The sequence below is a fragment of the Caloenas nicobarica genome, chromosome 4, assembly GCF_036013445.1.
Source record: "Caloenas nicobarica isolate bCalNic1 chromosome 4, bCalNic1.hap1, whole genome shotgun sequence".
Taxonomy (NCBI): Eukaryota; Metazoa; Chordata; class Aves; order Columbiformes; family Columbidae; genus Caloenas; species Caloenas nicobarica.
This window is the reverse complement of record NC_088248.1, coordinates 32,990,404-33,134,582: the sequence shown is the minus strand read 5'-3', so window position 1 is coordinate 33,134,582 and position 144,179 is coordinate 32,990,404. Positions and strand designations below refer to the sequence as shown.

General features: G+C 41.6%; 3 protein-coding genes across 6 annotated transcripts; 1 reads left to right on the top strand and 2 right to left on the bottom strand.

Annotated features, from left to right (window-relative positions):
• Positions 1–50,565: 50,565 nt before the first annotated feature.
• On the bottom strand, positions 50,566–88,194 carry FHDC1 (FH2 domain containing 1). The gene is made up of 12 exons (XM_065633615.1): positions 88,144–88,194; positions 83,090–83,718; positions 76,048–76,109; positions 75,396–75,498; positions 66,866–66,951; positions 66,680–66,780; positions 63,302–63,372; positions 63,091–63,198; positions 62,119–62,189; positions 59,676–59,793; positions 57,592–57,756; positions 50,566–54,548 (listed from the first exon to the last, which is right to left on the bottom strand). The coding sequence occupies exons 2-12, from the start codon at positions 83,570–83,572 to the stop codon at positions 52,506–52,508; spliced, it is 3,411 nt and encodes a 1,136-aa protein (XP_065489687.1). The 5' UTR covers positions 83,573–83,718; positions 88,144–88,194; the 3' UTR covers positions 50,566–52,505.
• Positions 88,195–94,914: 6,720 nt separating this feature from the next.
• Positions 94,915–138,983, bottom strand: ARFIP1 (ADP ribosylation factor interacting protein 1). Of its 4 annotated transcripts, none has more exons than XM_065633554.1 (10): positions 138,822–138,983; positions 134,402–134,481; positions 129,642–129,743; positions 120,497–120,611; positions 117,579–117,674; positions 116,029–116,138; positions 111,225–111,446; positions 107,668–107,825; positions 104,527–104,701; positions 94,916–96,467 (listed from the first exon to the last, which is right to left on the bottom strand). In XM_065633554.1, exons 2-10 carry the CDS (start codon positions 134,477–134,479, stop codon positions 96,312–96,314), a joined length of 1,212 nt encoding a protein of 403 aa, XP_065489626.1. In that variant the 5' UTR covers positions 134,480–134,481; positions 138,822–138,983; the 3' UTR covers positions 94,916–96,311. The 4 variants fall into 4 exon arrangements, with proteins under 4 accessions (XP_065489629.1, XP_065489626.1, XP_065489627.1 ...); XM_065633555.1 differs by having other exon boundaries at positions 117,603–117,674; XM_065633557.1 differs by lacking the exon at positions 117,579–117,674 and having other exon boundaries at positions 94,915–96,467.
• Positions 138,984–140,005: 1,022 nt separating this feature from the next.
• Positions 140,006–143,974, top strand: TIGD4 (tigger transposable element derived 4). The gene has a single exon (XM_065634237.1). The coding sequence runs from the start codon at positions 140,113–140,115 to the stop codon at positions 141,646–141,648; it is 1,536 nt and encodes a 511-aa protein (XP_065490309.1). The 5' UTR covers positions 140,006–140,112; the 3' UTR covers positions 141,649–143,974.
• Positions 143,975–144,179: the final 205 nt, after the last annotated feature.

Below are 144,179 nucleotides of genomic sequence, written 5' to 3'. Positions count from 1 at the left end.
TCTCTAAAACCACAGTCACACAGAAAGTGAGTGGTAGCATCAAACTCCATAACTCTCAAAGATGTTTCTCCTTCAGAGCAAGCGTAAATATGAGTAAATGAAACAAGTTATACCACATTACTTGTTCGTTCAACAAAAGCAGCAAGAATAATTTGTTATGTGGAGAACTTTGCCAATAGAAACGCATACACTGGCATGACAATACCTTAAAGAACTATTGTGTAGAAATACAACAAGAACACTACAGAAGGGGACTATTGAGATGCTGGAGTACTGTCCTTATATCAAATGTGGTTTGTTAGAAATAGGAACAAATAACACTGGCTCTAACTTGGTTGAACTTGTATCAATGAGCCTCAAAGCTAGGAATAAATTTTCCCAAAGGCCTGAAAAAATAAAAGTTGCTTTTGTTGTACTCATTGTACTCCTCTCTTTCTAACTGTTCTGGGATATTTTAGGCCTATAAAATATACCAGTTTCAACTGATGTGTTTTATTTTGCCTGCATTCTTTGTCACCCTGTGTATATATCCTTTCAATTATCTAATAACTTACATTTTGCTCTCCGATCCTTTATTCTTCTTATGGGCTTTAGAAATAAAATTTATAAACAAGGTATGAGGAAATAGGCTGATGGTTTTCTGTTTTCAAGAACATGGAAAAATGGTTTGAGTGGGGATACAAGAATTAACACATACTGAGAAGATAAAGAACTCAGAATAAAAGCTGAAGTTCTCTACTGGCAGATATGTAAGCTGCTTTGCATAAATCAGATGCATTACAGAGTCTGGGATAAGATATTCTAAGAAAAAGTTACTTTAAAAAGGTAAAACAAACACACCTGAATTACTTTATTCATGAAGGACTAGACTGGAGCTTTACCCCTTTTACTTGAAACAATATTAAGTTATATTCCAAGTATTGTTCTGAACAGATATTTTTAGAATCAATTATGCTAAGAGGTTCGAGCTACCTAAAAATTAATCTTTTGGTCTCAATGAAAACTTAACTGAATAAAGTAACTCCTCTTCTGCAAGAAATGTCATTCTTCAGCTAGAAACAGAGGAAACCATTTCCAAAAAGGTCCTTTTCATGACCTTCACTGTCCTGGAGGATAAAATGATCATTTGACTGTATTCTTGCTCCTGCCAGCAAAAATTAGACTGCCCAGATTATGTTTTCTATTTAAACTGCACGAAGGTTTTCAGGAGCTCAGGTGTCCTTCAGTACTCAGCCCCGCCAAAATGGGGTGTTTTCTTTTGGCACATACTAGTGAGACACAAAGCTGTGTTGGCAGGTGGAAAAGCAGAAGAAATTACATAGAATATTAAATATGTTGATTAGTGCATTTTTATATATGTTGACATCATTTTCACATCTATGAAGCTCAATTCTGACACATCTGTGCTACAGTCCTGCATCTGACTGCCACTGATGTACACATGAAAGAAGAGTATTACAATAGCATAGGTTTCAGCTCTTAAACATTACCCAGACACATGCAGGCCACCCTGAACCTTGTGCTGCTTCAGCCTCAGTGCAACAATAACATTCAGTCTGCCTTAAGCCATCTGGGGCATCTTTCCTCTGTGTCACATGGCAGGCATACCTATATCAAGGACCTGCTAAAAATTAAAGTCCTTGGGTGGCAGGCTCTCTGGGTCATTCACCATACCATCCACTGATGGTAACGATATTTTACGACCTTTTGTAGAAGAGGCTATTTTTAAAACTACAGTACTTTAAACTTCTCAGCAATTTTTCTACATAGCAAAACCAAAGTGTAAGTATTTTACCATAATACCTGATCAACAAACTTTCAATAGAATAAGACTTAAAATTAACTATAAATGTGTGTAGTTTGTAGTCTAGTTGAAAAACTTTCTTCTTCTTCCAAAGAGCTTTATTTCCCTTGTTGCCAGGGCTTGCGTTTGGCCTCAGGCTTGTCATAATACTCAGTCCTTTATAGTTTTGCACTTTTTCTCCTCTAGGGTCATTCTCCTGTCAGCTCAGCAAGACCTTTTTCATTATATATTCTCTTTTTTGATCTCTCTTTTTCCTCTCAGGCCCTCTCTTCTATGCTTATGTTTACTAAATATGACCATGTTTTACATTTCCTCACTATTGCTTTCCTAGGGTTTCTTTAATCCTATCCATCCCATTTCATAAGGAATACATCTATATTACTCACTTCTCTCCCTCAAGCATCCTTCCTCATCTCCATGTGGTTGCCAAGCCATTCCCTCTTTTTTTCTTTTGGTCTTTTTCCTCATCAGCCTTCTATCACCTTCCTCTGTTCCTATCACTATCAAACAAATAAATTGTTTCTGGAGTCCACAGGCTGTGGACAGCTGGACAGCACCCATTTCTTTGAAGTTAGCATCCATTCAAGAAAGAAGATATCACCATCCTTGTGTAGTGACAAGTGACTTACATTAAAGCCCAAGAATTGCTGTCTCACAGCTGTTTGAGACCAAGAAGCTGCCACTATGGATGCAATCTGCTCCTAGGAGATTTCAGAAATACAGGATTACAGCAATTCACCAATACTAATCCTCCACTGATCTTCAGAAAAACTGCAGTTAAAAATTTCCATTCAGATTGATGTAACTTGGGTGACTATAGATTGTTGAAGAAAATAAAATTTAACTGCCACTCTATGAGCTGTCATTGGCTGTGTGTGGCAGCGTGATAACAGTCATATCCAGACTACCTTCTAAACAAGTGAGGAAGCAGCAGGTGTAAAATCCAGTGGGTGTCTTAGTTGGCAGAGCAAAGCTGTCAGGTCAGTACTTATAACAAGTGAAGGAGAAAGACAGAAAAATCAGCTTCTGCAGATAGAGCTAACTTAAATATTCTTGGAAGATAAGATAACCATTAGTCCCAGAGAACTTCAAGAATTAGAAGGTGCCATAAATAAACTGTAAATACTAACCCCCAAAGACAGGTATACATATGCTTTCCTCTACCCATGTTTAACCAAAACAAACTAGCATGCAAGCACACACTATATGGGAAATTCTCTCAAGAGCATGGAAGGAGATTTACAATCTCTTGCTTCACCAGCCAGGGGAGGTACAGAGGATAGAGTCATGATTAGGTGGGAGCTCCTGGTCTCAGCTTGGCTGGGCAGGAGAGGAAAAGGAGACTATCGAGCAGAGGCAGTGCAGCTCTTCAGACAACAGTAGTCAGTAGGGAAGGCAGTTTTAAAAAGACAGCTCAAAAATTGGCTGTAATCTTAATGTTTGGCCCTAATGAGCTGGACTGAACTGTCTCCAGCACAGTTGTGCTTAAAGTTGTTTTTCTGGACCAAGGCTGCTGTCCTGGTCTAATTATTGTAATAATTCCACATTCCCCTGCCTTATGTAATTAATTTGGGTTTGTGGTTTTGCAGAGAAGACCGCTATTAAAACAAAATCAAGTTGGTTAGTGGTAGCAGTGGTGTTTGTATTACTGCAGCACCTCTAAAAATCTAGTCATGGCTCAGGATTCTAGAGTCCTGAGGCTGTGCCGAGGATGAAGAAACATAATGGAGTACACACTGTATGTCACAAGATGGAAGCACTGCATCTTTCTCCAGTTTGCCAATATGGCTTAGCATTTCACATTTGGTTCTTTGTGGACACCTGATTTCCTGTTACTCACTGCATACTAACCTAGGGACTGACTCACAATGCTAAAATATTACTCATCTATTCAGATGAGGCCACCTTCCTTGCAGCAAGGGCCTCCTGCAGGCTGAGGGGCTGACTATTGCAGGTACTAACATGGTGACCATCAGAGAAACACTGAGGCAGCTCACTGCCCCTTAAGTACTCACCATTGTGATGCCCCTGTGCAGAGAGGCAGCCTAGGTCTTGAGACATCTTATTGACAAAGCGTCTTGCCCAAGGTGCTAGAAAGAAAAAAAAAAAAAAATCTGTCGTAAAGCAGGAAATGAATTCAGATTTTCCTGGTGGCCACATGGCTTAAAGTTTACCATTCTCTGAACAACTCCTTACATCACACTAGGTTTGCATGCCCTATTAAAAGCTGAGGTGCAAACATTTACACAGCACATCTGATTTCTTCCTCTTAGAAAAGACAAGTGTAAGATAGTGGTATGCTATCAAAAAAAATTTTTTTAAAAAAGGGAAATTACAAAAAAGTCAAGAAATTTCAAGCTTTTTTTACCATCTAGAATACGTACACTATTTCCCAAGTAGCTCCTATGTAATCATATTTGTCCTTGCACCGTTTTTCCTCCACAGTTTGTTGGGTTTTTTTGTTTGTTTTTTTTGGTGTTTTTTGGGGGTTTTTTTGTTTGGGTTTTTTTTTTTTTTTTTTTTTTTTACACAGCAAGAAAAATTTGATTAACCACATTTAAAGAGAAGCTGAAACCCAAAGTGAATTAATGAAACATCACACAGCAAGTGATTTGAGGCTGCAAGAACACAACTCAGCATTGCACAAATATCATGCGGGCCCTATGGCTCCTGTTCCATGTTCTTCATTTGGCATGACAGTGGTGGGGACTAAGTGCATGGTCTGCTGTGAGACCAACAGTCACAGCTACGCAGCAAGTTTGTCAGTGAACACACCAAGAAGCAGAGTTTTAGGCAGCCAAGAAAATCAGAAGAGGGAAGAGATGGTTTGAAAGCCACTGAAATACTTGATTCACAATGATGAACCCATGGCCTGAGTTTTTGATTCAATTAGAAGTGCCTGTTCTTTTGTATTTAAATAAAAGTGGTCTGTGAGCTATGACTCTATCCACAGATCAGTAAGTATTAGGTGAGGGTGGAGGACTAAATGGTAGCGAGTTGGCCCATTTAGGTCTTCATTCAAGGGAGTACTTGGTACAAATGGAAGTTTGGTTTCAGTCTGGGTGCCTTCCAGATTTTGTTTTCTTACATTTTTGCTCTTCCTACACATAGTTTTTCCATTCACCCAAAAAATTTTTTTCTCTTTTCAGTTCTATGCCCACACCTTTAACCTCTCTTTTGTCCAGCTGCACTGGCCTTTGCTCCCTCACTTTGGCCCCATCCACACTCCCCTACACACACACTTTTGTTTGCAGTCTCTAGAAAATAGAAAAAACCCACCAGACATTATAAACTAAAATTTCAGAAGATGTCATTTTGTGATTCAAGGAAATAATAGCTCTGAAAGAGTCTGACACCTTATTTAGAGCCAGACACAGTGAGCCCTGATCTGAAGGCTAGCCCATTTTTTCATCTAACAGTTCACTCCAAAAGACAATCATGCTTATCGTATCAGAAAGTACATCTCTGCAAACATACCGTGGTTGCATATTTACTAGGAATCACTTGAAGTTACTTGCAAAATCACGCATCATTGGTTACATGTTCAAGATCAAGCTTAAACGCTGTTTATACCTTTCAGTTTATATCCTGTTATCTTCGTCTGTGTACTAAGAAGATTTAAAATCCTCAGACCATTCCTTAAATCTAATAACAGAGTAGCAAAAAAAATTGTAAGGTTGTGCACAAAATACTTCACAGATACATTAATGTGAATTCTCCATGCAGTAAAATAATGAAACTATAAGAATATATATAAAAAATATTTTAAATCATAATTTATATCTTGTAGGTTTCTAACCCAATTATTCTTAAAATATCTGTTCCTTTAAAATGAAATGCATGATAACTTAAGTGTAATCTTACACTTTTTTTATGTTTTCTGCATATAAAATGCTCCTGTGTATTTGTAAGTGAATCCCAGTAACAACCAACAAATGCCATGAAAATAAGCACAGAGTAGTTATAAGATAAAGTAAGAAGTCCTTCCTGAGCCAAGCTATTTCATTGGTAAGCATTGCAAAACCAAGGAAAGTGTTTTAATATTTTATATGCCCAACATCCAACTTTAAGCATCTCTCCTTTGAAACTGGAGAGCTCACAGACCATGAATTCTCTCATCAATTTATGACCTGTCTCCAGTACTGTTACTCTGCTTTCAGACCAAGAGTAGCAGGCAGTTTTACAGACCACAATCAGCTGCAGACAAGAGGTAAATAAGCTCATCTGTCCTATTAAAAAGAAAGAATGAATTTGTTAAGTACCTACCTTCTCATTTTCATCATTCCAGTTGCTCTGCAGACTTCAGCCTTGCAAAGCTTTCCCAGCCTGTGTGACCCCACAACAGAGTCTTGAGTGATTCATTGTGGCAAACTTCCTTCTGTTCAGCTTCAGTTTATGTGGCCAGACTGGCTAAGGTTGGGGATGGAGGGGGGGAGGCGGTGTGTATGTATAAGTGGAGGCATTGACAGGAGAAACTAAAACTGTCTTAAGAAACAGTGGGTCTGGTTAAGGCACACTGTTCTTTCACTATGTCAGAGTCAGTTTACTGACTATTGACTTTGGCTGTAGGTCACTAGGGTGCTAATGCCAGGCAAGGCAGGCAAGGCAAAAGGCATCTTGTCCTTTGATAGGATTTAAGGGTAATCTTCAGAAAGAGTGAGAACAGTTATTAGCATTTGGGGCTGTGATTGCTAATCCAGCAATGATGCATGACCGATTTATTAACTGTTTCACTTGCAGAAACAAATGGAAGAAGGTTCTGCCAAGAATCCGCGGTTCTTTGATGGAGACCACAATGTCTAAATCCCTCTCTAAGGGCAAAGCTGTGACAAACACTGAGCCTGTGTGTTTCACAATGAGGGATTAATTCTGTCTTAATGCATAATCCTATATACTCACAGATGAGAAAGTGTTGCAGAGAATTTTTAAAAGCATGCAGAAATATAGCAACTGTATTATATATGTTTATAGGCAATGAGGAAGAAATATTTCTGCATGTATTTTTCCCATTTAACAACATCATCAGTAGCCCAACCAGGTCATATGTCAAAAGTAAGCCATTAGTACTTCCTTTACTCCTTCACAAAAATTGCCATAAAAGCAGCCAAACTGCATGTTGTAGGTTATTCTTCAACAGGACTACGTGGCCTTGAAGAACACTAGAGACTCTTACAGAAGAAAACATTGTGTCTCCCAATCCAACCATGCACCATGCTCAGACAGCTACATTAGCAGCTTAGACAAAAATCATTCATTTTCAGTGTTCTGTAAGTTCTCATCCCACAGGCACTTAATTGCATGTTGCGATGATATGCCCGGGAAAAAACTTTGTGATCTACACAGTGATCCAAGTACAAGGACCAGAGGCAGAAGTTTCCACCCTGAAGGGCAAGGTGTACAACACTCAGCTGTCACATATTGGGGTCCTTTATCACACATAGCATCGAGCCTTTTTAACTTGAATTCATGTCTTGCTTTCAGGATTCTTCCCAAGTTTAAGTCTACTGGTACCATACTAAATGGTATCTACTCTTTGTTACGGCTTAAGACAACATTGCTTTTGAAATAAAAGCTATTAACATTTGCATTGTGTTTTTATGCCAGGAAGACTTACCTGTTTGAGTTGTCAGTTTCTTAATTACTTTATGTACCAGATACCTCAAAAACAAGTCAAGATGCAGATCTTGGTTCAGACAAACTGCATTCAGCATTATATGACAAGTGAGAATTCTTAGCTGGCAATGAACAAAGTAAGAGAGACAGAAACAGAAAGATCAAGGAGGGGAACAGCCTGTAATAAAGGCCAAAAGTTATCTAAGCCTTCAGTCTGATCCATACAGCCAGAGCTCTCTGCCTGTATGAATCCTGCAACAGCTAAACATTGTTGAGCCTTCCAGCACATTTTTTCCTCTTCAACTCCTGCCTTCAGATTTAAGAGAACTTGTTGCAAACACCAAAATGCAACCCACTGCTGTCCACACAGCAGAAATCTCCAAATTATCCAGGGAACTGACTGCTGAATGAAGAGTCAAAGTTGGCCTGAAAGTAGGCAGAATTGGGCACATCCCATCAACTGCACAAGCTGTGCAACCCATGTGCCATTTTAAGAGATCCACATAGAAACATCACGTACAAGCAATCAGAAAAAGGCTAAAAATTAAGATCCCCCAAAGCTGGGTCAAACTTTTTTTTCTTTTCAATGAATGTCAAGGGAGTGGGGTGGTGAGGAATGTATTTGAGTAAGAAACTGCAAACTGTGGGCAAGAAGAAAAACATCTGCATATTGCTGCTTTCTCAGCAAGTTCTCTCACTTGCACTGTGGGCAGTTTCACTGCTGATGTAAGAGCCCTGCCTAATTCTCTGCACCTCACCTTGCTTTGGCTTGCACCATGTAATATTATATTGTGCTTCATCTTCACAATTAATTTCAATTACTTTTTCAGACAGATTTGGACCTGTCCTCTGATAATTTATGAATCCTGCAAGTTGATCTGGGTGTCAGAACATCTACTCAATTAATATATTGGCTTATCTTGGTTAAGTAGTGACCTTAAAAAGCAGTATAGAAATGACAAAATGTCTCAAGATGTCCATGTGTCATTAACAACTGGCATAATGGCATAATGTTCGGAAGTTTTCTATCCACTCTTGGTCCCAACTTCACAAGCGTGCTTTTGTCTAAAGATCGGAAAGGCCTGGAAATAAATAGCTATAGAATACCTTAGCAGAGGGAGGTACAAGAGCAGGGCACATTTCAGATGGAGAAGATGGCAACTCATTGAGAGAGTCTTGCCCAAGCCAGTCTAATGATGGGAGCCTCGCAAGGCAACAGGTTAAGCCCAGTGGAAAAATTTATCCTAATAGTCTAGTTTCCCACAAAGTGTACAGCCTCCAAAACCCATTATAATCCCACTTCATTTTATTTTTTACAACATTATCTGTCAAGAATTAAAGTGATTTAGAAGGTATGTATGGTAACTACATCATAGAAATTCACAACAGTTTAAAGAGTTGCTTGATTTTCTTCTCCAGTACAGATAGTATCTTTTCCCTTACTTAGCTGGTACATATTCAGCAAGAGACTAATTTAAACACTGAGACTTTAATCAACCATGTCTCTCTCTAATATCCAAAAAATACAGCACTCTTCTTCCTTTTTTTTTTTATCATGTTCACAGAAAGTAAAACAGCCATTTACTCTGTTATCTTTTATTCGACAACTCCATACAAATTGTTCCTTCAAAGCCTCCATGGCCTTCAGAGGAGGAAAGCCATAAACATCCCTTAGCTGTAGCACTTGATACATGGAAGCTCTTGCTGACTGTTTGCATCTTTAGATACCAGAGTCCCTAGCAGTCCTACCAGAAATCTCAAACACATAGACGCAAACCACAAAATTAATCAACACAAACACTGTAATTGCTGAACACCAAAATATTTGAATGTAAACATTTAAATGGTATATGCTGGGACTCACGTCACATGATTATCTTCCTGTATCAGTCCAGTCACAAACTTGGACATGTTATTTCTAGTTTAAAAAAAAGGCAGAAAAAATGGCCTAGTCCATGCACCAAGCACTGTACCACCCAAGAACTGCAGCTGGGTAAATTTCAGTTTACTCTTAGGTCTGAAACCAGCTTACACTGACAGGAAAAGAAATTGAGAAGGTTGTCCCCCACTGATCTGTTATCTTCTTCCTCACAAAAAACACTGCATCTTCAGGGTTGAAAAGTCCACATAGATAAGTCTTCACAGCTTTTCAAACACCTGCATGATGGTCCATCAATTACCCTTCCTTGCCTTCTGTCACCAGCAAAGTTTGGAGAGAATTTGTTTTGGAATAAAAGTCTACATCTTTTCTTTGTTCCATGCCTAGAAAGAGAATGAAGAACTATGGCCAGGTTGTTAATCTAATCAATTTCCTTACTAGAAACTTTTTTCTCCATTTCTAGTGGTCCTTGTTTAATTTCACTAGCTCCCTCAAGACTTTCAGGTTTGTTGTTGCTCAGTGCTTTGAAGCTGTAGCACAATGCAAGACAGGGCAGAAATATTGGAGTCAGCTCAGTCTGAATGGCTTCCACGCCCAGCCTAGGTCAGTACCCAGGAACATGCCAGGATGACTTTTTTAGCAGCTATGTATACATCATGTCCTAGGGAGAAACCCTACATGTTTTCAAAAGGCAACTTTGAGTCTGATTGTCATCTCAATTCTGCCCATGTAAATGAGAAATAATTTCCATTAGAGCTGAAGAACAACCGAACTAGAGGCTGGATTTAGTGAGATTCACACAAATCGCTCATCAGCCCTTTCAGGCAGGGCTCTTTTTCCTGACTCTGTACAGCAGTTAAGCAACTAGCTCACACCACCCTGACCTGCAACAAGGGTTTCTAGGCACAAGAGGAGTGGGGGGAAAGGGAGAAACAGAAGTATGCATAGAGAGCCCCATCTGCCAGTCAGGAAAGAAAGATAAATTGTATGAAAAGGATCCATGGCCTAGGGGAGGTTCTCACATTATCATTTATACAATGTTACAGCTTTGATCTGTAATCCATGTTCTTTTATTCCTCCTCCTCCTCCTTTTACATCCATAAGCAATAATTATTCTTTATCTCACTTGGCGTTAGAGGTGTGAGTCTGGGGAGACCAGATCTTTGTAAAGTGCTCTGCCCTTTTGTGGCAGCATTAAAAAGACAGCTTTCCATGACTGCATCTTTCTGTGGGAGCAGGATTTCTCTCCCGAAGCAGCAGATACTGCCCACTAACTATCTATCATTACAGAGCACTTGGAGATCCTGGACTGAAAACAAGTACATACATTGGGGGAGGGGGAGGAAAAAAAAAACCCACAACACACAAACCACCACAAACCACAACACACAAACAAGAAATCTTCTCCTATTTGAATGTAACTGATACAGTTTCCCATGTTCTTCAAGGATTACTCAAAACCTCTGATCAGTGCTTTTTGCTTTAAAGTTACCACAGTGTCCTCAAAAATAAAAACAAACACATCTGCAAACAAAATGTCATACAAAAATTAACCACTATTTCTTTAAGACTTATAAGGCCAAATCCTCCTTGAGGCAACCCAGACAAACACTACAAATCTATGAGTTTGACCCATGTCATTCTCTTCTCTGCAACAAACCAGCTGAAGGTCATGCTCATAAAGGTGTGCCCATTTCAACTGTGATATGGGTGCACAAACAAGCATGGGAGAGTGGATGGATGTAGTCAAGAGAAGAAAATTTTGTGAGGATCTAGGCAAAACCCAGATAAGATAATTGATAGTGAGGAGAGTTCTTGTCTTAAAAGAGGCTAAATAAGTTCTTATTTCAAGTAAGAAGTTGCAAGATGTTTAATTTCCCCAATGATTCATAATGTTGTGACATTGAAAGCAAGAGAAGGGATATGCAATGGAAAAGAGCAATGTTTCCTCTCCTGTTACACAGGAGCTATTCAAGAAAGGAAAGAAACTGAGCTCGAATCTATGCTTCACTGTTCATAGCATTTGCTGACTTGCAAATAGATAATAAGTGAGGGAAAGGGTTTAGGGATTCGACATCCGTTGGCAAGGAGAATGCTCATCATCTGTATCCCTTGCAGCTGCCAATACTCAGCCAACACACTCGTACTCTGATGTCAGCAGTCTAAATGAGGGCCATACTCCCAGGAAGTCTCTGTTGAATTATTAGCCAAGGCTCTGACTTCCACAACAACTGCACACTGCTCCTCAAGCACAGAGCTTCCAATTCAGGCAGGGAAGATTCTGCAATTAAACCGTAGTGCAAAGTTCAAACTTACTTTCAAGACATCTGTTTATACATGTTCACCACCACGAGTCCCCAGCGAACAGAAAACAATTGCCCAGTCCCTGAAGTGATTAGAGCTGGGCTACATCAGTAATAAAGTGCAGCAAAATGCCATCTTGCCACTGAATAAAGTTATTCAGAATACATTAAAATGCTGCAACAGCACTTCGTCTTCCCTTCTAGTGGCTGGAAAGCTAAAGTTTGTTCAGCTTTCAGAGTCTCTTGTGGATATAATAATTTTACATATAACTGGAAAACTTGTTAATGACTCATCTGCCTGTATTACCAAGTGGATTTTTCAGCCCAATAGCCAGACATCCATTATGTGGGCTGCTAAATGATTTACATTGATTGAGTATGCACTGTATGCAGCTCTTGCAAATTTTATATGCTGGCTTTACACAGAATGAATGCTTGCTGATTATGCTCCAAATAGCAATGAACCCAATTACCTAAGCCACTAACTCACAGTAAGGAAGTCAGAAATACAGCTGTTGCTTCACTACCTTAAAGAAACATTTATTCTATGGATCCTAAACTACCATAAGCTGAAGTAAATGGGAGGCTTACATTACTGAAGAACAAGCCTGTGAGTTCAAATCACCTCTTTTAGTAACTGTTGTTAATTCCTTATGCTCTAAAGCTTGTATTCCAGAGTAAGGCCTCGCCCCACACCTGCAAAAGTAGACAAGAATCCCGCTACTTTGGGAATCTGAGTGACTTCTGAGATGGAGCCACCAAGATGAGAAGCCTGGAAAAAACGGTAAATTTGGGGGGAGAAACATAAGGACAGTTCTAAATCACCTTGTGGTGAAAAACTGACTTCTATCATACACAGCCAGAACGAACTTTGATATGAGGAATGTGTACTAATGACTGCAGAAAAATCATTTGAAAAAATATTTTGGCTGAAAGCAATATGTGGAGGCCACCTAGTCCAAATGCCTTTTCCACATAGGGCTATCTTCACATTAGATATCGAGATCTTGGGCCTTGTCCACTCAAGGGTCAACGTGGATTGAGATATGACATCTCTGTCACTGGTTCCAGTGCTCTGCCACTCTCATGGAGAAGAATTTTTTTCCATGTCCTTCTGCAACTTCCCTTCTTGCAACATATTGGTGTTGCCCTTTATCCCTTCATTGTGCACCTCTGGGCACTTTTGAGCACGCAAGCTTTGTTCCCAGTGTGCTGGTTTTGGCTGAGACAGAGTTTATTTTCTTTGCAGTAGCTAGTATGGGGCCATGCTTTGGATTTGTGCTGAAAACCGTGTTGATAACACGGGGGTGGTTTTGTTACTGCAGAAGTGCTTACACAGAGTCAAAGCCCTTTCTGCTGCTCACACCACCCCACCAGTGCGTAGGCTGGGGGTGCACAAGGGGTTGTGAGGGGACACAGCTGGGACAGCTGACCCCAAGTGACCAAAGGGATATTCCATAACATATGATGTCATGCCCAGCATATAAAGCTGGAGGAACGGGGAGACGTTCAGAGTGATGGCATTTGTCTTCCCAAGTAACCATTACACATGATGGAGCCCTGCTTTCCTGGAGATGGCTGAACACCTGCCTGCCCATGGGAAGTAATGAATGAATCTCTTGTTTTGCTTTCCTGGCATGCGCAGCTTTTGCTTTACCTATTAAACTGTCTTTACCTCAACCCATGAGTTTTCTCACTTCCACACTTGTGATTCTCTCTCCCATCCCATCAGACTGAGGGATTACACAAACATCTGCATGGTGCTTAGCTGCTGGCTGGGGTTAAACCACAACACCTGGTGACAGAGCAGAACCATCACCACAGGCACCACATGCAGAGTAGCAATAGCAGTGGCCCTGTAAGGGTGCAAGACCAAAGAGACATCACCACCAGAGGAAACAGATGCAGTTCTACAGATTGAGAGCAGCTACAAATTCAGCCAAGAACCTCACTTAATAGCTCATATTGCATTACAGGGCTTTGACGCACATGTAATTGTCTGACGTCACCACACAACCCTGCATCCACAACACTGCTGAGTCTATGCTTCAGGGAAGGACTTAAAACTAGGACTGGAATAACAGGAAAATCAGAGGAAGGTGAAGAACAAGCTTATTCTTTTAAATTCACAAAGCACCTGTCATATAAAACAACTCTTCCTTTTGTGAGCACCAGAGAGAGTCACACAGTGTATCACAGAATTAAATTAAAAAGCCAAAAAACACCAGTGTGACTGAAATCAGATCCCTCTGCTCTTGTTCACTTAACACATTATGATGACCAATGGTTATGTGACTTTCCATTCCAATCAATAATGAAATTGCTGCCCACAGTCAGTAATGTATTAGCTCCTGTTCCAGATTATGAGATATCCTCACAAGTACATTCACCACCAAAACCTATGAGGAAGAAGGCACTCCTCACACACATCACACTACTGCCCACCTCCAGAGACTCAGAATAGATGTAACCTCTTAAGTTTAGCAACACAATTGATCCAATTAAATATATATATCTTTTTTTGAATAAACTTTTGCATGTGAGAATCATCTTCCAAAACTCTCAGATTGTTTTTTACAGATATTAATAAGGCTTAACCATATCATGGAACCTAGGATGGGTGCCTGCAGCTATCTGTAGGGTTTGGGAATGGGAAACAGTGCACATCACCAAAATGCAAGTTTCCCAGTTAGCAAAAGGTACTGCACAGAATCAGGCAAAGCAGAAATTAATTAATTGTGAAACTCCACCTTACAAATGCAATTTGAGGATTCAATCCATATCCCTTTCTTGCTGGAATGAAAGATAAGGTGCTTTGGAGGATCATTCTGGAGGCCAGTTTATCTGCACATTCTCTTTCCTGCTTTGCATCTTTCAGACTACTTTGTACAGTGGCTGAAAGGGATGATATGAACAGATGTCTGTTTGCTCTGATAACTGTGCCTGCTCCTAGTCAGATTAACTGGTCACAACCCAGTCAAAGATTACAGCTTGGTAAAATGATACAGACGGTCTTTCAGTTACTCTTCACACAGTCCATGTGAAGAAACTAAAATACCTTCCTAAGAATGAAAATGGAGTTTCAATACATGCTAGGGATTGTACAAAACACATTGCTATAGAGTACAGTACTTGTCTTTCCAGACTAGATATTTAAAGAGTATAACATTTATAGGAACATGAAGGTCAAATGGAGGTTTAGAGACACAAGGCCTTCATGAGCACCAACAAACCCTAGGATATTTGCCAGAACAGTACCAGTGTCATGACTACTTTTTGTTTATCCAGGCCTTTGGCATCAAGCTTCTCATGAGACTTAGGGGCTACAGTAGTATCTCATTTCATACCTCTTCTGATTATGCTGAGAAGAGATTCTCCTTCAAAAAACTGGGAACATGCCAGACGGCTGGAGCATTGTACTGATACCAAAGAAGAGAATGAGTTGACCTCAGTAATTAGAACCCTCAGTGCAAGGCAAGATAATGGCAAAAACCATGCAATACAATCAATAAAGAACGAAAGGATGGAACATAAGCAGGGCTGGTCTACCTGATTATATGGAACTTAGACACTGATTTAACAAACCTGATTGCATTCTCTGAGACTTCAGGATTGATTGCTAATGATAATCATGAAAGCATAACAACTTTAGTAGAGTACTTGACATAGTGCTGCAGGGTGCTCTACTTAAAAAGGTAGCTCTTATTCTGCACCAATGAAAGCACAATAAATGGATTAAAAATTGCCTAACTGGCAAACTCACAGACATAGTGGGGAAGCATGATCAGTTGAAGAAGTTTCTAGTGGGGTTCTGCAGAGTTTCATTCTGGGTACATAGCCTATAAGGGTGGGGTTTTTCCTCCCTCTTCTTTGAAACAGACACGTACATAACACATATGTGTGTATGTGCGATAGGTACATATGTATGTTTATCATACCAAGACTGACAAAAGGTAGAAGGACTTGATCATAAGTAAATTCAGCTCAGTAACACATAGTACTCAAGCAAATGCAATGCAATAAATGTAAGAAAAGCAAACACAGGCCTCACGGGACTTGAGTGTATTCTAAAAAATAAAGAATTAGAAAAGAATTTGGATTTACACAAAATTAAGAGACTACAGACACATCTGAGAAGGTGAAATGAGCAAGTCCAATTCCTGTGTTTGTGCTGTAGGGTAGGAGAGAAGCAGAAGAGGTGCATGTTTCTCAGGTCTTTGATTATGAACTCAGGAGGAGGCAGAGTGAGCCACAAAGAAGAGGTGAAAGCTCAAAAAAATGCTTTGCAGGAGAGGCCTGTGGAGATCCAGCTGTTCAGGCTATCAAAAGGAAGACAAAAGGATTACTTGTTTACGGCATACAAATCCTTTAAAATGAAAGTTATTAAAGAGATGTTTAGCACAACAGAGAAACACACGCAAAACCTCAGTGGTTCAAGCCAAGAAAATTAATTTGTGAAATCGAGACAAAGTTGTAATCTACAAGGAGATTAACCAGGAGAGCAAAGTACCTGGGGGAAGATTTTTCATCTTTGCTTGGTGAATCCAAACCAAAACTGTGTGTCTTCATGGAGAACTGAAGTTTTAGTCTGACTCTTCATATCAAGGGAAAAATAAAGCTGAAACTGCCAAAAGCACCAGTTTTCATCCTGTGGTGCATGCCCATAGTTTACTTCAGAAGTTGCATGATCCCTCTCCCAGTGCTGAGATACAAGTCTTTTATCAGTCACCTACACTGAGCTAAGATTCATTTCTCTCACTACCGATTCTCAGGTTTCTTTACACAAACTCCATATATCTTCAAACACATTGCTGAGTAGGCCTGACCATTTTTAATTAGTGCAATAACTGAAAAAGTAACGTTTTCAAGCGGATACCTAAAAACCCAGGGAAATACACATCACCCACATGATCAACAGCTGCAACACATCCCCAACACAGACTTTTAACTGCTCCCAATCCTAACCTCATCTCTTTCTCTGCTACTAAAGATGCACAGCTTGTGTCAGGCCAATACATGTGTTCCGCACTCCCTGCCTCGCAAAATCAGTGGAACAGATTACTTCACTTTTTAAAAAATTTTATTTTAATCAGGAGAAAAATCCTAGGATCACACTCAAATGACCTTTTTTTTTTTTTTACCTTTTTTTTCTTTTTTATTAGATCACACCCTCCCCTGTAACTTGGCCGTTACCTCTGCCCCAGTGAGCAAGAAAGCCTTCAGAAACACACTCTGCAAATCCTTCACCTACAGACTAGTTTTTTCCTGCAAAACGACTTGTGCCTATTAGGAAACCTTAAGACCGAAACGTGCCTCACGACACACTCTCTCTCGGCACTTTGTAGAAACGTGCAGGCTTCCCCTCACTTCCACCCTACATCAAACAGCTGCAGGATTAAGTTGCCATTCATGGACGCAAACCGCCCCCCACACCCGCCATAGACGGGCTGGGCGTCCCCTCCCGCCTCCGCGGCAGCAGGGAAATGGCCACCGGCCCCCGCGGTGACCGTTGCGGCCGTTGGCAGCGGCCGTTGGCAGCGGCCTCTGGCGCCACCCGGCGGGCGCGGCGAGCCGCCGCTGCCGGGCCCCGGGTTGGGGGTGGTGGGGGGCGTGTGTGGAGGGGACAACCTGCTGCCCGCCCCGGGGCTGCGGCGCCTCCGGGATGGGTGGCCCCGGAGAGAACGGCCGTTCCCTGAGAGCAGGGCAGAACCGTGGGAAGGATTAAACCCGCCATCTCCTCCCTGAGGCCGTGAGGGAAAGAGGAAGTCGTTTTTCCTGTCTGAGGAGCCGCTGCCACCCTCCAAGCCCCCCCAGTAAACAGCATTTTCCTTGCAGAGCAATACCTCGTAGTTCAAACGATGCAGCACCTCCCCAGAAAGCAAATAAATCCCATTTGGGGGGATTTATACCACAAGTGCAAAGCCCGGGGCCAGTGGGGATGGAGCTCAGCTGCAGCCTCGCAGACTGCTGCCACCCACACCCTTATTAATTAAACCTTGGCCAGGCTCTCCTCTGCCATTAACGAGCAGGAGGAGAAAAAGCTCTCAAGCACTCTCAGAAGAGCACTGTAAATGCCATCTGCTAACAGGAAGCGATGTGAAATGGTTGCCTTCTGCTAGCTTTTTGTGACCTTTCTCGTTGCCGAGGCTGAAGTTGTTGATCACGGGCTCTTCAGGGCATCAGTGCCAGGGTGGAAATTAGCATGGCTGCAATCAGGGCCTCCCCATGCTGCTACAGCCCCAAACAGCAGCAATAGTAATGCACATTACTACAACTAATGCCCTACTGCATTGGGATGGAGCTCTTTTGCACAGCCCACAGCTGCCGTGGGCTGGAGGACATTCCCAGCTTTCAAGGATGTCTGCTGACAAGGAGCAAATAATGATGTATACGCAAGTGCACGTTTTTAATACAGTTTTGGGGTTTACAGGCTTGTTTTTTTAATAAGAAAAACTGCTCGCGTTTGTGAAGGATGCAAGTTTCAAAGTTTGCCCGTTGCTAGGCATAAAGCAGCCAACGTGAGTTTCCTCAGACTTTCCCCTTCTGTCAAATCAATCCACAGGGTGAAAATTCATTTAGGGCAAACATTTTTAGTTCTAGCACCCAACCCAGCTTTGACAAAAAAAGTCAAAGGCAGCCCCTCCTCTGCCCCCAGCTGTGAGATCTAGGCCTGCAAATTTGCTATATAATTTTAAAAATGCAATTTTATTCTAAGAATTGCTGCCAAAGCTTAGCGGTACGACCACACTGAAGTGGGTGCAAGGAAGAGATACAATAATGTCTTCAGATGTCCTTGAATGTATTGCCTCCTTCAACCACTTAACTGATATAATAAGCCAAATGAAAGCATGTTTTTTTTAATATCACAGAGCTGCTGCTTACAGTAGGTGAACGGCCTCAATTTTTAATGCAATGTCTCAACCCCTTATCTTGACTCTTAACATCCGCAGGAGCTAACCTATAAAATCTAATGATGGCTAACCTGCAGACTTCAAACTTGGTCTGAATCAACTCCTGTTCTCTGTCTTTTCCACCCAAGAATTGTGCCCCTTCCCCCATCTCTTCCTGGAGTATCCTCAATTCTCATGCTTCTTCCACCAGCAAGCCCAACCCTTCGTTCCTCCCCTTATTTCTTCCCACCACTGTATACTTCTATCATCTTATGCTACAGGATCACTTTGGCACAGCTTTGTTTATGTCTTGTTTTGATAGCAATGAACCAATGATTATTCACAGGGAAGACAGCATCTCGGCATTTTCTAGTTGTTTTGTTTTGTACATCCTGTAATTTTTGCGACAGGCTTTTTTTTTTTTTTTTTTGTTACCTGCAAAGTGGTCTGATAGCCTAATAGTATTCTTGGTTTCCTCAGGCCTTCTCAAAGCCTTTTGCTTTTTGTAACCCTCTTTCCAAATCCCGAAAATAGCATTTTTCTTAGCATCGCTGTTTAATACTTTTCTTTTGAACTCTGCAAGCATCTTCTCTCTGAAAAGGAGAATGCAAATACATGTTCCAGAACAGCTTGCCCTTCTCCATCTGCAGGGACACCTTCTGCATTATCTAAGAAGCATTTTTTAAAAAGCTATTTTAGCTTATTGTGTCCATGATCCAACGAGAGCTGGCAAAGGAGCTGTTTATCAGGTCTCTCCCTTACAAATTGCTGTTAATGGGCACACATACCTTATACCCACACAAAACCTTGCTTGGTGGGCTGTGTGGGTGGACCTGGGCCTGCATTCCTGCAAATGCTTGTGGGCACAACCCAGTCGCATCCTTGCACTTAAGTGTTATCTTAAGATACACTTAAGATGATTGTCCACTTCAGATTATTTTTTGTCTCAGTTTTACACACCTTAAAGGGTATGGACCATCTTGTCATCCCTGCTTGTTCAGTGCTTGCCACTTTGGTGTCACAGCCTGCTGGATGGTCTACCAGATACTCTGCCAATACACATAAGCAACAATGAGTAATAAATTGAGGCATGGAAACCTCACAGGTAGGGTCTCTGGAGGTAGGACACAAAATATCATATGTCCTACATACATAAGAGGAGGGCTTGAAAGTGTGCTTTACAATTATGATTGCTTTGGAGAAAACAAAGGTGGGTTTGGGTTTTATAGGTCTGTTTTTCAGAATCATTAAGCATGTATAATCTCCCCAGTAGCCAGAAGGAGCTGACACTCCTACATATCTGCAAGCTTGTCTGCATGAGGAGGAGGAGCGCTGTATTCCAGCACTGAACCTGTTGTTCTTAGCGCTGGCTTAGAGATGGAGATTGGGACCTTCATTTAACTTAATACATGACTGACAGTGCCATTTTAACAGCAAAATCCTCCATCCACACGCTTTTAAGGAATGAGGAGCCAGAGCCTGTCAGGTGGATTAGCCATATGTCAACTCCCCAGCGCACTACAGCAGAGCCATCGTTAATCTGAAAGTTTGATCACAAGCCAAAGGGAACAATTATATAACCTAGAAATCTGAAAAGTGAATAGCACAAAAACAAACAAGAAAGAACAATCATCCTTACTTACACATGTGCACATTTTACTACAACTATTAAGCAATCAAGATTGTCATATAATTGGCTTTTTTAAAATTACAAAAATGATGGAAGGGTTACAGTAATTAAAAAGTGCAGGCAAGATGTTGAAAGATCATAAATTACATAAAGGTGAAGTGCAAATGAAGTAAAATCTTTACAAGGGCTTATTTGTTTCTCCACAATTTAGAGAATTTGTGGATTTGCTGTTTGTCTGTTCCTGACTGCCATTGACAAGCCAGTGTCAAATTGTTCAGAGGCATAGATAGCCATCAGAGGGAGTTGAGTCATCAGAGCAGAAGATTACTTTTAAAACATCATGTCAAGCTGCGGAAAAGATACAAGATGTAGGAGTGGGGCTTTTCACCAAGATGGATTGCATGGGCAAGTTCTATGGCACATGCCTGAATTGCCATGAACGTCCAAAGCAAACTTTGGAAAACTGACAATGGAAGGAAATGGTCCACTAGCGTTATTCCTCCCACATGGCTAAAAGAGATGATTATGCGATTAATTCAGCTTATTTATTAGGACAGTGCCTAGGGCCCCTCAAGGTGGGGCCTTATTATGTTAGGCACGTAAAAGCAGAACAAGTCTCTGCCCCAAAAAGACTTATATTCTCCTTATACAATGTAGGAGAGAGGAGGATTAAAATATAAGCTGTGGAAGTGAGGTTAAGATAAACCTTCTAAAACATACTGGAAATTATTCCAAGAGGAAAGTGTCTACCTAGGTCAGGGGTGTCAAATTCATCTTCACCGGGGGCCACATCAGCCTCGCAGTTGCCTTCAATGTAATTTTAGAACTGTATAAATGTAGGAGTAGCTAAACTGCCCCAAAGCCATCTGCCAGAGATCTGCTGCAGAACTAGAAGTCAGTGTCAAATCCCAGAGGAATATCACCAGTCTGTAGTAAACTCCTAGGACCAACCTGATCCTCAGGGCTGATTTTTCAATGAACAACTCATTGGAAGCTAAAGGTCCCCCTGCTTCAAGGGTCCTAGTAGCAAGTCTCCAAACCTGGCATGAGTTTAATACCAAATATCTGGACATACGCTCTTGTACATACTGTCTCATGAGATATTATCTGCAACACATGGGTTGCAAACAACTTACTTGTATTTGCATCTTCCTTGCCTTTTCTTTTCTTCCCCCTTTTCCCCCAAATGCCCCAGGTTGCACAGCCCTCTAGCACTTTACAGGCACATGTCTGAAATTACTGTGGATATATGGCAGTGCTCCTCACTGGCATGGGCAAATTCTTTGTAGTAAATACTGCTAATAGTAATAACATTTGTTCTTTTTCTGTTCTTTTGTATCTTCAAAGCATTGAACAAATTAACTATCTAAGATTCTAGAAAAGCTTTTCTAGCAGCATTGCAGATTTCACAAAACCTTTGTTCTGTGCCCAAGCTCTCAAGCCACTGCAGTGCATGTACAACAGTAATCTATGGCAGAGAAATGTCAAACCTGACACAATCTCCACTTCAGCACGTGTGTGGGTGTGTATACACAGCCCTGTAAGTTAGGTGTGAGAGTCGTCCAGCTGAGGTCATAGACACTGGACACAATGACTGAGGGGTTTTTTTAATATAAGATGTGTAAAGAGTCACTTCAATGAGAATAACCCTGAGTTTGGATTAAGGGACCAGAAGGAAACAATCCAAGCAAAAGACCAGTGGTAGTGTGTCGCGTACAATTTTGTATGCATTAGCCTGTTCTGAGCTGGAGACAAAACGGCTGTCAGGCTTTCTTGCCAACTTCAACATTAAGAGGAGCCAGGGAAGCCGAGGGATTGCGTGCTAGCCTCAAACCCAGGAAGCCTGTGCCCCACAAGCTGCCAGCTGAGCGACACAAGGCGTACTTCACTTCCCCGGGCCTCTCTCTGCTTTCCCACCCATTGCTACTTTTGTAGATTGTGAACTCATCCAGAGAGAAGCTGTTTTCTCATTCCATTTATGCACGGCAGAGCCCTGAGCTCAGTTGGGCCTCTAGGCACCACATTAATATATATAATAATAGTGTGGTACAAAAAAACCAAAGACATAACAGTTTCATGACGAAACGCATCTCTGATGAGTTAATGTGCGCAAAGCTCTTTGAAGTTGAAAGATTCTGCAGAATGTAAAAGCTGAGCATTACTTTCATATGGATTTGTTGATCTTGAGGACTTGCGAAGGCAATCAAAACACACCTCTACTCAGCAAGTGCGGAGTGTGAATCCCCGCTACGCACTCCAATCTCCAAATGGAATAGTATGTCCAAGAAATTCCTATTCAAGGATGTCACTAAGAAAACCCATGTCATTATAAGCAAATATCTTGACTTTTAGCACCTCTCTATATTAAAAATGAGCATCCCTGGGGAAAAATGCAAATAGGCTTTTCACAATCCTGCTGATTTTGGCATTATCTCTTCTCTATTGCTTTGAGTCACTCTCACTTTCTGCTTCTCCTACGTTAAGTTGCCATGGGAAATACAAAAATTTAATGAAAAAATGTTACAGCCTGCCAACAGGTTGACATGAATCTTATCCATTCTTGCTCCTGGAGCCAAACTGACTTTCCAAGGTTCACTGAAGCGAAGCTGATCCCCAGCCAGGAATAAAGAGCATTTCGTGAACTCTATATCCAGGCTCGCTGGCCAGATCCTTTCTGGGGCTGGAGTTAAGACTCAGCCTAAATGCTCCCCAGATAGATTCCAGACCCAAACTGCTACTTAGGATCATGCTCGCTTTAGTTATTCTTATACCTTGCCACCTATTTTGGATTATTATGTACTGTATTTCAGGAGCAGGGAGCACCCTAGCTCAGAATTGAGGACCTGTCTCATGAAGTGCTGTCCAGGCACTCCCAGCACTGGTCCCATAGCTCATCTTCTGGCTGAGATGAGATGCAACAACCGAGCAAAGTATTCCCCTAAATAAAGCACAGGGGTTACAGGAGAACGAGGGGTTACATAGACCAGTTTTGTGCCTGATTTCGATGGGTTTGCATGTGTACAAATAGCACGTAGAACTCTGCACCAATATACACACTTGGGCATGCTTCTATCCAAACGGAGCAAAACTATAATGAAATACACCTGATGGACACTCACCATCCCCACAGGCCGTGTCCCACCCACGGCCACAGCCATCTTCCCAAAGGTGATGCCGCTAGATGGAGCTGAGCCACAAAATTCCTCCCAGCCATGTGCACAGCTGCAGCATCTGCCGCGTTGCCTAACTCACAAGTTCCAACATGTTTCTTGCTTACCGGGCACTAATGTTGTTTCCCTGGCCAGTTGATACAGGGACAAGCTGTGGCGAATTGTCATTAAGAGATTGCAAAACCACGCTCCCCAACCACGCTGATTCACCCTTAGCAGAGGATGATGTCAGTCCGGGTAGATTTGGCAGCCAGAAATGAGTTTGGGAAACAAAAGGAGGGGCTTCTGTATGCCCTGTAGTTCATAGGACAGAAAAGCCTTCTCTGTAATAGCTTCTTTTGCTTATCTTGGGAACAAGGGATCTGGCAGCTCTTGGCCCTTAAGTGAAACCCTTCTGCTCATCAACAGCCTCCCAAGAGCCTGGGAGACAGGCAGGAAGCATCTCTGCTTCCTCATGGTTGCCTTCCCAGCCTTTGAAATAATCCAGTGACAGGAACACAAAAGTTCCACAGGGACAGGACACAAAACTGCCTCTCTTCCTTGGTGAGGGGTACCACAACAGAGAAGAAAACAGGGAAATGCGGTAGTAAAATAAAAACCAAACCTCATGGTCCAGACAGAGCAGAAATCTCAGGGAAACAATCAAAATGCAGGCAGCTCTGGTAGTAAAATGATATCACTCTCATCTTACATGGGTAGTGGTGCAGAGAGGCTGAAAACTGGTGCTGTGGAAACAGGCAGCCGTGGGACGCCCCACCTGAGAGAAATGACATTGCCAGGTCTTGTTTGCAGAGAGTGTTGACAGTAATCTGTCTCCATCTCTTCGGAGGCAGGCAGAGTTAAATGTGCTCAGCTCTGCACAGTGGACAGGATTATCCCATCATAAAGGCTGATTAAAACTATCTCATTTATTTTGTAAACTAGTTTACCTATAAACGCTTCCATATCTAAAGAAGTAAGGTGGCAGGAAATCTGCTTATACTTTCTTAAAGATGTAATAAACAGAGGAGATAAATTAATATGGAAACAAAAGGAGAAGAAGGTAAAAATAAAAGTTATTATCAAACCAGCTAATAGCAACATCCAAAAATTCTTTAGGATGTAGATTGTCAGGCAGAATTTGAATTATATCTGTTGACAAATACCATGGACTGCAGGGAGCTGGAAGCTAAATGCAAATACAATCACAACTTGTAACATTTAACATTATTTAGGTTATGTGTTGAAATGGGAATAGGGATTAGTTAGATCTGCACTACAGTGGGTCCAATATAAATTTTGGAGAAACTAGTGTGAAAACAGAATCAGATCTTCAACTTTGCAATGCACTTATGCAAATTACATGTTCATGTGAGAAAAAAAAAATCATTGGATGAATCTGCAAATACAGAGTTTCTGTTCAAGCATAAATGTATTATCTAAAATAAGGCTATTTTTATGTACCTAATCAGGTAGATGTATCTACAGAAATACAGTATATCATCTCTATTCCATGTGCATGTCATATTGTGGTAACCTCACTTTTAGATTATTATAAAATGACTGTTTTCTGCATCCTGGCTCTTTAAGTAGCAAAAGTCCGCAGGCAGACACCATTAAGATGTCTTAACGGTACATTATGCAAAGCGGGCTGTACAGGAGTCAGTTTCTGAAATGGTAGCCAAGTGGCTAACCTGTCAGAGGACCACTCTTCTCAAGCCAACAATACTAAGATGTTTTTCAGTCAAGGTGTGTTAAAGCCTGCAGGAAAGGGTGTGGTACACTCACAAAAGTGTGTCTGTGGCCAAGGTGTTCCCAGGAACGTGGGGTGAGTCACCCATGTCACATTGCTTTGCTGCCTGTGACAGGTGACATTTGGCAGTCGCATTATTACTAAACTGCAGCAGGAGCGAGCCTTGAAGTCTGACATGACCATCCGATGCCTTACAGAGGGCTTCAAGGAGCACACAGGATTGAAGCTGTAGGATCATAGCCTGAGAAAAACCGGGCCCTTTGTGCCTGGTGAACAAACCACTTTGAGGAGATTGATAACTTTCAAGAGTCTAGCCATATATTACCCCACTGTAATGAACAGAAATAGCTTTTTAATTATTTCTAATCTAATTTGATAATTAACTTTGTCTTCAGAAAGCAATTCAGTATCTACTGTAGTCGAATCTTGATGTTGGGAAGCTGGAAAATCAAACTCTTGTTTTCTACCCTATTGGGCTTCAGGCAAACTTAGATGGCATCCTCAGCCAAGGGTAATTCAGCCTTTGACTTCAGCTGTGCTACCTGACCTAGGCAAATGGAAGCCATGATGTGGCACTGTCCTGTTGAAGCCTCCTTGGCCATCCTCTAAAACATGCAGAGGTTCTCCATTTCCCAGGTCCTGCATTGCACCGAGCCTGTGCCACCAAGGAGGTTTCCCTCCAGACCTGCCGAGACTTGTCGGCCACCCAGTGTGCTTGCACACCAGCCTCCTGTCAGGTCTTCCAGCTTCCCCAGGGCACTCTTTGGAGAGGGAAAACTCAGGTACCCTCATGCAAGCCCAGCCCATCACGTCTGCGGTGCCAGGTGAGTTGGACATGGGTGACACCCAGCACCACACACCCCGGCCAGGCAGCCAGCAGCCCAGGTGACTCTGCGAGAGCGTGCAGATCTCAGGGCTAAGCGTGCTGAAGCCTGTCCTGAGCACAGACATGGCCCCAGGGGGTTTGCAAGCTTTGCCTCTGCTGTGTAAGAAACACATGTTGGCCTCATGCTGCTGAGGAACCTCTCTAGCTCATCTGCTCCCCAATTTTACGGGAGCTCAGAGCAGCCAGCACAGCAAACAGAGCCCCACTGCCCAAAAGCTCAGTTTGATCTCAGTTCATGGTGCATATGAAGAAGATCCTCCCTCATCCTCACCAGCACAAGGGGCTGGTGGCAGCATGGCACTGACCCAGAGGAAGAGCCATGTGAGCGTCCTGTCCAGGGGATCCACAGCTCCCAGACCCCCAAGCCTTGACATTATCTCCTGCACATCCATGCTGCAGCAGTGACAACGAGCACTTTCAGCTGCTGCCAGCCTGCCTGCTTTCCAGCACCATGGACCCGTGCCTTTTGACATGAATCTGAGCTGAATATAGCCTCAGGCTTCAATTCACATTAATCCTACTACAAGTTCATACAGTGTGGTGCAGCCAAGCAGATCAGTGCAATAAATGGAAGAAGAAGGGGAAGAGAGAGGATGGGAGGGGGCGTTGGCATCTGCTAGGGACATGGCAGGGAGCAATTGGAGGATTTCTGACAGTCAGATTCAGATCACCTTTCACTTAAAAGGCAATCCTGCTTGTTAGCTGCAACACCTTATCATGACTTAGAATAAAAAAGCAAGCATAAATCACTTTTTCTGTTCAAGGGTTTTGTCTTGTACCCCTGGCAGGGAATGAAAGAGGAGAGCTGGTGAGTCGCAGCACACGGGGAGAGGCACAAGGGGAGCTAGCGTCTCTGTTACCACCCAGAGATGCTCACTAACACAGCACAGCTGAGTACAGAGCATGTCCCCTGCTACAGTAAGCTGAATGAAAGGTACTTTTTCCACTGAAAGGCAGTGGTTTGTACTGGGAGCAGGAGGAAGAGAGGCTCTTTCAGAAGGGGGAGGACTTCCAACACCACCAAAGCTCCATCATGTGGCCATAGTTTGTAGCACCCTCCAGTTAGCTAGGGAACTGGACAAACCACTCTTCCTGCTAAAGGACAGGCTGGATTTGCCCACTGGCTGATGTTGAGGGAAGAGAGACTAATAAATACCTTGCCCTCCGACAGGTTTACACTGGTCCAAACTGGTGTCTGAATTCAGGTGACATCTCTTGAGTCCATGCACTGATGGGGATAACCGGGGCACAGTGACCATACAAGCACTGCCTGCACACAGCTCCCTGCCTCCCAGCACAGGCAGCTGGATAGGGAGCTGTAAAAACAGCCTCTGCCCCATGGTAGCCACCTGCCAAAACTGCGAACCCAGCCAGGTGAAGGGGTAGCCATGCTGCCAGTGCCAGGATAGTGCTGCTGGATACCAGGGCTCAGCAGGGAAAAGCACTTCTCCCTGCCTGGGGGAGAGGAAAACCTGGCTAAAAACTGCTAGAACATGAGAAAGGTCACCTGGATGAAATGGCAAAGGGTTGTTTTGGCTCTGCTGCTCAGCTTACAGGTGACACTGAGGAGAGCTGAACAACCTGGAGACACAGTGTCGCCTTACTTTTGGGGTCTGCCAGAAACAATATTTTGTGTCTTGAGTTTTCTCTTTGGCTGCCAAACACCAAAGTCAATTTTTCAGCCACCTCTAACAGTGATTTTAACATGTAGCCAGGAAAGATGTGAGGTGTCTTTTCTCTGTGTGTATACGCCCATTTGACACTGTTCACCGCAGATTCAGCACTAACCATGGTGGTGCTGTAGTTTCCTCTCTTCCTTCTCTTCCTCTCTGCTTTGTAACCCCCAGGACTGGTTTCTGCACTTACAAAGGAGTTGTCTGTCCTCTCAGGACAGACAAGAGACTGTTTTTAAGTCCAGCATCTATTATTTATTGTTTGCAGCAAAAGCTTCAGCTTTGACCTTAGATCAATGCGGTTGCTCTAAGCGTCGGAGAAAGTGTTCAGTTATCACAAATCTTCCTGTCATTTGTCCCTGTTCATCTGCCTTGTGCTTGGGCTCCAGGCCACAAGCTCCAGCAAAGGCTCCAGAGCCGGACTGCAAAGGGAGACATGAAAGACACACACACAGAGTTATGCCAAGCTGCTAAAATGAAAGCCAGTTAGAGTGGTGTGAAATGCCCTGCAGGCAGCAGGGTAGTGTCTTTTTCCTAGGACCCTTTTGCTGGGTAACGATGAAAGCACAACAACTGTCAGGGAAGCCTCTTGCTGTCCTGCCTTTGCATGCAAAAGCTGTATTTGTTTTGACAAAATAAAGCTGGTGCCTTTTGACAGCAGAAATTCTCATGCCTACAAGTGGCCTGCCTTGCCTTTTCTGAGGTGTCTGTTGTGGTCACCTCCAAAGACCCCAAATCAATTTCAGAGTGGGGCTGTGGTAGATGCTGTGGAGCGATACACTGGTGCAGGAAGTCACACACTCTGCCACAAACAATTTCCACCCCGATGTGGAACAGGCCAGGGGAGCCAACAACTGGCTGTGGGGAAGGTCATGGCTAATGGGAATCCGATCAGCCTGGAAAGTGTGTTCTGGAAACAATCTGGTCCTTCAAAATCACTCGTAAAGGAAACCAAACAAACCCTTGTACAAATAGAGCCGGTTAGCTTTGAAAGCTATCACAGTCAGCTCTCGGTGTCCCTCATGGCCTGATGTAGACTGTCATTGGCTTTGCAGCCCCACTTTGCCCAGCAAGGGTGGCACAGACCCCTCCAAGGGCAGGGAGGGCTGGGGGAAAGGGGAGCAAGTGGCACAGCAGCATTGCCCCATCTCCTGCCCCACAGCACCTGCCTGCCTGCTGGCACCTGCCAGAGGGCTCTCCAAAAGTCTGCCCCTGTCAAAAATGGGTGGAGGGGGCCCAGCCCCACACAGCTGGGAGGCAGTTACAATGGGAACACAAATTAAAGCCACCGTGTGAACTGCCTCAAAGTACTGAATACAAAAGCAAATGCATAGAAACAGAATTGCAATACCAGTTTCAGGCAGGATCCACTGGAGCACAAGATGAATTATATACATATAGGATTTCAAAGGAGATCATTAGGACAGGGTGATTTCTGCCCACGTCTTAATGACCTGAATAGATGAGCCTCTCCCTCCTCACCGCCTTGTGTTATCTGGCTGGGGAAGAGAAACTGCAGAGATTTTCACTTCAGGCCTTAAAGCGCAGCTTCAGCTTAAGGGACAGGGCAGGGGGGTGACGATGTGGTGCTGCATCCCAAGGAGCTCCCATCACACCCCTGGGGGTGACTTGTTCACAGACACAAACCCCAGGGCTGCCCTCAAAGCAAAAAACAGGCAAAGGTGAAGGAGAGGAAGCCTAGCTGAGTGCACTTGGAGCAAGTGAGGAAGGACAAGGGGGAAGAGACTGCCTGAAATGAGTGTTTCTTAAGCATCACTAAAGGAAAAAGAGAGAAAAATTAAAATAAACAGAGGAAAGAAATAATGAAGGAAGAAGTATGATATTAACTGGATGGAGAGTTTAAACCAAAAAAAACCAAGAGATGAATGAAGGGCATAGGAGATGTCCCTGCGCCTTGCAGATCCTTTCAGCATTTCCTTAAAACAACTTCTCTAAGCTCTGCAAAGTGCCCATTGTCCAGTGGTGGAGAGGCTGAGCATGGCCTCCCCACAGCCCATACAGGGTTTCCCTGCAAGGCAAGCACTGCCCACTCCTGCACAAAGCAGCTGTGCCCTTCCGGAGAACTGCAAAACCATCCTACGCTTGCACACCTTGGGGCGAGTACATTTTTCCTGGATGAATACACATTTTCCAAGTCATTGAGATAGGATAAGCAGGAGTAAGAGGCCAGATTATATAGCAGGGCTCATGAATTTCCATGGAGGCCCAAGAATGCTGTGTCACAGGCAAGCAATGCTGTCATCTCTGTTATTTTTCAAGACCAATTTCCAAAGATAATTTTTGGTTTGCCTTGGAGTTGCTCTGGATTTATTCTCTGTAGATCACATCCAGTGACTGTCCCCTTATCAGGACAGTCAGTGCCCTTATGACTCCAAGGCTATAGCCCCTGAGGGATGCGCGCTGCAGCTTCAGCGAACACTCCATCAGGTTTCCCATGACCTACATGCAGTGTGGTGGGGCTAGATGGCTGCATATAAACGCCCACCCCAAAACTGTGACTCCTCGCAAAGCACCAGGAGACCTTTGGGCAGGGCGGACCTAAGGCCAATGTTAGTGTAACTTTAACCCCAGGCAGGTGCAGAACACATGACCTCATATAATCCACGTCCTATCTCTCTTTGCCAGGCAAAAAATGCTGCCATTTAGGTTCCCATGCCATTTATTGTATACCCTTTTATCCTAAAGCTCTGGCTCTGTTCTTTAATATAATAAACAAATCACAGATCTTGTTTTACATATCTCCACACATGAAATCTCTTTCCGGCACTTTGTCTTTATGCTTGCCTAAAAAGTGCCTAGCAAACTGCTGCATTAAACAAAAATGAAGTCAAGCTTGGGGCTCCCGTACCCAGAGGCCTGGGGTTTTACAGAGCCTTCTTTGTGCAGCTTCTATTTATGTCCGATTAAGCTATCTAATTCTCAAAGATTAAGGTATCTAAACTGACTGAGTACTGAAGCATTTAAAATGTAAATGCACTGAGCTTTAATCACAGCCTGCAGACTACCCCCCCCCACCTCTCCATCTGGTTGTATGTGGGGGCTGTTTCCTTGCAATTTCTTGATGTTACACCTGCATCTAGTGGTATTTTCACATCCCACAGTTAAACAGAGTGCGCCATGGTGAAGGACAAGGTGTCCAGGTGTATGGATGTGAGGCTAAAGGTGCAGCTAGAGCAGCTAACATGACCATGTCTCCCTTCTCTGTCCTGCTGCCCCCACAACCTCGCACACCCCGTGTCAGCCCCCACACCACAGGCTTTTTTGGTGGCTCAGCTCACCCTTGGTCAGGCAGCGCCGCTGCCAGCGTGAAGTCAGGGAGAAGGAGAAGGCAAAAAACCACAGTTCCCCAGTTCATGCTGCCACAGTAAAGCACCTCAGAGAAGTCAGAGCTGCCAAGCTTTCCTCCCCCCTCACTATGATATTCAGAATTCACTTGAATTTTTTACATCTGACAAAAAATCTTTACAGAGGAGTATTTCCAGTCTGGCACGGCGAGCCCTGGGGAAAGAAGGCACGCTACAGCCATTCCGCAGCTCTGTCCCACGGGGATTACGGGGGGAAGATTGGGGGGAGCCTGGTGCAACCCTCCAAAACCCAGCACTCGGCAGCCCAGGGACTTCCTGAGCCACAGGCTGCATCTGCAGCAGCAGCTGTAGCAGCCCTCCATAGACTGCTGTCCCATTAATTTGCCTAATTGCTTCTTAAACCGATGTACAGTTTCAGCACCTGAAGCATCCCATGGCGATGAGTTCCACCAACTAATTACGGCTGTGTGGGAAAAAAAGACTTCCTCCTCTGTGCCTCAAAAAATATCTGCCTGATGATTTCATTTGACATCCCTTAGCTCTTGTCTTATGAGCCACTGCTGCCCTTCCTCCTGCTATTCGTCACGTTGTGGACCTTGTGCCCAGAGTCCTCTCTTTTCTAGGTTGAAGTTGATTAAGTCTCATCTCATACAGATAGCATTGCACATCCCTGATCATTCCTGTCATATGTCTGTCTCCCTTTTCCCATTCAAGTACAGCCTGAATTTCAGGAGTGCCGCACACCCACAACCCTGAGGTTGTTCAGGAGGAACTGAAGATATTTGGTGTTACGCCCTTTAAAAAATCAGAATTTGCTGCTGTGGGTTGTGCTCCAAAACTGATGGCAGTCATCTGAGGAGATGTCCTGGCAGTCTTTGGTGCTAACCCTGCCTCTGGTGCGCTGTGTGGCAGCAGAAGGGGGTAGCACCATGCCCGGCTCCCAGGGCTTTGGCTCTCAAGTGCCACCATGGCTACCTCTGGCACTTGCTTATTGGTGCCTCTGTCACGAAGCCCACAAACAGTAGGTGACTGCCACAGCATTTGTATTTGATATCAAGGGGACAATGGAGGTAATATGTTCATTGAGCAATTGTAAGCGTTACCACAATTGAACGGTTATAGGCACTTGCAATAGAAATTTTGCTGATAGGAAAAGAAATTACCTCAGACAGGATCAAATATGCAAAGCTAACTGTGGCTGTGGACTTCTCCCACAAGATAAACAAGTGGCTCAGCCCTGAGAGGACTAGCAGGAAAGGGGAATCCCGGAGAGCTGCTCCTGTGCCAGGTTTTTTTTGCAGGGCTTTAGCAGGAGCTGTGCCTGAGAGCCCAGAGATGGCCTGCGCACTGCCGGCAGGGCGATGCTGCGGGACCCCCGCTGCCCTGCAGCCCCTCACCCGAAGCCCCTCTCACCACGGGGGCGGCGGGCTCCTGCCTGCTCTGTGTCAGCAGTTGCTTTGAAACAGAGCAGGGCAAAAACGTAGGCACAGGTTTTGAAAGGAGGAGGGGAATATTCGCAAGGGCTGGGCATGTGAGGTGCCCGAGTAAGGTGGCTTTCTCTTGCCCCTGAGAGGCAGAAGTGATTCCAGCTTTCCATCCCCATTTGAGACAGCTACAAAATAGACAGGCAAAATGTGGGGCAGAAAAAAATAAAATGCGATTCAAAGTACTGTGTCCACCTCCCTGTATCCCTTGGCTGTGGGATAACAACCCACCAGCCACTTTTCCCTGCACCTCAAAACCCTGTAGCATGCCAGCTCAGAGATTATTTTTTCCATCTCTGGCATTTTTCTAGCTCAGCATATAATCCATCTCTAAGTACCCTGTTTTTCTTAAACAACATTGCCATTCCCTTCAAAACATCGCTGTGTTTATTGAAAACAAGCAAGGGTTGGTATCGCACCACGCCAAGCGGCAGCCGCCTTGCTGCTGGGTGGCGCCTGAGAGTGCCGAGCTGCAGGTGACAACTCCTTTTTCCAGTAGGTGAGACAGGCAAGTGCCAGCAAGGATATGCCCATAATAAACCACCACTTAGCTGTTGGGGCAGAGACTTTTCCTCTGGTTGCCAACAAAGATTAGAGCCTGAATCTTTCCTCAGCAAAAAGCATTTACAGACATTTCCACTGTTTCTTCGCTTAGGTTGTTCTGCAAAAGATGAGCAAAACAATGAAATCGTTGGCTTAGCAGGAGTGAGACAGCTCTTCTTTTAAGCAGAGGATTTTGATCGTGCCCTGTTATTTCATCTCTTTAGAATATTCACTAGACAAAGTAATTTTCCTGTCTCTGAGCAGTGCTAAGCTGTCAGACTCCTTTTCTCTGAACAAAAGGTAGCACAGCATCTTCCCCCCACACAAGTGCTTTTTTTTTTTGAAAATAAAAAACTAAAAAGAAAAAACACCTCCACCCCCCAGTGGTCACCTAGAAGCATGTGGGTTTCCAGAGGTAGCAAACTGTGGCTGTTCATGTAAAACTCCAGCACCCGGGAATTGCTCCCAGCAGGATTACCATGCCAGGAGAGTCAGCCCCACCTGGTAGCATAACATCAGGAGGCTCACCTAGCAGCTAAAATAACCATCCTGCAAATATCCTCTCATTTAGATTTAAATGGCCGATGGGCCAAAATTCAGCCTCAAGCAGGATTGGGGGTGGGGTGGGGGTTGAAGGATGGGGGCAAGGCAAAAAGGGATTACCCAGCGCCCCCCCTTACAACCAGCACAGACACTGCCCGTGTTGTTCCTTCAACTGGGGAAACAATGTGCTCTTTCAGGGGCTGCAGGTGGCTCAGGGCAGTGCAGAAAAGGGACATTATGGCTTTCTATGATAGCGTGGTTGAAAAGTTTGGAGCCCTATGTACAAAAAAGCCTTTGCTGAGGGTATTACTGCTGCATCAAGTATCAATGAAAGCTCCATATCTGCTGGTATAAAGCCGATTGCTGCAGAAAATGAATGGGAAGCATTAAGAGTAGCAAAATAGTATTTCGAGCTGCAATGAACAGCATCCAATTCATCAGTGAATAGCGGGTCAGTGAAATAATAGCTCTGTTTGGAAGAAATATGGAAGAGCCTTGGACAGTCTGCAGGAGCAGATGCACAAAAGAAGTCACCAGAACTGCGGGTAGTTTTGAGGTCTGATGTAGAGCCAGGTTCCAGCAAGGCAGTCTGGCTGGGCATAGGGTCTGCAGCTCCCCACATGGGGCCTTTAACAGCACACCTCCCCGCCCCCATCTTTGGAAATAAGCTTCACTGGAGAAGAAAAGCAACCTGAATGTGCAAAAGCACTATAAGTCAGCATAGTCTACCTCCAAATGCCATGGTCAGCCCTTCAGAAACCAAACTGACATGGAAAACATGAAGGAATTAACAGCATTTCTACAGGTAGGGAAACTAAGAGTGTGTAGTAAAGCCAGAAGCAGAACTTGGATGTCTCAGTTTCCCATCCCTAATCCTGACCCTGTTCCTCTACCTGCCTCTGTTCCTCTGGTTTCTGGGATGCTGCGATGATGAGAGCTGCAAATCCAAAACCAAACCTGTGGGCAGACTGCCAGCTGGCCAGCCTCCCCTGCTGCCAGCCCACACACAAAGCGTCAGTCCCCCTCACTACACCCACCCTGGCTCTGCATGTTGTTCTGCAGAGCCCAAAAACCTCTGGTCACTGCCCCTGGGTGCTGGGAACCATGCGAAGGACCAAACACCTGCCTGCTCGCAGCCTCAGCCCAGCCTGCCACCTTGCTTGCTGGCCAGGGCTTGGTGGGCTCTGCATGGGTTTTTTGCTGGGTATGCGAGATCTGCCTGATGCTGGTCCGAGCCTGCTGGTGTCATCCTGCCCACATGTACTGCAGAATTAAAGGGATGACAGGGAGGCTACAGTGGGAAGTCAGCTGGGGCTCAGGCTCATGGCATGATGGCTGATAGTCTTGGAGCTGCTGGGGGTGCCACAGGGCTGGGCCGTCCCCTGGACCTGTCACCCCCATTCTGCACTGGGCTTTTGCCTGGAGATTTCTCTGCCTGACCTCTCTGCAGCAGATGCTATCTTCAAGGGGTGGTGACACAGGAACAGCAAGACAGCTGATAAGGTTTGATGGCTCTTTACTTAGGGGAAATCCTCTTGACTTTTGCCCAGGGCGAGTAAGACTCAGAGGCCTGAATTCCCAGAGGAGGAATCAATGCACCAGATCAAAGTCTGCTCCCCAGCCCTCACCGCAGAGGCATCACCTCCAGCCTTAACAAGAGGTTATAAAAACAAGGTCTCTCCCTGACACATCCCAGGCTGCACAAAGAAACCAGATCCAAAGAAGGGAAGGCAAGAGAGACCTGGCTGCAAGCACACTGTGAAGTATGGGTCTGAGTGGCCAGCACCCAGAAACACCAAGGGACGGTGGCTCTGGCCCCAGGGATGTGCTGGAGCCATGCGTGAGCTGGAGCAGGGGAGCACACATTTCTTGCATTAGCTCCCATAGGCAGGGCTGTGTTTGGGGATGCATATTTGCTTCCACTGTTACGGTTTTACATGAGGGGACTTAAATTCAGAGCACCCTGAGGCTCTTGAGTCATTAAAAGTTCCGGAGTATAGCCCTGAGTTTTTAAACAAACAAGGGCACAGGGTCCTGCTGCTGGCAATGTGATTTCTCTCGGGTGGAGACTTTCCAAAAGCCTTGCCGCTGCTGGTACCTCATAGGGAGCCCAGCTGCAGGCAGGCAGGATCTGCGTCACCCCACTTGTCATAACAGCCATGGGACTCACTTGCAGGTCCTCATGTGCTCTCACGACAGCAGCTGCACTTTGAGGCACAGATCACGCCAAGCCAGTGTCAGGAGAAGCCGGCAGCCCTGCGGAAAGCTCGCCTGGCACACGATAGGCCAAAGAGCTGAGCTGTGTTGGTTGACGTTGCTTTGATAATCTATATCACATTTTATAGCTGTTGATGTTACAATTCCTTCAAGGTACTTCAGCATGAAAGATGGCAAGGTCCCTGCCTTGGAGAGCTTACAGTCTAGTACAGACAGGTAAACATAACAAGTAGAAACATTAAACCTTAGGTAGGGAGTGGGGACAGGTTGAGGGAGTATGTAAAGAAATTATCTTTGGCACATCAAAGAGCTGGAAGAAGTCCATCAGAGGAACCTTTAGGCTATTTATGTATTTCAGGTAGCAAGATAAAAATCATGAATAATGAGTTCCTGCAACCTCTTTGCAGAACCAGCGCTGAAGCAATGCTTACAGAGGTGCTTCTCTGCTAACATATGTGCTTCAGATGGGGAATGCCGAGTCCTCCCCAGATTTACATCGCTGACTTTTAACCAGTAATGAAAAAATGAATAACGAACTGCACAAGCACAGCCAGCATTCTTCTAGGTTTTGGTCCCTGTCCGTGGTTACCTGATCACAATGTCTATCTGCCCAGCACCATCCTCAGCCTCTCTTCACCACAGTTTGCTTATTCTGAACTCTCAAGATACCACTCTCCCTCAATCCCCCCGCCCCTGTTTTGAAGTCAAAGTTCCCAATCCCTAATCCAGCTCTCCCTCATGATACTGAGTCCCTGCTGTCTTCAGTGAAACATTGCTGAGTGAGGGAAGTTGCACACTACAGAGAAGAACAACTAGACCCATCTTCAGCAGAGCTGTCTCTCTCCTTGGTGCTCACAGGGGTGCAGCACAGGGGCCGTCCCACCAGCACCTCCCTGCACAGCTGCTCTGGACAGGAGGCAAAGGACTCAGATCCATCCCGTACAGGCTTTCAAACCCTTTTGGTGCAGAGCCCAGGACCTGACTAGGGAAGCAGAAAGGCAGATAACCCGCTTGTGCTGCGCTGTCAGGCGGTGGGAGGCTGAGGCTCACATGCACCAGAGACTGCTCAGGCACAGAGCAGGAGGTGTTTCTGGGTTCATTCTGCTCATTTCTGAGGGCTCCCTCGAGCTGACTGACACAGGACATGAAGTCTTTCCAGTACGACGCAAAAACATATCACTCCAAAAAGAATACAAATGTATGTGGCAGCACTGTTAGCTGTTTCACTGCCAAACAGATCAAGCCAAAAGCATCAGTCAGTCAAATCACAAAGGGAACCTGTGCATACAAAGGCTGGAGACCCTTTATGCTAGGCTGGTGTAATTCTTGCCAGCCTAAGCCCCAGCAGTGATGGTGTGAAGCAGAACTGCTACAGAAAACCAGCAGCTCCTGCCCACCCCTGCTGCTCCCCTCTGCTGCGCTGCCTCCCTGGCCCTGCCAGCCCCAGCGCCGGTGTAAAGAGCTGGGTCAAAACAGTGACCCACCTGAAAAACAGCGGTATGGCAGAAAGCATTGTTTCTTAGCCAGATAAATTCTGCAGTCCAGTTCGTCCTATGGCAACACCTGTGGGCTGTATCAAGTTAAAAGCTAGTCAGTCTCCATCCTTAATCATCCCCTGGGCAACTGAGTTATCACTCTTCTATTTGGTGGCAAATAAATGCAAGAGATTGCCAGTGTTTTGTTGTTGTTGTTTTTCTCTTGCTGTTTCAGCCACAGTTTGCTGGCCGCCGGAGAAACCTGGGCAAAACCATGCAATCCAGCGACAACGGCAGCCCTGGCATGGCTGGGGTGGCAAGGGGGCTGGCAGGCCTCTTCCCCTTACATGGCTGGGGGCAGAGGGCTAGCAGGAGGCTGCCCGTGCTTTAACCACCTGATAAACTCTGAGAAAACTGTCAAATTTGGGTTTTTCCTCCTTTTCCCACTTGTGTTCCCCCCAGCCAGCACCACCTGAGACCTGCCCTCCCGAATCGGTGTGGGGGGTGACCTCCCTGTTCTTGCCGCTCTCCTCATGCCTTTCCCCACCACAGTGCCACCCACCGGTTAAGCAACCTGGGATACACCTCCCTCCCATTCCTTCCCCTCACCTACGGCAAACACCCCCTTGTTTCCCTTCTGTTTTGACGACCCTATCGAATTGCTGTGGAAAAGCAGAGGCAGGGCTCCAACACCTCCTACCTCCTGGGTAAACAGAGGCACAGTGGCAGGGAGGAGGCACAGCCTCCTTCAACCCCTGTGAGCAACCAACTGCTTATTATCTACAGAGGGCATATAGATTTCAAGACACAAAGTGCTCCACAGTATATGCCATGAGGAGTTACAAAAGGCTTTTAAGTTGCCAAATGTCCCCTTTCCCATTGATTTGGCAGTGGACACTGTAAACCCATGGTACTCTGTAGACTGCAGATTGCTGAGGATGGGGTCATCTGCTTGCCCTGCTGGGCACAGAGCCCAGCACTTTGCACACAGTCATCCCCATCCCTTCCGGGCTCCCCCACTATAAAATACAAATTAAAAAAAAAAAAAAAGCGCACCATATAAGTGAGTGGAATTGCCAGTCACTTAAAGGCAAAGTAAACAATCACTGAGGAAAGAAATGTTTGTAAGTGGGTTGGCTTAATCCATGCCAAGAGAAAACTATGTTTGTTGCACAAATAAAGTGATCAGGAGCAAGACTTTCCTGCCTGACTGGTGGAGAGCTCTGTAAATCAAGACTGGAACTCCTTGCCACATATATGAATCAATTAAAGCACTCGATGAATCATTTATTTTCAACATAGGCAATCAGCAACAATGGTTTGATGTTCAATTGATTTCTCATTTGTCTTGCTCCACTGAGTAATGACGAACAGCTCACCACTTACATGGTGGTGCATGCCTCAACCCAACTGCTCCTGGAGCAGCTTCTTCTGCAAGGAGTCACGCTGGGCACCTGCTCCTACCGGCTGACGTTTCACACCTCTTGGTCACTACCAGCCAGTGCCTTTAGCTCTGCTTGTCTCAGTCATCTCCTGCCCCATGCTCTTCCCTCCGGGTTCATCCTTCTTCCTTTGTTTTAAAAAATAATAACAAATAAATAGCAAAGCACATGGCAGTAGAGCCAGATTCCTCACTAGAAAGTATCAGCATCCTACTTCTCAAAAGCTCAGAATAGCAAAAATTGCCAGAGAAGCAGCACAGCTCTGCGTACAGCAGATTATGTAAAATACTCTAAAGAAAGGAGGGAGTCTTCAGAATATTTTCTGTTAGATACCATATTGATACAGCACATCTCCTTCATCCAAAGTGCCTTGTAAAGTCCTTTGTGCAGACCTCTAATCCTTATTTGGGATGCCTCATGGTACATTTCACTATTTTAACTCAGGCACATACCGAAAGGAAGACCTCTCTTCAGATGCTGGTTACGCTGAAGTCACAGAGATTAAGACATCACGCCAACAGCGAGGACTCCTGTAGTCACACACTTAATTTTACTGTGTGCGATTCACACAGCCCCAGATATCTGTCCTGAAACACGAAGCCTTGGCTGTGGCTGGTGGTTGTTCCTAGCAGATACAGGGCACCCCTGGGACTGGGCCAGGATGAGCATTAACATAATCCTATTATGATGAATAAACTGATAAAAGATGGGGAAGGAAGAAAACATATATTGGGACACGCTGATCTTTCTCATTCATGAAAACAGGGTGCCCACACCCAGCTCGCAGGGCTGAGCACTGATTTAGGGGCACAGGGGCCAAGTTTCCTTGGCGGCCCAAGGCCCACCCGCCATGGTCACCCATGTGCTCACCTTGGCAGAAACTGGAGGCAGGAGATGCGCTGCCTCCTGCGCACAACGCTCCCTGGCACAGAGGCTGCGGGTGAAATTCAGGCGTCGGTGAAGGACAAAGAGCAGGCTTCCCCGGCTATGTTATGGTGAATATCAGAGATACAGGAGCTGTGCTTTACCTCTGGCTGCCTATGGTCCCCTCGGGAGCATCCCCTCACCAGAGCATCCCCTCCCCAGCACCAGGCCCCCAGGGCTCTTCTTCCCTTCCAGTGAGCAGGGCGACTGACCTCCTTTTCCCCATCACTATGTAGCTCTTCAAAAATAATTTTCAGCCGTATTTGTGCATAAAGCAGGCCTGAGAGAGCTGCAGTATAATAATAATAACAGTAACAAACAACTTGTTTCCTCTGCGCTCAGAACATTTCCAAAAGTTTTTGCTTTTCAGCCACCTCGCTGGAGAACATCTCCAAAACCGTTTTCCATTTATAGCCATGACTCAAAGATTTTAGAACCTTTGCCCACCTCCTTGTCTCTAAAGCTTTTGGAGAGCAAGGGCCAACTCGGGGAAGCAGCTGCAGATGCTGCACTTCCAGCTCCTGTAGGAGTGAGATGTGGAGAGCAGCGACCGCCCCGCGCCCCTGCCCATGCACACGCACTCTGACTTCTTAAAACTTGCTCAATAGGAAAATATCAGTATTTCCAAGATTACCCAACACATGGCACTGAAAGCTGTTGAGACACCTCTCTCAAAGCACAAGCCTTGTGTCATGTCATTTGCTGTATTTGGGCAGCGTCGTGCACGCTGCGGTTATGACTCAAAAAGAGCGAGCGCCGCAGCTGAGGAAAGTCCTTTCAAAAGGCTTCAGATTCACCTCCAAGGAGCGGGCACGTTCAGAGTTCACCCAAGCCCAAATTCGGCATTAGCTGCCTGATGTCATCGTGATTGCAGCTCACTTCCTTGAAACCCTGCAAGCCAGAACAGAGCTGGTATTCACGGGGGCCGTGCAAATAGTGCCCTTGGTGCTCTGGTTCTGGCTTGGGCCGTGCTCGGATGCACGCTTGCACTAACGAAGTAGCTGCTCTGGAAAAGGCAAACAGCCTTTTATCTGATTGTTTCCATCTTACCTGCAAAATCATTAGAGAGCCTCGCAGGCCGTGCAGTGCATCCTGCAGGTGCAGAGGCATCCTTTGTCTCAGCTCTGCAGCCTGTCCCTTTAACCAGGGAAGCAATTGGGCTGCCCCAAGGTGGTCAGATGTTAAAACTAAACTGGGAAGCAGAAAGAGAGGAGGAAAACATACCAGACCAATTTTCACACAAACTTCAGATGTGAGACTTGATACCTTTGGACCAACATGCCTCTGAGAACAACCACGTTCATCCTCAATTGAGATTTTCATGAGGCTTTTTTGTGTCACACACCAACATCGGGCCTGGGGAATGGAAAATTAATGGATGTAGCGGGGATGGGCTTGGTGGTACGGTCTGGTGGTCTACAGTGAAGAAGTCCCATCTGGGATCAGTTTCTTCAGTCTTATCACTGCCTAGCCCAATGATTCCTTGATCTAAACTGTGCTGTTAAACGTGATGAGCCACCAATACACCTAACAGAATCATGGAACAGAAAGCAACCGACACAATATTACATTGGGGATTGTCAGCACTATCCAGTTAGCACCAACACATGGGGATGCCTTGCTCAGGAAGAGGGATGATGGCCGTCATGCTCACAGCTCGAGGAGGAGGCACGTTCAGGAGTTGGTCCCCACCAACTGCTCCTCCCTGCAGCGTGCTGGCTTCCCACAGCCCGGGCACATGCTTCGGAGCCAGCAGATGCGGCACCACGAAACCCCAGGGATCTCTGGGGTGAAGTTTCCTCCTCTTTCTCCTGAGGTCTGAGCTCCAGCAATAGAGGCAAGGAGCAGCTTTGAGCTGCTTCACTGTCACAGAAGGAAATTCCAGCTTCATCAAATCCACTCCACCAGCCTTTTTTTTTTTTTACAAAATATGAGTCAATTTTTAATTTCCATAAAATTCTCAGCCTTGTACAATTTCAAGATGATAAAAAAAACCCTACCAATTTTCTGCACTGTTCTTGATTTAACAAGACTGCACATTTTAAATAAAGAACTAGCACTTTTCATAGAATTTCAATATTTGTCTTAGGAGAAGGAGCACAGGGTTGTTGGCTTTTATATTTGAAATCAGAAAAGACCACTTGATGCCTGCTCAGAAATCAGCAACCTCTTTGAAATAATGATGACAAATCCAATGGAAATGGAAAACTGCCATGAATTAATTTTAGACAAGAGGAAAAACACTTGATTTCAGCTGGAGTTAAACTTGAGTAAATCCTTCAGGCGGGTTTGGCGAGTGAGTTTGAACCAGCATCCTAGTAACTCAGCTCCATGGGTAGGACGCAGTATGCAAAGATTACATCATCAGACCTCACGTCATGATCACCCAGGATAGGCAATACCACTTGCAGAATCATAAAAGTAGGTGAAAACAGACAGTGCAAAGAGAAATACTTAAAGTCCTTTGTGGACACTGTGCCAAATCATTGCTCCTTGCCTCACAGGTTTTGTTAGGAAAGCCACCTCGAACTATTTGTGTATATTTTGCAGCCTCTTCCTTCCTTCCCCACAAGAAGGATCTTTGCCCTGTTTGTCCCGTATCACCGAATCACATGCTTGGTTAGGTCACCCATAAGCTCTTTGCTGGGATGCCATTTTCCCCAGCTCCGAGAGCAGAGCTCCACGTGACTTTATCCTTATTCCCCTCAGCAGGCAATGAGGTCATCCTTCTGGTGGCCCAGGAACCGCTGCAAGTCTTCTCCCAGCCTGCGGTGACTCACGGGGAAGCTGCCGGAGGTGGCTTTGGTGGAGCATGGCACCCGTGACTCACCCCGCGCTGGATAAACACCCGCGCCGCGGTGAGCTGGCGCGGTGCCGGTGCCGGCCGAGCCGCGGCTGCCGGAGCAGGGCTGGTCCCAAGCAGCAGCTTCAGAGTCCCTTCCTTTGGTTACCATAGCACGGGGCTCCGCAATAACATCAATAAAGTGACCCGGGATGAGGCCATCTGGTTTATAGATCCCTCGAGGCGCTGCAGCAAAGGTGTTGTGCGCAACCGAGAGATGGTTCGCTCCCGTGGCAGAGTGAACAGGAGCAATCGGGGAGCAGCACAGCTCATGTAGGCTCATAAAGGAAAAAAGATCTGGGACAAAAAGGAAAAGAAATTTTAAAGAGAGTCCCCTCTTTCTAAAAGGCAGCCTTAAAATAGAGAAAATGGCCAACACAGTCAAAAGACGGTCAACTGAGAAGCAGGTGACGTGGCCGCCGTTTCATCTGCAGAACAGCTCCAGGGTCCTCCTTAGCCTGAGCGTAAGGGAAGGTGCGAAGGAAACCCAAGAGAAGAGGGGACAGTCAGAGCTCCCTTTTTAAAGGATGTCAGTAAATGATTCGTTAAATGTTATCACTTGTCTCCTTAGTTACAGAATGCTCAACACAGTCCCAAGGCGGGAGGGAGAGAGGTTTATTAAAAAATGCCTAGTCTTAGCTTAAGGGACAGCAGGAGAAGCCCAAAGGGCTGCGGGCCAGCTGCAGAAGGTGATGAAGGAGCAAGCCGATGGGGTTCATCAGTGTCCTCATTGTCCCCACCAGAGAGAAGGGAACAGCAAGTGCAACAGGTCTGACCAAAGGCAGCCCTGGTGATTCCCTGCAGCATTCAGGCTCTGCAACTGGCCACATAGGGGATGCCTAGTTAAAAATAAACATTTAAATACAACCATCATGTAGTTCTGAAACACAACCCTTTTGTTAGTCACATTTTAATGTGACAAAGACTAAAACTTGGGTTACCGAGAGTGGTTTTGGGAAACCATTGCAGCCAACACAGGTCTGACCTTCCGGAGTTCCCAACCTGTGTCAAAATAAACTCTGCTCAACAGGTTTCTATATAGCTCCTGTGGGTCTCTCCCGAGGCCAGTGGGCAGCCAGCAGCCCGCCAGCCAGAGCCGCTCCTGCAAGCAGGAAAACTGCCCCCCGCGCCAAAAGCCAGCGTGTCCCGCTGAGAACGAGGTCCCCCCGCCACAGCCCGGCAGCGGGAGCACAGCACAACACCCTCTCCTAGCACAGCCTTCGCCGGGGGAGATCACAGCTCCTTTCTTGCAAAGGCTGAATCCCAGAACCAGAAACCTGACAATAAGAGCTTGCCAGTTTGGCACACAGCATTGTAACAGATCCAGTTACCAGCAATTAGACACTCCGCCCCGATTAATTTGTGCTAGAAATACTGTGACAGTTTTAAACAGAGAGCTCGATTATCTGTTCAAACTATTTACCAAAGGTTGGGGTGACTTCTCTGTCATTTAAAATATTGTATATTAAGGCTGGACGTTTTATTCAGAGCTATTTACTGTAGTTTAAACAAGACTTATTCAGAAAAGTATTTTCAATAAACAAGAAGTTAGACTCGACGTACAATGGACCTCTTGATTAGTCATGGGCCCACTTGGCCAATTCATACTGAATTTTCAAGCTACACATTCTTGCAAATCTCTGGTTTACAGTCTTTTATTAAGTATAATGCTGTTGGTTGTTTCTACAGTCACAGAACATCTCCTGCTGTATTTCCGCACGCCTTTCTCCCACGGGTTGCTTATGCCATATTTCACATTATTTCAGACACCATCTTTGTGCAGGCTGGGGACACTGCGGCCCCCAGGACCCTGGGGACACAGGGCTGCGCCTGGTGGTCTCGCTCCTCTGCTTGCTGTGCAGATGAAGAGCAGCCCATGATTTCAGAGATATTTCTCACAACTCTTTAAAGAGCTCCTCCTGCTAATGCCTCACTCCTGGCCACTCATCGCTGCCATTGTGCTGTATCTTCAGCTGGAAACTCATCTGTAAATTCACTTGCAGGGGTCTGGGTTTGGCTAGTTATTTTGTTTAGTGGGTCCAAGCGGTCAGTGAGAATGGGTTAACGCTCCTACTGCAGGCCACCCATGGGGAGGGCAGGGTTAAGATTTGGCTTGACCATTCAGTTTTTCCTGTAGCCATCTCCTTGGTGCCTTACTCAACATGAGGTCCTTCAGAGCTCTGGTCTGGGACCATCTCCACAGGGGTATGAACAGATATCATGTATTGCAGTGCCCACTAAAAGCACCAGCAGGAGCTGCCGCGTGATCCAGCCCACGCTCCATCCAGTTGAGCTACAAATCTCTTGCAACAGATTGCATCAAATCCTTCAGAGCAACACAGGCAGTGTTTTGCTGCAATGAAAAAATATTCACTAGATTTTTAGGCTTACTAGTAATCTGCTGCTTTACGCACTTAATATGAGCATTAGTATTAGCTGGGATGACCATAGCAGCTCTACCATAAGTGTGAGGGTGCTGATCTCATTAGAAAAGCCACCTTGCAAAAGAAGACACGCATTGGAAGTGTCGCATTTATCAGGAGACTTGCTGCTTAGCTCTATACGCATAAACAGGCACCCCATCCTGGAGGACCCAAGCTAGCCATCAGGAACACTTACTGCAACTTATTATTCTGTTTGGCCCTTATGTCCTTAAAGAACAGGGCAAGCAAACATCTGCCAGGAAGGACTGAGATAGAGCCAGCGTTTCCTTGGGGCAGAGGGACGGACTCGCCTGGCTCACGAGGCTCCTTCCTCCGTTTCTCATGGATCGATTATGGCATGGCCAGCAGCTGCCCGCACTCGCCTGCGCTCAGGTTGACAGCACTGGACCTGGCTACTGAACATCTCTCACCTCTCCTCCACTCTCTTCATCCAAAGTGCAACTCTTCACCCTTTCCCACAAGACTCTGCAACTGTCAGAGGTTTTTTTCACCTCTGATTTCTCTTAAGCCACGACCTTATTTCTTTCTTGCATCCAATAGGGTCCCTTCTGCTTTCTGGATTTTCCTCAGATTTCTTTCCTGACTCCTGCTTTCACTTGCCTTACTGACTTCACATCACCATCAGCCTCCTAAGGCAGACTTCCACTAAAAGTTGCAATATATTCCTTGGACTAGGTGACAAACATTTTTCAAGCCATAATCTACAGAAAACCAGCATTCCTGTTAGTGCTTTCCCAGTTTCAGCGCCCTTGTTTCAGTAGCACAAGCTCATTTCTCCCTCTTACCACCACTTTGTGCTAAGAACACCACTCTGTGGCCCTCAGCAAAGTGACCTGCATGTGAAGTTAGCCCTTTTTGGAGCAGGAGGCTGGGCTGGGTGACCTCCAAAGGTGCCTTCTCAGCAAAACTATTCAATGGCTTAGGCTACAACCTCCTGGGAAGAAAGATCGTCTTAAACAGGATGCAGTTCTTTTTAGAAAGAGCATGTGTGAGCACCAAGTACTTGCAGCAATAAACAGTGCATACCCTCTATAAATACGCTACACATGCATCCCAAGTGCTCTCTATTTTATGTCGAGATTAGTCACTTCCAGCAGAAGGAAAACTGAGTATTTTCCAAGAGCCATCTTTGGGGTTCTGAGTGCTCCCTCTTGTTGTATTATAAAAAGGTCTTGGTCCTTACTCTATGAGAGAAAACCAAACTCTACCAGAACCTTAACCTGTACCAAGAAAAGCTACGTGCGAATTTAAGAAACAATAACACAATTATTTTGCTCTGATGCGCAGGGAAACAGCACTGAACTGACTGCACAAACCTATTTGCTTGTGGTACCAAGATTACGGGTGGGGTTAGGAATCACTTTGCCAGACAGCTTTTTAAGCTGTCGTCAACAGTCTTTCGTTAGGGCTTCTTAGACTTGAACCACAAAGCTAAATTGCTCACACCTTTATTTGAACAGATTTTCCTCACCCAACTCTGCAAAATCACCTCGTGCACTCAGCATCTCAGCTTTTCCACCTTCCCCCTCGTAGGCTGCCCGGCAGAGGGGGTGGCCCACGTTCATACAGAAAAGATGCAAAAATGCATTTCTGCTGGGTAACAGCCACCTCCAGCAACTTGCTTGCAGTGACAAGGAAAAGCCGCAAAACACAGACACGTAGATCTTAAAACGTTAGTCCATTTTGTTTCTCTATTCCCACTTCTTATTGGAAGCTGGCAGAGAAAAGTCTCAGCTTGCAGATTTTGCAGACAGACCTTTGGGGAAAGACTCACATTGGCAGAAAGAAGGCAGCAAGCAGTGGAGCAGAACGGCCACTGAATAGTCGAGAAAAGGGAAGAAAGCAGAATGAAGTGAACGGAGGAATACAGAAAGCATGCCAGGTGAAAAGAGGATAAAGAAGGGGGAGGAGTTATTAGCGGAGGTTGGAAAATTTAATAGAGGAGGATGGAAAATGATAATAGAGGAAATAGGAGTGGGAGGAAACGGCCGTGCAATGTAAAGGGGCAAATACAGCTGCAAAAGGGTGGGGAAAAATCAAAACCATATTTACACCCATTTTTCATCCCAAAATGAGAGATTAGGGATTTGTATAGGGAATATGTTTGAATCAGTTTAAAATGCTGCGTGAGAAACACCAGACACCAAAACACAAAGCTAGCAATATGTCATATTTTCAGCCCCAGAACTCAAGCGACTCCAGCAGTTCTCAGTCCAATGCTTTCTGCAGTGATTCAGTGGAATCCGGCACAGGGCGGTCCGCATTTCTCTTCTCCTGAAGACTGTGGTTTATATCTGGATTTGCCAGAAACAGCAGACACGCAGGGACCATGAGGATGCTAATGACAGAGAAAGGGACCCCTACGTTATTTGAACACTGTTCTCCAGTTACACCTATCCATTTGTTGTCATCACGTTTTTCCTTACACATATTTCCCTAATTTCCATAGACAGCACATCAGTTACTGGGCTTCAGTAACTCATAACGCCCAATGCACATCTCTCCACCTTAGAAATATACTCAGTTCCTTCCCAGAACTTGTGCTAGCCCAGCAGCAAGATGTAAAAATCTTACTCTTGAAGAAACAATCAGAAGTGCACATAGACAGTCAATTACTTTCCCTAACCTTACAGAAAAGGACTGTGAGGAGTGAGCAGCAGGAAAATTATGCAGGTGTGGGTGGCACGTTTGCCCCATCAGCCCTGCTTTACCGCTCTCTGTTGAAGGTAGCTTTTTTACTTCTAATGAGAATGAAATGGAAGAGTAATGGGAAATAAAATTCACTATAAACAATTATTTGGAAGTGGAATAAAATATTTTCTAGCCAGTTCCTGTTGGGTGGGTGCCCAGATGAACATCATTTCTGTTCAGTTGCAAGGATTTATGTTTCAGAGTATATAGTCACTGAGATGTGCTCTGGAGTTAAACAGAGTTCTTGCTTTCATGCTTGTTTTGCTGTTGGATCACTGCAGACACTGAAAATATCTAGTGCTCCCATGCAGCAGAGAGTTATTTGAAGCCACCAGCCCTATTTAACAGTCAAAGTCCTATTGTCTTTAAAAAAAAAAAAAAGGTATGTAGAGGTCATAGCTTTCCTTCACTTGACCCAAGAGGAGCCATCGAAGTTTTCTGCTTTTTTTTTTTTCTTCCTAATAAATAAGGACAGAATAGGATAAAAAAGGAGCTGCTGTTCAGACCTGATCAAAAGCAGAAGAGACACATCTCTATTCAAAGGGAGCCTGTCCAGAGCCTCTGCCTTCAGATGGGCTGAGCAGTCCCAGAAACGCCCGTAACTCTCTCTCCTCCGTGCAGACAAGGCCACCCTTGCCGAGCATTGCTCAGCCACTGCGAACCTCATCCTCAACGCCACCGCTGAAGTCCATGTGCTAACGTCACCTCCGTCCCCCCCAGTGCTTCCGCACAAAAAGGAATGATATCAGCAGCTAAAGGTTAATGAGGTCTTTTTTCTTTTTCTTTCTCTTTTTGCCTTATTTTCTTTTTCTTTTCTCGGAGCAAATTGCTAGCTGAGGCAGCGCATGTCCTGCAACCTCAGCCTTCAGCCTGAACGAACACAGAAACCAACTATGTGGCAAAGAACAACTGCTGGCTGGAAACAATTTTCTCTTAAGTGCAAATAGTTGATTCTGGTGATGGTGATGATCACACGTTGGGAAGAGAAACACGCTTTCGTGCAACAAGAAACCTTCACGTGTCCTTCGCCTCACTGTTACTTTCTTTTCCAATTGCAAGGATATTTGCTCAGCTGCCAGCTTTAGCAGCATGCGAGATTTCCAGAATGCATCTTTCAGCCAGGAGAACAAGACAGATTTTTTAATATAGGCTTACGAGTAATAAAAAAGAAATGTATTTCTGGCTATTTAGATAGTGACGTGGCTAAAACAAACTCCTTTGTTTTCGGCAGCTGTTAACAATACCTGCAGGGAGCTGTTCCCAAGGCAGTTATCTCTGGCACTGGCAACAGTAGGATGTAAACAGCCTGTATCAGGTTAATGGAAAACATTGAGCAGCCAAATCTGAAAGGAGCTGTGTTTAGCTGGGCCTCTCTCGCAGGGATTACCTTCTCACGTGTCGCAGCAGCGGCAGCAATGGCTTTTGGAGGACAAGGTCTTTCCCGGGGGCGGACAGCCGGGGCTCTGCTGCAGCGGTGGAGCCCGGCCAAGGGTTTGCAATTACAGCCGCGGTGCTGGGGCTCGGGGTCAGGGCCGAGCCAAGGCGCCCTACGCCTCCAGCCCGGGGCTGGCTCGTGTCTGGTGAGGTGGGAGCCGGCATGTGGCTGTCTGCATCCGTCCGCGCAGACGTACCCCGAGATGAGAGAGATACCGATGGGTTATTTTGAATGACATAGTCCAGGCTTGTACACTGTGGGAGGTGTGATGGGAACTCATTTCTGTCTTTCTTGATAATTTAATGAGCTGTTGTAATGAGGGATGCACTGAGCCCCTCATTTGTATGCAGTTCCCACATGAGATGTGAATATTAAATTCCTCCAAGTATGAATCAGCAGCTCTTACTCCCACAGCTCTTTCCCCTATCTCTCAATCTCTACCAGCTCCACAGCCCCAGATCCCCTCGTGGTCCCCTGGGCTGCTCCACTTCACTGCCACCTCAATAGCCACCAAAGGGGAGAGACGCATCCCTGGTCACCCCCAGAAACATGGGCCATGCAGCAGAACAGAGCTGGAGAAAAGGTCTCTGTTTGCTCTTGAAAACTGACTGCAGCCGGGCTAGCCCCGTGGCCTGTTAGTGTTTGGGAAAATTGCGTGACATGGGAAATTAAACCTACAGGGCATTGCTGTCTCTGACAGCTGGTAGTTTAAATAATGAATTGGTAATTATAAACCCTTTTGAAATAAAAATGAAGTTTAAAAAAAACCAACGTAAACTTTTGAGACACACCTTTTGATGGTGAAGGGCTTTCCCACGTAGATTCCAGCGGCAGCCATCAGTCAGCGCTGGCAGACAGCAGGTGCTCACTGCTCCGTACAGGGAGAGAGACACTCGCCAAACGAGAAAAGTCAGGGGCTAAACAAGTTTGCAAATAGCAGCGATTCCAGTCCAAAAATCATTTCCATAGCAGAGGGGAGGAAGTGCTCCCTAAGGACAGGGAGGCTGTCTGGCTTTTGCCTTTTTTCTGCTGAATAGTTGTTCTTTTGTACGCAGTAAAGAAGGAAAAATAATGGGAGAATGGGACAAAATGTAAGAATTCAGAACTGCAGTGTAGAAGTCACCACCTGCTCCTGCAAAACAGGCTATTCTTTATTCCCAAAGTCCTGGGAGCTGTAAACCAGGATTTCTCAATAAAGTGTGCTAAGCTAAAAGGCATGAAGATAGCGACAGATCCAGACTTGTCAGTGCCATGAACATTTGTCTTGGCCACAACACACAATGTGTACGCAAAGTGCTAATGCCTTCCATGTTATACCCAAACCTGGGCAGAGAGAAATGTTCAGAAACTGAAGTTAAACTGCTTGTCTTAGTATAAAAACAAACTAGCATTTTAAATGCCAGGATTTCTGTTGTACAGTCCTTCCTTTCGGGACTTTCGCACAGTCACCTACACCCAGACTCCAGTTGCCTGAGATCTCCAGGGCCAAAGCCAAGAGGGTAACAGGAAGGAGAAAGTACAAACCTCATACCCAGTAAATGGGAACTTTATTAAACTACCAAGTTACTCCGAAATGTATAAATGTTCCATTAAATACATTCAGTTTTCTTTTACACAGATTTATAGAAATTTATTTACATATTCCAAACACAATTAAATTATTTTTCAAGCTTGCTACCAATAAAAGTTTTTGTTGTATTTTTTTAAAAAAGGAAAAAAGTCAATCATCTGCTCTTGCAGATGCGCATACATACACACGGGTACAAATAAGAAGGGAGATGCTTTTATATCTAACCCACCAGGGAGGCAGTAACCAAAAAGCTTATAGGGTTTCAAGAAAAAGTTCACCCTTGCCAAAAAGCAGGCTGTATAAATTTTCCCTGTGGGACAGACTCAAACAAGAGGCCCTATGCAATACTTTATGGTGTTTGGGTATGCTGTCTGCGTCAAGATGTGCTGGCATGTGGGATGAGCTAAAGGCCCCTTGCCAAATTCCAAACACAAGCTAGCTGTCCCTGATACTAGCCCGTGAGAAGCGTGCGAGCAATTAAATGGCTCATTCTCATTGAATTATGCTCTCCCAGCACTGAGGGATAGAGCAGACAAACAGATCTACCACTAGGATGTCAGTGCCACTTGTCCGAAGATATTTTCCTTTTTTTTTTTTTTTGTCTGAAATGAGGCTTCATTCGTAAGTGAAAAAAAGGCAACTCTTTAAATAAGATGCATAGGAGAACAGTGATCTGTTTCCCCACCTACATACATTTCTCTTGGGAAGATGCACAGCATGCCAAACAAGTTTTCCCTCATTCTCTGTACCTTAGTCTGACAGGAGGTTAAAATTTGTATCTGCAGGAAAAAAAAGAGGTGTTTTTATTTTGTAAAAAGCTTATCAAATACTAGTTTAATTCATCCTTTAGAGTCTTTAAACATTAAAAACCACATTTGAAGCAACCAAGGAAGTCTGCAAAAACATTGTCATGCGTAAGCTCTGTGTTTCATGCTAAATATTCGTGTTGTCAAGGAGAGGGAGAGGAGGAGGAGGAGAAGGCAGGGAAACTAATGGCTCAATCAGAGCCATTGCAACATTCAAGTAATTTGGTAGTAGATAAACCAGCGGAAACATAGAATGGTAAGAAAGTGCTCGGCACTACATCGCAGCCTTCAGGAGTTGAACTGCAAACATCCTTGATATGTATCATAAATATATGGCACTTCTGTATGACCAAAAGCCGGCAAGTTTGCTTGTGACCAAAACAAGTCAGGACTAGTCAACATCCCAATGGGCACTGATGGCCCTTCCACCAGTCACAGCCCCCAGCCGTGCTACTCGACCCAGCACCAGCCGTATCTACTTGTGCATGCAAGACAATGCTGCCACATTCTTGGAGAGCAAGGCTCCTGCCCAGCAGAAAGCCTTCTCCAGACACAGGTACACATTTATAAAACATGCTATAAATTCTTCAGTGAGGTTAAAGACAGCCACAAACAGCAAATGTTCCGTTTTACTATTTTTCGGCCAGCAGTTCCCAGTCTGTCCAATTGCCAGCAATGGACTTCGCAACAGGCAAAGAGAGTTCCTGAATCCAAGGAATTGAAAGCAATGGAAAGCACAATCACCCAGGTTAGTTTTCTGCACTGTTCCACAGGATTCACTTTGACATCAAAGAAGGAACAGACCAGCACAAAGGGTTGAGTCTTAGCAAGAATCTTACAAACACAAACACTGGCCTTTATCCATGTTTTCTGTCACAAGGCATTTCACTTTGTAGTGTAACTTCTTAAAAATTTTTGGCTTTTGGTGGTCTTCTGTATCACAAACATGCAAAGATTTGCTGTTATGCTCATATTCCATCACAGTAGCTTCAAATACATTCAAATTCATTAAAAAGTATTTAGACCAGAATACAACTACTTGCCCTTTTCTAACAGCGTGCCGTACTTTAACGAGCACAGGATGTTGCTTATCAGCAACATAACTGCTCTAAGGAGTTTCACGACAGAGACATCCAGTGCTTGAACAAGTGTTCACATTCAAAGATTCAAAAAAACCTCTCCCTTATTTCAGTAACGGCTTCAGTATTTTACCAATTGCGGTCCGGTTTGCATCTTTCAGTTTAAGAGAGGCCTTTTCTGCCGTTCCCTGCTCCTTCGGTGCAGGCTCTACTTTAGTGCTGACAGCTTCTCCCTGCAGGATGCTTCTTCCAACCACTCTGGCACTATTTGCTCTCTTTAAGGTTCCCACACTGTTCTCCTTTGGACTCGGATCATCAGAGGTCGCTGCTGGCTTCACTTTAGGCAGCCTCTGGGACACAGACCTTGTGATGGCTGGAGGTTTGGATGAGCTGGATAGATCCACTTTTGTGCGCTTTGAAGAAGAAGCCACTGTATTCCTTGCAAAGCTTGGGACAGCAGATGGTGTTTTGGGGACACTGACTGTGGCAACCTTGGTCTCATCTGCAGGGGTCTGGGGTTTTGCATTGGAGCGACAGGTCTTAATTTCATCCGTCTTTGATTTGACATTACTCCTAATGGGTTTAGAGATCGGCTTCTTGAGAGAGACTCTGTCCCTCTCAAAATGCGCGCTGCTCGAGGTGACAGTGCCCCTCTGTAACCTTGGCTCTTCTACCGACACGCTGTGTCTGTACGGACTTCTTGGCAGCGTGTCTGTTGTGCCTCGGACAGAGCTGCGATGGGACAGCCGACTTTCCACTGCACTAGTTTCACGAAGCGCTGGCTTGGCTTCCGGCTTTTTCACGCTGCTTGGTGCTCTGTTTGACCGAGAAATAGGCACCACTTTCCTCATACTTTCATTCTCAGAGGCATTCAAAGTTCTTACAGGTCTGGAAGAAGCTGCATGGTTAGGGCGAGTACCACTGGATTTCGAGGAGCTTGGAGATCTATCTTTTACAGAGTTTCTCTTTGGTCCTGTTGAGTCTTTATTTTTTATGGTCTTTTCTTTAGGAAGGCTGTGCTTGCTATTGGCATCATCCTTATCATTTGCAGAAGTATGAAGAGACAGATCCTTGGAAGAAGCAGAATTCAGGTTTGAGAAGAATGTTCTAGCCCTATATTGCGGATCATTCCCAGAAGAGCGTGCTTTGCCAGCCTCACTTCTTATTTCATTGCCTGCTGATTTAAAATCATTCCCCTCTTCAGAGTCCAATGTCAAAGAACAATCAGTCGTTGTATCTGACACGTAGAACATCGGCCCATCTTCCCTACTTCCCGAAACGCTTGTATCCACAGACATAGGGCTGCTGCTGGGCTCTGAAGCTTCACTCCTGCAGCCCACCGCCTTGGCTTTATGGTCATGGGCCTCTCTGGAAGTTCTGCAAGCTGGAGGCAGGTCGTCATCAGCAGTGCTAAGGGAATGAAAGCTTAGATCATCTAGAGTCTCCACGTCTGTTCCACCAGCATCCTCTAAATATATTACAGGTGTATCCTCTGTAGGCTTTGGTCCTTGAATATCGAACTTACGTAACCCTTTAACAAGTTCACGCTCCTCAATTGCAAGGGCCAGAGCATTTATATCAGTGGACTCCTCGCAGGACACACTGGAAGCGTGCATTTTGTAGTCGGTGCTTCTCTGTGAGTAACGGGCACCAGGACCAGCTGAGCCACCAAAGCGACTGGGCTGAGCTGGAGGCACCTGCAGGAGGCCACCACTTTCCACTTTGGTTTCAGCCTGTTGGTGCAAGTGCAAGGTATTTAAGTTGAGATCTCTCGTTTCTTTGGATTCGGTCCAGGCTACGTTGGGTCTTGCTTGTCGGGTGTTTGCGCGGGGAAGGCTGTTAAACTTGTTTGGATCCTCATCTTTTGAGATTTCCAGGAAACTCTGCAACTCCCTGTCTGCAGTAATCCCCAGGGAAAGTCGAGAACGTCTAGAATTGGGGTTTCTGTACGAAGGGCTTTGAGGTCTCTGCTGCAAGAAGGGAAGAAATTCTTCAAGTCCTTTTTTGGCCAACATCTCCACATCATTTTCACTGCTGCTCCGCCCAAAGCTCCCAAGCTCTCCAGCTGCCCAGGATCGACGCTTCTCCTCCAGCTCCTTCTGCCTTTGCAGACTATGAAGTTCCTGGATCTCTCGTTCCTTATTTTCCTGACAAGGAAAAGCATAAATACATGTCTCAGAGGACAGTGGCCTATGCATGAGAACAAGTCATAATCATTTAACTTCCCCTTTATTTTTTCCCATCGAAGTTAGCTCCTACTCCTATCACCTTCCCCCAACCTCCAATACATATACACACACACACACACACACACAAAATCACCATGGCAACCACAGCCTGCAACCATTAACCGTATGGAGAGCAGTTCCCTGCATAACTAATGCTGGTGATGCGTCATCTGGTCAGCATAAGAAAAAAAAAAAAAAGCACAAGTCCTTGTGAGACCAAGAACATGACCTATCAAACCCAACTAGATGTCAAGTCCAGCCAAAGAGTTCCTGCTATAAGATGGAGAGCTTCAAGTCCGCACTACATTTAAAGTTGGCAGTTTTATCAGGTGAGTAAACCTCCACCTAATCATTACATACATATTTTAAGACAAACTCATCTGATGAGCACACAGCCAATGTGTTCCTTCCACTCTCCCTTACTGCAATTGCAATTGTGCCTCCGCAAGCACAGTTTCTACAGGGTGCTACTTACCTCCAACTCAAACATTACGAATCGGAAATTTTATGAAAAGATGCTCCTTAATTGTATATGAAATATATATGAAATTGTATATGAAAGCGAACAGAAAGGTTTACACAATGCCTCATGATCAATACTTAGACATCAACTGACACCACTCGAGGACCTCATTCCAGTTTTGGATCTTGTTTGTATTCGCTGTTGGCTTCAAAAACCAGCAACTATTGCACGGAAGTTGCCCAGGGCAGGCTGGAGATTTTGGCAGCTAGGCTCAGGGGTTTGGGTTCAGGAAACGAAAGAAATAGTTTATGTTTGAAAGGTAACACAGTAATACCTTTTTACTAAAATCATTAGCAGTGGATTACTACAAATATCAACATTTTAACTGTCATCCCTAGGCTTCAGATTTAATCCAGCTGAACCTTCGGTTGAACTTTCCAGGTTATTTTCTGAAATGGAGAACATGGTTTTCTAGAGCCAGTACAGTTGTAGCAAAAGAAAGAAGGGGGAGGCTAGCCTTGACAGAGGATTCAAAAATTACATGATTTTCCAGCATGTTGTTAAATCTGTTCTGAGCAATGACACACTGTTTAAATAAACACACCTATATTTGTTTGAAGCACTATCTAGTTTGATCTTCCCGTGGTTGTGACAACAGAAGAGCTGCACAACTAGAAAAGCTTTCAGTAAACGAAAGCTTAATGCTGAAGCTCTTTTTGATGAATGGGTTAATCTACACCTCTTAAAGCGGATTTGAGACTACACCGGGCTCTGTAAGATAAGATGCATTAGAGACCTAAGAAACCCAAACAGCTAAAAAAGGCAAAAGAAAAAAAAAACTTGCATTTCAGGAAAAATGTCTGCGGCAGGGAGCTTGCCTTCACAGGTATAGAATTACAGAAGTAATTCTTGCCTAATGCTAAAGCGCAACTTTAAATATCCCATTGTAAAGACAAATGGTTAAAAATAGTTGTAGATATTATTATCATATTCCATATTAGACATAGAACATTTTAACCTTACCCAAAACATGTTTCTGAAGGTTTTATTCAAATGAATAATCTATTCTAAGCACACACAGACAGGTTACAAAAATCGCAAAAAATGTGCACGTGGCCATTATGGTATGAACCATCGTTTTAGACTGCAGGCTGTGCTGTCCGCACATCACATTTGTTTGTTAATGAAGGTGAACGCTCACAAAATACCTAGTAAGCAAATCTCCTCAATATTTACAAATAAGAGACTATTTTTTCATTTTTAGAGTGCAGCTGCTTATCACAGAGAGGAAGGAAGATCCCCATTGGACCTCGAAGTAATAGCTTTTCAACAGACACGTGTAATGTGTGACTATAAATTAAATCTCCAATCCCAAATAATTGAACACATATGCATGAAGTTACCCCTCACTTAAAATGTCTGCAACAGTTACCACCATTTCATTCTGTTTGTATAATGTTCAAAACCATGCACAAATACAGGCTATCTGTAGTTGTAAAGGGTAGATAAACTAATGGCACACCAGGCATGTTAGCTGAACATCCTGTCAGCTTGCTATAAATCAAGATTGTTCTCTCTTTTCTGAACTAAAGCTCTTATACAAAGTGCTATCAGATGCAGATTACATAAGGCAGCAAAATAAAGAAATGTTTGGATCCACCTAATTAATGCTATTTATAAAGGCCTAAAAAAAATATTTGTAATGATACGCAGACTTTACTGAACCAAAACTGGAACAAATGCTGATACTGCTCCTTCATCTTGTTATACTTCTTTAATTATTTGGGACCAATTCAGGGTGCTTAACAAATGAATCGTCACATGGGAGATGAGGTATCTTTGTACTGTAGGCTTGTTTAATTTCTTGAGCTTTCACCCACAAAAAGCATTTAAAAGAACAAATGCTGGGGGGTTGGACTAGATGACCTTTGAAGGTCCCTTCCAACCCCAACTATTCATGATTCTATAAGTAGAAGACACAGTCCTTGCTTTACTTGGCAAAGTGTCTAGTCATGCAAAGGAGGGCAGTGGAGAGTCTGAGCCAGTGCTGATTTAGTCTGGTACGTCCATGTAATGCGGTGCAACATCTCAAGGCCTTTCCAGTGATCCAACCTCACCAGTCCAGGGCCTGAACAGTGAGGACTCGTCAGGAAGTTTGCACCATCTGTTTCACTGCTCAGCTTAGCAACCACCGACCTCGTCACCAACAGAGAAGGAGGGAGCCCACTCATGGGCAGGCCAAGAGGCTGCCCTGACGTGTCACCTCACTGGCCTGGCCAGCCTGCAGCTGAAGATGCAGAGCAGCGGGACTGCACACAGGGCTGGGCAGAATGACCACTTCCCATGTGGCTTCTGCCTACAAGAGGGTCGTTTGTTGGAGCTATTTGAGCAAATATATCAAATACCACAAGATATAAAACATCCCTTAAGCAGAAAAAACAACTGAATTCACATGAGCCAATATTTCAGACATATAAGAATCTCATTCAGTGCTCTTACCTTAACAGCCTTGTCGAATCTTATGCAGAAGTCCCTAAATATCTGGAAACATTCATCCAACTTCATGGTTTCTCTGTCTTCACAGAAAAAGTCAATGAGAGCGTTTCCCTCCTTTTGTAATTCTCGTTTCTGGTGTTCAAGCTCCTTTAGATGTCTTACAGCAAACTGTAGTAAAACACATATACGTCATGAACCAGGCACAAAAAATAAGGTCACAACAGGTCATGTATATATTAGCAACCTATGAAATTCGTGTTCCAAACTAGGAGTTATTACAGAGCCTGGGACAGTGATGGACCATGTCGGAGCCCCCTGAAAGCTCCACATGCCTTATTTTCCCATTCTCCCTGCCACTTTCAGCTAAGTGTAAATGGATTAATTCCTCCTCCCTAGTTTTCCCCCCAAAAAACATGTGGAAATATTCATGGTTATATATCACATAATCAACTCCTTCCTAAGTTGACCCTAGACCACAATAAAAAAAAGGTTTTCATGCCAGAAGAGTAAGGAACTGCTGCATCCCCAGCCATTCACTCCCATCTTTGCATAATCCTTGATCTGACACCATACATGGCACAAAGTAACCCAGGGAAAAAAGTTAATTTTCAGACAAATCTGTTCTCTAACACTGTCTAACTCACAATCACCTAAATACTTTTGATACTTTAGCACCAGGGTGGGAATAGGCAGCTGGAGGCACTGGTGAACATTTAAGCCAAACCTGCTGCCACAAAATTACTTGGCAAATTATGCCAGTAGGGTAGAAACAAATCTTACTTGTTAGTCTTTTTAAAAAAAAAAAAAAGCGCCCAATAAAAAGCTGGATTGAAGATAAACTGGACAATTGATAAAGGCATACATAGAAAATTAGTTCCTCCCACATATTTCAGTAATTTATTCATGAAGATGAGATAATGAAAGCTGACTTTTAAATCAGTTTGGTTATCACCTGTAATTTAGAAACAAAAACCGGAAGTGTTTATGTAAGGTATGCATTTGTAAAATGAATTTTTTCCCAACATTCCTTTTGGAATGTGGCCTAAACAAGGTTGTAGTGTTACATAAAACCTGCTATTAAATTAAAAAAAAAAAAAATCCCAAACATGTTAGAACATAACATTAAAGAGTCTGGGTGCAATGGATAAAAGCCAATAATAAGGAGCGAATGAGGACAGGTATTTTAATCTTAACCCACCCTTTCTTCATCAACTTCTCATCTCCTGAAAAACTGCAGGGACTATTAACTACATTTGCAAGTTGAAAATCAGGGCGGGTTAAGTTCCAGATCAACATCTGCTTTCTTACTTTTAATAATTATCTATAGCACGAAACAGAAAAATCATTTCATTTCAGTATAATACATATTTCTCCAGGCATCACCACATACTCAGAAAATACCAAGAACTCTGCTTCAAAGTTAAGTGCCATGCACATTCATGTCTATACGGTCACCGCAGTACTAAAAAAGAAAAGGAAAATCCACCCGGAAGTAACGGCGTGGCTCAGAATAATACACTCTGTGCTAGGGTAAACTAGTAGATAAAACAGTCCCTTAGCCTTCCAGCTTCTAATAATACCTCTTCAGTCATCCAGCAATCAGGATTCACATGCATAGCACAGCCTCAGCTAAAACTGACACGTTCCAGTATAACATAACATGCAGATACTATTATTTTGGGCAACTCTGAAGTACAAAACCAGAGACCAATCCAAATTGTCTTACGGGGGTGTTTTAAAAAGATGGACCCAATTTGAAACCACTGTATCTTTGATATTGGGTCCATCTTTTTGAAACACCCTGTATTTTAACTCCTGATGTTTGTCAGTCATTTCACAGGTATTAAACAAGCCTGCCTAACAAGCCTCAGGCAATGTACACTCAATATCCCTCCCTGTAAAAACACAGTCCTTCCAACACTCTTACTTGACAAACAGCATGTAGTTGGAACACCTTTGTACAACTGACAGGGTAGACATTAAAACAACGCTTCTCTTTATTAACATGTCCACACAAATTACACTGAGCTGAGGAATGCTCCTGTGTTCAGGCAGCAGTAATGCATTAACACAGATATCCTACAAACCTGGAGAAAGCTTTCCATCTGATGAAAGAGTTTCGGGTCCCGCCGAACGCTGTCTTTAACAGATCTTGCCTTGAAAGACAGCGACTGGAGCTCTGCTTCTACACTATCAATGGATAACCTAAAAACAGCATACACAGAAAATGTTTATCGAGGGGGAAGGAGTTGACCACAGGTTAGCCACAATATGCTTCAAAAATGTTTAACGTGAGGTGCAACCTGGCTATCAAACAAGACCTGCCTGTTCAGGAAATCTTTCCAGAGTAGACAGCAAAAGTCAGGAGAGAGATAAGCACATTTCTTCTTATATGCAACCTGAAAAGATTCCCATGAGGTGTGGTTTCACGATTGGCTCCAGCCAGTCCCACCCAACCTGATCGCCAGAAAGGGTAATGCTGCCCTGCCTCTGACCAGGTGTTCCTTTTCTTTCCCTGGTGCCTGTCCTAGCACTTATTTTCTAGGTGGCCAAACATATCTGTGTACTGAAAATTAATCTAGGAAAAGGAAAAAACAATTTTGTTCCAGACGGATCATTTGCTTGGTACAGCTGAATACGTGACTGTTCTGAGTGCAGTGGCTGGCACAAAAAGGGGGTCACAAGGGATTGTCAGCCAGGACCACCTGTTTTGGAAGCAGCATTTGGCATCATTAAATTGCACGCTACATTCTTCTAAGCAGTCACAGCAATGCAACCTACACAGTCTCAACCCAGCAGTTACACAATATTTCATCCACCTAACACATACCAGCAGCAGAGCTGCTCCTGTGGAAAGGTAACTCAGAAATTGAAGACCACATCTGATGCAATTTAAGCTTTATCCTGGAAGTCCCATGTTTCATACAATGGGAGCTCCCACCCAAATCTCTTAGTCACTTTGAGGGTAAATGCTTCTAAATCTCCAGCATTCCTACACAAGAGAACTGAGCTTTGCCTAAGAATCGAAGCACTACAGTTTCCAAAATGATAAAAATTAACGACTGTACACATGCTCCTAACTAAGGTCATTTCACCAACAGCACGACTTTAAAACAGTAAAGCTGAAGAATTTGTGGCAGACTGACTGAAGTGCACGTGGCAGTGGATGGTGACAGCATGCGTAAGTTTGCCAGTGCACACACAAATGAATATAATGTGTGCTGGTTTTTTTCTGCCTACTTCACCTGCAAAGGTTAGTTCCCTGTTCTGGCAGATGCAAATAAGAAAAGCACTGGAAGACACAGGCCATATTTTTCTGCCTGTGAAGGAGGAAGAGGATGGCCTACAAGTAAAGAATGCATGACAATAAAAAAATAAAGAACATAATGGTAGTAGTTTTAACATGCTCTAATTGGGAGGGATTTATGAGCAACTTGTACATGACAGTTGTGTATAATAAAGATCTTCCTCATGCCCAATGGTGAGACATTTATTTCATTTTGTTTCATTTTCACGTACAGAGTGCATTCCCTGAATAGATGTCAGCATGAGTTACAGCGGAACATTTTCAGCATTAACAAATGTGATTAAAGAACAAAATGGTTAGAAAAAAAAATATCACCAGATTTGGGATTCTGCCTGTTCCCCTGCTGTTTGCCAGGGGGCTTGGATGCCGAGGGAAATTACATTCCCAGCAGGCCACATGGCAGACTGCCAAAAAGGTGTGTGGGTTGGATGGCAGAGAGCCACACAGGTGGTCCCTCAAAAATTCTCTGATTAACTCCATGGCCACTCCTTTCCTCAGAAGATTTCAGAGTCCTTTGCAGACATTACTTAACCCTGCATCAGATCTAAGAGACTGGATCCATTTTACAGCTGGAAAAAGAATGTAAATATGTTGCCCAAAGCTCAAGAGCAAGGAAGTAGCAAAACTGGGAACAGAACTCCAGCATTGCTGGCTTCTAGTTTGGGATTTTAGATCACACTGTCTCACAAAAGCAAGTACAGTTAGCAAGGTACGAATCAGATTCAGTTTTAAAATTATGCAGCTAGAGACTTTAAGATGAAAACAATACAGAGCCCCAAACCCATCAGATTTTCCATCCAACACAGAAATGTAGAAGCAAAGGTAATATCAAAAAGCAACTAACAGAAGCCAGAGCCAGTACTGGTACTAGATTTGGAAAAGTACTGTAGCCTGCTCAGAGACAGATGAAAATTGGTTTAAGGAAAAACAGCAACATGCTTTTAGTTCAATCCCTTACAAGTAACACACATACATTTGTATTTGACAGAGACCAAACTGCCAAAACCTATGGAGATCATCTCATAAAAAACCTCACACCTGAAGGCACATTGCAGGCATACTTCTGCTAGCAAATAGAAACGAAGCCCTCAAAGTTATAGTAAACATTTATAAAGATTTCAGGTTTTGTGCCAAGACTTCTCTGAATAAGCTTCATTTTTTCACAAGTAAGAAAATACCAAGTCACAGTCTAATCATAAGTTCTTGGTTTTCTTTTGACTTACCTGGCGGCATCATGAACATCCCTAATTTTTTCAGAAAAGTTGAGAAGAGCAGCATCTTTCTTTTGGGCTTCCTGAAACAAACAGAACAAAACCAAAACACACACAATCCATTAACATTCCACCACCAGGCCAAAGTCCCTAAGTCCAGCAGTTCTAAAGCCTCTGGGAAAGCACTTAAAGGTTTCTCTCCTGCACTGTTTTTCTTCTCGTTCAATCCTAACACAATTGAGTGGAGGACACCGCTTAACAAAAGGCAGGGATCAGAACTGGAAACTTTAAACAACAGCTTCCATTTTGCAGTGTACAATAATAGCTGCTTCTGCCAGTGAACACAAGCCACATGTATTAATAGGGAATGTCAGGGAAAGAACAATTTACTGATGCCCATTGTTCGAGCAGATACAATGTTTCCTGCGCAAACATCAATTAATACCCTATTGTTGGCTGACTGGAAATCTGTTAAGCCAGTTTGTACACAGATAACCAAAGTCACATATAGAAGCATTTAAATTCTCTCCCTTCTAAAATCAGAGAGTTTTCAAGAAAAGAAAAATAACTTGAAAAAAGTCTGTAGTTGCTTTAAAAATACATTTCAGTCACTGAGGGAGACAAAAAAACCCCACCTCTACCAAAAACATTACTCAAAAGATTAAATAGGAAGATTGAAAGAATATTTATCAAAATAAGCCACTTCCACGGTGCAAGAATTCAGGAAAGTAAAAGAAAAGCTACAATGAGTAAATTAGACAAAGGCAAGCCTTTACATGACATAAATCCCTTAAGTTTTCCATGGATAGGATGACCAGACATAAGTAAACTGGTGAATTTGGTGGCAGGAGAAGAAAGATGAAGATCAGGATCAAAGCTGCAAGAAAGCTGCTTTTTCTGAGGCACACGGCCCTTTCTATTATCTATCATCTATGGCTCTACATTTGTAGCAGCTGCTTATACCAGCAAACAGTTTTTCTATACCAGAGCAACAAAATGCAGCAGACTCATCCCAGGTTTGTTCGCTTTTGTGTCCGCCAGCTTGAGTAGTGACGACAGTTTAAATCCAACAGCATTGCCAGCATAACCTCCCTAAAAAAGAAACGAGCAAACAGCTGAGGCATGACATCAATGAACTGCAAAACTAACAAGGAAGTTTGGTCAATCACCCACTTCCATTTTGGATGTCACTTACCGCATTCATAATATTCCCAGCCTGAAGGACCAAGTGCAATATGGAATGCAGCTCCTCACAGGTCATTAACTCTGTAAGGAACAAGAAAATTGCTGTCTAACAATTGTTTGTTTAGAAATATACACAGTTACCAAACTCCTCTTCACCTCAAGCTTTTACAGGTGAAATTTGTTATTTTAACAGGAAACTACAACAAACTAAAAAGGTAGTAGGGAAAAAAAAAAAGGTACTATATAATTCAAATTCACAAACACAGCTGACAAACCTCAAGTATATGTTTAGAGCAAGTGTGGTATTTCCAAAGCAATCCACAGCAGCTAACAAAACGTTTGGGGTCTAATCTTGCAATATGCGAAGTGTTTCACGCAAGTGGTTAGGTATCCTCACCACCTACTAATTCCAGTATGAGGCAGGTGTTCTGCACCCTGCAGAATCTATTTGCCATCTGCCGGGACTGGACTTTTGAACAATTATTCTTTTTTTGGGAGACTTAGCCATCAGGCCTGAAAAGATAACAGCAATGTTTAAATTTTCCTTGCTTATCCCACTCCCACTATGAATCATCGTTTTATTTCTGTATGATCACCAACTCAGAGCAGCATTTATTTTACTTCAGTCACACCAAAGGTGATTTAGCACAAAGTTATATTCAGTGTGATGCAAAGAGCCAAATGGAATAAAACTACCTCTTAAAGCTTTTCCATCACAGAAGTCTGTTTGGTACATATTTCAATTTTTTGCAAAATGCACAGTAGTGCTCTGTCTGAATTCATATACCTATTCACCCAGCCACATATGAACACAAAACAATATATGTATTTAAAAGTCACCAGAGGGATTGCCTTAGAAATAAAATACAGAAATTCAGAACTGTAAAGAGTTAATAAATTAGCATTATGTAAGTGGCACAGCAAACCAAATAACTCCAAATTTGCAAGTGCCCATATGAGCTGGTTTTAATGTAAGGTACTGTATTTCGCACTGATGAACACAATAAAAGGTGGAATCCTTTTGATTGCAGTGTAAATACTTTTTAAAACCATTTTATCATAGAATAGAATCATAGAATCATTTTGGTTGGAAGAGACCTTTAAGATCATCAAATCCAACCATAACCTAACCTAACTCTAGCACTAAACCAGGTCCCTAAGAACCTCATCTATGCATCTTCTAAACACCTCCAGGGATGGTGACTCCACCACTTCCCTGGGCGGCCTGTTCCAATGCCTGACAACCCTTTCTGTGAGAATTTTTTCCTAATATCCAATCTAAACCTCCCCTGGTGCAACTTGAGGCCATTTCCTCTTGTCCTATCACTTGTTACTTGGGAGAAGTGACCAACCCCCTCCATGCTACAACCTCCTTTCAGGTAGCTGTAGATAGTGATAAGGTCTCCCCTCAGCCTCCTTTTCTTCAGGCTGAACAGCCCCAGTTCCCTCAGCCACTCCTCATCAGCCTCGTGCTCCAGACCCCTCACCAGCTTCGTTGCCGTTCTCTGAACTCTCTCCAGCACCTCAGTTTCTTTCCTACAGCGAGGGGCCCAAAACTGAACACAGGCTCCAAGGTGCGGCCTCACCAGTGCCAAGTGCAGGGGGATGATCGCTTCTCTAGTCCTGCTGGCCACACTATCCTTGATGCATGCCAGGATGCTGTTGGCCTTTTTGGCCACCTGGGCCCACTGCTGGAAGTGTTTGCTTCGAAGTTCACATTCTGTAGTTTACCCTGCATTTAACGGCTCAAGACAATCCACTAATCTATCATTTTGGAAGCCCTTGTATCTTTGGATTTCAGTATTAGCAGCCTAGAAACATAGAACTAATTAAATAACTTTTGATCTAACAAGCTATAGGTGAGGAAGCAAGGAGGAAGAAAGAGGTGAGAAAACAAAGGAGGATACCAAACTTCATAACGCCAAGAGAAGAAGGCAACTTCTAAAGATTTTGCATAGCAAGAGCCTGCTCAGTGTCATATGAGAGACATCCATTTGCAGGCTAGATGAGAATCCATCGGGCTATTTAGACCATCCTAACCCTTAGTGATTATTTGCGTTAGAATTTAAGTAAATATTCTCTCAGCTTAATTACAAGGAAAGAAACACAGGAGATGGGAATAGGAGACCTAATTCCTAAACAACTTTGGGCTATCAACAAACCCTGAAGTGAAAAGACCAAATGGAGACGAGCACATGACACAAGTGGACTGAAAACAGGAAAGCTCAGTCAGTCTGATTTGCATGACTGGCCTGATGCAGGAGCTGGAGACCAAAGCGTCTCCTCTGGAGGGAATGAATTCATTGGTTCCCAGGTGTCCTGGGTGAAGGACATGAAGGACAACAGGACGTGGCTGCTTTTATACATAAAATATTCCCTCACGTATGTCTGTTGCTCAAAACACAAAGAATAATGACTTGAAAGAGATCCTAATGGAAGGCCAAACTCAAACAGCACATGTGCTAAGGCACATTTTTCTGAGTCAAGAAGGATGAGTTTAATCCCCACTGGTGGGAAAAACACACCAGGCTTTTCTCCCTTTTCTTTCACTAGAAATAACTATCCTAAGTCCTGGTGCTCACAGCTGGATATTTTTACTACTGTGCCTTTTTATACCACTAGAAGCAGTCTAAACAATACTCCAGTAGTGCATCAAAAAATTGCCAGCATGAAATAGGAATTTCATATTGAGGAACAGGACAAAAAGGCACTCAAGGCATTTGAGAAGGTCAGCATTAACATTTAACTGAAAACAGGAAATTAGCTGTTTTCCTGCATAGTGGAAGACACCAGATTACCTTACGAATAACCAGCTGCAGCATTTCAAAACTTGTGAAATGCAGAGAACAAGAGAAATGTAAAGAAACATAGAGAACAAAAACAGAGGAAAAAAAATAAATAAATAGCAATAGTATTAAGTCTCTACAATAAAGATTTTAGCCTATCAATACTACCACCTCTAAAGGCAATGGCATACAGACAAATCTGGAAACTATACAGTGATTTTCTACATGGTTCTCTGAAAATGACCAGAGAGGTTTAATGACCGCATTCAATCAGGGAGACAGTGATGCATGAATGAGCAAACTGTACTCGCAAGACAATTTAACCAAATCTGGCTAGGGATGCCTTTGCTTCTGTCGGTTTTGGACATGCTGCTTGTAGGCTTTGGTCATGAACTCATTGCTAGTATGTCCAAAGTGTCCAGATTTTTTATTTTGGAAGCAAAGATTTGCCAGGCACACCCTGATGGCATTTGTCAGAGAGGAGTTAGCTTCTCTTTAATAGCTAAGGTACCTGAAATTCAAGCTCTAGTCTTCATAATGCGGACTAATTAACATGCTAACAAAACCAAGAGTATTATGCATGTCCCAACATGCTTAATTACCTTTTGTTGCCCGTCTTATAATTTTCATGTCATTCTGTAGAGAAGCACAGGAGGGTGAGAACTCCCTCTCTAACACCATGGCTTCAATCCTAAGAGCATAGCTGCAGCACACAAACAAACAGGTTTAGATCCGACAGTCAAAAGAGAACATTTATCATGAACAGAATAAACCTACTATCTCCTTACTTTGGCACCTGGATTAGTAAATACATGAAGGAATCAGCTTGAGACAGTTTTGATACATCTCCATCAAAGGCTTTTAATTTCTTTACCTAGAAAAGAGAAAAAAACACTAGCGAAGAATTTTATCAAAGATCAAGATTAACTTGACTTTGGAAGGAAACACCTTGAAAAGCAGTGAATTTAACAGGAGTCATTAAAGTCCACTTGGTGACTGAATGGCTATACTGTCCAAGCTCCTGTCATTTCCACACACCCCAATCACAAAAAAATAAAACTATCACTCCTCTCCCAAACACATAGCTACGCAGTCCAGTGGAAAAAATATGATGCCATAATTCTGATTGGTGACTATGATTTCTGATCAAAGATTTCTAATGTCCGATTTCATCGTTCCGATTTCTGATCAATGATTGTTCTCACCACTATGTTTAGGACACTGCTGTTCCAGTTTCCCCAGCAGAACTGGCTCTTTTCTTTCCAGCTAGTCAACTTGCTGTTCTCTAGCTGTTAGGCCAGGAAATAGCTGCTTATGTGATAGTCTGAAAAACGATCCCTGACTCTTCAACAACGGTGATATACTCTTCGGCATAGCTTAAAGTTCCAGTGGAGGACTGCATAGATCTCTTTCACACAATGCAGCTGAGGTTTTAAGTTATGGGGGGGATTTGTTTGGTTTTGGTTTTGTTTTGTTTTTTTCCTCTAAAACTCTCTTAAGGGGTAAACTTCATGCTCTTGAGTTTTTATTTTTTTAATCCATACGAAATATTTTAAAGATAAATGCAGTCTCGCATTTTAAAATATTTGCTGTCAGTACTTTGAGAACACCATTTACATGCAAAAGAAATATCACTGCATTAATTATGTCGATCTTCCTTCCCAGCTCCACCAAAATCCGTATATTTGCATGATCTGGAAGCCACTGATCTGCCCACATACTTACTACTTGTTTATATAGAAGAACTGGAAAATACATGCACATATGTTTAAGTGTAACTGGAATTCCTTCCACATCTTCCAACACAGCAACTGTGTCCAAAAGCAGAGCTCATCCTCAATTACACTATTTCTTCATTCAACCAACAAGTTTACACCCAGTTATCAGTTATATGTTTCCACTGACTTACACACCAGCCCATCATCTTTCCTTTATATAACATTACACTTAAAGCCCATTCACAACCACATTTACACTAGATGGTCTTCACTTTTAGAAAGCATATTAAACTATCCTGGAGAGAGGAACACTACATGCGGGGCATCAATAGCTATCAGGTTACCATGATTTCCCAAGATATCCACACCACGCTATGAATTAATCACTTAAGCTATTTTGCTGCTTTCACAGCAAAAAAATAACTCATTTGTAATGGAAGACAACATACGCTATACTAAATCAGGGATTTAAAATAAGTTCTGGACTAGCAGAAGAAAAGGATTATTTCAACAGCTTTGTTCTGCTTTATTCCCATTCTTTTCCCACATTATAAGAAAATAGAATTGTTGAGAGCACATGAAGAGAAAATAAAAATTACAAATTAAACACAGAAAAGAAAAAAACCCTCACTTTTCAAATTAAAAAACAAACAAAACAAAAACACCACACACACACAAATATCCACTTATGACTGAGAAAGAGAATTCTAATCAAAGAGCAATTTTTATTCACAATATCTAACTCCATTTCCTAATCCACCACCCCCTTTAACGCAGGACACTCAGACAAAAGCTCCTTCTAAAGATAAACAGCATAACCATTTTTTTGAGGCCTGAGAAAACTCCTAATTTACAGAGTCACTCAAGAAGTCTGCCAACAAAAACCAGGAAAGACCAGACTTGACATTCCTGGTATTTCTAAGGTGTTAAACAAGCAAGAAACACAACCAAAATAAACACTTTTTCCTCCATCATAAAGTGGGCAGTGGGAGATATCTACTATCTCAGTTAGTCTGTGCAGTTGTCCTTTAATCTAGCTTCCAAAAAATAGTGGTTGCAACTTGAACAACAAAAATTGCAAATTCTCCAGCCTCACTTCAGAATATTGCAAATATCACAGGTTGCCTGAAAAGGCTACAGGCATTCAGATTTGAGGTGCGGGGAGGGGGAGAAAAAAAGCAACCTACCAAAAAACCCTCCCCAAATCACCAAAATCAGGGCCATATAAACCACAAGCAGTTATAGGAAGATGCAATTTTAAGATCTAAATGCACAAAAAGTGAATGACGAGGTCCTGAGATACAGGAATATTAACTTATTCATGCTCTCTGTACTATACTTAAATATACTTTTGACAGTAACTAGCAATCACTGTTATCTATCTGGAATGTTAATCTTACAGAAACTGGATGAAATCCTCTTTCTTCTACCTTATTATATTAGGAAAAATGCCTGGAGTGGTACAAAGGAGTACTAAATCCTAGAATTCATCCAGATGAGGAACTTTCCTGTATGTGCATAGCAGAAGGCATTGACGAGGCTGCCTTCTGATGGGTGGGATGGGGTGTGAATGTCACAGTGCAAAAAGCTTTGGGCAGTAGTCAATCCAAAAGGCAGTCTGTAATCAATCTTAAAACAAAGATCTGCTCACATCCTGGTTACACTTTTTCCAGCCCGTATCAGCCAGCTTAACCCCCACTGTCTCTGCCATACATGACCAAAAGTACCTTTTCAAGAAGCAGGAAAGCAGCTCATCAGACAAGCCCAAAATCCAAGCAAGGTGAAGGATAGTGACCCATTCCATAAACAGAAACACCAAAGAGTTATAAGGTCCTTTTCATCCTGAGTTTTCAACACAGGAGACTAAATCGTCTGTTAACTTGGCCTTACAACAGTCAATAGTATGGGGAACAGCTAAGGTAAAGACAACAATTTATTTTCTGGTCTGTCATTATCAGAAATTTCATAATTGAAAAAGACCAGTTATCTCACCATAAAGCAGGGAAAAAAAAAAGATATTTGACTTAATTGACACTACCTATGAACTAAAAGAACAGCTTCTCAACAGCAGAGCTAAGAATTACTGAAACCCATTTTGGATTGCTGCCCCTACACGTTCCAAGGGAGCCTACTCAAAAGCCCATAGGATTGGCCTCTACTCTCTGCAGCCGCGTTCTCCAACTCTTCCCAAGGAGAACGGAGATTCTCTGATGGCTCCTAGAAGTGAACGGCAAATTCAAAGGCAGCCAGGAACTGCAAACAAACTGTGGGGACCGACAACAATTTTCACTACTAATCATGTTAACAGATACACTAGAGAGGTTTATAATTAGTGTGAGAACAGAAAAGAGCTAAAAAATGTGGTTTATTTTAAAATCACAATGAATAACTCCATCAGAGTCCCATCTTCACAACAAAATCTTTTCCACAACGGTATGCAGTCATGTACCAAGATATGGCAGTGTATTGTATACATGCAAGAGAGTATAATTACAGTGTATGCTCAGTTCTGTATTACTAAAATTTGGCGCAGAGTTACTAATTTATTTTTTCATTAATTTGTATATGGAATATGCATTTGCACTGTCCATGCATGCCCATGCACACTAAATCAGATTTTAGATATAGAAGGTTCTCACATATGTAATTTGCTTCATTTTAAAAACAGTTATGAAACAGAAAGGCCAGTCTTTGATTTGATTTATGAACAATTGGAGTAGATATGCCTATTGCAAATATCTCATTATTCACCACAGACAGGAAAGCTACTGCATTCCTGCCACTCAAGTTTTCAGTCATTTTTGAGTTACTAGTAGCACTTATTTACATCTACTGGGATTTTAACTTTATAAAACATAAAACAGGTATGTTGGACTCCTATGCAGGACCTTTGAAGAAAAGTGCAAATCTGTATACTACTCCTTCTCGTATATGCTTGTAACTAAGTATTTCTCCACATTCTTGGCAAATAAGTCAAATATTCCTCATGCTACAAATAAATAAGTGAAGCCAAGTGCAGTAGTCCAGAGGAGTAAAGATTTTATCTTTTTTTGTTGTTGTTTTTGTTTTGTTTTTAATATGTATTTCCATGCCATTGCAAGCATTCAGGGCACTAAAGAAAAACAGAGTTGAAAAATACCAAATACTCCCAAAAGCATCACAGTGGAATCCAACTACAAGGGCACGTGGGAAAGCAGCTCATGTATTAGGTGGGGAGGCACATGGGGCACATGCCTGGGCAGCAGTGAACCTCTGTCAACAAATGATAAAAAGGAAAAAAACCTGCAGCCATCATAAGGGGCGAAAAAGGAAGCAGGAGATGAAAAACGCAAAGGATCATCAGCCATATAGAACACTGGCTGAGGAAAGGTGGGGGTAGATAACTACACAAACATGGTTTGAAAAGGGTAGAGCTGACAGACAAAAACAATTCCAGCAAAGCAGGTGACAGATGACTAGGGTTTGAAAAGAGAGTATACGAGCAAAGGACAGGCTTGAGACATTATAAAGGAAGTTAAGACGTTGTGTTGGTAACCTGGGTGTGCATGTGTGTGGGTGAGCTGATCAGCAGCATGATATGCTCTCTTCAGTATATATTTAAAGTACAAATTCTGGCTATTCTAGCTTGTTAAATACTGGACTCTCTCAGCTTTACCAGTCTGGGCCTGCTGAAGATCGCAATGATATGCACATAAAAGCAGCTAAAAGCTTCTCCTCTGCTTTGGTCAGGATGCCAGTAAATGACAGCTGTCAGCCACTTTAACACAATATTGTTAGGAAACAGCTAGGAATCTTTTCAGAAGTGACACAGCAGAGAAAGCCATTACTTCAGTCAAGACAGGCTCCCTGGAAAAAAACATGAGCTGCAAATGGATGAAGCACAAAACTGCTCACCACACTAAGGTACAAACAGCAGGACTTCTAACAAGGCTTACACAAAATCAGTGATCTCACCTTACTTGTTAATGTATTGAGAATTTTTAAACCTTTTCTTGATTTTTTTTTTTTAAACCAGTGTATAATGGCTGGGCTGGTGCCACACCAACAGCCCCCAGCAAAACATTGAGCGGAGCCTTGCAGCAACCTCCAGGTTTGCCAGCTTCAAGAACTTGTCAAGTTTTTTCAAATGTCTAATTTGAAAATACTCAAATGTTTTCAGTTTGACAGAAGACCTCACTGCAGTGCCAATATTTCAATAATGGTCTCAATCAGTTTGACAAAAAACACCCAAAGAGCCAATTATTTGCCATTTATACAAAAAAATCGCAACAGCTTTTGTAGTTGCTGGGATTTTTCACAGAAAACAGCTAGAAAATTACTAGCACTGACACCTATTTCTACATGTCAACAGAGTTGCCACATTAAAATACTGCAAAAATAAAGAATAATTTTAAAGACAACAGATGTTAAATGTATTTGTTAGCCTGAGTATTTAGCCTCCATTGTCAAAAAGCTGTCCCATCTCAAAGACACTGGAACATCCATCAGGTACCTGAGATAACATGGACTCAAATGATGTAAAATATGTCACATACGTCAAACTGGTGACCAGGGGAACATTCAGGTAATGTGACTATATATCACACCACTTCTAGATAAGATAAGATTGGAATATAAAGCCAGTGTTTATTCACACTAGATAAACCGTAAAGGTGGTTGGTAAAAAAAAGAAGAAATGTGATGGTCCAAGAGTTGCCCTTTCTACAGCTATGACCAGGAATGGTGTTCCTCTCTCTCTCCTTTCACTTTCACAGACTAAGGATTTATGGTGCTGTATAAAAGAAAAAGCAGAAGACAACTCCTAACAGAGTCACTGGGGTGGAGCACATGCCTGGCAGGGGCCAGTTGGCTCTCAATCCAGCCTGCAAGACAACTGTGCTACTGAGAAATGTGACTGTAAATATCTGAGCTGCTGAAAAGAGGAGCATACGAAGAGGAACCGCAGAAGCCCACCCACGGTTACACCAGGACAGTTAGCATTGGTAGCTGAATAACAACTAACCTTCTAGGATCTGACTGCTTAAGTCTCTGCTCAGAGCAATTCTCAATCCCTGCAACAACAAGGCAGGTCTTCAGGAGAGCAGGAAGTATGGAAGGGTAATCTCAGAGAACCCTTGCTGAGGATGGGTGCAACATTCTTCAGGGAGAGGCCAACGTGATGACACCTTGCCAAAGCTATCTCATGTGATAAGACAACCGGATCAAAAATAAATTAGGGACTATTAAACAGGATAGGGAACAGCAGAACAAATAACACCACTTCATCTGGTATCTCAAGTGATTTTGGATTATTTGTATGTGGAGATGGACTGCATAGTTCTGATGGCTTCGCCTTTGCAAATGGTGAATCACTATTCCAGGAGACAGGTATTCAGACTGGGAGGCAGATAATAAACTAATAAAAAAGGGACATACAAGGAGAACAATGCACATACATTTAGGGAAAGAAAATGCTGAGGAAGATGAACAACAAAAGCTCCGAGGCTCATAAAGAGAACAATTTTTTTTAACTGGCTACATCAAAATTTTAGGAGCCACAGTAGTAAATGAGTTATTGTACCCACTTATTCTTTGAACACTTGAAGCATGAGGACATGAAGGCACTGAAACTTTCTTCCATACCAGCACAAGCATCAGTCCCTCACACTCAGGATCTTCTCCCTGTCCTGCGCCCCCAACCCCAGCTCTCATGGGGAAAACTCTCGAAAAGTTAAACAATTACAGGGAGAATAACAAAGGGAAAGGGGGTCTTTCCTTTTCCTGATGGTGAGCAATGAGACCTCTGAAGTATGGAACTAATTAAATACATACAAATAACCTCATAATGGGAACATGCCTCTTTCCAGCCTTCCCTTGGGAACCGCTAACATCTAATGCCCCTTTAATTTCTACTACCTCTCTGTGCCATAAAATCTCTTCTATTAATTTCTCAAGTGCTTCCTTAAAAGCACTTAAGTGCTCTGGCCCTGCTATCTTGAGGGGCAGGCTTGTTGTCAAATCATCCACTAGGAAATATATATACTTTCTCACTCTTAGCAGCACCTACTGTATATCTAAAGCACCTGGCTGAGTATTGCAGACAATTTCTGACAAAATTCAACAACCAACATTACAATTCTAGCTGAATTACAGCATTTATATCACATAGGAGTATGCTATTTGAAATATCTTCTACTTGTAAAATAACAACCAAGATCTAAACCAAAAAGAGGAAAAGAAGAAAAAAATTGCTGAATATACACAGTTAACTAGGAGTCACTTCACTGTTCTCCGGTGTCTTTCAGACAAAGGAGATAAATTCTGCTTAAATAAAGGAATATGTACTGAAATTCAAATAAAGAGGGAAGAGGGAACAGTTTTGATTTCCCAGAACTACTGTCACCTCTTTTTTTCCCAGATTAATTACATTTCAACTTGTCGATATCCCCCAACTCTAAAAAATATATTTACCAAATGTAATAACTAAACACCGTTTTTACAAGATTCCCTGCAAAAGCAGCCCAGTTTAGGGTTATATATTTGACAGCAAAACAATACAACATGCTTTGCTGTTGACTGGATCTGAGATCTGCTGCTGCACAGAGGAAACAGCACTTTGACAGTATGACCTTGAAGTGGTAAAGCATGTGAGTTGAAGCTGATCTATATGTGGACATTAACTAGCAATTTCCCAGGTTTCAGCCATGGCTTTGATGTGGAGCACTCAAGCAATTCTAACGCTAATTTTGCCAAGTTTGTGGTATACATTTCGTTCAAGTACATACAAATGGGTCAGTACAAATACAGGAGCAGACAAGGAACTGTGCATCATTAAGCAAGGCTCCCAGGCCAGTCCATGAAGCTTCACCTCTTTAATTATGTGAATGGACTTGAAGGTTAGGACTGGCAGTAGAGAAAGCAACACTTGCATGCTGGTCATATGGTGAGCACGGGGACATGGCAGAAGCTGCTGGTAATTCTGAGCCTTTTAACACATCTCCTTTGGAGCACTGAGCCACATTAGCAAATTCTATGGGTGCACAGCAGCCTTTTTGCCCTGTTGGAAGCCAACAACCCAGGCCCAGGAGCAGGCAGACCCCAGATACACAACACAGGTAGCAAACCAGAAGGGAGGGGAGACAGTAGCAGAGGGCTCACCAGTATTCAACTCACGGGCACTGCTACTGGAAAGCATGAGGCAGGTGCCAAAGAAGTGAAACTTAATTTGCTTGCATTAGGATATACTTTGACTCTGAGTTTTCTGACCCCTCCAGAGCAGAGTTATCTACACTGCACACAGAAGGGTTCCATAGGGCTTGGTAAAATGTTTATGGGACAAAGGGGACATCGTAACGGACATCAGAGAAACAAAAATACCTTATCACTACCTTAATTAAGAAGCACCTTAAAAGTAGGTGAAATTCCATGATGTGAAGGGAATGAGTACACTGCAACCTCAATACTATATGTCAAATGAATATTAAACCTTTGTACTCAGTGGTTTCCTATCCCCTGGCCTCAGGAAGGCTTTGGGATTCCTCTTTTACAGACCTTCACGGTGGAATCCCAGGCAGTAGAACTCCACAAAAAAAAAAAAGTTCCATGTAAAACCATTATTTACCTCCTCTGCTTCTGGTAATAATTTAAGAAATTCATGCAGCAGTTCAGAACCATAGGGCTCACTTCTTCCGTGATAAATATCTTCAATGATGGATTCAGCAGACCTTGAAAAAACAATTGAGCACACACATTTCTAACACTTGCAGGGTGAATAGTTACAGAAACTGAAAAAATAACCCATGCCTGGGCTACTCAAGGGAATTATAATGAGGTTATGTATCAGTGTCCACAGCAGCATTGTTCTAACACCACTTTCAGTGATGCCTTTACTGAAGGACAACATTATCAGTGAATAAAGATAGCATCAAAACAGCTAGCTCTCAAAAAAAATTCCTCACCTCTTTCTATTCATTCTTTATAGAGAAAGCAACCAGTGAAAAGCAGCTCTCATGCAGTACTACATGAGATTCAAGGGCTCCCCTTAACAGCTGGTCAACAGTAGCAAACTCTAAATGGTGCTAAGTCACTAGGGCACTCAAAACCAAACATAGTAGAAAACAAGCTATCAAACGTAGTTATTCATGACAAGCCTCTATAGAACTGTAAACTCCAGAAAGAACAGAGCACAATATGCAATACATTTCATGAAAACTACAAAGAATTTCATACATCTGTAGCCTGCACTCTAGCTGCATGGAAAAATCAAATCTTACTTTTTGAACTGTTTGAGAAATATCCCAATGTTCATACTTCTTTTTGCGTCCAAAATGGAAACCTGAGAGAGAAAGTAAGAAAGATTAATCTACCAATACCTAAAAAAATAGCATATCACGCAGATTTCTTAAATTGCTACAGATAATTGTTTGCAGTTGCCACCAAATCACAGGCCAAATGAATACAGAGAGTCACTTCTTACCAACAAAGATCATATATTACATAACTAGTTTTTACCAGGAAAATACACAGCACACCCACACCACCTTTTTCCAAGTGAGGCAAAAAAAACCATAGCAACTTTTATAAAAGGAAGGAATCAAGATCTATTTCATTACAAAGTAAAAACATTCTTCTTATTTCGTAATGCTGCATCTGCAAAATGTTGCTTATCAAGTAATACGCTGTATTGCATTTGAAGGCCCCAGATATTGAGCACCACACTTAAACCCCCACATATTTCAGAGGTTTTGTAACAACTGTGAGGATGGGCTTTCTAAGCAGAGGTCAGTGTGCGCTACTGATTCCATTCACGCAAACTAACAGACATGCTGATCCACAGAAAGATTAGTAAGTTGATCTTGAATCAAAACCTGAGACAGATAATGCTCAAATTTGTTTGCTTTATCTAGACGCAAACACAAACCCATAATAAAAAATAGTCTCTCCCCACTTTATATTTTAAAGTTAATTTGCTGTACCATCTTATGTTTATAATTCTGGAGATTATGCAGAGAAAAAAGAGTTAACTTTTTTTACCCTAACTCAAGTTCTAAAAATTTTAAATAAAAGAGTTAATTCTTTTTATACTAGTTTTTCTTTCTGTAACTGCATACAAGTTCAGGCCCGAGATGTTTGCCCTGATTTAGTGAATGGTGTCCTTAAGGTCAAAATTTTACCACAGCTATTTTGTTGATAATAACCACAAAAGTCATGAGATGTACAAGGACAAGAGAATTGTTTCACGTTAACAATGCCACACGACCGCTACAATAAAACTCAGTACACACAGATGTTCAAGACTGCTGTTGGACTCACATGATGATTGAGGTTTTGACAACAGGAAAGGTGTCTTGAACTCCGTGCCAGTGCACAAATTAGAAATACATACATAAATGCAATATTGCCATCATCATGAAATTGAATTAGCCTGCAGTCAGCTGGTTGACAGTGAAAATATAGGTATGATTAATGTGCTATCCTCAACATATACCCAGGAGACAGCCTCATCTGCTAAAAAGAGTGAATCAAACGCAAAAGTTTTCTGAAATTTTGGAATTTCCTCTCTCCTGAAACCAGCAAAGACTACAAAAACACAGGGAATAACAGCTTATTAGTTTTCATTAGATGATTGCTAGCCTGAAGCCCTTCAGTTTTAGCATATGCAAAGATAAGAGGACAGATTGTGGTTTATTCTCCTGTTATCTTAGGAGTTGAGAGGCCCCTAACAGATCATTAAGGAAAAGCCCCTTAACATAGGACAGGTTCAACTATCTCTCCCCCTGCATTATCTAATCTTTTTTGAATGTTTTACTGCAGGGACCTCTCGCTGACCTCTCAAATTGCAGCTCCAGTCTCCAGTTGCTCTGGTCACTCCTAATTTCTCTGATTTCTCTGTACTAGTTTGAGCCTATAAGCTTTGCCATCATGATTTGGCTTTTGGTTTGCTGGGGGTTTTTAAAGCATATTCACAGTTAGCCTTCTGTACGTATTATTCTCAGTAACAGTCAGTAACTGTTACAGTAAGACTGACCATCAGCTGAGTAAAACTGGGGGACAACTCAGATTTACAATACAACCTCAAACAAAACCAGGTAATTTTTTTAACATCTTCCCTTGAAGAAAAACGACAGATGGCAACACATACATCTGCATTTGCTTTATCAGAGCAACCATAAAAATGTCATAGCTGTTCTTAAGTATAAGGATCTTAGATACACTTCTTGCTCTGTATATGATTGTACTATATTTTTCTCTTATTTCTTGTTCAAGTAGACAATCAAAACACACAGCTCAGTTTTCGGCCACTCTTTGCTTGGTGTCCACTTCAAGATTATCAAAAGTGTTTGAAAATGCTGTGATTACTCAGCTGCCTTCGAGGAGTTTCCAGATGGGAGCATGAGGAGGACAAAAGGAGAATCTGGCAGATACTCCATTAATACAAGTTCCTATTCCTTGCACACAAATAGGGTATCTTCCATCTCACATTCAGTTGCATATTAGATTCATAATCTTGGTCTTAACATCTGTTCGTAATGTCTACTCTTCTTCCTCACTGAGCTTTCATTCAATTTTGTCCTTGCAGAAAGCTGCCTGCATATGACTTCCTACCAAGCTGTTGCTTTTTACCCTTTAAACGTTACCCTAGCTTTTTATAAATTCTGCTCAGCCTGCTCCTATCTTCTGTTCATACACACCTTCAGTATTGGTGCCAGCAGAACATGTTCCAAATCTCTCTCTTCATCACCTACAGAGATTTTAAAGTGCTGTCCACCAGCAACAGCCTTGGACTTCTTGACTCAAAATGTTACATTGGACTGTAATTAAAAATTGAGAACAGACTTTCCTAGTCTAACTGGGATTCTCTACACCAAAGAAAACTGTTATATGGTTTCTTATTATTTACTTGAGATAAATTCAGGAGAGCTTTCTCCATTCTCATCTTTTTCAACTCTCCTGCCACAGAAAACTATTAAATTTTTGTTTGTCCTACTCTGGAAATACGACAATTTTCTCAGATACTGTGCACCATCTCAGCACCTGCACTTTGCCAGCCAGTGCAAGTGTCACTGTCTCATACATTCACTACTTCTCCTTCAAAACCAGTGCAATCTTTGAAGGAAAGGCAGATGATGTACTCATGAATCTGCTGCTCATCACCACAGTATTCAGCTCAATGTATTTCTGAAATTTGCAGCAGGCACAGATCATGTGGGGTAATAACAGCATCAGTTTGACAAACATTTATTCACCAATGAAATATTCACTATTTTAGATGTATTAAGGGAAGGGTAAAATTAGCTTGAGTACCATGGTGTAGTTCTGATGATGGTAAGAGGAAATCCACTTATGAACTCTGACACAAATTTGCAATCAACACAAAAGATTCAGAGGAGTGTTCTGAGAGACCTAAAAAGCCCCACATCAGTACTGACTTTGTCGTGACTGCAGAAATGCAATAGGAGTTTCTTGCCATGAGATTGTCAAATGAGGAAATGGAACACGACAAAGTGGATTTACAACAGATTAGCGAAAGCAAAACATTATATGTATTATTTGCATCAGAACAATGGCGTTTCACATGGTGGGATACAGTTTACAAGTTACAGCAAGCATGGAAGAGCCTCATGCAGCAGGCTCGGTGCTGGAGGTTAGGAAGGATATAAAAAACTTCCTGCTCATCTTCCACTTCACAACACACTAATCATCACTGTTGAGTTTAATATTTTGGCGTCTGTTATCCAAGCCACATGCGCTGCCTGGAGTGGCTGAGGAAAGGTGGGTGCACTTTCACGGTGCAGCAGTGTGAACCCAGCAGCTTACTGCAGGGCTGCCCTGCTCCATGTCACCCTCCCTGTCACGTTCCTAGCCTGCTCTTTCCCTTAGGCAGGCACTGGTACTCATCTCATTGGTTTTTTGCTGTGTTAGTCCTCTGCTGGATTAACAGGTTGAAGCAGCTCTCAAGGAGGTGGAACGAGCATCAGAGCCAGCACAAGGAAACAGAGAGAGCATGTTCAGGAGAGGGGAGAAGAGACAACCCGTTTGCTCCTTCCCATCTTCCTTCTCCTCTCTACCCCCTTGCACAGGCTCTGGAATTCACTGCACTCTTTTGCAAGCCATCAAAACACACTAAAATAGAGAAACCTACTCCAGTGGAAAACAAACAAAAAAACCCCAAACAGCATTCTGCTAAGCTGCTGATTTAAATCTGTTTACAGAGGGTCCAATGTCTGCCAGAGCCAGCACACAGATGGGGGAGGTGAAGGACCAGAGCAGAGGGACAGGCTGAAGGAGAAAGCAAGACCAGCTCTCTTGGCTCCAATAAACTGTTCCACCTGCTCCACTGCCAGGCTAGCCATATAGCCTAGGTGAGTGTATGTTGTGCCATACTGTGACACCACTGAGGGATGGGGAAAGTAAATTGGCGCATAGACTTAACTCTACACCCCCTATTTTTCAGAGGCTCAAATTACATGAAACCATAGGGCAAATTAAGCCTTTAGTCAAGGAAACATGTTAATTAATCTCCTAAGGGTTTGGTGAGGGATTGTTTACAAAAAGGAAAGCATTTGCTGTAGGAGTTTCACTCAAATCTCAAAAGGGACTTCTGTGATAATAATGATGTTCAGTGCTGAGCCTCCAGAATTGGGATTCGATAATCTGAGTTGGGTATCTAATTTCCCTCTACGAAACACCGGTGAGCGGGGAATTAAAAGGACATGCAGTTCTGTAAGCTGCTACATGGAGAAATTTTTCCAAAACTGCTCATGATTTCATAATCAACAGCGATCTCTGGAGAAAATAAGAAAACTGTCTCTCCACCACAGTCTCTGAGGGAGTGCCCTCAACTCTGGCTGATGAGTCCCTCCTCACCACTCCCACAGAAGCTACACCAGTGCACCCAGAGGAACCCCACTGAGCCAAAAGAGCAGACTCTCCAGCCACACACTTCTGTACAGCACTTTGGACACATGCTGTTTTTTTCAGATTTGGCTCTAAGCAATACTTGAATTTAGGCACTTGAAGTTATCTTGAAAATTCACTGTTAACTTATTATGACAATTAGACTAGTTCCACTATCTAAACTCCAAAGAACATTTCTCACTGTTAGACCATAAAGCACTTTCTAAATGAATTGTGTTTTACACAAAAGGAATAGAGATATTGAAATACAAGATATCTTGTCCAGGCCAGCAATGCAGCCAGGAACAGCAGTACAGCTTCCTCAGCCCCACATTAATGCATTCTCCACAAAGTAACACAGATGCTGTGTACTTCGGCCTGTCACCAACTACTTTCAACCTCCACAGGTTTTACTACAGTGAACTGAGAATAACCATCATACCATCAAAGTGAGCAGCAGTTGACAACACTGATGACAGAAATCACAAGCATTGCCTGTGCCTCAGATCTCCATACTATTGCTGAATGATGTCTGCAGTAACGCTAAGCACGTGAGCTGTTGCGTATCCTTGCTTCCGCACTTCCAGTAACACACAGCTCTTCGGGATTATCTCCTTCCCTCCTTACTAAGCAGCCAGTACTGCAAACTCCATTAACACACAAGAAATTGCTCATCACTCCCTGACACAGCACTGCGGCATGCTTGACAAAGCTTAGCAACGGAGTCGAACATTCTGTCGCTTAAGTAGCGTAACTCGGAGGCAAGTCTTGTCGCCTCACCAGCTGCCACGTGCAAAGGCACCGTGTGAGCCCTGAACCAGGGTAGACAGGCATCAAGCAGTAGGGACGCACTGGACCATTGTGTCAGCTCCAGATGGATGCACAAAAACACAAACTTGTAGCAAGGCAGGTTTTTTGTTTCCAAGGCACTGTATCTTGGAGAAACCCTTGTATTGCAGGCCTGTAATTTTAATTTCTACCCTGCTCGTAACCTCTCCAGGATGCTGAGTCTCAAGCTGCACGTGAAAACGTGTGAATTCTGGAGCACACAGGGGTCCTCTCTGCCCCGGCTACTGTACCCTAGTTTATGAAACTTACAATCATTTTTACTATAACCAGATCTTCACACATGGCAGAGAAGCTTCTAAGGACACACGTGAGGCCAGAGCTGTATACATGTGTAGGCAGTGCAGGAAGTCCACTCACTGCCATCCTGATTCCAAGGTGAGCACAGCCTGAAAACTGCGCAGAGGTTGATGACTACCTCTGGCAATGGCCCCAATTACTCCTTCCCAATGTCAGGGTTCCAGAGCCAGCAGTACACATGCCTCTTTTAAACCCCATATTTTAGGCTATGTACAACACGCACACTATCAGTACACTGGTTTCTTACCTCATCCCCGCTGATCTCATTTATACATATTCTGACTCCTACAAGATTCCATGAACTTCAAGTTCCTACTTTCTGACTAAAAACTGATATATCGTTACATCTCTTAACCCTTGCCCTCTGTATTTTGTTTACAAGCCATCATGTATATAGAAACACACCACTGATTAGATCTGCATTTCAACCCTCCAATTACTTCACAGAAAGATCACTTAATACAATTCAATTCAGGCTTCACAAAGAGTCTGTTTATAAATCAGGATCTAAGAACTAGAAAAGCTACTTATCAGTTCACTGGAGAGTGTCTTAACCTAAAAGTGCTTGGTATCTACCTTCTCACCACCAGAAAAGAAATAAGTAACAATCTTCAGACCTTCTTGGAAGGTTATTCTAGTGTCCAGAAAAAGGAGGGTAGATTAAATAAAGTTTTCGTTAGCAGGAAAGCAACATTTATGAAAGTTGAAACCTTAAAATTATCTAAATTAAATAATAAATTCCATCTAAAAATAAATTCCCTTAATCACTATATTATATTTCCTCACTGTCATACTGATACTTCCCTTCCTGATACCTCTAGGACACCAAGGGTATATACAGCATTAACTCTTGCAACTCTTTCCCTGCTGCCCGGTGCATGTCTGCATGTAAAACATTTTGTTTGCACAACAGTCATAGTGGAAGAGCTGAAAAGTTACAATACACCTGTTTCATGCTGAAAACTCAAGGGCTATTCAACAGGAGTAAATACAGATGCCTTCGGCTCCCTCCACTTCTTTATATCTATGTTAACAGGTGATCAAATCACAGCACTTAGCAACTTAAAATAATGAAACACTGTTAGTTCTTTGAAAAGCAAATGTGTGCCACTAAGGATAAAGTGTTTATCCTCCCCACCGCTCCCCTCCCCTTCAAATCAATACGAATTTGCGTAAGGATGAAATATGACAGAGAAAGAGACAAAGACAAGACAGAATTCACACCACTTCGTACAGCGTTATGTAAAAGAGAGATTTTACTGCAATTCTTACCTCCTCTTTAGTCTCTTTAAACGAAGACTTTAAAGACCGACTTCTGTGGTCCTGGGGCTTGGTTTCTTCCTGCTGCCCAAAAAGTTCCTCGATTGTCTTTGTATCAATCTGATACTGTGGTCTGGCAGCAATCGTCCAAATATTGTTTTTACCGCGGACTTGTTCTTCGGGGATAGTTTTCCAGAAAAAGCTCCGCATTCGTTTTTTTTTGCTGTGGTTGTCGTGCCCATTTACCAGTTGTGGAGGCAGAGGTATGCTTGGCCCAGGCAGCGGAGGAGGAGGGGGTGGTGGGGGCGGCATCCCCGGGGGCAGCGGAGGGGCCGGGGGTGCCCCTGTGAGGGGACATGGTGGAGGGGGTGGCGGTGCCGCAGGCTGAGAAAGCTGGGACGCTGTCGTCGTGTCGTCGCTCATTAATCCCATCGCAACTGGAATAGCCCCATTTTCTTTATCATTGACCAAGGAGAGACAATTCATAACATGCATCTTACGGCCCCTCCGAAGAGGGGAGCGTTACTTCCTCAGATGGGTCCGAAACATCGAAGAGCGAGCACAGCAGCACCGGTCTCAGGCGCTCTCAAACCCTAGTCTGCCAGCAGCAGCACAAGGGGGGACTGTGCCATCTCCACAACCTGCAACAAAGGACAATAGGGACACTCAGATCAGAGAGACTGGAGATCGTCCCTCGCACTGAAAAGACACTAAAATTAAGGTGTAACAGCTATCAAGCTTTTAAGGCAGAAAGGAGCTGCAGTGAATCAGAAGTCTTTCCTGGGGCAATCGTATAAAAATTATCCACATCAAGATTTCAAATAACTTTGGGCACCTACACATCAAGAACATGTGCAAAGGTAAGAATACCTCTTAATCACCCACAGTAGATACTGAACGCCCTTATTAGTTCAGTGCAAATTTGTAAGAGAATACATTTATCTCAAATGGTTAAAACAAATATTATCCCACTCCTAATTTTAGATTTTCTTGTAAAAGATGATTGCACACAGTTAGAACATGTAAGTACTAACTATGGTACTAGATTGACTGGATCAAACAGACTGTTTGAATCCTTTTAACTCATGGCTTAAATCCAAGCTGCATTAAAATAACGAACAATGTGCCAATGACTTAACAATCTAGCCTTATTTACTGCTTTTTTGCCTTCGTATTTTTCCACACGATTGTCGATAAGAGAAAAACAGTGTACAATCCCTAAACTCTTTATGTTCACTGGGCATAAACTTATAGCATTTGCATTGCACCATTACTGGTCTGGTTATACTACCTCCCAAAATGCACTAAGAGAAGAAAAACCACAGTTCAATTAAGCTGCCCCTTATAATCTACTTCGGTATCTATGTTAACAGAGCCAGTTCAACAAGCAGAGAGAAAGGACAGAGGAGCTGATAGTAACAGTAACCTACACATCCTAAGCCCTGTACATATGCAAAGCTTTAAATGTTTACATCTAGATTAACGCAGGAAGCAGCTTAACAGGAATCACAATAATTTTGAGAAATTTTTCTTACATTTTCACCTACTAAATGAGTATGCTGTCATTGACAGTAAACCTTCAAGTAAGAGTATGACTTCCAAAAAAAGCAGAATTTTGACAAGCCAATTCTATTAAAACAGATTTACTTCATAAGTCTCAGAGAAAACAAATTAAGGTGTTTCAAATACAGATCAATGAAGAATCCCATAGTTTTATGGAAATTTGTGAGATAGCTCTAAAAAAATTGGGGAATTTACAAAAAAAAAAAAAAAAAAAAAAAATCAAAGATACCACACATTACAAACTTAGATAGAAGAAAGACAGCCCCTGAGCAAAAATCAGTTGCAGGAAAGCTCAACAGAAAAAGCTGAAGTAATGCACTGGCACACGAACAATATCAAATCAGAAATTTGGCACTGATTTAGTCGTATGCCTCTTCAGCAGGGTTCACACAGAGCTAATAGCAATCCAGATCAATTTGACGTTGTGTAATAGTGATGAAAAACCTTCACTATTTTTGCCAGCATTCCATCATTAGAGTGTACACGAACAAACAGACGCAAGTCACAAAACAAGCCTTAGGGCAAATTCTCTCTTGGTCTGCAAGAGCTCAGACACTCTCAGCTTCACTGAAGTCAATAGAAACCAACACAAAACGATCCACTATACCCTTTTTTCTCAACAGCTTGCATAGGTAGCAACAAACTCCTCTTTCCTGCTTCAGAATTTCTAACCTTATACCTTACATTATCAAGGTATTCACAAGAATAGAAAACATATATAAAAACCTGTATGAGGTTGAAGTCACAGGAATGATGGAAAATATTTTAATGGCAGGGTAAAATGGGAAAGAGCTACAAAGAAAGTAGTCCAGGATAGAGGGTTTCAAATTTAAATCAGCATTAATACCCAGTTGCTATTACAGAGCTCTGTATGTTCACGCCTCTCCTCCCAAGTTCATGATCATAGAAGCAGAGAGGCATAAAAAGGCAGGTGCGAGGTGGTGGAAAGAGATTAAGGACTCAAAGCAATTAAGTGTTGCACTAATTTAAAGAAATACTCAACCAGGAAAAAAATCTTTTCCTCCCTACCACTCATTCAAAAAATGAAAAATCTATTAGCTAGTCTTCTACCATCACAAAGCAGCATTCAACAGTTCTTATTTTCAGACTTGGGCTCCACAGATTTAAAAAAGAAAGAAAAGAGAGACAGACAGGCTGACCGACCATGTCCCTGGGCACTGTGCAAGAACTTCCAAAAAATCTAGATGCTTTAAGAAAAATGGGATCAAATCCTAATGAAACAAAGTTGTAGGCAATGAATCATCAGAGTCCCAGCGCTAACACACAAGAATGGAAAATGACTGATCTCAAACCTGAGCGCTTCTGAGTTGGACAAGGGACACTCCTAGTGAAAGGAGTGGAGAACACGAGGTGAAGAAAACATCTCAACTTAGATGTAAAGATAGAACAGGAAAAATTGTTTTCAAGCCAACCAGCTCTCTACTGCTTTAGATGAAGTAACCGTCACCCAGAACCAGGAAAGGGGAAGCACCAGCATCTGGAAGGAAGGCATGAAAGGAAAGACAAACCATGAGAGCTAGCATTCAGCTTTGTCTTCTGACAGACATCCACCACGCAGGTGACAGAGGGCACCTGCTGGTAAGAGGATGGTGGCCTCGAGTTACCGGATACCAGAAGACTGGTCAATATCCCCTTCTGCTGCTGCGTCTTGGAGACGTTCCCGGCTCCCCCGCCGCTGCCGCGGGTGGGAGAGGACAGACGCCGGCAGCTGGGATAGGCTCTGGGCCGCTTGTTGGTATCGGCAGGTTTCTCTGAGCAGGAAGCACAGCCAGAGGAGGTGGGGAACAACGCAGCCGTTCTCACGGGGAACTACAGGTTACCGAGACACGCCGGGACCGGGATGCATAATAAAACCCAAGCAAAATTTGAACTCCTACGGAGCCTCTTCGTGCTTTTCAAAGGATTAAAGAGAAGAAAAAGAAAGGGACACAAGAACAAACGTTTAAGATGTCTCAGTTATGCTTAATTATTGCATGTTTGTTATCCAAAACAGACCAAGAAGTACAAGAACTCTCAAGTAACATCTTTACTGCACTTTTTAATTGCATCCATATTTGGCATAAAAGAAATACTTTATTTCTTTGTCTCATTCATTGTTTTAGCCAACCTAATCTAACTTGGAAATATATTTCAAAGTTAGAGGGTGGGGACAACTTTCTCCCCAGGTAAGAGGATAAACGCTCTAAAGTAATTTGTTTCTTGCAAAAAAAAAAAAGGCAGTTGCCACTGAGACGGACATACAACATATTTGCATACCCGAATTAACAGGTGAAACGCACAATGCGCTGAAGGGCATCTCATAATGCCTACTGCAAGATACTACTCCCTTTAACTCACGCCTCATGTTCTCTGCTGCCCACGTTCTGTCCTCCAAATTCTCACGAGAACAACGCCGATTTTGACACCAAAGCCCGACCACAGCATTTGGATGTCTGGGGCTCCACAAGCAGCCGCACAAAAAGGTGAGCGGAGCAACCAGTCGCTAACTGCAGATAGAGAAACTGCAAGCGCCGCCTCGCACGACCAGCCGCTGATCTTGCCAAAGCGTGTGGGTTGCAAAGAAGACGCGGCTCGTGCTATCGCAGTAGCTCAGCGCTTCACCACCCAACGCGTCCAACAGAGTCCCTCGCGCGGCACGGCCTCCCTGCAGCGCGGCTGGGACGGGAACCCCACGCGGGTTCAGGACACGAGTGAGACGGGCGGTGGGCTGAGGGTTCCCACGCCAGGCAGGGATCTCACGGCTTCTGTCAGGGCGCTCGATTCCACCCATTTCTTGTTCGGGCTCCCAGGCGCTGCGCTCGCCCCGCCGCAGGGATGGGGGCGCCAGGGGAGCAGCCCTCGCTCGGCCTTACCGTCCGACTGTCCGTCCGGAGCGGGTGTCCGTCCGGGGCGCACACAAAGGCCGGGCCGGTGCCTACGCGCCCGCCCCGCCGCCGGGACCGCCCGAGGGACCCAGAGAGATCCTCACTTCGTAACTCCCTTCAAGCGACGCCGCGGGTCACGGAGCGGCGCGCTGAGGGCTTTTCGGGGGGAATGCTGCGGCTGGACCCGGGGAACAACCGCGACCCACTCACCTCAGACTCCCGCCGGATCCCGGGCATCCTGAGGCGTCCGGGCCCGCCCCGCCCGCAGGGGGCGCCCTGGCGCCCCGCCGCCCCCCGGCAGGAGCTGCCCGACCCCCTCGCCCTTGCAGGAGCCGGGCGGGGGGCGACGCCCGCCGCGACGGCAGCGGCCCCGGCGGACAGAACCGAGGGTGCCCGCGGCAGCCCCCGCTCCGCCGCACACGCCCGCCGTATAGGCAGGGGGCGGCCAGAGAGGTGAAAGCAGCAGCGTTTTCCCGGGCCCGCTCTCCCCTCTGCCGTCTCGGGGAGGCGGACGAGGACCCACACAGGCGGCCGCGACCGCTTCGGCAGCCAGCGGGAGACCCCGGCGGAGCCCCCGCCCCGCTCCGCGCCCCTCCCGCCGCCGCCGCCGCCGCTCACCTCCGCGCGCCGCTGAGCGCCGTGTCGCCGCCGCCTCCTCCCATCGCGCCGCCGGCCCGGGGGGGCGGGGCAGCGCGCAGGCGCGGGCGGGGCCGCGGCAGGTGACACCGGCGGGAGCGCCCCGGGCTCCGCCCGCGCTCACCCTGGCCGGGGGACAGCGGCCCGGCTCCGGCCCGGCACGGCCGGGGGACAGCGGCCCGGCTCCGGCCCGGCACGGCCGGGGGACAGCGGCCTGGCTCCGGCCCGGCACGGCCGGGGCCACCGAGGCGCCTGTGCGGGAGCGGGGCAAGCTCCTGGTAGAAGTAGTGGTATATAAATACACATATATCATAGAATAGTTTGGGTTGGAAGGAACCTTTAAAGGCTATTTAGTCCACCCCCTCTGCAATGTGCCAGGACATCTCCAACTAGATCAGGTTGCTCAGAGCCCCATCCAGCCTGGCCTTGAGTGTCTCCAGGGATGGGGCAGCTCCCACCTCTCTGGACAACCTGGGCCAGTGTTTCCCCACCCTCATTGTAAATAATTTCTTCCTCATGTGTAACCTGAATCTCCTCCCTTTTAGTTTAAAAACATCACCCTTCATCCTGTCGTAACAGGCCCTGCTAAAAAGTCTGTCCCCATCCTTCTTATAGGCCTCTTTTAAGTACTGAAAGGCCACAATAAGGTCTCCCTGGAGCCTTCTCTTCTCCAGGCTGAACAACCCCAACTGTCTCAGCCTGTTCTCATGGGAGAGGTGTTCCAGCCCCCTGATCATCTTGGTGGCCCTCCTCTTGACCCTTTATCTCATATCTCTATTTCATCGCATATCGCTCTCTCATTTGCCACAAACTATCACTGAAATCGCAGCCCCCTGATCATCTTGGTGGCCCTCCTCTTGACCCTGGGAGCAGGTAGGCAGGACAGGTGTGCCAGTGTGTCTCCAGCCTCCAAAGTGAACCGTGTGAGAGAACTTCAGATAAATCTAAAATGTGATCACAGCCCTGGGTTATGTCACACTACGCAGCTTACATGGCTTGTGGACACCTGAAAGCCAAAGTACCATCTGTAGGTTATACAGCAAACAAATACATCGTTCTAAAATATTTTGCTGAGAGATTCAATCACATTTCAAAAACAAAACCAAAAAGAGTGAAGGTGAAGAACTTCACTCAAGTAAACAGTCACAGCTGCAGGGAACAAGCAACGCTACTTTTTACAGCAGGTCAGTTCGGAGGCAGAATCAGAAATATTTCCTTGCCTGAGAACAGAGGGAGAAAAAAAACCTCATCTCCAGCCTTGCACAATCAGCTTCTGAGCTGAGCACATGAGAGAGAAAACACCACCGTGGCACGGCCAGGCAGGAGCAGGACAGAAGCGTGTCTCACCTCGGTGTGGGGTGCCGAACGTGCACCCCGCTGCCTCTGCCTGGGGGTCAGGAGGCAGGAACCGGAGGCAGAGTGGGAGGCCAGGCAGCATCCCCCAGCCCCAGCCTTAGAGCCCAGGCCTGTGGTTGCTGAGGTTACATCATCCCAGCTTTTGCAGCCAGAGATCTCACCTACTGGTTTGGCAAGACCACCTGTTTGATTTTAAAAAAAAAAAAAAATCTAAGGAATGCAATGTCAGAACCTGCTCATTTAAAGCTTAAAATTCAGTGCGTAGAAGCAGTTCAGCTGCAGTAAGTGGCAATTGACATCATGTCACACGTCTGCGCTTGGCAGGGCTAGCAGCAGCTGCGGAGGACACGCTCAGCTTTGGGCCAGCACGGATGTTCCTCGAGAGTGCTGGGTCACCCCAAGGTCGTCTGTAAGGAAGCACATTGCCGCTCGGACTGTAGCTGCTTGTGTTGGAACCAAAGAGGCTTGTTTTCATTGCTGCCAGTCGCGAGCACAAATGTTCACTCAAAAAGACGGAAAGAGCAAGCCAAATAAGAGACTTGCATAATGGCTTTGTATTAAAAAAAAAAAAAAAAAAAACACAACACACCACCACACACAAAAAACCACACCAAAACCCAAACAGGGCAGAGGACCTGGGAACCAGTCCGAATGTAAAGTAAACTCTTAACTTTTCCTCACCCTGTGGGTTTTTTTCCCCAGAACTTTTCCAAACACAATGTTAGCAAATTAATTTCAAGTTTTTAGCTCCTCTCCCCCACAACACTCAGCAGGCAAAGATTTTGCCCACATGGCTAAAATTCATCCAAGTTACAAACAACTGAAAACAGGTCTTTGCAGTAGGAACTATTAAGCAACGTTAATAATAGGTAGATTGAACAGCCCCACCTATAATAAGCAACAAATGCACCTCCCTAGAACAGATAGCACTTAGGTGGGTTGGTGTACTATGAAAACAAATCCTATTGTTAATATTTTAAGATTTCTAGTTAATAAAATGCTCCTCAAGACAGTTTTCAAGATTACTGCTTCTTTTAAGTCATTTTTTTTCTTATGACAGAAAAAAGTGTTTTGTAAATTCTGCTTTTCTTTAGAGCACAAAGAGCTTCTAATGCTTTAGGCTGAACACGAATTTAGTGATTGAACAGATACAATGGGAACAAAGTAATTTATACCACCTGAACAAAAGTTGTCATCATCTTCATTATAAGCCTGCATTTCTACAATGTTCGGACAAAGCAGGAGAGGAAGTTAATTGTCGCAATCTAGTCACGTTAAAACCAAGTTCTATTTGGTTTCAAAATGAGGCACTGTGGTAGTTAACCTCTTGAAACAAAACCCTGCAATCAATTACCACTATCACATAAAACTAGCATGATGCATACACATATGCAAGAAAGGCAAATCAAGACTGAACAGGCAACACTAGTTTTCAGCATTAACTCGTTTGAATTTACAGCCTTGAGTACTCTTTAAAAGGCAGCAAGGTGTATAATTATTTTTTTAATTAGCACAGTAGGACACAACATTTGTTAAGTACCATTTACTAGGAACACATTGTTGATAGCTGAACTGTTCCTGACTGAACCAATGGATTTACACTGGCACAAACAGTAATAACAGGGCAAACCCCAACTAAAATTTGTTTCAGGTTTACTCTGTTCTATATCTGATCTCTGCACTTAATTAAGAAATATTATCATACAGCCACAATGGTACCTATCTAAGTTCTACCAACCAATGGTGCAAGGGAACTCTGGAAAGATACTCCTGATCTCTTTTTCTGCTTCTCCTGGAATATCAAATATTCAATTTTTCCCATAGCTATTATCTTTTAAAATGGGTTCTCAAAGAGATGAGACAGATGATTTTTGCTCAGAAGACAGGTTTTTTTTTCCGTCGACAGTGATTATAAAAAGTCGAACATATATTTTGCTGAGGATAAGTATTTAACAGAAATACACTGTCAACAGCAGAACAGCACAGAATTGTTGCTGCTCCTGCCTCCTTAATTTTTATTTTTCTTTTTAGAAAGTCAGCTGAAATGTAAGAAGTAATGCTTTTGTGCCAGCGCTCTCAGCTGTAGGAAACAAGAGACTTGCAAACCATAGATTGTGCTTTTATGTCCAAAGCTGTTGTTCTGCAAGGTTCATATGCTGCTTCTTGCATTTGAGTATAGGGACTCTGATGAAACAGCAACACACCATTTTTCTTTTCTACTGCAGCTCTACCAATTCACGCCATCCTTCTCCAAGGCTACTTGCTACTCTTATGCTACAGAGTAAGGTACTTCTTTCAGTAATTTCAAACTATTGCTATGGTGACACACCCCATCTACCTGGCCACCTGGTTCCCATATAAGACTAACAGAAATTAAAAGATCTTGGTGAAAATACGTGCAGTGAGGTGAATGAGCCCGCTGTCACAGACACAGAAATGTGCTTTAACACCACGACATGGAAAGAACACAGATATGTCAAGAGCTACTAACAACGACAAGTAAGAAGGAGAACAATCACACAGAATCACAGAATGCTAGGGATTGGAAGGGGCCTCAAAAGATCATCTAGTCCAATCCCCCTGCTGGAGCAGGAACACCCAGATGAGGTTACACAGGAAGGTGTCCAGGCGGGTTTTGAATGTCTCCAGAGAAGGAGAATCCACAAGCTCCCTGGGCAGCCTGTTCCAGTGCTCTGTTACCCTCACTGAGAAGTTTCTTCTCAAATTTAAGTGGAACCTCTTGTGTTCCAGTTTGAACCCATTACCCCTTGTCCTATCATTGGTTGTCACCGAGAAGAGCCTGGCTCCATCCTCGTGACACTCATCCTTTACATATTTATAAACATTGATGAGGTCACCCCTCAGTCTCCTCTTCTCCAAGCTAAAGAGACCCAGCTCCCTCAGCCTTTCCTCATAAGGGAGATGCTCCACTCCATCATCTTTGTGGCCCTGCGCTGGACTCTCTCCAGCAGTTCCCTGTCCTTCTGGAACTGAGGGAGGGGCCCAGAACTGGACACAATATTCCAGATGAGGTCTCACCAGGGCAGAGTAGAGGGGAAGGAGAACCTCTCTCGACCTGCTAAGCACCCCCCTTCTAATACACCCCAGGATGCCATTGGCCTTCTTGGCCACAAGGGCACAGTGCTGGCTCATGGTCATCCTGCTGTCCACCAGGACCCCCAGGTCCCTTTCCCCTACACTGCTCTCTAATAGGTCATTCCCCAACCTGTACTGGAACCTGGGGTTGTTCCTACCCAGATGTAAGACTCTGCACTTTCCCTTGTTATATTTCATTAAATTGTTCCCCGCCCAACTCTCCAGCCTGTCCAGGTCTCATTGGATGGAACACAATGAAATATAAACTAAGCAACAGTCAGCTCCTCTGCAGATCTTCTCATCAAAAAAATAAACTTTCAGTTTGATACAACTTAGCTGCCAGTTGTTGGATAGTTTTGGGGTAGGGGCAATCACAAAATATGAAAAGATTAACAACTAATTAAAAAAATCTGTGACTAGTACAACCTCCACATCAAGCATGCAACATAGAAAAGATAACCAGACTTTAAAAAAAACCCTAAAGATAATTGCAGATGAGGAATGCTAAATAATTATAATACCTTATGGTTCTGGTAACACCACAATAAGGAAGAAGAGTAGATAAGCATAAAACACAAGCTGAACCTGCACCACCCCCCCCCTCTTCAGTTCAAACCAGAGTTAAGGTGAACGTTTAGCTTTCCTTTTATATTACTTTGATCATTTTTTTTGAAGCAGAGACAGAACAGAGATAAGGTTGCTGGGAAAACCAGTTGACAGAAGATTGAAATCAAGCTCTTACTTTAATGATACTGCTGTGTTACTATACTCTACTTATATACTTATTTCTCTTCAAATATAAGTATAGGTAAATTTTATAACCAGAAAGGTTCTTTGTATGGACTTGACAAAGCATGAAGTATGCCAAAGAGCATTTTTACAGCAGAAGAACTGTTTGTAGAATTCATACAAACAAAACAGCAGGAGCTACAAGTTTCAAACAAGCCAGGAGTGCAGGTAACTTACAGTATGGTCATTGAGAAAGACAACAGCTCCCTGGGTCCCTGTTTGGCAGAGCAGGTACAAGAGCACATCTGAAATGCTATTAACTGCTTTAAATTCTTCCTGAGAAACCTCACACAACACTACAAGCACTAATGTGGTAACTTGTGACAGAGATGAAATGCTTCACAGGCAAGAATCCACTAGGTGGGTACAGCCCCCTTGCCAAACAAAAAAAAAAAAATTCCACCCTGCCAACTGCCTATCCAGATAAATGCCAGCATTACCACCTTAAGATATTTACGCAGCTTTTTTGTTACCATCAGAAAACCTGACAACCATAATTACTTTCCATTAGAAAATACAGCAGCGTCTTCTTTGTATGATCTCCATAAGCAAAAGTTTCTAAATTTCATTAGGTCTAAAGAGCTAACTTTCAATATAAAACATTAGCTTGAATTATTTCATAAGCACATATATTTGAATGGGGGCAAAGAAAGTTCAAGTACTACAGAAGGCAACCAGTTTAATATCCTATCGATGAGCTGAACACAGAACCCTCCTCACCGAAGCTATCAATTAGAACAATCACTTCAGTGAGCAAAATGGAAGTCATTCTTCCTCCCCCTGCTATTAAACAATACACAGATTTTAGTGAGTAATCTCTTGTCCAACCTTTCCTTCCAGGTGAAGAGACTCTAGCAGTTTTAAGCCATTGCAAAAGTTTGAGGGTTACACAATGCCACAGGGGTCATTCCAGCATAAGGCAGTTTTAGATTCAAGTTCACTCTTACCGTTTCTGACAGATCAGGTTCCTTCTGGGCAGGGACCGTCCTCAGCAAGAGAAGCGTGAATCTGAGCTAGAAACCAATAGCATGTGTTCCATATGTACCCTTTTCCTATAGTGTTCTGAAAGCTGATATTCCAGTTGCAGTCAGTAGGTTTGCATTCTTCATCCCTGCTATAAGGCTGCTATCTGCATTTCCTAGTCAAATGTAGAGTCATACAGCTAACTGCTTTCTTGCACCATCACACCATCTGCATGCCAAGTGGAAGCCAACAGCTTCCTAAGAGTTGTAAACTTAATAAAATGTCCTTTAAAAGTTCAAGTCAAGAATTACAATATACTGACAGATTTGTTTCACTACGAGTTTACATTCAAGTTGAACTTGCACCCTGTTAAATCATCCTGAAGTGTTACCACCTAGTACTGCTTCACCAGAAATTCTTGGGCAGGGGTGGCAACTCAGAACAACAGGACTAAGCTTTCACTGCAGAAGCTGTGTTCTGCTCTTAACCATCACAAGTCAAAGAAGTTTGACTGCAAACACCTTTAATATGAATACAAAATTCACATAGGATATACATTCTAGGGAATGTATATGAACTATTACAAGAGATTCTGACAGAACAAAAACATAAAGAAGGCTCTGTCAGCCCAAGAATTTAATGAGGAATGATTAAAAAGTTCGATTTACAGTTACATTACAGTTGTGTTAAGCACTGAAACTTTAAGAATGTCAGCTGAAAGGCATTGGAACATACAGTACATAAATCATACAATCCACACCGTTTTAAGTAACATATTTGAAATATTTCATTTTACTTAACAGAACACAAAGCAGCGTAACATGTGCAAATGAAGACTCCAAGATATTGAATTTTAAATGTCTATGATAAAATTGACACAATTTTACACAGAAGGACTGAACGATTGATGGAGAAATTAAAAAAGTATCCTCCATGTTACTCCCATTACTGAAGTATGCTTTCCAATTAAACAGAAAAACCATACTGGCCTCTGTCAAAAACATACCGGTCCATGAAGGTTAACTAAAAGCTTTAACTTGCGCTAAGTGTACAACGAAACAGCATTTTTACAGTCTCCTTCCCCTTGGGGGGAACTGACAAACCATTATGCGAAAGGGTTCTTGGATTATGTACACTGGTGGAAAATACTATCTTATAAAAAGGCACATACCTGTGATTTAAGGCTAGTACGGTATTTGTTTCACAGAGAAAGTAAAATTTTAAATGAAATTAGTACACTGCATGGTTGGCCTCAATCAGCAAACCACTTGGTGCAAAGCAAAAGTGTGTGCTTAGAAGCCTCAGACTGACAGTGATTCTTGCTTTAGTGTTTTTCTTTTCTCTTTTGAACCTATGATGGAAATGTACATCTTTTAAAAAGGCATTTGCTGCAATTCCACTAGTCAATGAGCCATCTGCTACTATTGCCTTACATGCAGATATTGCATATAGGCCTTATATTATTAATCTGCAAAATATTCTTTTAACTCTCTCCTTTTTAAAAGTCATATGAAAATTACTAAAGACATTTTCTATATTCATCTATAAAATATCAGATGTTGGTACAAATGATGTAAACCTCCATTTGGAAATATTTTGACTAGCCACCAAAATGACCAGAAATCACAAATATAATTTGTCAGTGCAAATCTATAATAGTTTTCTTTCCCTTCCCTCCTCCCCTCCCTCCCCCTTCCCCATTACAGAAATAACCACCAACCTTCACATACAAAAGGAGTGCTATGTATTTGAAATGACAGAAATTATGTTTTGTTACCTTAAAGTCACCCACTTTCCCACCAAATTCAGTTTTACAGTATCATAAAAGGGGAAAAAATTAAAGCTGTCTGTGCAAGAATCACTACAACAGTCCTTCAACCCCAACCCTTAATTATTATAAGATTTAAAGATTTTAGGTTAACATTGGGTCCTCTTCTCTGATCTGATTACTGTTCTTCAAGCCAGGATGGGGCATCTGCTCCAGGAGTTTTCAATTTGATGTGGAACTGTTTAAGTGTCTGTTCAAGCTGCTTTTGATTCCCAGCAAAGTATGCCGCAATGGCATTGTGGAACAGAACAAGCTGATTGTGCAATACCTTAACCTGCAGGCAAGGACAGAGATGGATTAAGAGAAGGAGGCAGATGTTAATGACATCACAGGTCAGTTATAGCAAAAAAAGTGTATTTGAGATGCTAAGACTTCGTACAGTTTTATTTAATACAAGTTAAAAACCACAAATCCAAAATTCAAAATTCTTCAACATTAAAGCAATTTTGAGTTTTCATAAGGTATGCTTAACAGTCAATACCAACTCAGTATGCATGGACCAAAGCAATTCATGAAACAGCATAATATTATCAAATATCAAACACTTGATTACAAGCACTTGATTCATTGAAATTAGTTGTCAAACCTCTGTTTAAGATACCCACCTGCAGACCAAATAGATTTCTGTCAGACAGTACATGACAAATGCATTATCTAAGTATACAGTTCATTTATTTGTCCCTCCTTTCAGAGTTCCTGTTTTCCAGCTCACATGTACCCAAGTTAAATGAAACTGAGGGGGTTTTTTCCCCAGCAATATTTCTCGTCCCTCTCCTGTAACACCAGATTATTTACAGCACTTGGTCAATATCTTGACTACAACATCTGTGCGAAGTAGTCATGAGACACACAGGTCACAGCAGTAATCAAGACTCAGGGAGAAGAGCACAGGAGCAGCTGGAGGGCATCACTGCTACTCTCCTTCTGTCTGGTCTACGATGACAAGCCATAGCACCGATGAAGTCAAAGCTGAACAAATGTTACATTTCCATCCCAGCACAGCAGTAAACCTGAAGATGTGAATGATGAACAGTTGTAAGCTAAAAAAGGCAGCTGCCCACTTTCTCTCGCAGCCAAAACCTGCCCTTTTGGTTCTTGAGCGTATGCTCAGCCCAGCAACACCTCACTCTTGTGTCAGAGCCCGAATCCCTACAGTGGTGGCCCTGTGCCCGTTTCCAGCTACAAGACACTGAGCCCAGCAGCATTTAGCCAACACACAAGAGAACAGAGGAACAGGGCAGCTGACGGGTCCAAAGGGAGAATGTGGTAAGCAGCAGATTTAGCTTTCTCTGCTCAAATTGCGGATCACTGCCCTGTCTGTCAGCACAACCCACAAGGAGAAGTCTACTCCTGTTGTGCTAGGAAGCAAAACTGTCCTTGGGCCAGGCTTGGCCAGCTGACCGTGCTTGTTTCAACAGGTCACCTGGCTAACGTGCTTTTCTGAAATGCATGTGACTCAATATAGAGATCCTTTATTGCTTTAATTTAAGAAAGGATCTCCAATTTAAAAAACCCACATGTATTAGGTATGCTGTTACACCAGAAGAATGTAACATCCATGCTATTACACAGAAATGTAATAATATACTTTTAAAATACAATACTTTGAGAAAAAAGGGCTGAGCATGCATGCACGTGCATGTAGATGTAAGTAAAAGTTTAGCACTAAAAGTTGAAATTTCTTTTATGAGTATACAACAAACTTTTTTACTCATAGTCTCATTTCACGAATTAGGTTTTGCCCATGAACTGATGACTGTACAGACCTTTGTATCCTACTTGAGTGATAAACTCTCTTTGATGACACAAATTTTGTCTAAGTTGCTCCGACAATTTGAAAACTGGTATTCCTGTGTTTTCTTCCCTAATAATTCAGGCTTATTTAAACTTAAGAGGTGTGAAATAATAGGCTTTTTGCCTCATTAACAGTGCAAAATGGTAGGTTCTTCTATCAAAAGGATCTCCAAAAAGAAACATGAGAGAAGCAGGTATGGGTAGAAAGTCTGCAGTACACATCGTATCTCAGGATAAAGTTTTTTTCATTTACAGTAGAAGACTTCACCAAATTCATGAGGTCCAGACACTTTAAGAGATGTAGAATATAGCTAACTACACTTGTTCAACAAACTTAGTTCAGCTTTTCAGAGTCAAGAAAGACGGTGTCTTTCAGTTTGTGTGGGAAGAGTAGTATACATATACAGATATTTTTTGTATCTATAAAAATGTCTACTTTAATCTCAAAAATATTAAGTCACACAAGTGAAAAATATCAGAACACCGCCAAGAGTTTACTTTTAAAAGGCAAGAGCAAAAAATTTAGCAAGTACAGTTGTTTTTTTCTTGAGCAGATTCTTTCGTCATTGACACACAAGAGTTTCATACAGTCCAAGCTAGTTCCAGCACATTATTAAAATGCTACAAGAGTTTTATTCATACCACTTGTAGGAACTCAAATAAAACAAGGGTAATTGATACACTGTCCCAGCCCAAGTTCATCAATTCGAGGCTAAATCGGTACTTCCTTAGGTAGCTTTTAACACAAAGCTTTTGTGAACTGCCCTGAAGTCTTCTGATAATTTTATAAATTCAGTCAGGCCTAGGTTTAAAGTACGTGTGCACACACACACAGAGGCAGGAATTGACAACGTAAAGGCAGATGATTCGGGCTGAAAAAATGTTTTGTTTTGGTGGGTTTTTTTTTTTTGAACTACCAGAGCTACCTCATTGCATGAGGTTCAATCCCCAAGCCAGAACTACCTCATCATAGTCTAAATTTCATGACCGTTATCAAACTAGTTGCGGAGGTTCAAGATGTTACAATTTCTGCTCTCCTCCTTCAGAAGCTGATTGCTAAGTGAATCCCAAAAGTGATAGTGGGATTTTCTTATCCACAGCTACATTCAGGTAACTTTAAGATTAAATTTCTAGAAAAAGACCACTTAAACTGTCTGACACTGTACAATGAAGCTCTACTATGAGCTCTACAACGAAGCAGCAGCCAGCTAAGAGAAGAGAAAAAGCTGTAACATCTCAAATCACCTGATGGCCACTGCAAAACCACCTGCAATCACAGCTAAGAACTGGACGACATGTATTCACTTAAAGCCAAGTTCAAACCTAACCAGTTTTCCCATGAAAAGAATCTCCTCAGCCTTGCCCACTCCTGTCTCCAGCCATTGATTCCCACTTCCACACTGTGTTTCACCTTAGCCCTCTGTTGGCAAAACATTAATGCAGTTATGTAGTCAGTTGGATCAGATCTAGATTAAAACTAACCAGACAACAACGTATTTGCTTTAACCTGCATCGGCTCCCCAGTCTGATTCTCTGCACAGCTGCAAAAACACTTTTGTAAGCACAAGAAAGAAGGCAATGTGTGGGAAGGGGGACAGAGCATCAAGGGACCACATTTTTGTGCAAAGCCTCGAAGACCACGGCGTTAAAGGCCAACTCTTCTATTTCAGTGAATAAGCATTTTAAGATTCACCTTTCATTAAAAGAATGTTAATTGTGTGCTACTAAAATACGGATTCCAGTGTATGACTAGCATGCCTGTCAAAAAGCCATCATGTTTTACAGTTTAATATAATTTAAAATCATTGTCCCTTGTTAATTAATTACATACATCTATTTGTTCCTAATTACTAGCAGAGTAAGCACTCCATAATAGACTTGGCAAAACGAAACTGAAGTTTGTGGATAAGCATAAGAAATGGGCATGCCCTAAACAGAAGACTTAGATTTCATATACAGAAGGTACTGTAGGTTGAATTTGAATTTTCACATTTCCTCTGGATGCTCTAAATATTTCCTTTCTTTCTGAACGTTGTCCTCTTCCCTCCACCTCCCTCTGAACACCATTTTCCATGGCACAGTAAGTACAGATTTCTTTATATCCTCCTCATTCAGACTGTTGCAGCTGTCTCAATAACCAGAAGGACTACTCCTGTTCTATCTTTCTGTCACTTTGTATCTCCTCAGAACCATCATAATCCTCTCCCCTAGTTACCTTTATTTGAAGTTACTTGGTCTGAACAGTTACATCATCTGGCTTTCCATTAGACTGCATATTGCTTTCATTTGCACAGGAAAGCATTTAAACACCAAACTCCTGAACTCACAGAAATGCATTCTATTTCTTTCTTTACACAGAAAGATTTGACATTTCCCAAGTGCATACATGAATAACAGTTTTCCCTTTCTCAAAAATAACACCTTTTCAAAAAAATTTCAGTGGCAGAAATCTTTAAGCTAAGAACAGGACACGATCCCTATTAAAAAAAGTTATCTATTTGTAAGCTACAGATTTTGATTGTAGCTATTCTTATTATCCAGTGCCACAAACTTCTACAGAACTCTGCCAGCTGGGTATAGCTCTAACTTCAAACCCAGACACTATAATGAAAGTGAACAGTAATCTTGTAGATCTTGGTTTTACAGACAGAAACTTGCAATCCCAGCTTTACCATAATTCAGTTCTCTGAACCTTTGGGGGCTTTTAATTAAAATATTAACATATGAACCCAGGAGAACAGGTACAAAGAGACTGCAACCACAGGATGTCTTTTTTACCCTAAACATAGGGCCAGCTGGATTATGGCTGTTTGGTGACAGTAGCAGCAACACAGACCAACTGGAGCCCACCAGCCAGTTAAACCACTTTGCAATGACAGCTTGAATCACCTCCCAGTTTTCCATGCTCTGCTCATACGTCATGCTTAACCAAATATGGGACAAAACTTTTGAGTGGGAACATAATAGAGTGCATTTAGTGGAGGCACATTTAAAAAATAACATCTAGGATTGTTTTGACATTAATTTGTCAGGCAAAAAATATACAATTCTTTTTAATGTTTAATATTGGTCAGACTGTAAAAACATTTATTGGGAGATAATGAACTGATTTATCTAATCTAAAATTAAATCCCAAATTGCTTAATTGCTTTGCTATGGTGAGGTTTCATTACACAACTCTGTTTTCAACACAGAAGTGATAATAACAACTAAGCTTGAGACTACACTGTACGCTACATCCTGCATCTATATATATAAAACTTGAAGCCAAAAGGTTTACAGTCTACAATAGAAAAAATTATACAGCTGCCATACTGTTTTCCTACCTAAAAAGGCTTCTCTGATTAGAATAAATATTAATTCACATCTGGACTCAGCACCATGATAATACGTATTAATAAAGTTGATGATCAGAGATTTGCATGTTCTAGTAAATCATGAGTCTGGCAAGGCCATGCCTTGATACAGCTGCTCCAATACTAACCTTCATTTGCCCTGTATGCAACAAGCCTGCAACAACACAGGCCTTTTAAAACAGGCTACAAAAAGGCCCTTTGTGAGAGACTGAGTAAAACCAGTATTTTGTCCATCTGATCTTCCTTTATTTTGATCTCCCATTCTATTAAATGGGCACTAACGTGGTGCTGGGGATGGACACACAAAATCGCAAGTTCCAGTTACTAAGGACCTAGTACCAGTATAACCAGTATAATCCCCTCCCCAAGATGACTGTATCAACTTAACAATATCAAAATAGTCCTTGGGAGTTCGGCATCATATCTGGTCTTCAGTTTACCCATCCCCTAAACAGTGCTACTCCCACAGCAGAAGGGGCTGTGTGACGGACACACTCACACAGCTGTGCCCATTGTGCTCACCCTCCTGTCTTCCTTCTCCTTCCTGTTAGGCACACACTGTACTTCTAGATGTTTAGATTATGATGGATCATAGCAATTGTTACAATGTACCTTTGGAAGAAGTAGAACATCTGAGATTATCAAATCTAACTGAAACCTAAATCTAGTTCCTATACTCTTGATCCTATATGTATTGAGTTAAAAATCCTTTAAAATCTAAGAAGTAGTTGACTTAAGAGCAGTCACATTTTGTATGCAGCTAAAAATTAAAAGTAATGTTTATCATAGTAATGTAGCTGTCTGGCAAATCAATTGTGCATTCCAATTTCTTAATACTACCCGCAGGACAAGTATGAGGTCTAACAGGAGCTCCCCTCTGTTGACTTTAATTAAAAAAAAATGGTTGACACCAGCAAAATGAATAAATACATCAGACTGGTAAGAACATCGTCTCTCAGATAACCACTGCCTCCCTCTACACTCCAGGAAACATTCTGGGCAACAGAAGAACAAAAACTAGCAGAGAGAGATGAAAGCTGGGGGAGGGGGGGAGGCGGGGGGGGGAAGTGCTCCCGAAATGTAAATTTAGGATTAGGATTACATATTGTTTACTATGGAGAATTCTATACAATAACTAGAAAATCTAAAGTTTACAAAATTACACACACCCTTCACTAAAAATGTTGACATCTCTAGTGTCAAAACAGAGATGTCAGACAGTGATAAAAAGTCTTAGCCATGTGAAAGTCCCCATTGTATTAACCTAAACGTAAAGGCAGGAAGGAAAAAACAATCTTTTTCAGAAATAAAATTTGTAGGCTGTGACTGCTAACAGGATGCTTGATCTAATTCAAGACTGTTGCTAGGAAGACAACTTCATTAGTGTTCCCTAAACTATCTCATTTAGGTTTTTTTAAAAAACATGGAAACTTTTTTGTACAGTATGACATAAAATGCTTTCACTCTGGAACTCTCCAATCTGTATAAATATCAATTGATCAGTCAGCTGTACAGTTAATGCAAACCAAGGGGATGCAGGCTACGTGCTATTTTCAACTAACTTGAACTTAAGCATCAGAATTCCTGTACAAGTATGAACTGGAAGGATGAAACAATTTCAAGACAAGTACATTATATTAGTAGCAAACAATTTACAAGAAGAAGAAAACAAAGGGGAAAAAAAAGACCCACCTTCAGTGCATCCATTTTCAAGCTAGCATAGTTTTAAAACTCAGTTCTTATAAGCACTTTCTAATTTAGGCATAAGTATCAGCATTTAGATTACACTTCAGCTTGTTCAAGTAGATTAATTTCATTATGGAGTTTTTCCATTTGAAAGTTAATGGGCTACAAGTTCAGCAAGAACAACAAATACCAGGGCAATACCAGCTTTTAAACTTCATATGATCTGGCTCATCAACTCTTAACATGCTGTGTGATTCCAGACCCCTGATCCTAATGCTAATGCCTAGATGAAGTAAGAGTGCTCAGGAGCTACATTTTTAGCATCTATTGTTTTGGAAACCAAAAAGGTTTGTTGATTTTCTCCACTTTTCTTCTTTTTCTCATCTGTTGACAGTTTGTTTCTTCCCTGTATCCCATCTTTATTCCAAGTAGCTGATGCAACTGCATACGTGACAATTTACTCAAGAATTCATAATAATAATCAGTTTTAATTGGTTTAGCTTGTCCCCATGATTTTCCCTTGAAGTTTCCTTCTTCCATTCAAGTGGTATGCTTTGCTACTGTTGTCATTTGGGGCCTCTCCTGGATTGTCTGACAGGCAGCTGTTACCTACATTCGGATCTTTAAAATATATGAATTAACCCATACTGAACATGTTAATCCACTGCTAGACATAGACAAACTGTCAAACTACTACCTTTTATATCAGTTTTGATCATATTTCCCTCCCTCTGGAGGCATAGGAAATATAGTAATAGATTGTTATAACCATTTCATTTACTATGAGTATGAACAAAAATGAGATCTTGAAAGACCATCATTTTTACATCTAATTGGAAACAATTTAGAAGGACTTGTTTATCAAAGACAGCATGGTTTAAAAGTGTGTTCTGTATGGCAATTCTGTTTTTGCCTGGTAGACAGAATAAGAGGGATAAGAATTCCATCATTAAGAGGGTGCAGATTAAATGGTACGGTTAGAATAAACACATATGGGGGAAAAAAAGCCTTTAAACTTAACACTTCAAGAGGCCTGTTTAAAATTAAGAAACTATAAGGGCACTAATTATAGAAAATTGTATTTTGCAGTTCAAGTTATTAGTTTGAAGAAGCCTCTTCACAGTTCTCTCTTTGTGCATATCCTCCATGACAGTGTTGTCAAACGTAAGTATTACTTTGAATCTTAAATCAGTATTTATGACTCATTTTAACATTAGATGCAATAAACTGGAAAAAACCTCCCATGTCAACAAGAAATTTACTGCCCTATTGTTTGCCATTTGCAGCTGGAGCAGCTTGATTAGGGACTTCTAAGGTTGCCTGTTCTAAAAGTGCATCCTTCAGTGATACAGCAAGAACTCAGAAAGTATATCTTTCTTTGCTCGCTCTACTTTTAAATTAAGATATATTTTAAGATATAAGAACCAAAACATTTCTAGCAAAGCAGCAACTTACAGGACAAAACTCCTAAGCATAACATCAGAAATTGTAGCTTACCTTATTTTCTTCCAAAAATTTCAATTTGATGGATACATCATTACGCATTTTGTCGTATTTCTCTTTATGCACTTGAAACAGTTGTTGTGACTGCTCAATCTTTGGTAGAGTGTTTGCATCACGAGGGCCAAGATTCAGCTCTTCTAGGTCTGTTCGATAGGCATCATACTCAATCCTGAGAAGAAAGTAGGAAAGGCAAAGTGTCTCAAAACAGACCTCACAGACAGGGCCAAGTACAATAGAAGATGAACAAAACAGTCGAGTACAGAAAAAATAAAACACCCAGGGAAGCTTTTTCCCCCCCTCCTCCTATTCATCATGCAAAAACATCCTTAAGTACATTGTATAAAGCTGCCTCAACAAGAACTCTCCCTCTTCCTTTTCTGTCTCAGCCACATGCATCCAGTCCTCCAGTTTGTGCTGCTTCAGTTGTCAGAGCCTTTTCTGGGACACCTCAGCTTATTAACCCAGATAACTAGTTGGTTTTGGTTTTTGGTGGGTTTTTTTGTTTGTTTTTTTGTTTTTGTTTTAGGTTATTCTTCTGCTATTGCATCAGTTCCATGAAGAGTTTTGTCACGAGCAATAGAAGCACCAAGAGCAGGACATTCCCTTTCAGCAGATGTTTGAGCAATGGCTCAGTTCCACCAAACTCTGTCCCCAGGCTTCTTCAGCAGGCTCTGGGCTTCTCTGCGTGCTTTAACTGGAACAGCTCTAGAGCTCTTCCACAAAGAGTTTTGCAAGAACTTGTCTGCTCTATGGATAAACAGGCTGCAAAAAGATGATGCATTGTTTGTATGATACTGAAGGCCTATCTTATTTTCCTAGGGAAGTCAGACTCTCTGGATCAATACCACCACCGATGGAGATAAGAGAAGAAACAGAAGGTTAAGACTAACAGCTGGGTGGTCAAGCTAACTCTGTACCAAAAGGTATATATCCCACTTCTAGATAAGACAGATAAAAAGTATTTTCTAATTTACTCTTGTTCTCTCCAAATTATCTATCCTGGATACTACTAGCAAAACCAGAATTGATGTTATGGTATAGACTCTTGCCTGCAGACACCCAACAATGTTTTAATTGAACCAGTCTTCATACACCACTATTTATTAAAAAGTTATAAACCTCCTTGATATTCTTCCATATTAGACTGTACCATTTTGTGAACAGAGATGAACCAGTCATACCTTCTTTCTCATTTCAATGGAAAAAAAGTCTTAAAAGTATTTTTTAATACAGAAGTTTGAATATTATCAGTTTTGCCTTCAAAAACATTAAGTAATTCTTCTTTTCAAGAAAGTTTAAGTTAAGCTTTCTATTCATCAATATTTAGCATTTATAAGGGAAAAAGCACCTATGGAATGTTAGTAGTTTAAAGACTATACCACTAAATTCATCTGCTTTGCAGTGTTAGATACAAGTCTGTCAAACACTGGATCCTTGCCAGGTATGCTATTTTTATATTTTAAAACATTATTGCAAGTGGATAAGAGAAATATAGTAACAACCTCTAGCTTTTTTCTTCCTCCTCTTATGCAAGGTCCTCCTTTGTTCACAGCCATCCAGCACTTGACCAGGTGAAGCAACAGACAAGAGCCAAAAATGCCTGCAGGTGAGGGGCAGCCCTGCCCAAAGCCTCACTGCTCCTCCCATACTCCTTTGTAGCTTTCAGATAATGGAACCAGCATGTCAGCTCGTGATAGATGCCAATTTTAATGGAACAAACCAACCTATTTCTGGCTTTTCAAATAAGTTCTCTCATAGGCATTTCTAAAACTGGAAACAAATCAGGATTAAAACCTGGTTACAAACAACAACTTTTCAGTTGGTATAACCACTCCAAAAGAAAATACCTCAATTTCAGAGGTAAAAGGTGTTATAATATTCACAGGGCTCTTTCTGATTCTCATTGCCACTATGATTCTGGCTTTATTTAAATAATTTAGGACTTAATTCCAAAAAGGAAACAAACCAGAGTTGATTGAAGAGGAGAACAGGTGAATGCTGAAGTGCAATTTGGGACAGGGAAGAAGAGGTACAGAAATAAATGCACTAGACTGGCTGTGTAAGTGTAGAACCTTTGTAATTGATTTGCCTTACTGAGATAGCAAAATACTAGACGTCTTTAATGAACAGAAAGGGAAAGTAATGACAGTACTTCAGGAGGGAAGAGCCATATATTGAAAAATGACTCACAAGAGCAATATCAGCAGATATATTTTGTGTAAATTTTCAAGTGGATACCTGGAAAATGTGTTAACAGATGGGGGTTTTTAACACTTTAACGTAAAAAAAAAAATGAATACTTTGTATCCAGAGTAATTCTGCCTTTTATGCCTTTTGAAAGTTTACCTAGATATCCAAACAATAACTTACTATTTTGCTCATAAATAAATCATTAGAACAGAACAATAAAAAATAAAGGGGAGGAAAGAACTTCAAAACTCAAACAGTTTGCAATTTTTGACCTAAGAAAACTCCCCAACAACTCACAAAAAGTTACACACAAACTACATCTTTGGTAAACTGAAAGAAACATACTTTATCTTACTAAGTCAAAGTCAGAATGGAACCAAGCATCAGAAAGGACCGCAAGTTCAAACCCTGGCTTTAGAGTACTGTACTATATCCAGAAGAATCTTCTCCAGGGCAGGAAACCCATTATCTACTGCTAGATAATATTCAGTCCCTAAAAATTATTTTTTATTTTCCCCTTTCTGACCTAGCCTGCAACTTCTACAGAAAAACTGAAGTATGAATTGCAAATATTATGCATCAACAGAAGCATGAGATTAAATGTTTGTCAAAGAAATTATTTCACTTATTATAATGTAGTTAAATAAAAGGATTAATCTTGCACTGTTGCACTGCTTAGAAAGCCATCTGAATCTAGCAGGCAGGAAAAAATAGCTATAATTGCTCTTACATATAGAGCTAACAAGTAGAACAGAAAGTTTACAAAACACTTGAAGATATGGGCAATGAGGCAGTTAACTGTAAATCCTAATTATATGAGTCGTGTTATACTTACAAGGTTTTTATCTGACAGGTTAGTCACTCAAATACAAGGACTAAACTGATACAAAGTCTGTTTCTTAAAGATTAGTTTGTAATGAAAATAGCTAGACAGAGAATAGCTACCTGGCACTTTCATACTGTTTCACAGTCAATAAAGTATCCTCAATTGTTTTATTCACCAATGTAGTCACACTGGCAATAAAAAAGTTAATAGCCCCGAGAAGAGTTTCTCCATTTTTAGCTAGAAGTTTCTGCGTATCTGCATTGTAGCCAAACTCCTCCTATAAACAAAAAGCAGAGAAAACAAAACTGTAGATCATTTAAAACCATAACATTCATCAGCAACTATACAAAAAAATACAAAAACAAAGATGTGGGAGTTGTCTCACTTCTGTTTGGGTATGGTTATGATTAAACAGATAGGATTTCAATACGATATTCAGTTCACAGTTTTTACAAAATCTGTCTAACATCAGTAAAATATGGTTTACAATTTTGTTACCACACATGATGTTAAATCCTATTTTATAATTTGATTTTTGTGTGTGTGCACTTGGAAGTCTTGAATGTTACTTAAAAGTAAGTGCTAATGTAATCTTTACATTGTCATTCAGCAGAGTTTTAATCCAGCATTTAACATGTGGTTGTTTAGGTAATGCTTAATATAGAGACACCACTACATAAAATATTGTAATATAACTGAATTCACAAGGGTACGCAGAATTAATTAGCTACTAAGTTTTATTCTTACATTCTGGAAAAACAGCACTGCAAAAAACCTCAACATCTATCACAGTTTAATAGGCTGTAAATAACTGAAGAGCAGAGCATTATAATGGATAGCAAATAAATGATACATGATAATGTAGCTCAGCCATAAATTTTAAAGGGACAGGGGCAAAATTATTTCCAAGGCATTTCAGTCACATTTGGATATATGTTCGTTCATGTCTTTGTTAACAGCAGTGTAAGCCCTGACCAGGGCTGTGAAGATTTTCCTAATGCATGGATGCCAAACGAGTCCAATTATTATATTTATGTCATCCATATGGCATCCTCATATTCTGCAGATGGGAGTTCTCACAAAAGAGTACAATCTCTGGTTGTAATGGCTGTAAAACGCACTAGGTTCATATTTGGAACTTGGTTCTTTTTAGGCTTGCACACTGCCAACAACTGACTCAGAAGTGCTGTATTCTCCCAGTTTCCTTTCATCTGTGTAGAACACAAACAGCAAAGCCAAGTGATATTTTATGTTAACATTAATGACTTCACGAGGGTAGGGTTAATGGGTGATGGCAAGGAAAGAAGCCTCTAGAAAAGGAGGTGCAGTGGAAGCGGGCAATTTGAGGGAGAAGAAAAAAGGAAGAGAACTTAGGGCAAGTTTTCATGAGCAAAGCCCTCCAAACACCACTAAAGATTTGTCACCTTTGCTTTGCATAGCTTGCTTGTGTGGCAAAAGCAGCCAGCCAAATCACTACAGATCTTGCTGAAATCAAACAAAGTCTTTTTCAGCTGGTTTAGCTCTAACACTGCCAACTACACAGTAACACAGGCACTAGCAGAGGGAAGAGGCAGGAGCACACAGGCAGAGCCCACAGCCCGTCCCTTACAGCAGGGCTCAGTCCCATCTCTCTTACCTCCTGCAGGCAAGACTGCAAATAGTTTTCCAGCTGGTCCTCTGACCCAGATCACCACAGACCCAAATGAGCAACACTAGCAATTCGAAGGAGGGGGGTAGGAAGGATGGGACTGCAGTGCCCTGCAGTACTAAAACATGCTAGCTACCAAAAGTGTCCTTCCACTGGTTCACACAGTTTCATGCAAAAACTTTTGAGTTTTGTCCATGACCTCTGTGAAAACCTCCTATGAAAGAGACAGGAAATCCTTTCTGTATCAAGAGTTTATGCTCAGTTCATACTCTATGCACAGGTCAGTTAAAATTGGAATTTATCTGTCTATGTAACTAGAGGCACATGAGCCTGGAACCAGGAGTTGTCTTTGTATCCAAAAGAGAAACAGCAAAACATTCACATTAAGTAATACCACATTAAGATCTCATTTTGTTCACATGTATAAAATATTACCTTAAGAAGTGGTGCTGGTTTTGTTTTCTTTTTTTAAACTTAAATACTGTTATTTTAAACATTAACCACTAACTGTTCAGAAATTTTACTTTTAGTCTTGCGTAAATGTTAGAGGCAAGAATGCTATCTAAACATCCAAGAAGAATAGGCCAGGCTACAGATGGTAAACAAGTACAGATTAAACAAAGGGGAAACACAAAGAGGAAAAAGACAAACATCAGGCAAGTGTCCAAGAGGCAAAGGTTAGATAACTTTTATTACAGCAGCAGAAACCTTTATTTGATTTTCATCAACAGCCCCATTCAATAATCTACACAAGAGATGAATGACTGAAATAAATTCCAAGAGCAGTACAAGATGCTGAAAGAACCTGAACAGTATTCCCATTAGAAGTTACAAACTATTCATGGAAAAAACCCATTCATTAAACAAGAACATGACATCAGATTTAATCCAAGTTTCAGAAGAAGCACCCAGCTTCAGCACATACTTCATAACGACCACTAAGTTCTGCCACAAACCACATGCCTGTATTTGTGTCAAGAGTAAACTCGTTATTAAAACCTTCTTTTAGCAGATTATTTAATTTCTTAGCTGCTAGAAGTGCTCTACTTTCACAGATTTTCATCTGTCGGAATGATGTGCTCCAGTGCAGGACTATCACATTTTTCAACTAGCTATTGGTTAAAGTTCCTCTGTGCAAGCATGAACTCCACCTCCTCCCTGAAAACTCAATGGGAATATGCGATCACGAAAAAGGGAAGAATAAACAGAGGTTTTAAGTTTAATCATCACAACAGTAATTTGGGCAGCTATATTTTAGGGACTCATTAAGTTCCTTAACACTCAAATTGCTTTAATTTCAGGAATACAGAACAACCAACGTAGAAGCAAGTCAGCTACCATGTTTTGGACGCAACATCTACCTTCTCTTTATAGCAGACAGTTTTATTATCAATAACAAGAAATACCAGTGTTACATAAACTTCTAAACCAAGGAAACATAACAGCCCAAACACAGATCTCTAAAGATTGCCTTTCTTGCTCAGAAATTCCAAACAACATAAGAATGCAAATTAGTCCTATTAGTAGCAAAATTCGCATTAAAAAAAAAGACTTTGAGATGAAATCTCAATGCTTGAATATGCTACAGAAAAATAATTTACTCAAATTCAATGTGCACAAGTGAAGTAATGTGTCCTGTTCTACTTACTCCCAGGCATATTCCCCAAAGACATCCTGTAATCAACACGATGGAACACCCTGGAGCAGTTCAATGACATTTCATTACAAGCAAAAGAAATAATAAAATGCATTTTCTATATAAAAGTTGTCAGTTGTCTAGTCCAATCATCAACTAAAGGCAAACATTTAAGAAACAATAAAGAACTACAGTAATTTCAATAACTTCCTACACTTTTAAGTGAATCACATAATCTTTTAACACAAAGAACATGTAATATACTGTCAACTACAATGTTTAGTAAAATAGCTGCTAACTACTATATGTATTAACATTATATACCCTGCACGAGATATTTAGGCTTGTCTTCATCTCTGCCACTTTATTTTTTAACACTATAAAAGTCTTACATGAAGTTCCAATGATTTCAAACTCAGGTCAGCAAATGCATCTCCAAGTTGCCTTTGGGTATGTACCATCTGGAAGAGTTGTGTGGACAATGTCTGTGCCAGTCTCAAGATATTTTCATATTTTTTTTTGTTATCTCTCAATATATCTATTTGAGCTTCTAGTTCCAGATCTACTGTTCTCGAGCCACGACCCAATTTTTCAGAGATGATCTGACGTGTACACTGGGGGAAAAAAATTTAAATTATAAAGAATCAACTATATTCAAGACAACACAGCATACACCCATTTTCAGCTTCAAGGGACATATAATTACACACAATTCTTTCACAATCACCCCTCCCAATATAAGTTTGCACAACAAACTGAAAAAACAACACACTCTTTAGAAGTTTATCAGGACTCAGCAAGAAGAGCTGGACAAGTCTCAACTCCTACTAAGCTGAATATTCAAGTTAGCAAATCAAGAGCATAACTAATTGTTTCTCAAGTAAAAGAACACCTATCTCTTTTTAGGTTTGGTGAATCTCATTAAGTTAAAAGAAGCAATTTAGCCCACTGCATTAAAGCCAGTTAATGGGTACATTACTAGTTCTGCATAAAAATATCTACTCAGTGATCTTTTGGGCTTTGTCTACCACCACCCCATTCCAGATTATCCATGTTATGTTTTCCAAAAATGTTATTTGGTTTTTTTTCTTGGGAGGGGAGTGGGAAGGAGATAAGGAGATGGTGGTCTTCTGCATGTTTTTTAGAGCTGACTGGGAAACTGGGAACTCCTACTACTAAAACGCATTTCTCATTATTTACACATCTATAAAATGGAGCCAATTGTCTCAGAAAGACTTACTAGGTCCCTTTTGTCACAAGTCAGATTCTTAATATATTTGGAGTTCATTAACACTATAAGCAGAAAACGTGCTCTTACAAGGCTGTAGACACTTTCACCTGGGCAATGGCTGTGGCAGCTCAGGCTGCCACCACGTTCCACTTATCTGTGACACCTTTTCTGCCAGAGATTTGAGCCCAGCTTGGCAGTGAACCTCCCAAGATGCACACTGGAGTCTCCCTTACTGAGACACAGGAGAAGCCATTTGCAAAGCAGATGTGCAGCAAAGGCATACAATTCCTGCTTTTCATAGAGAAATTATTTACTGTTATAGTAAGTTATTTGAAGTTAATCTGTGGTCCCTAGAGATGAAGAGGTAATCAACTTACACATATGAAGAATTACTGCTAGAAACAGAATTACAAGGAAATGAAATTAGTACATTAGTACACAAACTACTCTGAAGGGACATAACCTAAGTGCAAAGCTGCTATTTTGTTAGATGAAATAATGCCAAAGCCTATCTTATATCACATTCCCCAAAAACATTACAGCAGTAGATTCCAAATGCAAGGACTTTAGTTTAATCCAGTCTTTAATTATGTCCAAAGGAGATACACATTTCGCCTGCTAGCACTTTCACATCCTTTCTCATAGACAAAAACAAGACAGACTCAAAAATCATCAAGCAGAATGAGTTGGTCATAACTCATAAGCTTTAGATTAGAAGGTACAGACTATTTGGGCTACTTCATTGGATTCAACCAATTAACAAGAAAGAGCGCAGCTAATCTAGAAAACATTTGCCTGTCAAGAATCAGAAGTTTGGGAGAGCATAACAAATTGTATCAACATAGAATACAACTTTACTACCAAAGTCTGCAACAGAAACTGCAAAATACAGCTTAGCAATGAGTGTGATCAGAGCATAAATAAGCATTTCAATAAAAACTATGGAATTGATGGACAAATTTTGGCTATTTTCCCAAAAAGCTGGGACAAACACACCTCTATAGAAATGCAAGAGAAAAATCTGAATCATTGGAAGCATGAATAAGGAATCATTATCAACCAAGGAGTATTTGTTTCAGAAGTTACAGCAAAACACCTACAAATGCCCAGTACTGACAAGTGAGGAAAAACTAGTAGCTGGAAAGACTTCCACTGCATGCTTTGTTAACCTGAGATGTAGCTAAAGTTGAACACCAAGACCAAACAAGAATAGCTGAGAAAGAAGATGCACCTATCTGTTTTGATTTACTCTGGTTCTAAGCAGACTAGTACAGACACACAAGTCTCTGTATATTCTCACTAGCACACACAGGAAATTCTACACGTTAATTCCATTTTGCTTTGTTCTAAAAGAGTATCTGTCCTAAATAAGACAACATTCTTCAAAAAGAAGTAACACAAGGCAAAGTTCAAGAAAAACAACTCTCTCTCAAAAAAAGGAAAAAAACCAAAACAAACCAACACCAAAACATGTTTAAGAGAAATGTATTTTAAACTGTGTGTGTATGTTAAAAAATGAACAGAGACATTATTAGACATGTCTCAGAAATAAATATTCCATTAAATGTAGTAGCCTAGTATTAAAAAGAGGCATGTAAAACAGGTATATTTTTTTTTCCACAAACTTTAAGAACTTGTATAAAAAACAAAAATACAAGCTTTCTATTAGAATTGCTTAAACTCCAGGAGAGTCAGAACTTTGTTGTGCCTATGTCTTTTTGCTAAACTGAAAATGCCCTTCTCATCCAAAGGGGGGAGGCGGGAGAAGGGGAAATAACAGAAAAAGCTCTTGACACTGGATTACGGAAAGAAGGGCAATTTCTTTTGATGCTAACTCATGATTACAGGGGCATAAAACTGAAGAGAGTGAAGAGAGACAGTAGTTGCAAAGGCAACAGAATAATCTTATCAAGTTATGGGAAAAAGTTAAATACAGTGTATGAAAATTCATGGTTAGGCTGGACAGAAGAGCAGCTTTAATCTCCTGTGATTTGCAATTGGAAACAGTTTCTTAAAACAGAAATAAAAATGGGACATAACAAAACCAATTGTCTCTCACAGAAATTATGTAGGGGACAAAAAAGCAAGGTACTCAAAATATATGAAGGCATACTTATTCATTTCTTCACAGATGGGTATGACTTCTTAATGTATCCAATAATTTGATTTCACAGCTCCTGATACAGACACCATGACAAAGGAACTACTCATCTCAGCAAAGCAAGCCAGTATGTTCACAAACTGAAATACCATCAATCAATTTAAATATGCTTTTCATATGTAGCCTACATATAAAGTGTATTCAAATGTGTGGCATCTCCAGGGATATTTGCATAATATTCCCTCAACTCAGAATGAATTCATAAGCTCTCTCTAAATAATCCTATTCCTCAAAAAAAGCCATACAAGAAGTCAGTACGTGACTCTAGAAAGATCATAATTGACCTGTCTCCTTAAGCATATTTGGGAAACAACTTCAAGCTTATAGATTTCAAGCAAATAGATTCACTTATTTTTCTGATAGTGCTAGTCTTTGCTTGCTATGCCATAATTGGTGGGATTCTGGATTTCAGGGAAGGGGAAGTTTAAGTCAAGAATGAAATCTAAAAATCCAGACTTTGCAAAGACTATTGCCAAAGAAATAATGTTCTAAACAAGGATCTGAGACCACTTTCCCCAGCACTTTTCACTAGTCCTCTGGCTACTGCCTCACATAAGTAGGTTCGCAATTATTCTGCGATTGAGACAAGGATTTTTTTTATTTTGTTTTCTAAATCAAGGCACCCAAAAGAGAATAAGGTCAAGTCCTCTCCTATTTACTTGTGGTATAGCAGATTCAATCTCAAGAGTCAATGTTTCTTAGACACAAAATTTTAAAGAACGGCTTCAGCTGAATAGCACGGATTCTGATTGGAGTACAGCACACTCGCCAGGAGTAGATGACAGACTTCTGCAGTTGCTAGAAAACTGAGATTACATGAAAAGTAGAAATTCAAAATATGTTCAGACATAAAAAAGATGCAAACTTCTGATTCTAACACAAAGGATGGAATAATCATTTACCAGTGGGTAGATTGTCTCCACCCCTGCTTCCCAACCTCAGACGGTAGGAAGTCCTCATCTGGACTTCAGAACACTGGCAGGATTCAGACCTGTGTTTTACAAGGGAAATTTTTTCACAGATTCTTCATTTTTCTTCATGGTTTGATGTAGATGCCACTGATACACAACCCACCTGTCCACACCTCTGTCATTTAAGTTGAGGGCATAACAAAAAGCTATTTTTCAAAACTGGTCTTCGTTTCAAACTCCTGACAGTATCGTATTCCCTGACAATTGTTCCTTACCTTTAGGCTTTTTAGTGAGAGTCACTTCTGGCAAACTGTTGTGCTTTAAGCACCTTTTTAAAATGCTTTTGTTATTATTTTAATTTCACCAAATCCCAACTGATCACAAAGAAGCACCATAGGAGAGTAAAACACACATGAATTGAAGTAACACTTCCAACACTAAGAAAAAACGATCAGCCAAGAAAGAACAAAAACATCAGAACAGCGATTAACAAGTGTGGAACTTGTAGATGAACCTGACTTTTTCCCATTAGCTAAAATTTCATTTTATCAGCAATCAACTCAAAGATAGCAGTAATATTTAATTTTAAGTACTAGTGCTGAAATCTGTACATTCTGTATGTTGAGGGGGACACAACGGAACATTCTTTACCTTATTAAACCAGTAATATCTATGAAAGATTTTCCACTTAAAACCAGGTCTTTAAAAGGGCTCACAATAATGCTACACTTGGAAGAAAATTAAGCCTTTCCTATGCACTCTTGCTTATGCTCACTGCAACAACAGATTACTTTCATACAGTAGTACAATACTTGGAAAGCTTCAGTCCAATCCAGTGGCAAACTCATATCTAGAATACACACATACAAACACACACACGTCTGCCTGCATACCTTGTAAGTGTTTAGGCTCCACTTTCTCACCAATTCCAATTTCTCCATTGCTGGATTCTTCACTTCATCTGCTAACACAACGGGTCCACTCTTCTGCTGAGCTCTGCTCCCTACATCAGACACAAAGCAAATCTTCAAGGCCTTGGGTTTTTTTGTTTTAAGGGCAGGTATGGAAGATTTGTGCAATTGCACATGTAAAAGCAGAGCAAGATGACAGTGAGAACTTAAGATGAATATGCAGATTTTCAAAATCAATTCCAGAAAGGAATCATTATTTAAATACTGATCTAAAGGATGCACAAATCTTAGTATTTCACATAGTAATAGGCTCAATAAAGCTTACCTGAATGCACTGAGTTTCAGCAAACACCACTAAAACAGCTTTTGAGGCATGTTTATCATTTAATATATGTTTTAAAATTCCAACAGTTGAACATCCTCTTGGATACAGCCAACCTAAAAGTCTGTTTACAATCTGCAGACCATTAAATAAAAACTATGGGCATATAAAAACTGTTGTCACAGAGGACAACTAATAAACTTCAAAATGGGTTTTTTTTAATCTTTTCCAATCCTTTCCAGAAGATGTGTTCAGCCAATATCTAACTTATTTCAGCTTTATTAGCTCATTAGATTAGGCAAAATTAATTCTACAAACCGCCAGTACAAAAACAGCAAAGAAAAAGATCTAAAGCAACAAATTAAAACATCTAGGGCTAATCACCACACACTATGTGCCAATATTTAGTATTTTCAAGCTAGTTTGTCATATCACATGGATTCTATGTTTTAATTTTGCAAAAGCATTTCCTAGTATCCTAAATAGAAAGAACTGCAAAGCATTACCACTTTTAAAGCAACTTTTTTATTTATTCACGTACAATTTTGACTACTCCTGCCTCTAATACCTACTGCTACTCACAGTCACCTGAGCCTTGCCAGGTTATTTATATAAATAAGAGTTTGGAAAAAAAGTCTATACAGATGCCTCAAGATACTCCTTCAGCATCAGACTCTACTATATTCTTTACGTATTCAAAATGCTGTGCAAACATTAAGTAATTAATCCTCTCAACACCCTTATGAGGTAAGTGAATAGGTTTTCTCCTTTTATATAGGAGGAAACAGACAAAGATGTTAAGTAATTTGCCCATAGGCACAAAATGAGTCAAGTGGCAAAGCCTAGTTTGAGCGTTATGAATTCCTAATGGCCACCTCATATTCGATTCTACTGGAATGAGTGATCATTTTGGCAAAAAAACACCAAAAGCTTCAGCACTAACCTTAAGATTTTGGTTGCTCCCATTTTAGCTACTGCTTGTTATTATTAATAATCAGTAATTATTTTTCAAATTTTATAGAGCAAAAAGCAGCATACAGAAAGGAAAGCAGAGGTTACTTTGTGAATTGTTAAAAGCCAGAAATGAGAGGCACCAAAAAACCCCAGAAATCATATTTCCAACTAACAGTAAATTAAATTATTATAGACATGGAAAAGTTAGTACAGTGTCAGCAGAGTCAAGGGTGTTATCCATTCAGTGCTATGATACCTGTGGGAATAATTAAATCACAACCTTGTCCAGCCAGTCTGCTAGCTGCTGCACTGCTAGGAGATATAACAGATGATTTGGGTGATGCTGAGGAACCTGAAAATGGGACATATTTAATCATGAAAATCCATAATCTTTCCCTAGAAGGCAATGTGCACTTTTACACAGATTATTTTTTTCCAACACAAAGAAACATTTGCTTCAGCAACACATTAAATAGAAGCATTCACAGAAAAATTGCTGGAATTTCTGATGCAAATGTTTTTTAAGAGGTACAGCTGTTCATGTGAGCTTTTCCAAGTTTTCATGATTTAATCTTTTTCTCCAGGTCATAACGCCAAACTGGTTTGGGTCTTTCTGGTTTTGTTTGTTTGGGGTTTGTTTGTTTGGGGGATTTTTTGCCTTTTATTTTGGTTTTGTTTGTTTTTGTAAGAGTAATCAAAATACGACTGACAGCTTCATCAGTAAAGTATATACCATCAACAGAAAATTCCATGAAATTTATTATATACAGCTTCCATGGCTGATACCTCCTTTTTCAGGATTAGATAGATTTCACTGTGCACTTTACCTCACAGCATTGAGAGATGAAGTAAGCTCTGAAATCTGTGCCAATTTCAGATATACTTGATTAACATCTCTCCTAAGTCTGTGTAAACACACAGCAATAAACTACCCTGAAGATCATATGAGCCATTAGCTGTTAAGGTGTGTAATCTCCTTCCCAAAACAAAGATTTCACAGCACGTGCTTGTCCTCTTTAAACAACAACAACAAAAAAACCCACAAAAAAACCCAAAACAAACCCAACTTTAAATGACTTGCACTGTGTGTGTTCTCTGAGCTGATTTAGGATTATGCTTTTTAGAGCTTCATAACTCTCATACCACATAAATGTGAAGCAGCATTCTTAAGTTTTTAGTACTTAAAAACCAAGCAAACATATTAGCTTTTTCTCTGTAGTAATGAATAATCATTGGGGCGGGGTGGGGGTGTGTGTGTGAAGCTTTTATTGCTTTCGCTGAGAAATTCTGAGGTACTTCAGGGCTGACAGTGTGCTGGAAGAAAAGGAAACCAAACCTAAACTTTAGCAGTTTCAACAAAATTTTGTTATCAGTAGCACCCAAAATATCACTCAAAGTAACTGAATCAGCAACCAGCTTTTGCCTTTTAAACACACCACAGACCACTACTAACATGGGGTACAATTCATCTCATGATTTGGATCCAGTTGTACTAAAAACACAAGATTGAAAGACACTTGCTGTGTCCTTCTGTAGCAAGACATTGCGTAAGACCTGCAACTGGATTCGTCCAGGCATAAAAGTTTGACTGCGAGATCCTGCTGAAGGCTTAAAGACTGAATCACTTCAGCAAGCGAGCTAAGACAAGCAGTTTAAAAAACACTTATCATTTGAACAGAGTTATTAACTCAGCCTTATGCGTGCTTCAGCATTCAACATCCAGCAAATCCTAAAAGCCTTTCTCCTCCAGTATTGTCTACTTTGAGTGCCTTTTTAGGGCATCACTTTTGAATGCAAACAGAAAACAGAATTTTTAGGAACAAGGCAATCATTCTACTTTTGTTCACGGTTTCCTAAGCAGCCTTAGTTTCTACCACTTTACTCTCTTTCTCTGATTTGGTTAGAGCATTAGGAAAAATCTGAAGAAATATCCTTGGAGGAAAACTGTGATATCTCAAGTGTTTAAAAATTACATGTGCAAAGCTCATCATTTGAGTACTTAACTTACGAATGAACATTTTGATTTCAAACATATTAGTGTGGCCTGAAACACATCTTAGATACTTTTCCCCCTCACAGTCTAATGCACTTTAACAGCTGCAGTAGTTATCCTGCTAACAGAATACAAAAAGACAAGATTGGTGAGCAGTTTGCCATCTGCCCAGTTTTTAGCTAGATATTTTGCTAATTTCAAAGACTTAAAGAAACCACAGCATTCACTCTGTAATATAGGTAAAGTACAGCATGTAAATCACTGCTTTCATAAGAACATTCTACCAAACAGGAAATGCAGTAAAATATAAATTAAATCTATGACTACAAAGAGATTCATTTTCACATCTGTTCATTTGAGATCATTTCAAACTTTTCAAATTCAGAAATTGTTGAAGCTACATAATTCATTAAAATATCACTTTTACTACTATATTGTGGCACTGTTGTTTTTAGATGGAAGACACTGACATTACTGGCCCGTTTATCACTTTGTATTTGTCATTGTTTAATGCTAGCTTATATTCTCTACAATATATATTCATACTTGCATAGTGAATTAAATATTAATTAACTAAAATCCTTCTGCTATAGACAACCACAATTCTGCTGAGAAAATATGAGAACAGATACTTTTTTATTAGGTAGTACCTGGAAAAAGAGACACAAAGCATTATCAGTCCTAGCAACAATACATTAAAGTAATATATGCACTACAACAAAAAAAGGAGAGAAAAGTCTCAGGGGCAAAAATGAATTCCATTCATTAATCTGCTCCAGGAAAGTGAACTGTATATCAAGAAGTGAATAATTCTCCAGTTACGTTTCAAATCAGAACAATACCTGTGATATTTAAATAAAACTTCAATGCAACGTAATAGTAAAATTCTTCAGCCTGACACCATTTCAAGGTGCTCAAGGACTTCTCTTCCTGTAAATGCAGACCAATTCAACACTGAGTAGTTTCCACTAGTCCCTTGACAGATACAACAAGTGTAGCATATATTCTCCATTTTAACACCCCAGCTAGTAGAGAATATAAGCGGGTTGTCATTAATGTACATCTCAATGTGTACATTTACACCAAAATGTTCAAAGCAGCTACAGAACATTGTATTCCTGACCATAAGAAAATATGCCTAAAGATTTTAAACTGAGAAATAAAGACAAAAAATCAGTTACCTTTACCGGGGAATGGTCCTGCCTCAACAACTCCCTCTTTGGTGCTGTCAAAGCCATGAGATGTTATTTTGGTTTCAGAAAGTCCAAGTCCAACTGGTAACGAACGTTTTAAGTCCTTAGAAATATTTGAATAAAAGTGGAAAGTTAATGCATAAAAGAAGTGATTCAAAAGTCTTACAATGCAGTTTCAGCAGCTCTCAGACAGACAATTCTGCCTTTAGCCTAGAATGTCTTCACTGGTGCTACAGCATTCTACTGCTATGCACAAATAAAATATAAATGAATGAGAAACACTTTAAGTATAGCCTGTGTACTTATTCTAGAATTTTTTATGTTGATGAACAACCAGGATGTTGTAGCAGTTACCAAAAATGTGGCCCATAACATCACGTTATGTGGTCTGACACTGGTCCAAACAACCATACCAATTTAATAAAGTGTCTAGTTAAACTGACAGGAATACAGAATGATCTAAGACTAAGAGAAGACAACATTTTACAAACAAAAATGTAGAAGCAACTATCATCTTAAAGATTAAAAAAAAATTCATTCTAAGCAGGAAATAGCTTTAAAATTCACAGCATCCTTAATTTCTACACATTAAATCTCTTTAATATTTGACATGGGAGAAACATCCAGAAAGGCATCACTTCAACAGCTTCCTTCTGAGCACCTTCTCTACAACACAAGTGCTCAAAGCACAAAGTTACCATTTACTTCCATTTGCTTTTGAAACTCGTTAATTTAAAATTGCCTCAGATCACCTTGTTTAACTTTAGAGAGCTAAATTAACTACTACAAGAAACTTTCAGTCAACTGAAGTCTTCACAGCAACCCAGTGCAGGCCTATTGCTTAACTACGAATTTGTCCGCCATAACTCAGATACCATCCAACTGCCCATTTCTGCTATCTTGTCTCTCCCAAAGGTTTCCCGGACTATATTTCCAGCCATCTGACTGAAGTTTAAGCCTCTGGTGTTATGGCATATACTTAGAGCTTTAAAGAAAGCTCGGCTACTCAAAGCAATTTAAAACCACTAAATTGTAAAAGTATAAAGTGAATGGAAATGAAAGCAAAAAGGCAAATACACTTCAAAAAATTAAGTATCTAGAAATTGCAAAACTGGTAGTTTCTGGAGTCAGGTATTCTTTTGCATCACCTCTGCTTCCATAGAGAGGCAAAAAGGATGATGAAGTATAGAAGAGCAACAGTGAAATTTGCAGAGAAGTAGTATACATAGCTTTAAGATGTCAGTGCCTGGACGTGTGCAGTAACTATTTATGAACCTTTAGAATCCAATCCACGTTTGACATATTACTGTAGTCACTCAATCCACAAACCAGAAGCAAGCTAGTGCATAGGAATGATACTGCCCAGAGACTCCGACTGTCAAGAAGTGCCTTTGGATCACATTCCCACAGATTTAGTTAGTTGTCTTTAGTTTAAGAGAAATTCCTGGGAGAAAGAAAAAACGAAAAGCTACAAATGTGAATTCCAGCAGAACAGAAATCTTGCTGACGTCAAAAACCCAGGATGTTATTGCAATCAGAGTAACCAATTCCTATAGCCATACTTTCACTCACATAGACTGGCTATTTAGTTATAGATTACGCTGTACTTGTGTAGCTGAAGCATTATACCAAAAAAAGAAAAGGTAAAGTAAAAATAAACAGCATGAACAACAAATAGTCCTCACATGCAGAACCTGATTTCACAAATGAAGCCTTATCACAACACTGGATGCATACTGTTTTCAGTCTTCACAACTGACTTAACATTGGTGCTTCCATTTAAGTACTTGCATTTGTTGGTATGCTAGAAAGCCTTTGCTTCAACTTTGTTTGGCTAATAGACAGAGTCCATTTAACTCAAAGCTGCAAGTCACTAGGAGCTGAAAAAGCAGAGAGACTTGAAAAAGGATAACCAGATTGCAGAGGACAAGATGCACTGATTTAACAAAATGGACATGCCATCCTTCTTTCTTTTCCTGAAGGCACCTTGGAACATTGTATAGTTTTCAGAAATATCTAAATCTGTAGCCAGAGAAATGTAGACAGCTAACCTGCTTAAGCATGTTTGCAATAGGAATCTCAGCAATAATCTGTATCTAAGGTTAAAATGCATAACATCTGCTTTGTAAAGACAGAAGTTTAGATATAAACTTAAGCAATTGTACTACTTCTGTATATTCAATTTAATTCTAATTTGAAGCTAAACATAAGCAGAATAAACTACAGAGTTAAATAAATAAGAATATTACAACAAATCCTTCTCTTAAATAAAAAACCTGATATTTGGATCATGACAATTATTAAGATCTACAACTGTGTATATATACATCAGGGGGTTTTATATAAATATATACATATGTATGTATATGTACACAAACACATTTGTTTGAAGATATCTACACCCTTTTTGTTGGCAAAAAGGCAAGGTTCAATGTAAAGAACTGTATTCAAAGCTGGTTTTAAACACCTATATTAACCAGTCAAAATATACCCTGCTGAAGAAAGATATCCTTACATATGAATTTAAAAGAAAGATTTACCATTTGTTGATCTATACATGACTAGAATTGTCACCAAGAAGTCAGTGATCACCAACGGACTACCTTTTTGTTGTTTATAAACATGCAAGTTCAGTGGAGACAAGCTTCTGCACATAAACTTCAATTTTTAACATGTCATTCGTGCAACTGATTGTGCTTGCCCTTTCCCCTCCCCGCTTCCCAAGTGTAAATAACGAAAAAGCTACCCAAAAAACCTGTAATCATTCTAACAAGGCAATCTATTCCTTCGATAATTTACAAAGAATGATAAGCCTTAGAGTCAGAAAAGACATGCACAAAACTTCATGTTTAAGAGAATGCATGAGAGTACTTAAGGAGATTTTTAGAATGGTAAGAAGGCAACATAAATAGCTTTCTTTTTTGTCACCAGCAGAGTGAGGACAGATTCCCCAAGCACAACAAGGTGATTACATTTTGATTACATGTTGCTCTTCTAGCTAAGAGGAAGATTTTGATGATCAGAAGATCTGCTTTCAAACTCAAAAGGGATTTCCCCCCTTCTTTGTAAAAAGGAAATAAAGTCTTTAGAATTTATCAAAATTTGCTGGTACATTTCAAAAACCACAAATCTTTTAAGGGATCACCATCACAAAAAAAAGATGCTTAATTCATAATTTTCAGTTGTATCAGGCTGAAAACCATTGCAAGTTTATGCAATTACCATCTAGCAGAAGTATTTTAATACTGTGACTTCACTAAGACCTAGAGGTACAAAAGCCCTACAACTCAGAAGATTCCCAGGAAGCTGAAAGGCTGGATTACCTATCCCATCCTCAGTCATTTGGCATGCTAAAAGCTCAAAGCAGCAGAAGCATGAAATAGAGATACATGGAACAGCTGTACTAGCTTAATTTGGTCTAGTCAAAACAGTGCAAGCCTATATTGTATAGAGCATTTAAACCACTTTAACTCTTTGTTAAAATCCCATTTAATTAGTTCAAATCACCATATTAAACTAAACATATTTTAGTAAGGTTAGCCTTCTTTATACAAGTCTAACAGGGATATTCTTCAGTTTATTATACAGATTATCTAGAACAACCAGTACGAATTTTTGACATATCAATCCTGTTGAGACAGTAAACACAGCCAAGTCACTCAGAGCTTAGGAGGAGCCAAAGCAACTGGCTTGGCCAAAACTGAGTAGAAACTAAGAAGCAGACAACATCGTACTAATTTCTTAGTTATGTCAGTCTATCATTAATGCATGACTAAGCATTATTTTTTGCTTAGTACCAACAGTAAGCTTAAAAGATTTGGGTTTATTTGCCTTTACTACCTCAAATAAAGGTGTTTGAAAAACCCCAGAGCACTAGCTAGTTCAAGGAGTCCATTAAAAGTGGAGCAACTAAACAAGGAACAATGATTTGCTCATTTATTTTTTAATGATGGATAACATTTTAAATAAAACTACTCAAGTTACCCTTAAGAAAAACTTGCAACACATCTTATTGTAAACTTCACAGTCTAAAGTTTCAAAGATTACAAGTCCCATGAAACAAAATGTTATGTAGATAGATGTAACATCTACCCAGTCAGATAACTGGCTCTGAACTTCTACTTCGCACCCTAATTTGCGTGCAAGTGGAGGTCCTTGTACATATTCAGTATTTTCTTCTTCTTTGCTCTATTATATCACTCAGCTCCTGTTTTCCATGAATTAAGCCACTACATCCCCACATCAATATAAATTCAAGCATAAAAATAAACGGGAGAAGAGCTGAAGGCTTTAATCTGTGCTGAAATGGCAAACATGGACTGACACGTTTCTTCTACTCTCCAATACATCGCTCTTCACTCAGAAGACCCTTTCTTTTCCTACATGCCCTATGACTTACCTAATGTCATACCACAAACCGGTCTTAAGTTAGCTTCCCTTCTACTCTCATCATTAACTTTCGTATTTTTATTTTTTAAGACTGTACGAAGCAGACCACTTTGCAACAAAAAGAAAGACCGGTCTTCTTCATTTCATCTCCTAAAACCAGTTTTCTAGAACCGACACAGAAAGATATTTTAGATCAGTCTACATTAATTAAAATATAATTGCCCAAAGTAAAATCTAACTCTGCCAGTCAATACAGCAAAACCTAAGAGATGAACTCAGGTGTTTCAGGCAGAATGTGAGTGACAAGGTTGGCATATTTTTTTTCAGAAGGCAAAAGACAAAAAAGAATTGACTTTATCTATTTGTGTAGTCTGGCAATAAAATAACAGAACAAGATACTGAACCCATGCACTCAGATTCATCAGATCCCAGAGCTTATTTTGCAGTTCTCGGAAGATAAATTGAAGACTCACAACAAAGTTAATTTATCTTTTGCAGCCTAAAGTTTATTACTGGTATCATATACATGTTTAATAAAGGGTTTGTCTCCGTGGGAGTACAAAAAGAGCCAGGAGAAGAGACCAAATACTGAAAATGAAAGGAAACAATTGGAACAATTTCAGAGACTCAGACTGATATGAACTTCATATAGATTTACTACAATAGTTTAAACATAACAAGTAGCTTACAGCTGCCTGAAGACCTTTATAGGCAGACCAAACACGTTTTTTAATTAATTTCATTTATTCCTATGCAGTTTTCACACTAACACGTTATTGAATTAGGAATAACATAACTCCGCACTCCTTCCCACAGTCCTTAGCTCCCAATCTCCCCAGTGACATTAAAACACCACTATTCCAATCACATAATTACAATAGCATAGGAGGAAAACTGTGTTCTAGAAGTCAGTGACACATTAAATAAACCAGTGAAGAATATAAACCAGCAGGACTTTTTCCTTTTGCTAAGTTTTCTTGCACAAAATAGTAAGAAAAACATGTTTGATTTGGAACTGCTGAAGTCCTCTGTTATTAAGATAGGCTAACAAACATCCAAACATTGGCAAATGATTCTACACACCAAGTTCTTAAAGCTCAAGGGAGTTCCAGCAGAGCTTGGGAGAGCTGAAAGTCACTGGGTCAAGCTTTTTCCTAATGAAAGGACATCAGGCATTTCATCCAATGACAACTGAAGCTATAGGCTTTTTTAGTTTAAAAAAGATTCCATCCATCACACAGGCGAGACAAAACTTGTCAGAATTCCAGAGGCATTTCTTATTATTACAAAGCAGACATAATTAGAATGTAGCAGCATATTTCTGAATGAGACTTTACAGTTAGGCAAACACTTGAGTTACCTTATAAATATGCTCTTGATTATTTTTCTTAAAAATAAGGAACCAAAAAGATGCATCAAGTAGAGCTATATCACGTTCCCACAGGACTAGAACTAATACGCTTCCTTCTGGCAATTATTATGGCAATCTATGCTGTCTGATGTTCTGCACAACTAATGGCATTTTTTTTTTCAAAGAGCAAGCAACTCTACTTGCCACTTCCACGTAAATACATTTGCACTGCATTGCCTTGCAAAATGAGGTACTTTTCATGCTTGAGTACATACAAATACTGCATTTGGTGGAAAATAAATATGCATTTTCATGCCTGAGCAGCTTATGGATGAGGTCTGATGGAAGCGCTAAATAGAACGCAAGTCTAGAGGGACGTTTAATTTTCTAATTAAAGAACAACTCTCTCTTTACTCCATCTATCAAAAATATGCAATTGAGGCTGATCAAGTGTTTGTCACAAAATAGCTGCAGAAGACCAAATAAAAAATACAGGATAAATGATGTTTTATTGTTTGCATCTGAATTGTACAACATCTAGATGAATGGTTCCCTGATCGTAACAATAAGAAAAGAAGAAACTAAAATAACTTTGTTCCGCAGCTTCCCAGGAAGGTGTCATTGAAATCAGTACATTGGAGTTTGAGTGCTCTAAACTCTGCTGTGGTCACATACTCTTAATGAGCACTCTGCTTACAGTACAACTTAAAGTGGTAATGGTTTCTTGCCCCTTTCTTAAGCAACCTCCTAAAAAACAATACTTGGCTTGTCATTTCCATAAGATGATAAGAAAAAAGACCCCTGAAAAATTGGCACAGAAACCGTGGTGCAATGCATATTGCTTTAGGTTAAAACAAAAAATTACCTGGCAAAGAAAAAAAGGGAAAGCATAGCATTAAGCATTAGAAATAACAAACATAAAGCAAGATGAATAGCAGCTAAATATTAGAATTTGAGACTAACAGATTAGTAAACAGACCTAGATGTTAATTCCAAGAAGTTTGTTTTGTTTATAACAAGTCTTGATTATCACATATTCTGAGTTCAGGTCACACATACAGGTGTTAACTTGTACAAGACAGTTCAAAAAAATATTTGAAGTGCACTTCATTTTCACTGATCTCAGAATAAGCATTGTGAAAATAATTACAGCAGCAAACACAACTATGCTTGCATAATATAAATGTTCTGCTACTCAACCAAACATTGGACCCATTTTTGTGGAAGTGGAAGTTTCAAAATATAGTTAACTCCTGGCCAGCAAAATAATTAGTATGCCAGCAAAAACCTACTTCAACTTTTATATGTGGCCATAAACAAATCTACCTTAACATTTCAACTTTCCACAGAAAATGGTGATTATGTTTTAACTGCAGAAGAGATCTGACCCAGTCAACAAGAATGCAAGTTCCATTTACTGTAACTAATAAGTATTGGATGCAGGACACTGAAGGAGCAATTATTATGTAAAGTATAGATAACTTAGACAGCAGTCCAGTCACAGCAGCATCAAGGTCATCAGGCTTAAAAAACAGTAAATCTGTTTCTCTGCTTCCAGATGAACCCAAATTGATTACCACTTCAAGGTGTATTTTGGTTGTCTCCACTAAATATAGGTACAACTTTATGAAATAAAGTTAAAACTAAATATTGATTAAACATTGTCTTAATTTTTACATTATATTACTGGTAGATCTTAGTTGAATGATAAATCATACGGAACACAAGCCTTCCCTCATCACAGTGCTATTCATAAAAAAAATCATGGCCCATTCAGCAGAAGTAGAAAAAATGCCCAGTAATAAGCACAGTATTTTTTAATAAGAGCTCTAATATGGATGTATTTCCATCTCATGAAGTTTTATACATCTTTTCACAGCCATGCTCTCTATACAACTACCCTCCAATCATAGTCAAATGGTCTCAGATGTTGTTTTCAGTATGTATTTTATTTTGAAATAATTTAAAAATACATATTTTTACATATTTAAATAACATTTTCATTTATAACAATAATAAACACATGTTTAAAACTATACTTTTAATATATATTTAAATGTATGTTTTCCTGTTTCACGAATAAAATTGCTGGATTAAAAATCAGTATCCTAAAGGCTTAGAGTCAATAATTAGAAACTTATACACTTGACTGTGCATTACACAGCACTCAGTACTTTACACAATTTAACATTCAGAAAAATTTGCCACTGCTAATATACCTTTCATGCAAAAAAGTTATTGCAATGTGCAGTATCTGCTTTGGCTTTTTTTTAGTCAAATTTAAGAATAATTCATCAGCTTTGAAGTTTTTAGATTAAAGCTATAACTAGAAGACAAAACGAGGCAGATGCTGATTTTACCAATATTCAGGATGTATATGTAATTTGGTTTTAAACTTATGAAGGTTACCCCCTGTAATCAGTATTTTAATAGGAGAGAATAAAATGTTGAAGTTCTGCTCAGTATTTCTTTCAGAAATAATCCTGCACTACAAGTCAGCATGGGACTGTTACAGCTTAGAGATTTCCTTAAAAATCTAAGTTTCAACAGATATCAAACAAATGCGGATAACTAGTCTTCGTATTTCCAGCTGAGAAGCATTAATAAAAACCAAAGAAGCCCCAACAAATTCCATCGGCTGTACCACAGCGCCCTCTGCTGGTCAGCCAGGCACAAGGAAAACCGAGAGTACAATGCATCGGTTGAAGGAAAGAACTCAAAATTGCATACAGATGATCAAGTATAACTTTTTTTTTCAACATACAACGAATAAGATGGATTACGATAAATCTCATCTGTACATCATACAGAAAGACAGCAGTAATCTTCCACTTTCTAGACAAGAAAAACTTACCTCTCTCCTGCTTACAATTTTGAATCGGAATGTGACTGTATTTACTTCCAGCCATGTTGCCTCAAAAATAATACCCCCTAGAAGTAACTTGCTTCAAACAATTTGATACTTATTCATTAAAAAAAAATGTAGGATTTGGTGTCCTGAATTCACAGGACCTGTTAAGTCTTGTATTTTAAAAATGCTTGTTGTCCCGTTTTATGAATAAAATTGGCAGATTAAAAATCAGTATCCTCAGGGATCAGAAACAAGGACGTAGAAGCATAGACACTTGATTGTGCACCACAGAGCACCAAATTCTTTATACTATTTCATGTTCAGAAATATTTGTCATTACTAATGTGCCTTTTGTACAAAAAATGTTACTGCAATGTGCAATCACATTATGTTATGCCAACTTTAATAATAATTTATTAGCTTCAAAGGAGTTTCCATTAAAGCTCTAGAAAACTACATCAAGTGAAGTCTGCTACGCATTGGATTGTAACTTTAGCATTTCTGATAATGGTATCTTGTTAGACAGCAAAGAAAATTCTCACCCTGTTAAAGCTGTGCTCATGAGAATCTTCCAGCTGTCCATTGCTAGTCACAGGAATTTCTGCCGCTGAATTTTTGGGAGACTCTTGAGCCATTGCACCTTCCTATAGTATAAGATGAAACAGGTTAGTAGTTGTCTTAAATTTCCAATGAGCAATCTATATGAAAATATTTGACATGCAGGTTTCATAACAGCTGATTTTACTTCAAACTCCTATTGGCAATATTCTGATGTACTAAGTCTGTATACATTAATTTAATCACATACCCAAATCACATTAATATGCCAGCACAGCTCAGAGAGAAGTAACTCAAAACTTCAACATCTAAGAGAAAAGAAACACTAAGACTTAACCCATTGATATGGGGGGGTGAGAGGGTATCAGACACAAACGAGACATGTGGGGCCAGACAAATATCTTCTACATGTACTTGACCCTTAGAGCGGTTTACATATCTTGAACTACAAAAAAAGGTGAGCTTGGCTAAAAATAAATAAATAAATAGACTTGCACTATCTAACGATCAGCAAGTAACATTAGAGAAGTGCGACGAGTTTTAACATGTTACCAAAAAATTGCAATTGTTCCAAACTTGGAAATCGTTTAACTTCCTTATTTTATCATAATACAGTGCCACCTTCTGACTAAACTGTTGGTATGCAACTCTCAGTCAAAAGCAGTAAATCTAAAGTGAAATGCAGGAACAAGAACTTAAAAGCACCAATGCAAATCAAGAATCAAAGATAGTTTCCAAATGCAGCTGTGTTATGAACAGTAGCAGCTGTGAAACCACTGCTTTCAAGAATGACTTAAGGTATAACCTAGAAGAGCCATCCTCAGAAGAAATGCACACTATTTACAGGCACTCTAACACGCTCTGAAACTAAGAGAGACTGAAAATTTCGACCCTCTCAAAAAGCAAGCCTTAACTCTGCAAGACAGCTTCATTAGTCAACTTTAGTGTAAACAGTAGAAAAATCAACACACAGCCAAAGCAGTGTTTGTTCAATTACCTACATAAAAGTTATCCAAAGTCATCAAACCAGCCCATGCCCCTGTGCAAGACTGGCAAGACACAGTACACCATCAGCAGGTACTTGAGAATAGATGCTTTCTTCCCTTAAAGCTCCAAAAATCAAACTGAACCAGCTCAAAGGGTCAGGATGAGGCCAAGTCTGAGATGAGGCTGAAGCACCAGCAGCTTCTCCAACCACATGTGAAGCTTTTACAGAATATCCATACAACACAACAATTTTACTGGTACTCAGGATCACCTGCATCATTCTCAGTGGCAACACCTGTCATATCCCATTGCTGGTATTTCCCCCACTTCTACCTATCAACACTTCATTTCCATTAGTGAGTTTAATTTCCTTAGTAAACCTCGAAGCCACCCAAGCTGTTTTTCTGACTAGTCACTGTCTGTGGGCTCCAATAAATGTGCTCCTCTAACTCTAGATGGCTTTCAAAGCCTTGTTATCATAACTTCTTCCAAAGACTGTAAACTACTGAGACTTCACTTCTGTTGGTCTTTTGAAGCAGAGCTCACTACTCAAACTTCATTTAGTATCTATAAAAACTGATTTACATTTCTGAAAGCATAAGCTTCTTCAGTTAGCAGCATAAAACACCACCACAAAATTAAAGAAAAAAAAAAAAAGGCAAGGAGATCGAAGTCCATCAAGTTTTGAGTGAATGCTGCCTTTTTCCCATAGGGAGAAGGGAAAGAAAAAGGCCAAGGAAAGGCCACTCTGTGAACCATACACTTGAACTACAATCCATGGATGCACACTCAAAATACCATTTGAGGTGACACATTTTCCCCTTTTGATGATTAAGACTTTCTCTACAACTTAGCAAAGCTGAATTGAAAGCTACTCTTTCAAAAATCATGCTTTATGAAACTTCCCTGAAATGAGAAGCTAAAGATATAAGCACAGCTTTTGAAAAAATTCTAAATACACAGAGAACAGATTTCAAATCATGTAAAAAAAAAAGTCAGCGTGTTAGAAATTCAAGAAAATGTGTTTTTATAACACACTAACTTCCTCTATCAGTCCCCCTCATTTAGGACCCAGTAAGTGCCTTCTTTCAGCACTGGGAAGGAGTAGCTGCCATGCCATATACTCACATCAGCCTAGCATCCCAAATTCTCCATATAGTCCAGTCTCCACCCACAATTACAACACAGAACAGCTTTTCTGGGGGTCATTCTTCATAAAACAGAACAAACTCAAAACTCATAGCCTTTAAGTAAATGAAAATATTGAAGTACTCCAAAAAGTCTATGTTTATGAGTAGTTTTAAAACAATCATTTGTTCAGTTTCATAAAATACAAAACACCTGGAGTTGGAAGGGACCCATAAGGATCATTGAGTCCAACTCCCTGCTCCTCACAAGGAGTTGCTAGTTACCTGCCATATTAGATTTTAATTTAGGAAATCTGTCCAATAGCTCAAGCTTCTTAAGCTCATTCTGAATCTCACATCTGCTTAAACTCCAAGAGTGCTAGGAACTATATTTCTACTTGACACAGTAAAGTGAGATATTTTTCAAAATGCTCAGCCTGTTACAGCTACTTGCACAATACCAAAACATTAGCATAGGCTAATACAGCTTTTTCATTCTTCTTTCTGCAAACTGTCAGAAAACACAGTGTCAAGGGGAAGTCCTGTACTGTCAGGGGATACGCTTCATTTGGCAGGGGTCACAAACAGAACTGCATCTCCAAATTTAATTAAAGGCAAAACAAATACTTGGCGTGAGTGCTTTTAATCAAGAATCCCAAATCGTTTTGCTGATATTGTACATTGATGTATGTTTATGCATTTATTCAGATATATAGATGCTTGCACATATGCATATGTCTCTAATACATACATATATTAGAAAACAAAAAAATCATCAACTTCTCTGGATAACCCATGGAATCTAAAAACACCTAGAAGCAATTCACAGGGTTTTTTAGGTGTTTCTATGTATTCACTTCAGAGAAAGCAAAAAATTACTTGCTAACTTCAGTTTCATGTTATGTCTGAACTAAAACACCATCTCCCATTGCTGAAAGGACATTTCACTACACCCCTTTTCCAGTTCCTACTGTGAGCCTCAGAGTGTCCCATCTCCCAGCCACAACACATCCCTGCCACTCACCTGACTGCACAGTAAACAGACTCAGCTCACTAGTCTGACAACAGACCTTTTCACCAGGTTCACTTCCCACAGCTTCAGTGCAATGAGGTCAGACAAGTACTATAGACAGGAACTGAGCAGCTGAAAAAGGGAAGTGGCATGAACTGCTAATTTGGCTCAGACATAACAAGAAATCACCACCTGCATTTTAGTCAACAGTCTAAGAAGAACAAGTCCTTGCCCTTTTTTTTTCTTTTTGCCCTTTACCCCTATCTCTTCCCCCACCTCTTCCCTGGGCCAGAACAATGTATTTGTACAGCAAACAAGATAGCTGAAACAAAGTAGGTTAAAAGAAGGCAACCTATGCCCAAAAAGGGGATGGGTCATTTTTCCACTCAAATCGGTTCTCCAGTACAGTTCATCATACAGCCCCAGCTCTTGTGCCTACAAAACAGAGGAGGTAATCATGCAATAAAACACTACTCAGAATGAAGGACTGCTCTCAGCCACAGCACCAGCTTACTTCAGCAGTGCAGTATCTCAAAATACTGTAGCTGCAGACTACTGCCAAAACCACTGGCCATTTCTCTTTGCCTCTGTATGCATGTTCCTGCAGCCTCACATAATCCTGGCCAGCTTGCTGATCTGACAGAAAACTGAGACACCAAATCACAACAATATTTCCATTAAAACAGTGAGTATGATTGCTGACTGAAGTGTCCCTTTGGCAAGTGCAGCCCATAGCTGATTTAAACCAAGTACATAAATAAACTGCATCCTCAGAAGAAAATCTATCATATGTAGGAAGACTCTAAAGTACATACAAAAGTTCCTAAATTTGCATGGATGTATTAGGCATGAATGAAATAAGCACTATGGAAAATCATGAAGGATATTTTATATAGAAAAATATATTAATCCTTTAGTAACTTTTTTTAGCACATCTTAGTTTGCAAATATCAGATTTAGAGATACACTAAATATCTGTGGAATCACTATTCTGTTTTTTATAAAAGTTTAAAAACAATTCACTAGTACTGAAACTCTAATAGCCATAAAGTCAGCATTGTGTTTTTTCATTCTCACTCTAGAGCAGCCAGGGAAGCATTTACTCTTTACCTTTCCGAAACAGACTCCCAAACACATCCAATTGGCTAAGTATTACTGAGAACCTGAGGAATTTGTTCATTATTTTAAAAAGTCACAGACTTATCCACTAGGAAGATGCAAGCTGTATCTGCTCCCAAGAGAAAAGATTCACCACTGCACTAGCAGACAGAATGCCTTGTTACAGTGAGGTTACACAGAAACTGCTGCCTTTTAAGTACCAACTCTTGTTTCCCGCAGCACCTACATATTTCAGACTCCACCCCATCTAAATCTATTCAGCTTACAAAACAAATACCACAGCACAGCAAAACACTACTGGTTGAAGTAATCCTTTGTTATGAACTAATTGGATTGCTCTTAATAGCATCTCAAAACCAAACCCAGCCATTCAAGATAATATGCATAAATTCATATCCCCACACTAACTTCACTGTGCCATGTATACCAGAATTTTTGGCAGTCTGAAACTGTTACTGGGATTGGTTGATTTTACAGTAACAAACTATCACCCAATCACCTCAGGGTCAGACTGGACCTCTTCTGCAGCTGGATGAGATTCATCAAGTGTTGTGGATTCATTGCTGCGTTCTGACATACCTGAAAATAAAATAGGTTTGGCATGCATTAATTGATGTGACAAGAGCTGGATGCCACACCTTACAGAAACCAAAGCAGGCTTTCAGAAAACATTTATTTTACAAGTTCTGCTAAAGCAAAGAGAAACCTCTCCCTTTTGATGACAACCAGGTTTTTAGCTATCCAAAATTAACCAAGACTAGGAACACAGTCTAGCATAAACTCCCATTGCCAAAGCAACCTTCCCTGCACAGACAGCTAAGCTTGCAACATAAAACCCAGTAAGTCAAACAAGGTTCTGCAGCTGATATTTACTATCACCTGCAATAACACACTGACTGTATCCTACCCTTACAAAGATCCAATTTTGTTAAGACATGAGATTTATCCAAACATTGCAAGTTTCTATTGATGCTAAGCCACTGGAATCTAGTAAGCTGTTCAGTCCGTTAACTACAAATAGAATCTCATTCATTTTATTCTCAAAAAGATCTCATGAAAGTCAGTAACACTAAGCACACACACAAGAAATCAACTCTGAGCAGAGCAATCACGAAAGCTAAGTTACCTAATTTATCTTAAATAAGAAAAGCATCTAAATCTGATTTCAAACAGTTGGTATCTACAGGTGACATTACAATTCACTCAGCTGTTCGAGAGGAGGAGACAATGATTAAAAATTAAACAGAGCCTGTCAGTATTGAGTATAATCACACATGACTTCAGTTAATTAAGTCTTGCACCATTTTATACACATTCAGCCACATATCAGATTAAGAAAAATTATATAGAGAGAACTATTTATATTGTATTTCCGTTTCCCAAGCTACAAAGCATTTTAATTAAAGCAAATAATTAATAAGGTAAGCAGCTCACATGACAAGGGAAATAAAATAAGGACACAAAAGCTGAGAAACTGAAACATGTTAATCATATTACACTAGATAACCTATTACTTTACTTTGGAAAGCCAAACATGTACAAGAAGAGATTTTCTCCATAAAAACAATTCATTCACTGAATGAAGTTTGATTTTTCTCCAACCAATACAAAGTCAATTTCAAAGGACTTCAGAGAGAATGATAACATCTTTATGCATCTTTCTTAATTTTCTGTAATTCTTTTGAATATGAAAGACCATACAGCAGAGGTGCTGTTTTCCCAGACAGTCCTGCCCAAACTCTGCTTGTGGTTGAAAACCACCTCCATGCTTAAGGGCTTACTTCTGAGCAGATAAAGAATTTCCATTATAGACTAGAAGACTAAGTGTGATTTCTTTGCTGGTTAAATGAGAAGATAAATTCATCATGCAGCGCAGTCTTGGTTAAGAGAATCTGTACCTCAGTTTTACCACATTAGTAATCCTGGAGTTATGTTTGTACCTCACATACAAACTTACACACCATGGCAATGCTGTTTAAAACTACTAAACGCTATAAGGAGCAAAAATATTTTCTTGATAGCCTTAAGAACTCTTAACAACCTAATCTAGAGGCATAAACCATCTCACAAACCCATGTAGAAGACACTGCATAAAGACAAATAATTCATATTGTAAATAAAAATTCACCATTTGTGTAACAACCTACCCCCACCCACTTTTCTGTACAGTATTTCCTGCAAGCAGTATCAACACTTCCAACACAGCTCTGCCAGATCAGACTGACCAACCTTAAAACATATGAAGGTAAAAACTGTAGATTAAAGGTGGCTTTTGTAAGAAGTTTAACTGTATATTCTAGTTTAACTATAGAATTCCCTGATGACTGATTATATAGCAAAAAAATGGGAATGTAAACATCAAACGCTGGATGTAAGGATGAAAAATTTCTACATGTTTACAAAGATTCAGAAGATAATATGTTTATGTGAAATTGTGACAAACGTGGCATCTATATACATATTTTTTTTTATTTAAGGTTCCATTTTAGAAATGCATATAGATTTTTTGTATCTCAGTAGTTCCCGATTTCTCTTGCATGTGTCAGAGAAAGGGCCATTCTTTAAGAGCTTGATAATCTTCAGTGCAGTATGAATTCCATGTACCAGGACACTCATGAGCATCAACTGCAACTACAACAACTCAGAGATGTTCTACGTGGAAGAAACATGTCTGATCCATATTCTGAGAGGAATTTAAGCCAAAACCCTGCCCTCGTCACTCCTGCCCCTATGGATTTTTGTGTTTCTTTTGTTGTTTTTTTTTGTTTGGTTGGTTGTTTGTGTGTGTGTGTGTTTGGTTGTTGTTGTTGTTGCTGCTGCGTTTTGGTTTTGTTTCCCCCACACCCCGATTCTCCAAATCCACACAAATACTTGTACCAGAGTGGAAGAGAGGAGACAGAATAGACTGAGAATCTTCTCCCCATGGCAAAGACACCTTAAATGCATATTAGATTACAACCTCAGTCATTTTAAATTCTGCTTACCACAAATAAAATCAGACAAGTTTTAAGTCCTGGGGATTTATATGCCATTTCTTCAACTGACAAAGTAAAAAGTAAAGCAAACCAAAAACTTATTAACAACATACTAAGCTTCCTATAAGATGAAGACTTCAGAGACATTTAACCAATTATAGTTAGTGGTTATATGAGGACGCTTATGAATTTGAGTTTTTTTAATGAAAAGTCCATATTTGCTTATTTATGCATCTATGAGTTAAATGTAATCAACAATAAATTCATTTTGAATAAGGAGTTTATTCTTAACATAATTACATTACTTAATTAAATTACTTATGGTCTCAGAAATGAGAACCATGGGATTCTCAATAACTACACCTGCTTTTCTAAGCAGGATGTGCAGGCTCCTTCACTTAAGTTTTTCACTTATATTAATTGCCAAGAAGGTAAAAGCAAGATATCTTCTGCCCAAATAAAGTTTATTACACACTTTCATTGTTGTCTTATTACTCCACAGACAGATAAGAATTAAAGGTTTTTATAACACTGCATAAAATGCAAGCACTGGTGGAAAATAATGATAACACATATTTTCTTGATTTCATTTTCTAAGAACACCACCGCTTATTCTTGACAAGATCACAATCAATTGCTTTTTTACAAGAATTTGAAGAACTGCATTAAACATTTTCTGCTGCAAACACACCACGGTTTTCTCTTTATGCTCTTGAATTCCCTGGCTGCTCCACTTGCAAGATCTAATTATGCTTGGAAGTTACACAACATGATGGAGATAAAGACTGGAGAACAGAACCTTCCACACTTCCTACTCCAGATCAATCTGCCCCATGGCACTTCAACACTCTGCTCCTCTCCAGATTACCTAAAGCATGGGCTCCCATTATGGTTCCAACTTCTACCAAAACAGAAAAAAAGTAGCTGATCAAGATACTGCCTCAGCTTACAATTTTTCCAGCCTAGTATTCTTCCGTACTATTTATTCCTTACATTTTAACTGTGTGTGTGCACATATGTATATACATAAATATATACATGATTCAGATAGCTATTTAGTTTTGGAGTTGCACTGATAAATGACATCCTTCTCCAGCTCTGCAAGAGAACCCTTTTTACCTTTTCTGGAGAATCAACACTTAGATAACAAAGCCATTGACTGCAAGTGCCAGTTCTACCAAGCGTGAAAATAAGACATTGAAAATACATCCAGTTCACGGGATGCAAAATGAAAAGCTATGAGGAGGGTTCAGTCAACAATGAGAGATCAGACATGTGCTCTAAGCAACACTAGAAGAATTGCTTATAGTTTGTAAACAATACCAGATGCAACATCTGCTCGTCACACAACACCACACTTTTTCCATGTTTTAACAATAGTAGGCCAGCTGCAAAAGACAAATTGGAACACTTAAAACAATAATTGTCAGGGTGTGGAATAAGTCCCAGGGGCATGAAATTTATGCAATATCTACAGTGTTTTCCTCCACCAACAATCACCTTCCCTTTCTCTCTCATGAATCCCAGCTCCTACCAAGCTCAGGCTCTGCCCGCCCTCTCCGGGTGCCCACCACCCCCTGGAGCAGGGACCCCACCGCGAACCCCGCAGACAGGCGAGGAGATGGGCAGACCCCCTCCCCAGCACCCCGCTCCCGACCCCTACGGCAAGGGCACCGCCCGGCCGCCGGCCCCTGGGCCGTAGGAAGCGGGCGGGGGCAGCCCCCGCTGGAGGCTGCGGGCGCCCCTAACACCGCCGACAGGCCCAGCCGCCCACTGCCCGCACCCACGGGCTGCCGGGGAAGCGGAGGCCGCTCCCGCGGTGCGACACGTAGGACGGGACGGAAGGGGAGGTGAGGCCTCCCCGCCCCGCTGCAGCGAACGCCGGGCTGGGCCGGGCCCGACCCGAACCCGGGGCCCAGCGGCCCGCTCCGGCCCGTCCCTCACCTGCCGGCGGCGCTGCTGCCGCCCCGGAGGCGTCGTGCTGAGGGAGAAGGCAGGGCGGGACGGAGGAAGGAAAGGGGGAAAGGAGGACGCCGGGCGGAGCGGCGCCACTGCCCCCTCTCCAGTTTTATTTTCTTCCTCCTCCGGTACCAGCAGGAGCCGGAAGCGCTTGGCCGGAAACGCGGCTGACGGCGGCCTCGCCGGGGAGTTGCGGCGGCCAGCGGCCTCTCTAGGCTGCGGCAGGGATGTCTATGGTCGCCTCCTGGCCGGGCCGTAGCCATGGCAACCAGAGCCGCGGCCGCCGCTCCTCGCCCGCCGGCGGCGGCTCCCGCCCGCTCCCCCGCTCCTGCCGCGCCGGTGTTTGTTACCGCCCGGCGGAGGCCTCCGGGGGGCCGAGGGGTGCGGAGAGGCGGCGGCGAGGCGCTTCACAGAATCACAGACTGTCAGGGATTGGAAGGGGCCTCAAAAGATCATCTCGTCCAATCCCCCCGCCGGAGCAGGAACGCCCAGATGAGGTTACACAGGAAGGTGTCCAGCCGGGTTTGAATGTCTCCAGAGAAGAAGACTCCACAACCTCCCTGGGCAGCCTGTTCCAGTGCTCTGTCACCCTCACTGAGAAGAAGTTTCTTCTCATATTTAAGTGGAACCTCTTGTGTTCCAGCTTGAACCCATTACCCCTTGTCTTACTGTTGGTTGTCACCGAGAAGAGCCTGGCTCCATCCTCGTGACACCCACCCTTTATATATTTATAAACATTGATGAGGTCACCCCTCAGTCTCCTCTTCTCCAAGCTAAAGAGACCCAGCTCCCTCAGCCTTTCCTCATAAGGGAGATGCTCCACTCCCTTTATCATCTTTGTGGCTCTGCGCTGGACTCTCTCCAGCAGTTCCCTGTCCTTCTTGAACTGAGGGGCCCAGAACTGGACACAATATTCCAGATGAGGTCTCACCAGGGCAGAGTAGAGGGGAAGGACAACCTCTCTCGACCTGCTAAGCACCTCCCTTCTAATCCACCCCAGGTACCATTGGCCTTCCTGGCCACAAGGGCACAGTGCTGGCTCGTGGTCATCCTGCTGTCCTTTAATCCTTGGCAGAATTAAACTCTGCGGCCCCGGTGTGTGTGTGCCAGCTGCAACCGGGAGGCTGCCCCTGCCCCTGCCAAGTGCCATGCCCGTGAGATCAGAGCACCGCCTTGAAAACGAGCCTTACGGAAAGCGCCGGCAGCCCGAAGCGGCAGAGCGGGAGCGTGCCTGCCCGGGGTGGGTGTGCGCGCCTGGGACAGGGAGCTCGGTGCCATGGCAGAGGCTTCGGGGAGCCCTCCGCCCCAACCGACAGTGAGGAGGAAAAAAAGCATATCTATTGAGGAAAAAATCGACATCATAAGTGCTGTGGAGAGTGGTAAGAAAAAGGCAGACATCGCAGCCAAGTATGGCATAAAGAAGAATTCCTTGTCTTCAATTATGAAGAATAAAGAAAAAGTTCTGGAAGCCTTTGAGTCGTTACGATTTGATCCTAAAAGAAAAAGACTAAGGACTGCTTTTTATAGCGACCTGGAGGAGGCACTGGTGAAGTGGTACAGGATTGCTCAGTGCTTGAATGTGCCAGTAAATGGTCCTATGTTGCGCCTCAAGGCTAATGATTTTGCCCAGAAGCTTGGACATAGTGATTTTAAATGCAGTAATGGCTGGCTCGATCGTTTCAAGTCAAGGTATGGTTTAGTTTTCAGAGCTCATCCCGTAGAAGCAGCTGCTACTACAGGGGATGCTCCAGCTCTTTGGTGCCAAAATATTCTTCCTTATTATTTAAATGATTATCAGCCAAAAAACGTGTTTTATATACAGGAGACTGGATTGTTGTATCAGATGCTACCGCATAACACATTTGCATTTAAAGGGGAAACTTGTTCTGTAGGTGAAGTGAGCAAGAAGAGAATAACTGTAGTGGTGGGTACAAATATGGATGGCTCCGAGAAACTTCCTTTGCTTGTTATAGGAAAAAACAAAAGTCCTCGCTCTTTCAAAGATGTGTTGTCACTCCCTGTGGATTATGAAGCAAATGATATGGCGTGGATGACATCGGAAGTGTTTGAACATTGGATGCGTAAACTCGATGACAGATTTCAAGCACAGCAACGACAAGTAGTTATTCTTGTTGATTCTCTCCCAGCTCACCCAGAAGTAAAGAACCTGAAGTCTGTCAAGTTGGTGTTCCCTCCCCCAGACTCTTCTTTGAGTATAGCTGTGAAACAAGGGGCTATCAGAAGTCTGAAGGCTAAATACAGGTGCTGTCTTATCAAGAGATTTGTTGACTGTGTAGAAGGTAATAAAGAGTTTATGCTGACTCTTCTCAATGCCATTGAGATGTTGCACCTGTGCTGGAGGAAAGTAGCACCAGAGACTATTGTAAAAAGCTACAATGAAGCAGGATCCAAATTAGAAACCCAGGCAAATGATAACGACACAGAGGTTGAAAGTGATTTTGATTTGATTGCACATGCACAGGCAGCTGGAGTGGAGTTTCCAGAAGGTTTGTCTCTGGAGGAATATGCAGCTCTAGATGATGGCTTGGTAACTTGCGAAATGCCCACAAATAACAAAAGGATGTGTGCCAAAGAAGACGCATCAGATAAAGCTGGAACATTTGCTGGTGATGAAGATGAGGATGAAGCTGATCGATTTCAGGGAGCTGAACAGCCTTTACCATCAAAACATGAGGCTTTGAGTGCTTTAGATACCCTTCGAAAGTTTCTCAGAAGTCAAGACACGAATGATATTTTTCGTGATTCCTTAGCTGACCTGGAGAATTTTATTCAACATGTAGCATGCAAATAAATCTTTTAGGAAAATGTGAAAGCATGTAATGGAAAAAAAGGAATTGTATAAGTAAACAAAAATAGGGAGTTTAATAATTGTTGCTGCTATGTCCTCTAGCATGTCTTGCTCAGTTGCCTAGATGTACATAATGAAAGACATTTGAAATTATGAAAAAGGGCTGTGAACTGAAGTTTTCCATAAAATCAGGTGGAAAGAAGACAAAATTTGGGGTGGAGAGAGGAAATAAGTTGAACCTTTAAAATTATAACTGCAGTAAGCACAATGGAGGCAAAAGCAATTCTTTGAGCGGTTTGGTACACTCAGAATGAACCGGTGCCCACTTGGAATTATTTCTTCAGGAAAAGATTAGCACTTCTTCACATCAATAATTTTACCAGTGTCTCTGTTATTGTTGACAGTGGAACAATAAATATTTATCAGCTTGGTGCTTTTGATACTTAAAAAATTTAGTAACAGAAAATATGTACTTAAGTTCTGAGAACTAAGGGGTTTTTAAAATCTTTTTTTTTTTGTCCTTGTTCAAGAATTCTGACCACAGTTTATTCTTGCAGCTGATGATGAACAGCAGAAAGCTAGCAGCTTTGCACGTGTTTTGTTTCCTTAAAGCTGCTCATGTGTGGCTACACACAGATGGCATCATAATTTATCCAAGAGTCAAAAGACAAACAAACCTTTACTTGGTCTTTGAAGAGGTCAAAAAGGAAGGTCATTCTCTCCTTTTCAGCCTCTTTGGTATTTGGATTTGATGTAGGTCCTTCTGTGCAACTCCATTTACTACAGTAAATACAGAAAAAAAATCAGCTTATGCATCACCTGCACTCAAAACCTTACTGAACTCTTTATTTATTTACTATACCTGAAGGCTGTGCTGTCGGAGGCAATGCACCAATGCAGTTCAGTGTTATCAGTGCCATTGAGAGGGGTGCTGTTTGCATGACTGCAGTGTGAAGTTGAGTAAATCACAGTACATTTATACATCTTCAAGTATGGGGTTCAAGCAGTGTAACTGTTCCAGAGCCAAAAACCTCAGTTTGTTTGAGACATACTGTTAGTGACTTTTTTCAAAACCTGTTTTAAATATTTTCTTCCCACAGAGGCCAGTGTAGGATTTTTCTTTAGTAATTTTTTTATTTAAAATCCATGGTTTGCTTTGCATCAGCTTCTCCTACTACAAATAACTTTAGGAAAAGTTTCTGTTATCCATATAGTAAATTTGTATATTCATTAAGATTCAGCTCCATCATCCCAGGATCCAGATAAGGAGACTCCTGTTTCCTTCTAAGAGAATTCTGAGTGTGAAAGTGTGGATCTGAGTGAGAAAGACTTGCATAAGTAAGCAGCAGATCTTGGTTAAACAGGGGTTAGATTTACAAGAAGTGTAGTCTTTGCAAGAGGAGGTGTAGAAAATCAGGGGATAGGAAATACCATTAGCTGATGACGAAGGAAGTAATACTGAGTAATGTCATACTCCCTCACAAAAACAGCAGGAAGGATTTACTAATTTGGCCTGGACTTTGTTTTAAAAAATATACAACCCATCAAAATCCTGTATCTTTAGAGAATATATGACTTTTTCCAGCCTCTTCTTTCATCCTGAGAAGCCAAGGTAAAATTCACTCACTAAAACCATTTTTTTAGGTCAGACACTTTATATTCTAACCCTGTAGCTTTCAAAATTATTTAGGAGCCCAAATCTTTCTTTTCACTTGGGTTTTGGTCACATTTATAGTCGAACAGAGAACAAGAAATCCATCATGAAGCTTGTTGCTATTTCAGGTGTTTGTTCATAGGGAAACGCAGACTCCTCAGATCCAAAATGCTAGCAGTGAAAAAGGAAGAGGTACACTATGTAAGTGTGAGTCATTTTAGCCCATATACACAGTTTGAGCTAGAAAATTTTTTACACTGTGTAGGTGAACCACGAGGACACTGGCTTTTTATGTCTGGGGTGGTATCTGTTGGAGGGAGAGGGAGAATATTGTTCTAGACTGCACTGTATTTAAAAATAAGAATCCTTTCTACAAAAGGCAGATTACGAAGGCTGTAATTTGCTTTAATAACTCAAATATTAGTTTGGACAACTAAGTCCTTTTTCCTATACGCTTTTCTATTTCATGATATAGTTAGATAACAGTTATGTGCTTTGGCATCAAGTCAGTGAGGTCACTTTCAGTAACCCAAAGTTACTTCTAGAAATGTGAACTGAAAATATGAAGCTTTAACAGTATAAGTAATTTCCAAACAAGGCCAAGATACAAAAAAATAAATTGGAACATAGATTTGATATAATTAATAGCATCCTCAGAGTCATTCTTGAGACAAGTAATATGTAAAATTAAGTATGCTTTTCAAAATACATCTGCATTTGAAAACTTTAATAAATACTACACTATTTCTGATTTATGTTGCGTGTGTTTCTGATTTACTGTTGTGTGTGGTTCTGGATACCTTTCAGATCTATAAAACTATATCTCCATTTAAAATTGTTAGTCAAAGGAATGCTACCTCTAAAAGTAAAAGGAAATTAC

What these genes read in the sequence shown, in the direction of transcription:
- FHDC1 (XM_065633615.1), bottom strand. Translation starts at nt 83,572, where the DNA reads ATGCATGTTATGAATTGTCTCTCCTTGGTCAATGATAAAGAAAATGGG. An exon ending in TGCTGCATTTTGTTGCTCTG is followed by an intron (nt 62,190 to 63,090) that starts GTATAGAAAAAC and finishes TGTTTGTTTCAG; the next exon opens with GAAGCCCAAAAGAAAGATGC. An exon ending in AGATGGAAAGCTTTCTCCAG is followed by an intron (nt 57,757 to 59,675) that starts GTTTGTAGGATA and finishes GTTTTACTACAG; the next exon opens with TTTGCTGTAAGACATCTAAA.
- ARFIP1 (XM_065633554.1), bottom strand. Translation starts at nt 134,479, where the DNA reads ATGTCAGAACGCAGCAATGAATCCACAACACTTGATGAATCTCATCCA. An exon ending in TGATTTAATTATTCCCACAG is followed by an intron (nt 116,139 to 117,578) that starts GTATCATAGCAC and finishes TGTCTGATGTAG; the next exon opens with GGAGCAGAGCTCAGCAGAAG. An exon ending in AATTTTTGGAAGAAAATAAG is followed by an intron (nt 96,468 to 104,526) that starts GTAAGCTACAAT and finishes CCTTGCCTGCAG; the next exon opens with GTTAAGGTATTGCACAATCA.
- TIGD4 (XM_065634237.1), top strand. Translation starts at nt 140,113, where the DNA reads ATGGCAGAGGCTTCGGGGAGCCCTCCGCCCCAACCGACAGTGAGGAGG.